General features: G+C 41.2%; 1 protein-coding gene and 1 long non-coding RNA gene across 51 annotated transcripts in view; both read left to right on the forward strand.

The window, feature by feature from the left end:
- Positions 1–12,937: 12,937 nt before the first annotated feature.
- Positions 12,938–108,772, forward strand: camk2b1 (calcium/calmodulin-dependent protein kinase (CaM kinase) II beta 1). 50 transcript variants are annotated; one of them, XM_055011717.1, is made up of 25 exons: positions 12,938–13,230; positions 20,926–21,020; positions 31,726–31,785; positions 33,236–33,290; positions 33,906–33,971; positions 44,171–44,243; positions 54,982–55,084; positions 57,300–57,383; positions 57,553–57,647; positions 59,521–59,643; positions 59,844–59,927; positions 62,020–62,062; positions 65,571–65,666; positions 72,095–72,129; positions 74,496–74,528; positions 79,267–79,335; positions 84,320–84,364; positions 88,454–88,502; positions 94,292–94,372; positions 94,990–95,133; positions 97,658–97,828; positions 98,415–98,490; positions 99,312–99,406; positions 100,380–100,613; positions 103,086–108,772. In XM_055011717.1, the coding sequence occupies exons 1-24, from the start codon at positions 13,169–13,171 to the stop codon at positions 100,610–100,612; spliced, it is 2,070 nt and encodes a 689-aa protein (XP_054867692.1). In that variant the 5' UTR covers positions 12,938–13,168; the 3' UTR covers position 100,613; positions 103,086–108,772. The 50 variants fall into 50 exon arrangements, with proteins under 50 accessions (XP_054867692.1, XP_054867691.1, XP_054867698.1 ...); XM_055011716.1 differs by lacking the exon at positions 44,171–44,243 and adding an exon at positions 49,608–49,680; XM_055011723.1 differs by lacking the exon at positions 65,571–65,666 and having other exon boundaries at positions 72,092–72,129.
- A 21,301-nt stretch (positions 108,773–130,073) lies between these two features.
- Positions 130,074–139,908, forward strand: part of LOC129349047 (uncharacterized) — a 17,959-nt gene continuing 8,124 nt past the window's right edge. The window contains exon 1 of the long non-coding RNA XR_008601871.1: positions 130,074–131,654. This is a non-coding gene — a long non-coding RNA (uncharacterized LOC129349047). The remainder of the gene's footprint in view (positions 131,655–139,908) is intronic.

The raw sequence follows: 139,908 nt of genomic DNA on the forward strand, positions 1-139,908 counted from the left end.
CCCCCATGACAGGTGTCTCTCCCTCATCCTGTCCCCCATGACAGGTGTTTGTCTCTCTCATCCTGTTCCCCAGGACAGGTGTCTCTCTCTCCTCCTGTCGCCCAGGACAGGTGTTTGTCTCTCTCTCTCATCCTGTCCCCCAGGACAGGTCTCTCTCTCTCTCTTCTGTGTGTTCCAGCCCCTGCCAGAGTGTTCCAGCCCCCGCCAGAGTGTTCCAGCCCCCGCCTGAGTGTTCCAGCCCCCGCCAGAGTGTTCCAGCCCCCGCCAGAGTGTTCCAGCCCCCGCCTGAGTGTTCCAGCCCCCGCCAGAGTGTTCCAGTCCCCGCCCATGTGTTCCAGTCCCCGCCCTTGTGTTCCAGCCCCCACCCCGAGTGTTCATTTTTTGGCATCAATTGTACTACAGCTAATGTGCAACAGCTCAATTTTTTGTAATGTATTTGAGCTAATGTATTATATGTATTGTATCAGCTATTGTGAAACAGCTAATGTATTAAAGTAACGTATGAGAACTAGTGCCTATCATCTATTGGACTACAGTTATTGTATTAGATCTAATGTGTTACAGCTAATGACAGCCCAGGTGTTCCAGCCCGAGTGCTCCCCAGGACAGGTGTCTGTCTCTCTCATCCTGTCCCCCGTGACAGGTGTCTGTCTCTGATCCTGTCCCCCATGACAGGTGTCGTTCTCTCATCCTGTCCCCCATGACAGGTGTTTGTCTCTCTCATGTCCCCCAGGACAAGTCTCTCTCCTCCTGTCCCCCATGACAGGTGTCTCTCTCCTGTCCCCCATGACAGGTGTCTCTCTCACCTCCTGTCCCCCATGACAGGTGTTTGTCTCTCTCATGTCCCCCAGGACATGTCTCTCTCCTGTCCCCCATGACAGGTGTCTCTCTCTCTCATCCTGTCCCCCGTGAGAGGTGTCTATCTCTGATCCTGTCCCCCAAGACAGGTGTGTCTCTCTCTCCTCCTGTCCCCCATGACAGGTGTCTGGCTCTCATCCTGTCCCCCATGACAGGTGTCTCTCTCTCCTCCTGTCCCCCATGACAGGTGTCTGGCTCTCATCCTGTCCCCCATGACAGGTGTCTCTCTCTCATCCTGTCCCGCATGACAGGTGTCTCTCTCTCTCATCCTGTCTTCTGTGACAGGTGTCTATCTCTGATACTGTCCCCCATGACAGGTGTCTCTCTCTCCTCCTGTCCCCCATGACAGGTGTCTGGCTCTCATCCTGTCCCCCATGACAGGTGTCTCTCTCACCTCCTGTCCCGCATGACAGGTGTTTGTTTCTCTCATGTCCTCCGGGACAAGTCTCTCTCCTGTCCCCCGTGACAGGTGTCTATCTCTAATCCTGTCCCCCATGACAGGTGTCTCTCTCTCCTCCTGTTCCCCATGACAGGTGTCTCTCTCCCCTCCTGTCCCCCATGACAGGTGTCTGGCTCTCATCCTGTCCCACATGACAGGTGTATCTCCTCCTGTCCCCCAGGACAGGTATCTGTCTGTCATCCTGTCCCCCATGACAGGTGTCTCTTTCTTCTCCTGTCACCCAGGACAGGTGTTTGTCTCTCGCTCTCATCCTGTCCCCCAAGACAGGTCTCTCTCTCTCTCTCTCCTGTGTGTTCCAGCCCCTGCCCGTGTGTTCCAGCCCCCGCCTGAGTGTTCCAGCCCCCGCCAGAGTGTTCCAGTCCCCGCCCGTGTGTTCCAGTCCCCGCCCGTGTGTTCCAGCCCCCGCCAGAGTGTTCCAGTCCTCGCCTGTGTGTTCCAGTCTCCGCCAGAGTGTTCCAGTCCCCGCCAGAGTGTTCCAGCCCCCGCCAGAGTGTTCCAGTCCCCGCCCGTGTGTTCCAGCCCCCGCCCCGAGTGTTCATTTTTTTGCATCAATTGTACCACAGCTAATGTGCAACAGCTCAATTTTTTGTAATGTATTTGAGCTAATGTATTATATGTAATGTATCATCTGTTGTGTAACAGCTAACGTATTAAAGTAACGTATGAGAACTAGTGCCTATCATCTATTGGACTACAGTTATTGTGTTAGATCTAATGTGTTACAGCTAATGACAGCCCAGGTGTTCCAGCCCGAGTGCTCCCCAGGACAGGTGTCTGTCTCTCTCATCCTGTCCCCCGTGACAGGTGTCTGTCTCTGATCCTGTCCCCCATGACAGGTGTCGTTCTCTCATCCTGTCCCCCATGACAGGTGTTTGTCTCTCTCATGTCCCCCAGGACAAGTCTCTCTCCTCCTGTCCCCCATGACAGGTGTCTCTCTCCTGTCCCCCATGACAGGTGTCTCTCTCACCTCCTGTCCCCCATGACAGGTGTTTGTCTCTCTCATGTCCCCCAGGACATGTCTCTCTCCTGTCCCCCATGACAGGTGTCTCTCTCTCTCATCCTGTCCCCCGTGAGAGGTGTCTATCTCTTATCCAGTCCCCCATGACAGGTGTCTCTCTCTCCTCCTGTCCCCCATGACAGGTGTCTGGCTCTCATCCTGTCCCCCATGACAGGTGTCTGTCCTCCTGTCTCCCAGGACAGGTGTCTGGCTCTCATCCTGTCCCCCATGACAGGTGTCTCTCTCACCTCCTGTCCCGCATGACAGGTGTTTGTTTCTCTCATGTCCTCCGGGACAAGTCTCTCTCCTGTCCCCCGTGACAGGTGTCTATCTCTGATCCTGTCCCCCATGACAGGTGTCTCTCTCTCCTCCTGTTCCCCATGACAGGTGTCTCTCTCCCCTCCTGTCCCCCATGACAGGTGTCTGGCTCTCATCCTGTCCCACATGACAGGTGTATCTCCTCCTGTCCCCCAGGACAGGTATCTGTCTGTCATCCTGTCCCCCATGACAGGTGTCTCTCTCTTCTCCTGTCACCCAGGACAGGTGTGTGTCTCTCGCTCTCATCCTGTCCCCCAAGACAGGTCTCTCTCTCTCTCTCCTGTGTGTTCCAGCCCCTGCCCGTGTGTTCCAGCCCCCGCCTGAGTGTTCCAGCCCCCGCCAGAGTGTTCCAGTCCCCGCCCGTGTGTTCCAGTCCCCGCCCGTGTGTTCCAGCCCCCGCCAGAGTGTTCCAGTCCCCGCCTGTGTGTTCCAGTCCCCGCCAGAGTGTTCCAGTCCCCGCCAGAGTGTTCCAGCCCCCGCCAGAGTGTTCCAGTCCCCGCCCGTGTGTTCCAGCCCCCGCCCCGAGTGTTCATTTTTTTGCATCAATTGTACCACAGCTAATGTGCAACAGCTCAATTTTTTGTAATGTATTTGAGCTAATGTATTATATGTAATGTATCATCTGTTGTGTAACAGCTAACGTATTAAAGTAACGTATGAGAACTAGTGCCTATCATCTATTGGACTACAGTTATTGTGTTAGATCTAATGTGTTACAGCTAATGACAGCCCAGGTGTTCCAGCCCGAGTGCTCCCCAGGACAGGTGTCTGTCTCTCTCATCCTGTCCCCCGTGACAGGTGTCTGTCTCTGATCCTGTCCCCCATGACAGGTGTCGTTCTCTCATCCTGTCCCCCATGACAGGTGTTTGTCTCTCTCATGTCCCCCAGGACAAGTCTCTCTCCTCCTGTCCCCCATGACAGGTGTCTCTCTCCTGTCCCCCATGACAGGTGTCTCTCTCACCTCCTGTCCCCCATGACAGGTGTTTGTCTCTCTCATGTCCCCCAGGACATGTCTCTCTCCTGTCCCCCATGACAGGTGTCTCTCTCTCTCATCCTGTCCCCCGTGAGAGGTGTCTATCTCTGATCCGGTCCCCCATGACAGGTGTCTCTCTCTCCTCCTGTCCCCCATGACAGGTGTCTGGCTCTCATCCTGTCCCCCATGATAGGTGTCTGTCCTCCTGTCCCCCAGGACAGGTGTCTCTCTCTCATCCTGTCCCCCATGACAGGTGTCGTTCTCTCTTCCTATCCCACATGACAGGTGTTTGTCTCTCTCATGCCCCCCAGGACAAGTCTCTCTCATCCTGTCCCCCAGGACAGGTGTCTGTCTGTCATCCTCTCCCCCATGACAGGTGTCTATCTCTTCTCCTGTCCCCCATGACAAGTGTCTCTCTCACCTCCTTTCCCCCATAACAGGTGTTTGTCTCTCTCATGTCCCCCAGGACAAATCTCTCTCCTGTCCCCCATGACAGTTGTCTCTCTCTCTCATCCTGTCTCCCGTGACAGGAGTCTGTCTCTGATCCTGTCCCCCGTGACAGGTGTCTATCTCTGATCCTGTCCCCCATGACAGGTGTCTCTCTCTCCTCCTGTCCCCCATGACAGGTGTCTCTCTCCCCTCCTGTCCCCCATGACAGGTGTCTCTCCTCCTGTCCCCCAGGACAGGTGTCTCTCTCTCATCCTGTCCCCCATGACAGGTGTTTGTCTCTCTCATCCTGTTCCCCAGGACAGGTATCTGTCTGTCATCCTGTCCCCCATGACAGGTGTCTCTCTCTTCTCCTGTCGCCCAGGACAGGTGTTTGTCTCTCTCTCTCATCCTGTCCCCCAGGACAGGTCTCTCTCTCTCTCTCCTGTGTGTTCCAGCCCCTGCCCGTGTGTTCCAGCCCCCGCCTGAGTTTTCCAGCCCCCGCCAGAGTGTTCCAGTCCCCGCCCGTGTGTTCCAGTCCCTGCCAGTGTTCCAGCCCCCGCCAGAGTGTTCCAGTCCCCGCCCGTGTGTTCCAGTCCCCGCCCTTGTGTTCCAGCCCCCGCCCCGAGTGTTCATTTTTTTGCATCAATTGTACCACAGCTAATGTGCAACAGCTCAATTTTTTGTAATGTATTTGAGCTAATGTATTATATGTATTGTATCAGCTATTGTGTAACAGCTAACGTATTAAAGTAACGTATGAGAACTAGTGCCTATCATCTATTGGACTACAGTTATTGTATTAGATCTAATGTGTTACAGCTAATGACAGCCCAGGTGTTCCAGCCCGAGTGCTCCCCGTGACAGGTGTCTTTCTCTCTCATCCTGTCCCCCATGACAGGTGTTTGTCTCTCTCATGTCCCCCATGACAAGTCTCTCTCCTCCTGTCCCCCATGACAGGTGTCTGTCTGTCATCCTGTCCCCCATGACAGGTGTCTCTCTCTGCTCCTGTCCCCCATGACAGGTGTCTCTCATCCTGTCCCCCATGACAGGTGTTTGTCTCTCTCATCCTGTTCCCCAGAACAGGTGTCTCTCTCTCCTCCTTTCCCCCATGACAGGTGTCTCTCTCTTCTTCTGTCCCCCAGGACAGGTGTTTGTCTCTCTCTCTCATCCTGTCCCCCAGAACAGGTCTCTCTCTCTCTCTCCTATGTGTTACAGCCCCCGCCAGTGTGTTCCAGCCCCTGCCCGTGTGTTCCAGCCCCCGCCAGAGTGTTCCAGCCCCCGCCAGAGTGTTCCAGCCCCCGCCAGAGTGTTCCAGCCCCCGTCCATGTGTTCCAGCCCCTGCCAGAGTGTTCCAGCCCCCGACCCGAGTGTTCATTTGTTTGCATCAATTGTACCACAGCTAATGTGCAACAGCTCAATTTTTTGTAATGTATTTGAGCTAATGTATTAATTGTATTGTATCAGCTATTGTATAACAGCTAATGTATTAAAGTAACGTATGAGAACTGGTGCCTATCATCTATTGGACTACAGTTATTGTGTTAGATCTAATGTGTTACAGCTAATGACAGCCCAGGTGTTCCAGCCCGAGTGCTCCCCAGGACAGGTGTCTGTCTCTCTCATCCTGTCCCCCGTGATAGGTGTCTGTCTCTGATCCTGTCCCCCATGACAGGTGTCGTTCTCTCATCCTGTCCCCCATGACAGGTGTTTGTCCCTCTCATGTCCCCCAGGAGAAGTCTCTCTCCTCTTGTCCCCCAGGACAGGTGTCTGTTTATCATCCTGTCCCCCATGACAGGTGTCTATCTCTCCTCCTGTCCCCCATGACAGGTGTTTCTCTCTCATCCTGTCCCACATGACAGGTGTATGTCTCTCTCATGTCCCCCAGGACGAATCTCTCTCCTGTCCCACATGACAGGTGTCTGGCTCTCATCCTGTCCACCAGGACAGGTCTCTCTCTCTCATCCCTTTCCCCAGGACAGGTGTCTCTCTCTCATCCTGTCCCCCAGGACAGGTGTCTGTCTGTCATCCTCTCTCCCATGACAGGTGTCTATCTCTTCTCCTGTCCCCCATGACAAGTGTCTCTCTCACCTCCTGTCCCCCATGACAGGTGTTTGTCTCTCTCATGTCCCCTAGGACAAATCTCTCTCCTGTCCCCCATGACAGTTGTCTCTCTCTCTCATCCTGTCTCCCGTGACAGGAGTCTGTCTCTGATCCTGTCCCCCATGACAGGTGTCTCTCTCCCCTCCTGTCCCCCATGACAGTTGTCTGGCTCTCATCCTATCCCCCATGACAGGTGTCTCTCCTCCTATCCCCCATGACAGGTGTCTCTCCTCCTGTCCCCCAGGACAGGTGTCTCTCCCTCCTCCTGTCCCCCATGACAGGTGTTTGTCTCTCTCATCCTGTTCCCCAGGACAGGTGTCTCTCTCTCCTCCTGTCCCCCAGGACAGGTATCTGTCTGTCATCCTGTCCCCCATGACAGGTGTCTCTCTCTTCTCCTGTCGCCCAGGACAGGTGTATGTCTCTCTCTCTCATCCCTTCCCCCAGGACAGGTCTCTCTCTCTCTCTCCCTTGTGTTCCAGCCCCCGCCTGAGTGTTCCAGCCCCCGCCAGAGTGTTCCAGTCCCTGCCCGTGTGTTCCAGTCCCCGCCCTTGTGTTCCAGTCCCCGCCCCGAGTGTTCATTTTTTTGCATCAATTGTACCACAGCTAATGTGCAACAGCTCAATTTTTTGTAATGTATTTGAGCAAATGTATTATATGTATTGTATCAGCTATTGTGTAACAGCTAACGTATTAAAGTAACGTATGAGAACTAGTGTCTATCATCTATTGGACTACAGTTATTGTATTAGATCTAATGTGTTACAGCTAATGACAGCCCAGGTGTTCCAGCCCGAGTGATCCCCGTGACAGGTGTCTGTCTCTCTCATCCTGTCCCCCATGACAGGTGTCTCTCTCTGCTCCTGTCCCCCATGACAGGTGTCTCTCTTTCCCCCCCTTTCCGCCATGACAGGTGTGTGTCTCTCTCATCCTGTCCCCCATGACAGGTGTCTCTCTCACCTCCTGTCCCGCATGACAGGTGTTTGTTTCTCTCATGTCCCCCAGGACAAGTCTCTCTCCTGTCCCCCGTGACAGGTGTCTATCTCTGATCCTGTCCCCCATGACAGGTGTCTCTCTCTCCTCCTGTCCCCCACGACAGGTGTCTGGCTCTCATCCTGTCCCCCATGACAGATGGCTCTCCTCCTGTCCCCCAGGACAGGTGTCTCTCTCTCATCCTGTCCCACATGACAGGTGTCTCTCTCTCCTCCTGTCCGCCATGACAGGTGTCTGTCTCTCTCATCCTGTCCCCCATGACAGGTGTCTATCTCTTCTCCTGTCCCCCATGACAGGTGTCTCTCATCCTGTCCCCCATGACAGGTGTCTCTCCCTCCTCCTGTCCCCCATGACAGGTGTTTGTCTCTCTCATCCTGTTCCCCAGAACAGGTGTCTCTCTCTCCTCCTGTCCCCCAGGACAGATATCTGTCTGTCATCCTGTCCCCCATGACAGGTGTCTCTCTCTTCTACTGTCCCTCAGGACAGGTGTTTGTCTCTCTCTCTCATCCTGTCCCCCAGAACAGGTCTCTCTCTCTCTCTCTCCTATGTGTTCCAGCCCCCGCCAGTGTGTTCCAGCCCCTGCCCGTGTGTTCCAGCCCCCGCCAGAGTGTTCCAGCCCCCGCCAGAGTGTTCCAGCCCCCGCCCATGTGTTCCAGCCCCTGCCAGAGTGTTCCAGCCCCCGACCCGAGTGTTCATTTGTTTGCATCAATTGTACCACAGCTAATGTGCAACAGCTCAATTTTCTGTAATATATTTGAGCTAATGTATTAATTGTATTGTATCAGCTATTGTATAACAGCTAATGTATTAAAGTAACGTATGAGAACTAATGCCTATCATCTATTGGACTGCAGTTATTGTGTTAGATCTAATGTGTTACAGCTAATGACAGCCCAGGTGTTCCAGCCCGAGTGCTCCCCAGGACAGGTGTCTGTCTCTCTCATCCTGTCCCCCGTGACAGGTGTCTGTCTCTGATCCTGTCCCCCATGACAGGTGTCGTTCTCTCTCATGTCCCCCATGACAAGTCTCTCTACTCCTGTCCCCCATGACAGGTGTCTGTCTCTCTCATCCTGTCCCCCATGACAGGTGTCTAACTCTTCTCCTGTGCCCCATGACAGGTGTCTCTCTCACCTCCTGTCCCCCATGACAGGTGTTTGTCTCTCTCATGTCCCCCAGGACAAGTCTCTCTCCTCCTGTCCCCCATGACAGGTGTCTCTCTCTCTCCTCCTGTCCACCGTGACAGATGTCTGTCTCTGAACCTGTCCCCCTTGACAGGTGTGTCTCTCCTCCTGTCCCCGATGACAGGTGTTTGTCTCACTCTCTCATCCTGTCCCCCTGGACAGGTCTCTCTCTCTCTCTCTCTCCTGTGTGTTCCAGCCCCCGCCCCCAGTTTTCATTTTTTTGGCATCAATTGTACTACAGCTAATGTGCAACAGCTCAATTTTTTGTAATGTATTTGAGCTAATGTATTGTATCAGCTATTGTGAAACAGCTAATGTATTAAAGTAACGTATGAGAACTAGTGTCTATCATCTATTGGACTACAGTTATTGTATTAGATCTAATGTGTTACAGCTAATGACAGCCCAGGTTTTCCAGCCCGAGTGCTCCCCAGGACAGGTGTCTGTCTCTCTCATCCTGTCCCCCATGACAGGTGTTTGTCTCTCTCATGTCCCCCAGGACAAGTCTCTCTTCTTCTGTCCCCCATGACAGGTATCTATCTCTCCTCCTGTCCCCCTTGACAGGTGTCTCTCTCTCATCCTGTCCCCCATGAAAGGTGTTTGTCTCTCTCATGTCCCCCAGGACGAATCTCTCTCCTGTCCCCCATGACAGGTGTCTCTCATCCTGTCCCCCAGGACAGGTCTCTCTCACTCTCTCTCTCTCCTGTGTGTTCCAGCCCCCGGCAGAGTGTTCCAGTCCCCGCCCCGAGTGTTCATTTTTTTTGCATCAATTGTACCACAGCTAATGTGTAACAACTCAAATTTTATGTATTTGAGCTAATGTATTATATGTATCGTATCAGCTATTGTATAACAGCTCATGTATTAAAGTAACGTATGAGAACTAATGCCTATCATCTATTGGACTGCAGTTATTGTATTAGATCTAATGTGTTACAGCTAATGACAGCCCAGGTGTTCCAGCCCGAGTGCTCCCCAGGACAGGTGTCTGTCTCTCTCATCCTGTCCCCCGTGACAGGTGTCTGTCTCTGATCCTGTCCCCCATGACAGGTGTCGTTCTCTCTTCCTGTCACCCATGACAGGTGTCTGGCTCTCATCCTGTCCCCCATGACAGGTGTTTGTCTCTCTCATGTCCCCCAGGACGAATCTCTCTCCTGTCCCCCATGACAGGTGTCTCTCTCTCCTCCTGTCCCCCATGACAGGTGTCTCTCTCTCCTGCTGTCCGCCATGACAGGTGTCTGTCTCTCTCATCCTGTCCCCCATGACATGTGTCTCTCTCTCATCCTGTCCCCCTGGACAGGACTCTCTCTCTCTCTCCTGTGTGTTCCAGTCCCCGCCCTTGTGTTCCAGCCCCCGCCCCGAGTGTTCATTTGTTTGCATCAATTGTACCACAGCTAATGTGCAACAGCTCAATTTTTTGTAATGTATTTGAGCTAATGTATTATATGTATTGTATCAGCTATTGTGTAACAGCTAATGTATTAAAGTAACGTATGAGAACTAATGCCTATCATCTATTGGACTACAGTTATTGTATTAGATCTAATGTGTTACAGCTAATGACAGCCCAGGTGTTCCAGCCTGAGTGTTCCCCAAGACAGGTGTCTGTCTCTCTCTCCTCCTGTCCCCCATGACAGGTGTTTGTCTCTCTCATCCTGTCACCCAGGACAAGTCTCTCTCCTCCTGTCCCCCATGAGAGTTGTCTGTTTCTGATCCTGTCCCCCATGACAGGTGTCTCTCTCTCATGCAGTCCCCCAAAACAGGTGTTTGTCTCTCATCCTTTCCCCCATGACAGGTGTTTGTCTCTCTCATGTCCCCCAGGACGAATCTCTCTCCTGTCCCCCATGACAGGTTTCTCTCCTCCTGTCCCCCAGGACAGGTGTCTCTCTCTCATCCTGTTCCCACATGACAGGTGTGTCTCTCTCCTCCTGTCCTCCATGACAGCTGTCTCTCTCTCCTCCTGTCCCCCATGACAGGTGTCTCTCTCTCCTCCTGTAACTGATGAAGATAAAGATGAAGGTTTTCCTGTCAGGTGTAACTGATGAAGATGAAGGTTTTCCTGTCAGGTGTAACTGATGATGAAGAAGGATTTCCTCTCAGGTGTAACTGATGAAGATGACGATGAAGGTTTTCCTGTCAGGTGTAACTGATGAAGATGAAGGTTTCCTCTCAGGTGTAACTGATGAAGATGAAGGTTTTACTGTCAGGTGTAACTGATGAAGGTGAAGGTTTTCCTGTCAGGTGTAAGATAAGATAGATAAGTCCTTTATTTCTCCCCACGCCAAGGGACATTCACATTGTTACAGCAGCTTATGTTGCAATAGACGTAGTAATAGAAATAAAATAATCATAGAATAGTAGTAATAACATTTACAACATGTACAGGGATGAGAAATGAGAATGAAATAGTGCAGTAGTGACACAGTAGGACAATGCAATATAAAGTGGCTTGAAGAAATAAGTTTAAAAAGTGCAAAGATGTAGCAGTGCAAGAATGTCTGTGCAAATTTTATGGTTTGGGATGATATGATATGAGTCCAGTTTATGTTAACATCAGCCAGTGATGCTGATGTTGTAAAGTCTTATAGCAGATGGAATGAAGGACCTGTGATAGCGTTCCTTCTTGCAGGGTGGATGTCTCAGTCTGCTGCTGAAGGAGCTGCTTAAAGACCCCACAGTGTCATGCAGTGGGTGAGAGGGTTTGTCCATGATGGATGTGAGCTTTGCCAACATCCTCCTCTCACCCACCTCCTCTATGGAGTCCAGGGAACAGTCCAGGACAGAACCTCCTCCTGACCTTCTGTTTAGTCTCTTTCTGTCCCTTTCAGTGCTCCCCGCTCCCCAGCAGACCACTGCATAGAAGACAGCAGACGCCTCTCCTTCTTTGTTGAGTCTTTGTTGAGTTCCTGACCACTGCTGGCGTGTTGGTAAACCACAGAACACCGGATAAATTTCTCCTGGCTGACAATGACATTCAAAAAGTGGCAAAACACTCAAAAGATATTGTGTTCTAGAGGTTAATGAAGAATTTGGACTATTTTTGTGCACAGTGATAACAAAAGCTATTCTATTCTATTCTATTCATTACAGTGTTAATACATTTCCCTCTGCAGTGTTTTGCAATGGGTCTTAGTAAAACAGGCTTGAATCCAGATAAACCGTCGTATTTACTACACGTACGGCGGCGCGTTTTTGAAGGCACAAATGAGCGCTCTCATATTTGCCCCTATTTGGAAATAACGCACCGTGCAGGCGGGAAGTGTGTTCGGTTACATTGTCGCGCCTCGCCGCTGCGTGATGCGTCCGGCAGAGGGAGGCAGAGAGCGCATGCTCCGCCGCTGCAACCGGTGCACGCGGACTGCGTCAAAGCAGGCAGACTGATCAGCACGAGACCCGACAATAGGCGACTGTTCCTTTCAGCGTAAAATACAGCAGTCCTGTTTTTTTATAGAATAGAATAGCACTTTATTGTCATTTAGAACATACATAGTTGGTCCATCTTTGAATTAAATTTCGGTGCATTTGCTCACCATCAGACTGGTAAAAAAATAATTCAAAAATATATCTGTAAAATATCACACTATGTAAAATATATACATTGTATAAATTTTTAAGTAATATAAGTTAAATATGCTGCTTCTGTAAAATTCCATATACTATTAACATAGATGGTGATGATAATGAGTTTAATATAATTACTCACAAGTTTCTATAGCCAGCACATACACAGAGCTAATTCAAAGTGTTTTACAAACACAGGTCATTAAAATAAAATAAAACGTGAAGGAGATAATATTTCATTAGCTCTATAATTTAAAAGCAGTTTGGATAAGTAATGCAGACTTAACTGTTTTAAAATTGTTATTATCAGGATTGATTATTATTATTATTATTAGTAGTAGTAGTAGTAATAGTAGTAGCAGTAGTGATAGCAGTAATGATATTGGTGGTGTTGGTGATCTGGGGTTATTGTTATTCGTGTTACTGTTAATTTTTGTATTTTCTTAACTGTAGAAGCAGTAGTGTTATAGTAGTAGTAAAACTTCTTTTCCTTGTTCTTACATTTAGAATTTGTTATTAACAACAAACTAGTTTATTATTATTGTTATTATTATTATTACTATTATTAGCAGTAGGAGTAGTGGTAGGAATATTTTATTGTTGTTTGGATTGTTATTAAAATCATGCAGACTGATTTTGTGTAATTTCTATATTATTATTATTATTATTATTATTATTATTATTATTATTATTATTATTGGTAGTTGTCGTGATAGTAGTATTAATGGTGGTGGTATTTGTATTATTTTAAGGTTATCATGATTCATTATAATTATTATTAGTATGTTTTTGTTTAACCTAATTACCCCTCTGGGATAAATAACGTTTTTTTCTGATTCTGATTCAGTCACTTAAATTATTTGTCCATAAAAAATAGATTCGGGGCTATTCAGAAAAAATTCCGTTGAAAGCCCCTTTTGTACAATCACAATATGAAGACATAAGTTGTTCAAGTTCTTTTAAGCTTTTATTTTTGTTTTTTTTTCTGATTTGACAGGCTTTTATTGTGACAGTCCAGGCCTCCCCCGGTAGCTCGCAGCTCGGCAGCTTGTTAACGGTTCTTCAGCTCGGAGCTCCGACCGGAGAGAGAGAGAGACAGAAACACCCACCGAGCCCGCGTCGTCCTGATATATCAAACCCCTCCGTCACCTGGCGCCTCCTAAACGGCTTTTCACCGCTCCAACGGCCGGCTAGCTGCTGGGCGGACCTGTGTCTTTTTTCAACCGCAAATATTTAGCTCCAAAATCGAACAGTTTCGGAGTTGATTGAAGAGAAGAAGAAGAAGAGAGACGGGGAGAGACATGGCCACGACAACCTGTACGCGATTCACAGACGAATATCAGCTATACGAGGAGCTGGGAAAGTGAGTATCTGTTCACGGGGCTTGTGTCGCTGCTTTAATGCCTGACAGGAGGGCTTGTTTCCCCGCAGAACCGAGCCGAGCTGAGCGGCTCCGCAGGCCGGCGGTGCTGTACGCGGCTAACGGGGTGTGTGTGAGCTTTTTCGGGATGACGGCTCTCAAAATACCCCGCTGCCTCTCAGCTCTCAGTAAGAGTCTCTCCAACACTGTTGAGCTGCTCTCTGAACATATCCTCATGGTTGCTGCGAGATCTTAGCGGGAAAAGACGCAAATACAGCTGATATTTACAATTTTATATGCACCTGATAAGTATCAGCAGCAGTGTTTTGCGGTGTGACCATTTGAGCCGCACATGAAAATAACTGCGGTTAATGTATAGTGTTTTTTCCACTTTATGAAAGATTCCTAGAACTACAGATGTGGTTAATATAATTTAAAAATGGTTGCACACGAGCATTGCAGCCTGTCATGATTAGATATCTTCTGTCTTCTGCAAAGCTATAAGATCTGCTCAAATGTATGCATTCGTGTGGTCTTTAAATGCCATTTTACACGCTGTTTTGGTGTTTTAAGCTGCATTACGTCCATTTAAAGTTGTGCTTTGTTGCTCATTAGCCCATGTGAATGAGTGACCACTCTTTCTTGCAGCATGGTGGCAGATAACGCAAGATAAGGCATTCTGCAGTGGCGTCAGGCAAAACAACTCCTGTTCAGCTCTACTCATAAGTCCATTCACTTTTTTTAATCTTATGTCTTGAAAGAGATGTTTTAAAGGGTACTGTAGATGAAAATCTAGCTAAATATTTAACAAATGTGCTCTAAATTATACATATGTTGCATCATTGCAGTCTAAATCCTGTACTTATGCATCAGAAAGTTCTAATATAGTGTCATAGAGATTAAAATACCATAAAAAACTGACAAATGAGTTGAGTAATGTCACTTAAAATTAATGCTTCAGCACCAAAAACAATATGTAAGATAATTGTAATGATTCCATAAGAGATATATAAAGATCACCAACTTCATTTCTGAATACTGGAGATATTGTGAAGGTCTCTACACTCCAACTGCTGTAGAAAGTCATGCATCTTATCCGCTGTTGTTTCATTATCATGCATGTCACTCGGATGATAAGTGCCATGACAAAAAAGAAGCAAAGTGCACAGGTTATGTTGTATTTCTTTGTGGGTTTTACGGGGGGAAAAAGCCTCTGTTGTCACTGATACCTACTAGAACTTACTGTATATCTTCAATAGCAGGTTTGTTTTTGAATATTATATTATCATCTGTTGCAGGCTATATTAGGGGCAGTGGTGGTGCAATGGTTAAGTCTCTGGACTACTAATGGGAAGGTCAGAAGTTCAAGCCCTGATGCGGCCACTGTTGGGCCCTTGAGCAAGGCCCTTAACCCTTTCTGCTCCAGGGCGCTGTACTGTGGCTGACCCTACGCTCTGACCCCCCCAGTTGGGGGGATATGCGAAAATCAGAATTTCCCCTCGTGGGATTAATAAGGGATAATTAAAAATTAAAAATTAAAGCAAGAATACAGGACTTTTACAAAAAAATATGAACATACGTTACATTCAAGCCAAACGAAGTCACACAGTCTTGATAATGGCCATAAGCACAACTTAAATTTGACTATCTCGCAGTATGCTGGAGATATAAATCTGAAGTGTGTGGTGATCCTCATGCATTGTGTTTTACATTAACCAGCAATGACTGGATTGCTGATGGTCTTGCAGATAGGGACACGTTGTTATACTGCAATTGTAGCTTGTGCAAGTAGGCTTTGTAGACTCTGTTGCATACATGCGCAGTAGGTCTTATCCACATATTCTGTGCATATAGACTACTGTCAAGCATGCAGACTTACTCTGTTGAGGTGCAGTTGCAGCAGAGGGGTTTGCACAGATTCCTGCAAACTTGGGGAGATAATGCAATTTACATCACATGAAAGCTTGCGGTACTTGCTGAAGTGGAAAGAATAATACCGACCTAATGCTTTCCAGGTCCACAATCAGTTTTTCATTGCACAATATACTGTGTTCACCATTTTGTAGTGCTGTTCAAATATTAATTTACAACTGTTAGACCCAAGAAGCGCACTCAAAGTGTCCTTGCAATGCACTGTGAAAAGTATTGTCCAGCTGATGGTCACTAACCAAGTAATATGTACCATCATGCATGGCGCTGAAGAAGAATAGCAGACGAATGAGAGCGCTAGGTGAGGACTGTTGGCATTTCCACAGATTTCTGACAGCTGATGTATAGTGTCAACACACATTTTCTATGGAATATAACTTTTCTTTATGTGCAGCTTGTTGAAATGACAACAGGCACAAGACAATCCATGAATTATGGTGCAAAAAATCTTCAAATTAAGAAAAAATACTTGCATTAATATGTTTAATGGAAGCAGAACATTGAATCACAGCAAAAAAAGTTACCTTCATTTACTAATTTTGGAGAATGCGCTTGGTATAATATGAATTTATCACAAAAATGCCGGTTGCTTTGCTCCTATAGCCTGATACATTTTAATTGAATGATAGCAGTGACGTAATTAATAGTGCTGAGATGCTGCTCTTAAAGATAGACTGTCTGTTGTACTCTAAATGGGACCACAATTTCCAACATGAACACAATGCCGTAAACAAAAAGTCTTGAAACTAGCATTAGAGACCATAATCTCAATAAGAATGTCAAGTGAGAGGTATGGTGAATTTCTCATAGACTTCTATACAGTCAAACTTATTTTAATAACCAGAATAGTTGCCTCCTGCCGGTTGTTAAAAAGATTCAGGTTAAAGGCACGTCCGTGCTGGCTTCACTCTTAAATCCATCTCTTATAATTTCGAGGAAAAAAACACAAAAACACTTTGGGTTCTCTGTATTTCTTAACTCCAATTGCAGTCATGTGGGGCAACGCTCAGCCCAGGATGCAGCAAGTGTCCCTGCAAAATGGTGTTGAGGGGAACTTGTTTGGAGGCAAGCACTATCTTTATCCACTTCAACATTAAAACTAAGCCAGTCTGCTTTATTCCAAAATTTTCCATTTTCAGTATGTAGATTGTGGCTTGGAGGTTGTTTTGCGTAGCGAAGGCGAAAACGATAGCACTCAGATAGTGAAGGGGAGGAGAATACTGTGTGAATTGGGCACCAGAAATGACAGACTGGAGCTTGATTATACTGAATCTACACCTACACAAGTGGCCTATGACGTTGTGAGCAGTTATACTTGTGTTTCTGCATCGCTCTGCAATTACGCTGCCAAAATGCGACTTTGCAGTGGAGTTTTTAAGTCATTATGTTGAGTTTCTGCATGTAGTTTAGACAATAGTGGCTGAAATTGAGCAGATCGTGTTGGAGTTTGGGAGAAAAAAAAAGAAATTTGCTTCAAAAAGAAACTCGGAGAGACAAAAGCATTGCAGTTTTAATCCCATATGTTTTAGAATGACAAGCCAAACATTTACCAACTAAAATATTTGATCATGATTGTGAATCATTGAATAGCAATGATAAGAATGGTACGCCATACATGAGATATTTACTTCTGTGTGTGTATTTATACACTTTCTTTCACCCTGCCGTCTACTTCTGCTTTAAGTTGATGGTTTGCTATTTCCTTGAATGCCCATAGAAAAAGGGAAACTGAGTAAATATTTTGCACGAATACTAACGACATAAATGTGTTTTTGTTTGCTGTAATTGTTGCTTCAATGGCTTGTATTAAGTTTTTTAAGATTTGTATAATTTACAGGTGATAAACCCTCTGAAATGACAGCAAGAATATTCAAAGACTCTTTTTTAAACTTTCTGACATTTGATGTTCATTTTAGGCATTAACAGATGTTTTGGCAGCTCATCTCTCTTCCAATGCTGGCAAAGTTCACATTGAATATGCCAGTGTTTAAAACTTAATCAAAGGGATTAAAGAAAGAATACTCCAGTAAAAGCCTTATTTTTTAGTAGTAACACTCACTCCTTGCTAGCTTGAAATGTGACTGCGAAAAAATACGAAGTTGATGGGTGGAAGAGGGCAACTTCTTACGGAAAAACTAGTTGGAATTCGCTCCGTTTTCATATATTAGTTATGTGCTAAAAACACAGTCCTAGCAGTAGATGAAGATGTGCATTTAGCCTCATGTTGGAACATACTGAGTATAAAGATTCATTAGGCAGTAATGAACTGAGTTATTTATTTTTTTGTCGTAAAACTGGGTCATAATTTCAGTTCACTGCAGCCACACTATAAGCCACACATTCTTCAGAGCCTACACTTCCAGGAGGTGAGTGTTCGATGCTCCTGACATGTTTTGGGGTATTGTAGTTGGTCAAGTATAAATAATCGGACTCCCACAGAAGAGACAAGGATCAGGCTAATATATGACACTTCATCCCTGCAGTGCACTTTTCATCCCATAAGTAATAAATGTTGTTCGCAGGGATTGTTTTGCCTGCCTGTCTTCAATATACCCCACAGCCTGTGAGATTTCCTGCTTCGGTCCTGGTTTCTGATTTAAAAAAAAACAACACACAACTGATAAAATGTGTAGGCTTTGCTGCGTTCAGATAAATCTCAGCTCCTTAAAAAACCCACCCCAGCCAGAAACCGCTGTCTTTGAAGCTCCCCGTGTGAGAGAGACTAATCTGCACGCCCTACGCTGCAAACTATCCGTCACAGGCCGATCTTATTATTCACCCAGCCACATTAAGCTTGGAGGAAGGAACGCAGGTGTGAATGGCTTGGCATCCTTACGATAACACTCTCTGTAACTTTGTAATACTAATCCAGCATCTGAGGAGAGCTAATTATTGTGCGCTCGCTCTCCACTGGTGTCACTTTCTTAGCAGGGCTGGTGACATTTAAGCATCGTGCCTTCGCTTTAGTATGTTTATCCCATTTATTGCAAATAATGCCAGCCCAGCTTTGCTACAAACACCACTGCATCAAAATAAATATGCTTAAATACTAGTATGAGCCTTTTCTTTAATTGTGGGATTTGGTGTGCTGTTGGTGTGATATTGATTAGAAGCTGCTTTTTTTAATGTGTCAGCTCTAAAAATATATGAGCTTCTCTTTATGTGAATCATTCCTTGAATTTCTCATTAATTAGAATACAGGAAAAAATAACCAGGGAGGATTTTCATGTCTAAGAACAGTCACACATCCGTGAATGTAGTTTTGTGCTCGTTCTTCTGCTACACAGCTACTAAAGAGCTCATTCTTAACTTCAACACATTATCCTGCTTGTCTCAATTAGACATTAAACTTTAGAGTTTAGATTTACACATCCTACTGAACATAATACAGCGACGTAACAGCACACCAGTAGCTCAGAGTTACCCGGTTACAAAACCTCTGACTGCTGAAGGCACCGTTATTTTTTCTTTTCTCAAAAATAATCTTAGGTCCATTTAAATCTCAACTTTCTCAATGCCAAACTAGACTTTGTAGAGCAGTGATTCACGACTTGTTACCTTATTTAACTGTGTATGTGTGTTAAAGCATATTTAACCCCTATGGTAGATACTTACCTCACAGAGTGTGAACTTTCCAGGCACAGCTGTGGAGTTTGGTGTCAGTGGCGTATGTTTGCCTGTGTGTTTGCCTCTGTGTGTGTGTGTGTGTGTGTGTGTGTGTGTGTGTGTGTGTGTGTGTGTGTGTGTGTGTGTGTGTGTGTGTGTGTCGTCCACGCAGTGAGTTTCTTGCTTTTGGATCCTATTTCGCCACAGAGCACATGGTCTCGAAAGACAAGCGGGTCGATTCTGCTTCACTGCACTAACTGGGCAGTCCTGACCCCTGAGGTGGGGCATTTTAGACTTGCTTCAGGTTGTTGTTGTTGTTTTTAATCAGGTGCAGAAAAAGTCATGAAGTACCTGGTGTTTTCTGCTGCGTTTTGTGCCTTCACACAGAAACATCCCCCAATGTCTGCTCATCTATGTTTCAAGTCAGCTGGTCTCACAGCTTTCACCTTTGACCCTGACCTTGTTGGCTGTTTGTAACTGGTACCAGTCAACTTTTCACTGTCATCACTGGTAGTTTCAGATCCAGCTAAACTAGCCAAGGCTGGATAAGACTGTGAAAAGAGTTTTTGAAGACAGATGCTGGTATTCAGCATGTTCAGATGTAACCCTTGTGTGGCCCAATCACAAGGACATTTTGTGTTTCCAGTTACAGTTTAATTTAATTGCAGGGTTATATTTTGTGGAGCCACATAGCTACAAAGGCAAATGTCAGCTTTCACAACACATAAAAGTGGCTGTAAGATGTTGTGCTCTGGTTCTCTGTATTTGACAGCCCAATTTATTCCTCTCTCTCGCATGCCAACATATGTGCACATTATTTAGAATATGCTGACTGTGTAAGGGGTACCTCGTGGGATCTTATTAAGCAGACACATCCAGGCAGCATGGTATTTTATTATAGCTACACCGCAGTTAACATATGAGAGGTGACTCAGGACAGTTATGTGTTTGACCTGGAAAAATGCTAGTTGCACAAAAACTTGTGTGTATTCTGCAAAAGTCATTAAGTTAGACAAGAAGAAGAACTTGGAGTCGATCTGTTCCATTAAAGGTCCCGAATGAGGATCCTGCGCCTTCACTACAAGCTGCTTTCAGATTAGCCATTCAGAAGAAACTGCTGCTACACAGTTTACTAGCTTTATTTACTTTCAAGAGCTGCTTCTGCTGACTCTAAAATGTTTCAGCCACAAGTAAAACACACTAAATGTTCTGCTGTTGGCTGCAAGAGTGAATACAAGAATATTTATGCAGCACTAGCATCTGAAAAACTGAAGATCAAGTGGATTATTTTTCTAACTACTGGAAATGCCATCACAACAATAGGAAAATCCTCTGTGTTAGCATGCTGTGTGGCTAACCTGACGGACGTTAATGTTAGTTGTGATCATCTGCCCACAGATCAGAGTTCTGTGGGAATTTTTAACGTTTAGACATAGTCAAAACTCTTATGAACCATTTGAAACCAGTAAACAAGGACCTGGTGGGTTATTGTGTTTTTGTGTTGCCTGTTGTATTTCGTTGCAGCCTAAACTCAGCTGCTGTTCACGTCTGTTTGCTTCCCTCCTGCTCTCTGTGTTCGCATATACTGTATTTTAATACCGCCAAATTCCTAACAGATTTGTTCTCATTTGCATGTATTTCTGTTTCTGTTATCAGATGGAACAGAAAGAACATCTGTCTTAAGACTAAATGTTATATCCAAGCTGCTGCTCTGCACCACTGAAATACGGATTTTATTACCACAACACTGTAAAAAACAACAGCTGCACTCCGAATTTGAGATAAAGTTAGAGGCGATAGAAAGTCTTGGTCTCACACGCTCAATCATGTCCTTGCCTGCTGCTCAACGGTCAACTATTTGCTCTTTGCTGTCAATCAGAGACACAAAGAGAGTCTTCTTCCTGAATGGGGGCAGCAGCAGGTCAGCTGCATTTAAAGCTACAGACACTTAAGCAGTTTTGAACAGGGCTAAAACTGGGAGTTACACTGTCATGGTGGAATAATTATGTTTTCAGTATTTTTTATGATAAATAAATGCAGCTACTGAAGCACAAAACTGTTATTTAGATGATTTTCAAATATCCACCTGCCTAACTGTGGCGTTTGACTGAGTTATCCCTAAAGAATTAAAGCATAGTAAATGTTTTCATCTGTATTTTACAGGGGAGCGTTTTCAGTGGTGCGCCGATGTGTGAAGCTGTGCACAGGACAGGAGTATGCCGCTAAAATAATCAACACCAAAAAGTTATCTGCAAGAGGTAAGCCCAACTCATTTCAATGTTTCATCACATTTACAACTAATTCTATCAACGCCCGTCATTCACTGGAGCTGAGACTTATGTGAAGAGAGGCCTCTAACAAAAGCAGTACGATTGACTTTTACCGTGGCTTCATTTACTAAAACTACAATTTGTAACCATGCAGATATGACTAATTTGCTCATAGTTTCTCTGCCCTTGTGGTCGCCTCCCCACCTACAGTGTAGACACTTATGTAAGCCAGATCTGGCAGCAGGTACCCTCTCAGATGGCTGAGGACAAAATTTTATCACGTCGGGGTCTGTGTACAACAAAAAGAGGACAATGGAGCAGTTAGAGAAGCATGTGATAGTAAAGTAGAAGTTAGTAATGCGGTATGATGGCCCTACAGTTTGCTTTTCTCAGCACCTTGTACTCTGCTAGAAGCAATCAAAGCATACAGCATCGCCTCTAACACTTTTTGCTTCATTGTTGTGGGTGTGTCAGTGTGAAGAAGCTAATCAGTGTCTTTCTCCATAGCAAAGTGTGTATAAATAAGCAAAAAGCACAGCAGGGTTGCACAATTAGAGCCAAAATAATCACAGTTATGTAGATTAAAATACAGATCATGATTTTTTTTAACAACTATACAATAATTGCAGGGGCAAAACATTGTGATTGTTTTTTAAAATTAAATAGGCAGAGAGAGAGAGAGATTACATTTCTGCTAACGTGCAGCGTTTAATTCAACAATGAAAATAATTGTTGGTCAGGGCCCTCCATTTGACCACATATGGTGGAAGTAATTATCTTTTAAATCATTCTTTTTGCTTCATCGTATTAAAGCCAATAGAATTAAACATTTCATTTCTCCTGAATCATTGGGTTGACCACCGAAACCTCCAGCCGCTGTGGCAAAGGTTAATCTCTGTTGCTTTCTGGGCGCTTTGCCGATCATTCAGTGGAGATGAGGATACTGTAAAACACTAATCCTCATATTGATTTCTTGTATTATTGGTGGTAGGAAATAAAGTTCCTTCACTGTCATTCAGTTATTCTACCTTTTTCGTGTTTTACTGTACTATTGTAATAATATTTTACTGTAGCATTATTTGTAATGTTTAAAAAGTTTTTTAAAAAAGACCTTTTAAGCACCTTAATTAAAGTCACATGCCACACAGCAAACAGTTAAAATCAAAGTCAAGGCTAAATGCCACGACCACGAAGGCCGATTCAGCACCGCAGTGGTTGCTGTGGCTCTTCACACCACCACTTGCCCAGTGTAAATCTCCTGCTGCCCCTGCAGCCTCGTAACTGGAGACCAACTGCAGCGGCCCGGCCAGGTGGCACCACACCGACGCTCCACTGTTACTCTGAATTCACACACACACATGCAAACGGCTTGTGTGTGAAAATGTTGTGTGGTGGAACAGGCATTTTAACAGGCATTAGCTGAGGGCATCAACTTAGATGTCTGGATGCATCTGTTTGTCTCTCACAAGCGTTTGCCTCAATTACAACTGCACAGTTTTCAGTTAACCTTTACCGTGGGTTATAATTTTCTTGCTGAACAGTTATTCAAATATCACTACAGTATGCAGACAGATTTATAAAACTCTGCTCTGTATGTTGACAGCTATATGAGCTGGTACAGGGAAGTTTTCAATGTTCGCTCTGCTGGATTCAAAATTCAGAAGCAAATTTGTTTGGAAATGTTCGACTTGAATGTTTGTAGGTTGAAATAGTGTGCGCTCATCTCCTTAAGTATGCAGACACTCACTTGGAAACAGTGTAGTGTTAATAAATAAATTAGATGATGTTGTAGAGCACTTTTGGCATTGTATTTCAACACACTGTTTCCAGCTACAGTAGACATTAGATGCAAATAAGTATTGCTGCTTTCACTCATAACATTTTTTGCAGTTAAAATACAAGTGTATTTTCAGTTTTATAGACTTTAAGATGATATATAACTAGCATGTAATGATGGTCTTAGATTTTAATTGTCCCTCTCTTAAAGGAATCCATTCATTTTAAATGAATCTGTGGTGTGTTAAGTTTTTATCTTTGTGTGGCTGCCTCACATAATTTTCATCAGTGTAATGTCCACACATAAGGTTTGTTCACAATAGGACGGAAAAACAATCAGTGAGAACTTATATAAGAATTTTACTTTGTATGAAAAGAGATCACAAACAACTATTTGAAAAATCTACATTTTCATTTGAGTCCCATCATCCTTTGCAGCCTTTCATGCTATATTTTGACTGTGTGCCATTGCAGCAGGCAGCTTTTAATGAGATTAAGCCCATCCTAGATTATCCTGCTTCTATTAGCAGGAGGCTAGCAGTTAATTCCAGGGACTGGTGTGGTGAGACCTAAAGCAACACATACACAGCCACACACACAGGATAAATAATTCAGGTTTTGCTATCATTGGACCTATACATTTCACTCCTGCTGCTTTATCAGACAGTGCAGCTGCTTGCAGCTTTCTGGCATGTTTCTGAGGTGCAGCATAATCTCCTGCTTCAGCGTTTGGTAGGAGGACTGATCTGACCTGACTGGGTGGTGCGCAAGGTTTGTGCTGCGCTCCTTACTAATAGATGAGCCCTGTTCTATGAAACAGCAGAGCAATGTTAGAGCCAGCAGAGCTGCTGCATACTACTTCTACTCCAGATCCTATTTATAGCTCCATGACCTATCTGACATGGGCTGCTACAGCCAGGTTTTATGGCAGTTGTGATGACTTGCTGCTCCATTTTGGAAACGGGATTTGGTTTGTTTTGTTGTTTTAGTATTTCTCAGACAGCAGGTAAGGTCGGCGAGTTTAGAGACCCTGGTCGCAGCAACTTAAGAGGAGCGTTTGTTTTGGACTGGCAGATGGAGATGGTAGCTGAGGGGAGGGAGGGGTCATGTGAGAGAAGGCACCCCAGGCACTTGGCAGCTGAGGGCCATGCGCCTGTACGCCTACATGCCTTTAGCACGGGACTCTCATCTGACTCTCGTTCTCTCTGGCACACACACACTCGTACAGATATTCAGACAGCCAGAGCAGAGGCGCTCAGCCTGTGATGCAGTCACTAAGCTGCACAGTGAATGCTTATCAATAATCTATTAGTTACAACGAGAAAAGTGTTTGTTGATTTCTCATCTAATATACTGTAGATGCTCGAAGCCATCATGATCCACTCACCTAAAAGTCACAAAATACCACTTGGTTATGATATTAAACAGAAGCACATGTGAGTTTATGAATAAATGTAATTGTAGTGTAGCCAAGCTTCTCCTCTGTGTGTAACATCTTCCCATCAGCCCTCCCTTCTCTATCCCCGTTGGCAGCTGCCAAATGGTTAATGCCAATCCAACACGTCGACAAGAAATATAGGCCAGGTCTGCTGGGCTTCCAGCCTTTCATAGAACTTGTTTATTGGCAGTGATCTCTGGTCAGGGGATGCCAGAGGTTCCTGTATGGCCTTGTGATTTATCATGATAGAGTCGCGCTTGTGTGTGTGTGTGTGTGTGCATGTGCATGTGATGTGATGTGTATGTATGTATGTATGTATGTATGTATGTATGTATGTATATATATATGTATATATATATATATATATATATATATATATATATATATATATATATATATATATATATATATATATATATATATATATATATTTTATATACAGGTGTGTATCTGTACGTGCACGTGGTGTTTGAGATTCACCTGCAATGCAGTAGGAGAGATCTGACCTGGTTTTGGCCAGTGAGCTTCATGTCAATGTCAAATAACCAGGACAGATGTAGTCACTGTTAAGGAAAGCAATGAGGCTTAAAACTATTAATCCCTATGATGAAATCAAATCATTTTAGCTGTAATTACAAATATAAGTCAATCCTTATTTGTTTGTAAACCATACTACCAGCACACAGCCTGTTTTTATGTTCACATTTCAAGCAGCATTTCACTTTAACACCTTTAACACCACTTTAACTATTTTTTGTTGATGGGTGTTTAAGGTTAAAGTGTGAAGGTTGATACACATCATATTTACTGTCAGGAGAGGATTTTTTTTTTTTGTCGCTTATTCTTGATCTTATTCTTACAATGCGATATCCCCTTTAGAGGCTGATTATGACAATATGTCAATAGGAAATAGTGCATTATGACAATAGGAAATAGTGCAATTCATTCAATTATTTCAATCTAGCAAGAAGGGAAGGCTTAGGCTAACAATTATTTCCATTTCTGTTAATCTGTTGATTGCTTTCTAGATTAATCAATAAGTTGTTTGGTCTATAAAATGTCAGAAAATGGTGGAAAAAGTGAATCAGTGTCCCAAAAGCCCAGGAGGACAATCTTTTGTCCACAATCCAAAGATATTAAATTTACTCTCATAGAGGACTAAAAACAATTAAATATTTAAATTGAAGACACTGGAATACAAGTATTTCAACTTTTTTTTTTTTAAACTTTAAACGTCATTGATTATCAACATAATTGATGATTCATTTAATAGTAGACTGAACTGTTGCAGCTCCACCACCAAATGTCAGTGGTTATATCTGGCTGTCTTTTTTACATCTCCTCCCCTAATGAGACTTAAGTCCTCACTGGTGATATTAACCCAAATATATTCCTCTCTTCTCCTTCAGGACAAAGATTCCCACAGACTTCACTGAATGCTGTCTACGGGCTTTATCTCACTCAGTTCTTACTGTTATTTGTCATCTATCTCCTCTTGCTTGTCCTCTTTTCTTCAGTTCCTCCCTCATCCCGCTCAGAATTGGTCCATCCCTACGCTCTCTCATCTCATTTCTTATTTATTCTGCTGCATCAGAGACACAGGATTGGTATCTGACTGACCAGTACTTTGAAAGAGTGACAAGAGGAAAATTTTAAGCAGGCTGCACTACCAGGGCTATATGGACACAGTTTTAGACTGTAAACACCTTGCAGGAACAACTGTAAGATGGAGATTCTATTTTGACCTGAGCCTTACTAAAATATTGGCTAAAAAAGAAGAAGAAGAAATCTTTTTTTTTTACCTTGATAAAATTAAAATTATGGCATTTATGTGATTAATTTTGTTTACATGTATACCAAATACATGCACGGTATACCAATACAAGAAAGATAATGCAAAACCCCACCATTAAAACTGTATTATTTCCCATTTTATTAGTATTATTAGATATTTTAGGATGTTTAAACTATGCAGACCAAAGGGGCCTTTAAGCTCCACCTTAAAGCATCTTGCCAACAGATATGCTGACTAATTTGAAGAGTGACAGCTTAGCGATTGTAAGAGATCACGAAATTACATCATGCTTTTTCTCTTAAAATAAAATAGGTAACCCTCTTAATCCTACAACCCACCAGCAGGTTTGAAAGATATGCTGCTTTTATTTTAAAAACTGCCAAATTGGACCATTTGTCATAGCCCGAAAGTTTGAGAACAGAGGAAAATGTCAGATTGTGTGATTTTCTTTTTCAATTTTTTTGACATTTATTGAAAAAAAAAAAATCTATCAAATTTTGATATTTCATCAAAATTACTTCATTCTACATGCCTCATTAAAAAAATGCCAAGAAAAAACGGTTAACACTAATTTCAAAAATAACAAAACAGCAAAACATCCGACTGACTCAGCTGCAACCAACAGTCACGTGACAGAAATTTTCAGCTGAACTGCAGGCTGTGTGTGGAGACAAATTTAAAATGTAAGTAGTAAAATATGTCCGGTGTTTAGAGCCACATTTTTTTCCCAGTTATTGCCATTACCTGTAGGCACAAAGCCTTGTACATGCTGATTCCAGGCTTTTTAAATTTTTGCAGAATCAATAATCAGAAAACTAACTAACTTTACTAGGCTGCATAACAAACATTCTGACTTCTCTTTACTTCTGGCCGTGTTTCTGCTGTTTCCATTGATGTGCGTAGCTTTGTACTACGGTAAAAAAAAAAAAAAAAAAGATCCCACAGTGTGTAAAAATGCAAGAGTAAAAACAAAAAAAACACCTTGAAACTGCTTGGAGTTCAGAGGGTTAAAGAGCAGCAAAACAGACAACATAATAGGCCAGTTTATTATCCATAGCACTTGTAAAACTAAGCCGATCCCTCATGAACAAGACTGAAAGTATCCTACAGTTGAACCTGATAACTGACCTCTTCCATCTTTGTAATTTACCAGCTGCTATCGCTGCTTAAACCCCCCGACACTGCCCCTCTCCTCCAGGTTATCCCCCACAATACAGACCATATGAACAGCAGGCCTTTCCTCTAGTGTTCTGCCACAGTTAGGTCATCTGTGATGAACACTGTTGGCTGTGGCTTTATCTCCCATTGATCCAGGGAGCTTGATAAAGCTGGGATAAATGACCTGAACAGCAACCTTCTCCGCCATCTTTAGTCAATCTGTAGCTGTAAATCCCAAGATGAGTCCTTGATCATTCAATTTTCCAATTCCAAAGGAGCTTAAGCAGAGGCAAGGCTAGAAGGAGGCACATTTAATCTCACACTAGACATTTTCTTGTCATTTCTATACCTCACAGTATTGTTGCTGTGTCACCATTATGACATTATTGAAACGATTTGTATAAAGACTTTACAACTCACTATGTTCATATAGAAGTTAAACCTGAATAATGGTTAATATCTTAGATTTAAGGTCCTGCTTCAGACACCGTTTTGACTGCTGAAAACTCATCACTGTGTATCAAAATTGCATGTCTAAAGGTTTTTTTAAAAATTTTTCATGAAAACAATCTCTTCCAGCCTTAAAGTGTCTGAGATGTTATTCTACACTGTTGTTTACTCTAGAAAATACAGATCTACTCTACACAATAGCAAGTTGTAACAGTTTAGTAAAACCAGAAATCGATTCTGAAGAAGAATAATGATATGGAAATATGGTTTGTTACGTATGAAAAGTCTAAATTTAAGTTTTTTGAGACCGTCATTGATACGCTGCAGTTTTAATTAAATTCCATTCAATGCAGATTTATTTATATAGCGCCAGTTCGCAGCATAAGTCATGTCAAGGCGTCTTATAGAAAACACCATCTGGACATGTTCACAAGGTAAATATTTGATTTCCTCTGAAGGGGGTCCTTAAAGTTTTCCCTTTTTATGTGGCTGTCTATTCTCCATTTCAGTCTTTAGCTATGCATTTCTGCAAGGATGATAGATACCAAAGGCGCAGTCTTGGCATGTGGTAGACAGCACCAGGATGGACCACAATGCTTACTCTGAGCCAGCTCTGTACTTGCCGAGTATTATCAGCAGATGCCACTGACAGAATGAAATGTGATGCTTGTGCTTATGACATGTTTTCTGCCGTTTGACATTGTAGTATGATGGATAACATATGGGAGTGGGAGTGTTTAACACGCGCCGACAGTTGGTAATTTTTTAAAGCCAGTCATGGTGAGTTTAGCTGGAGTGAAAGCTTGGACACAACACAGCCAGAGTGCCTCATTTGAAGCACAAATTCATAATGCATCTTCTGCAGATAATAGCAAATATTACATTTACTGTGTTTCTGCACAAAACCGAGAAGAGTTCTGACTACTTTTGAATTTATTTTCCTTTAGCACAGTTCAAAATGCAGTTTGTAGCACAGGGACAAATGAATAAATCTAAAAAAACCCCAAAAAACCCCAAAAAACCCCCAAATTCATTGTATTGTATTTCTCAAACAAAATAAAAAAAATCGGATGTCAAATCAATAGAACACTGAATGAAAGAAAATAACAAGCATCAGGCGGTGGACGGTGAAACAAAAACAGCAGCAAATAGCAATGTTGTGTTCTTCCAACAAAAATACAGCAACCATCTTTGTGCATAGTAATCGTCCTTGCATTTTTCTTCCCCTCCTTCCTTCCTTCCTCCTCCTCTGCCCTCCTTCAGCACTCCTCCTCCTCTTTCTCCGCCTCACTCCTCTCATCTAAGACTATAATCACAGTGCCACTGTAATGTGTGTGCTTGTGTTCTGCCAGTATATGCTCACACCTGCATGTGTACTGCACATGTGTGTACAGCATGTGTGTGTGTGTGTTTGTGTGTTTTTTTTTTTTTTTTTACATGTGTGTGGGTGAATGTATGCATGAATATATCCATGCATGTGCTCTCTCATACACGGTGGTCCACCCCCTACAATGTGTGTGTTTGTATGTGGGCTACGACTGCTGCTTGCTTGCAGGTTGGTTAGCATCGTTAAGCTGTTATATAAGCGAGCACGTGCACACACGTTAATACATAACCTACATACATAGAAAGTTCTTAGGCTTGTGTTTTGACTCAAAGCATATTATATTCTAATTATGTAACTTTGATACACAAATATTTCTGGGATAATAGAGAAGGATGTTCGTTATCCTTTATTATGTTATATTTGGCTTTTTCAACTTATTTTTAGTATTGTTGTTTTTATTGGCCGATTATTGAGTGAAAGATGAAGAACAGTAGACTTAACTGCAGGAGACAAATTAATAAACCTCAGTTGATGTCTCATAAACAGAGAAAAATGTTCTAATTTAATCACTCCTATTTCTGTGCACTCTTATTAATAAAAAAACCCTAGTTATTAATGAAACATTCCCAGCTATTGCATGCTGTTAAATCACTACATTTAATGTATATTGGTTCCAAATATCGGTTATCAGCCTTTCTTGATTACTAATAATCGCCATTGGCCCTGGAAAACCCACATCGGTTGATCACTAATACTCGTCCATTCATTCATCCGTTTTCTACCACATGTCCAGGTCACAGAGGCTGCAGCCTGAGCAGAGCTGCCCAGTAGGGACGTCCCATAATATCAGCCCACCGATATTGGCATAAAAATGTAATATCAATCAATGTCATTATCGTTTGTTTTTTTTTTGTTTTTTTTTTGCTCCTAATGAAAACCGATAGACATTATGTCTGGACTTCGCCGACACTTTTGAAAATTGCACAGTATAGTTGCCACATTGTAATAGACTCATAGAGGGAGAGAGGGAGGGAGCGGTGTCAACTGTTGTTTGAGACAATTAAAAAAAAGGCATTTTTTCTTCAACTTAAGTTGAAGTAGTTATTTTGCACAATGTTTACATTTGGAAAGCCTTGTTGCATTTGAGAATGCATCCAACGGGGCATCACAATAAAATTAGGCATGATGTGTTAATTCCACGACAGGAGGTCTGTGATGTTACCTAAAATTAATTAAATAGCTCACGTATATCTGTATCAGTTGATATCAGAATTGGAAATTGAGAACTGGACCATGTAGGCATATCGGTTATTGGCAAAAAAGCCAATATCGGACAACTCTACTGCCCAGTCCTGCCTCTACAACACCACCTCCTACAGTTCTGATACTATGACATTTCAAAACCAGTCAAGAGACAAAATCTCGTCAGCATGTCCAGAGTCTGTCCCAGGATCTCCACCAGAAATGCCCCTTAAGTGGAAGGCATCCTGGAGATAGACCACCTCAACTGTCTCCTTTTGATGCTCTGCAGTCCTTCAAGAATGACCAAACTCCTCACTCGATTTCTAAGGTTGACCATAGGCACCCACTGCTTGTATCCACAATCTCTTTATTTTAGTCACCACCCTCAACTCTTTGCCATAGGTGGGGGCAGTTATGTAGATCGACCAGTAAATCGACAGATTTTGCCACAACAGACAAGTACAACATCCACATAACTGCGGATGCCACACCAATCCGTCTTTCGATTACCCCCCATTTTTCCCAGCTAGAAACAGTGTAGCCTCAGGGTAATTGTCAACCCAGCCGCTTCGTATTCAACTGCAAACCTTCCCAGTTTCACCCTGGAGGTCACCGCTTGACGAAACCAACAGGACAGCGTCATTTGCAAAAAGCCAAACCCGACACCCTCCACCACTTAGCTGCACCAAGAAACTCTGTCCATGAGGCTCATGAGCATTGATGACAAAAGGCAGCCTGGCGTTACAGGTTTTTTTTGGTGGGGTTTGTGATGCTAAACTACAGTTTGAAAAGTGCTGTGTTTGAATTGGTTACACAAAAGCAATTTTTCGGTTTTCACTTGTTAAATATGTCAAAGAAGAAGACTGCAAGGATAATAAGCGTAGATTTAAACAATGCTAAAAGTTTAACAAGGAGTGAAATGTATTGAACTGAGTCCAAGGACACATGTTTTGTTGTGTTTTTGTTGTCGAGCCTTTATAAAAATGCGTCAAAATGCCCATATTTATTTTGCTGTACATGAGTAAAGAAACAAAATGTTTAAATTAATAAGCATTTGCAGTGTACCTTGAATTGTACATTTATCTATTGAATTTCAACCATTATGCTAACATACCATCCTTATTTCAATCGATGGATCAAATTGATTTTTTAAATCTTTTTTGTGCATGTATCCATCAGAACTGATACTCTGCAACACCAGTGATCTCGTCAAAACATGAAGAAACAACACTTCTCGTTATTGAATTTTAGCTTTTTCAGATTTACACCTGCTGGGTAGTTTTACTCACTGTGCCTCATTTGTCAATATGTTTATGTCGTTTTTCAGACAGCATGTTTTTTATCAAGCTATGTGTAATGACACCACTTTGCACTGGTTTCAACACTTTTTTCATTTTTAACCTCCTTGTCTCAAACAGGCTGCAGTACTATTAGATCATTATGTGATCATGTGTTCTGGACTTAAAGAATAACCCTGCTTTTTCTTCCTCTGTCTTTATCTTCTCAGATCACCAGAAGCTGGAGCGAGAGGCTCGGATTTGTCGCCTGTTAAAACACCCCAACATTGGTGAGGATATTTTGCTCCTCCATTTGCCGCAGTAAATATGCATTTTAGTAAAATCAGACACATTACTACTACCTATTATATAGTGCACACCAGTTTTGATTTTGCATAATGTTCATTTATTATGTGCTGTCATAAAATAAACCATATTTATTACTTCTTTATTAAATGATCCTAAAATGTTACCTTAACTACTAATGAAAACCCTTTTATCACAATGTGTGCCAATCCATCTCTTAGTGTTTATTGGAATGAATATATTAGTAAAAATATATAGTACTCTAATACACAAGTTTAGCGTAATATTTATCTGTTTCAATGTATTAAATAGGCTTTGTTGGAAGTAACTAGAGTTTATTGGAGTACTGATTGACTGATATGTGGACAGGGGCCTTGTCGTGGAGCAGCAGAACTCCAGCTTGAAGCTTTCCTCTTCTTAGAAAAAAATATTGACAAATGTTTGAGTTTTTGTGGACAACAATTAATGTTGTTTTAGTAACAGTTATGCCCTAAAATAAAAATTATACTTCTTGTTTCAAGATGAGTCCCCTTGTATGAATAAAGAAAGCTTCAACCCTTTAGCATATGTCACAAAGGGACCTAGCCTCAGGGGCTATGTGCTAGGGCTGGGCGATACACTTAAAAATTTGATCATGATAAAAGGTCTAATCTCAGTCAGTAATTTTTGATAATGTATAATGACCTATTTATAATTAGGACCAGCAGAACAAAAGGTTTGTTTTGAATTTAGCCGCTTTCTCAAGGTGCATATTCTTAAACACAGTAATGAGAAATACACACAAATAGATAAATTATGCACATATATGGAAAAATAAATAAGGATTATTGAATCATCTCATCTTGATACACGTTAAATAAAGACAGTTAGAAATGGAGCAACCAGAGTAAAGCTGCCCCACCAGTGGTCAGGTATCACTTCATGGGGAGTCTGCAGGTGGCTGATGAGGAGGTGCAATGGAGGTCGAATTGACTCCAATATCAAAGGATAACATAGACTGTTTTGAAGCCAGGGAGAGAGCATGTTTGGGTTTAATTAAGGCAGCTGAAGTTTCATGGTGTTTTGCTTTGAATACATTGTTTCAGTGCCCAGGTCTAAGAGTCATATTCACCACTCTAAAATGAATTATGTAATTACCAACTCAAGAGAGATGAAATCGACGAGTTGGACTATAGAATTCCAAGTATCTTCCGATAAATGTAGACCCACGTCCTCCTCACATGATGCATGTTTTATTTTCTTTATTTTATTAAATGTCCTGCTTAAAATGCAGCAGAGATTCCCTGTGTTATTCAGACACGGTTTCAGTTCAAACAGTTTATTGTTTCCAACGATACAGAGACGAGGAATTAATAATGAAACGCGATGAAATAATGATAAAACACAGCGAAACGCAGACATTCATCTCTCAATCTCTTTGTCCTTCTCTTGCAGTTCGTCTTCATGACAGTATATCAGAGGAGGGCTTCCACTACCTCCTGTTTGACTTGTAAGTCCTCCTCTCCTCTCCTCTCCTCTCCTCTCCTCTCCTCTCCTCTCCTCTCCTCTCCTCTCCTCTCCTCTCCTCTCCTCTCCTCTCCTCTCCTCTCCTCTCCTCTCCTCTCCTCTCCTCTTCCTCTCCTCTTCCTCTCCTCTCCCTCTCTTCTTCCTCTCCTCTTCCTCTCCTCAGCTTTGTCGATGTTCCTCTTCGTCCCCTTTTCTTCTTCTTCTCCTTCTTCTTCTTCCTCCCCCTTGATTTCCCAGCCCATCCATACATATACAATTACATAACTCTCTCCTATATTTGCCCCCCCACCACCACCACGACCACCACCCACGCCTTCACATCCATCTCTCGGCAATTCCCTCTAGTTTCCATGGTAACGGTGTGGGAAGAGGGGTGGCGGGGAGGATGACTGGGGGAAGGGGGGGTGCTGCAGGAGCAAAGCAACGCAGAAGGAATCCTTGCTTTGTAGGTTTTTTACCCCCAACCTACCACCACCATCACCACCTTCTAGTTCAAGCATCCCATGTTTCGTATAAGTTTATTTTTATATATATATATATATATATATAGATATATGTGTGTGTGTGTGTGTGTGTGTGTGTGTGTGTGTGTACACAGGGTAACTGGAGGTGAACTGTTTGAGGACATCGTAGCCAGAGAGTATTACAGCGAGGCCGACGCCAGGTAGGAGCGCAGCCTTCACTCCTGTATGTGCGAACGGGCTTCTCTGTGTCCTCAGATGGTCTTTAGCTTCTGTTGTCTATATCTTATCTGTTGTTTGTTACTTGTACGTATCTCTCCCTTTTCTGTGTTACTCTGCTGTTCTCTCCTTCTTCTCACTTTCTTGTCCTCCTCCTTTTACTTTCTGATCTTCCTCTTTTCTTCTCCTTACATCCTCTACGTGTTTTATTGTTTCCCTGTTTTTCCTCTGCTGTTCTTTTCCTTGTTCTCTTTTATTTCTTCTCTTCTGCTAGCTGTTTTCTGTTCTCCCTCTCTTTATTGCTGTCCTTACTTCCTTGTTCCTCCTCTACTCCTCTTTTTCTCCTTATTTTATTACATCTTTGCTTCTTCCTTCACATTCATGCGACAACACTTCACCTCCCACTGATTCAGGAACAACCTTTATGTCCAATCCAAGGTTTGACCAATATGGGTTTTCAAGACTAAATCATATTTGAAAACAAATCTGCTTTTTGCGTTTTCTAATCTGAAAATATCAGTAGATGTGGATAGTTAAAAGTCTGCAATTTAGCCCCTATTTCAAATGCAAAGTGCGACGCAGCTTGCCGTAATGACCGTCCAACATCTAAAACCTTGTGGTGAAAATTGAGCTGGCAGCAGAGTTTTTGTTTGTGGTAAACAGACAAATGGACTGCAAAGTGAAAAACATGGTACAGCAAGAAGCACTTAGCACGATTAAAATTGTTCTGATGGATGCATCTTTAGATTTTATGTTCTCAAAAAGCAATTACATGTTTGTGATTTTCACCTAAAGTGCATTGTGTGGTGGGAAAATAAAACAGCAATTAGACCCTGGCACAGGAACCTTTGAAGCCTGGGACTCACTGCAAATAATAAAAACTACATCATATCTTTCACATAAGGGCTGCTGATATTTGTGAAAGTCAAATTTAAAAGAGCAAAAGTTGAACCGCATCAAAGTTGCAGCTCATAAAACACAGTAAAGCACAGTGAGCAATAGAAGACAGTGAAATAACGAGCATAAAAAGTTACAACACAATAAGAGATGAAGTCATGTTGTTAGTTTTCTTTAGACTTTAGGAAGTCAGATGAGTTCTTACATGAAAAGATCAACTGTTGCAGTTTAGGAGCAGCTGCTGTCAGTTGCCTCTATTTTTGTGTTTAGTTCTCAGAGCATCCAAGATGTTATTGATCTCAGTGCTTTCATGTGGGTGTGATGATGCAGGAGTTCTGCTAAACAAGGTGACATCAGTCCATTTAAAACCTTACAAACAATAAATAAAATCTAAAAATCAATTCTGAAATGCACAAAGACACTGAAGACATGACTGCTCTGTGCTGACTTTGAAAGAATGACAGTCTTTGGGAGATAGATGAGACTTCAGCTTTATTAAAGTCTGAATAACTGGCTGAAAAAAGCTCATTTTGACCACTAAGCTGATCTGACTGTCAAATTTGAAGGAGCTGTCCAAGATTTTTCACAAATGTGGGCAACCAAGAGAGCTGTCAGGATCATCCAAAACATAACAATATCTGTCTTACTTTCTCTAAGAATGAGACAATGTAAATCCATTAAGTTTTTAGTGTCTTTTATGCACTCCAATGAGGCTTTATTCTTAATATTATGGGCAGATGGTAATTTTTAACTATAGCAACACACTCTTACTGGTCAAACCTCAAATATGTTTCTTTTAAATGATCCTATTAGCTTAAGGTACATCTTATACTGTTATGATCCCTCCTGATTTCCCCCATATGCTTTCCTTTATTCACATAGTGAGACAGATGAAAACAAGAATGTAAGCAGAACTACACAAATGGCCCGACCTGTAGTGTGCCTCAACTTCTTACTTTATTTTCTTCTTTTGATTTTCCTTCAGTACTCCTCTTTGCTTTCTTTTTCTGCCCCCCCCATCACACCACCATCGCCGCCACCGCCACCACCACCCACGCTGTTTTATATCTCACGCCCACCACCCCTGCTGACTCACAGACACACACACATTCACTTTAACCAATGGCGGAAGAGGAAATGGAGTAGCTGGAGGGGGGGTGGACAGACAATAGGCTGAGAGAAGAGTGAGAGAGATGCTTGAAACTGACAGTTGTGATGTGGGTGTTTAGTCCATTCAGCAGCGTTAAAAGCAAAACTGAATAGTCTGATATTGTAGAGAATCACACCAGGACGGCTCAGTAAATGGTTGCCTTCAGCTCTAGGTTCTGCTGCAAAGCTGTTGGACTAGTAGTTTGTATGACATTTAAATTATTCCTGTATGACACTGGGAAAAACTGACATGGCAATATTGTTTTTTTTCTGCCGTGTACTTTATACTGCCACATGAAAACGTACAGGAATCTTTACCAAATGACTTGTAGCTATTTGGATATTTCTCATATTGTGTCCCACGGGTGAAGGCATCTGATATAGTTTCTTGCTTTGGAAAGTAGTCAAGTTTGGCTTTACACTCATCATGCTGAGCTTTGTGGTGCTGATTTATCCCTATGAAGCCCAAAACCCACCTGCAGGTTTAAAAGGTATGTTATTGCTAAAAACAAAATCAGCAAAATATACCAAATATCAGAGCCAGAAAACCTGAAAACAGAAAAAGTTAGAAATTCAACTATGCTGTAGTCCATGTAGTACTACGCTCTCCGTGTGCTTTTCTTGTTTCTAGCCATGGTTGAGCTGTTTCCATAGAGGTGCACTGCCTTATATTAGAGTGAAAAACAAGTAGAAATGTGACAGGAGCTAAAAATGCCCAGAAATGATCAAACAAATTAGTTGTGTTGCCTCATGTAGAAGAAAGAGTGGCCAGACGCTGCCGACAGATGTTATAGTTAATATCATTCTTTCTGGAGCTGAAACATCTCCATACAAGTTATGGAACTTTTTTTGTTTGTTTGCAGCAAATCTTCCCTTTCCCTCCTGCTTCTTACTCAATTTGTAGAGCCTGCATGTCAACCAGTTCTGCTTCTTTTAGATAAAGTTAAACAAAAGGCAGTGTGTCCAAGAATCTAAATAAAGTATCACACAGCCTTCTCTTGTAGATTAGTCATAGAAAGCAGAACTGTATGAGTTTTCATTGGTAGCATGATGTGTTTGATGTAATTTTATATCACAGTTCTTGCGATGCCGCTGGTGGATATGCGCACATTGAAATGTTGATGCTGAAAGGACACATTGCGCAGGCCTACTTCAAATCTCAAATATCCATTTTATAGCAGCTGGTGACAAAATTTTATTTTGAATTCCCAGAACTTGAAAATCAGATTTAGTTAACACATAGAGATACAGTTTGTAAGCTGCAGTTAGATTATTTGTTTCATTGCAGCTGTCCTCAGGTTGAGCTCATTACAGCTGTTGGGAAATATTTTTACTGTAAAAGTCTGATCTGTTCACTAAAGTGTGAATTTATTTTCTGTCTTATCCTTTTTGATTAAGGACATTTTTCGATTGCAGAGTCTCACAGATGCATATTTGCAGTGGTATCCTAATTACTATGTGTAGGGACATTTCCCATAATTTGACACAGAGCATGACCCCTCTAATCATTGAAGTAACTATTAAAGCTGATTTTACACATTAAATCTCTTTCTGAACACATAAATTTGCTGATTGCAGTTTTTCAGGCTGCATAGAATGTAGTGATTTCATTTACATCATCATGTTGCATTGCTGGGTCAGTCCCAGTTCTAACTACTGAGCTGCTGTGTAATCTCAACTGACATTACAGTGAAGCTGTTGTAATTGTGTATAACAAGTGCTCTAAAAACACTTCCTTTAAGAGTTACAATAGAACCCTTTTGCTCACAGCTCAGCTTTTAGCTTTTAGTGCAGAAAACCACATCAGCAAATAAGTCAAGCCTGATATGGCCTGTTTTCCACAGTCATACTTCTTTCACACTGGGTGTGTGATTAGCTCACAGGAACGATTGGATGAACATTATCGTCCACTTATTGCACTACGATGGGTGTGCAATAATGTCACATTTTTCAGCAGCAGCAACGGGTGGCAAAGAATCTCACATATCACTCACAGCAAAAAGGTCATATTCCACAGTGTTCGGTAATTTGATCTCTTTAATGCAAACACACAAACGCTGCATTATAGAGAGTATGAAAAAAGATAATTTAAAATCTTTAATAGCTACCTGCAAGTTTACATATCTTTTTGCTATTCAAGTGCATTCGTGCTTCTCTGCTTTGCTAAAGTACTGACGGAAGCAAATGCTAAATGTTATTGGATTTGTATCATTAAGGGCTCAAAATCTTGTCAGTGTGCCAGTTTTTCAATATAATCTGCACAAAATATCAGGGTGTATAGTTAAAAGTAGAAAATGGCCTTTTTGCGTTTTTTTCCCATCAGATGTTTACACACTGTGGGCTCATTTTTCACTGCAGTATGAAATTGTCCACCTCCATGGAAACAGCATGGCCACAGCTGGAAGTAGAGAGAACACAAAGATCTCTTTCTGTGCAGAATGACAAAGTTAGAATTTCATGTGTCTTGGAAGAAAGAAAATCACAAGTTGTCTCCATCCTTGTGTCCAACTGCTCCATATAAACCCTGTAAAGCCCATGTAAAGCCTGCAGTTCAGTTCAGTTCTGCTGAAAACTAAATTTTTGTCTTGTGACTGCTGGTCACAGCTGAGTCACTCTAGGTGTTTTGGTTGTGTTGAGGATTACAAAATTTTTTCTTCTTTACATAATCTGGTTACTGTAAATGGTTTATTTCTGGCAAATTCTTAAACGAGACATAGAATATGGATTTTAATGAAATATCCTAAAGGATTTTATAACCGTTTTTTCCTGACAAAACCCAAAATCCAATACAGTTATTCGGGATCATTGGTGCTATGATAAATGGTGTCATTTTGGTGACTTAAAAACCAGGAATTTTAAACCTGCTGGCAGGGTTTGGCATTCAGAGGGATGAATTCTTCAATCTGTCCTACATCTTAGTGCATGGCAGAAGTAAACTAATTAACACACACAAACATGTTTTATACTAAATTGATGTTTGCTGCTATTTCAAAAGAGTCTGTCCATTGTAGCTGATATATAATTAACAGAAATACTATTAATGAAAAAGTAGTTGTATCATTATTGTGTCACATATTGTAAACTTGAAATATTGTTGTAAATGTCCTCCTTTAAGTTCTCAAAGCATAAAGTTCCCTATAATGTAGTGACTAAGCTGAAGCCGACATGTGAGATTGTCATGAAAGTATACTCCTCAGCCTTTGTTAGAGAATCTCTTTGACATGCAAAGCTGCATGAGATGTTTTTCCCCTTTTATATGACAGATAAGCTTTCAGATGAGTTTGTTGCTCAAATCATGATCGTAATTTTAAAAAATGCTGCCTCATTCTGTTGTTTTTGCTGTCATTCATTCTCTAAAAATTGCACTTAGCGTAGAATTTAAGTGCGAATTATCTGAGAGTTTTCCTGGGCACAAAGGAGGACAGTGGTTTTGTCAGAACTGCATCTTAAGCAGTTTTCAACATCTGCCTGCGACTTTCTCTTCATATCTGAAGTAGAGCAGCTGTTTCAGGTTGGACGTTTTTGCCAGCGAATGAAGGTTGACATGAAGATGTTAATAGCTTGATGGATTCAGCTGTTCGGTAGAGTTTTTTTCTATACTCTTGAGAAAAGAGATGCAGTATTTTAAAATTTCTGTGTAGGCTGCCATGTACCTTCTCTATGCTCCAGTACAAATAACTGCGCTATTTAAACCCCACGGTGATTGCTGGCTTTCCCACGCACCTTATAACCCTTCCAGCACTCATCTCCTGCTCATGCACACACAGACACACACTTTCCTTCCCTCTCCCTTCTGAATGTCACTCATCCAGGCCAGTCCCCCCACCCGCCTCCACCCCTGCTCCCTTGGAGACCAGCAAGAAGTGGGACTTTAATTAGCTACGATAATTAGTCTCACAGTCACGCAGACCCCAAACTGTGCAGCATCACACCTTGTCGCCCCCTGTCAGAGCCTATCGGTTAGTCTTCAGTAGCGTTTGATTGGATCGAGGTCATTATGTGCTCAGTTTGGTTGTGAGTTAAAGCTGCATCAAGAAACCTTTGCTCATTAGGGAGCAGGGAGACTCAAAAACACAGTCCCCAAGACACAGTGGTGTTGATTTATTAAGTTGTTTTGCCTAATGTTCAGCAAACACAGAGAAAAATGAGCCTCTATGAGCAATGGCCTGAAACATACTACTGCACTGATGCTCTACAAGCCTTCAAAGATGCACATCTACCTGTTTCAGACATCTGCTGACACTTGGGGGCAGTGGCAAAAATATGTGGAACAATCAGAAAAGTAGGCCATGTTGGTGCCGTTATTTGGCCTTTTGCTTTTGCACCTGCTGCGCAAAAAGTACAATAAGTCAAGACGAATCAAAGTGATGTGTAGTGGAGTGAAACCAAGTCCTGTTGCATTAGCAGTTACCAACAGTTCTCACAAATGCATGCACTGTTTATCGTATCAAAAGGACGCTTTTTTCAGGTGTAAGCGCTGGTTCAGTCCCCATAATCCTTCTCCATAAGTGGAGAGCGAGGTGAAAGGACACCTATGCAAAACCATGAATTCACCTTTAGTCTAGAGAGTTGCACACATCCTGACAAAACTGTCTTTAGCTCCTAGAAGGTCGGATTTCTACACCATCCAATGGTTTACTGATGCTCTCTGTAAAGTTGAAGTTGTTGTTTAGCGTTTTGCGTGTAGAGGCTTATCAGAGTAGCAAGACTTGATGTTCAGATGAACTGCACTGCAGCTGGATTTGCATCTCACACAAGAAGGGAACAGTAGTCCTGATTTGTAGTTAGATTTAGTGGTTGCTGATGTGGCCAGAAGATTATGTGACGGTGTCTTGATGTAGACACAGTTCTCTGCACAGATTTTTGTGATCACATGATTTGTTGTGTATATGGCTGTCTGGATACGAAGCCTGTCACTTCAACTTAAGGCTGATCCTTCAAGTTTTTGTATTTGCTCTGATTTTGTTCTGACAGTCCTGACCTGAGGTGATGATTTGTATCTCCTTCATGTTGACGCTTGGTATTGACTTCCACAGGGCTCCTGTCACAGAGTCACCATCTGATGTTCAGCTTCTTTACTCAGGAAAAACAGGACATTAACATGATTCCAGACTGTTATTTGCTGCACAGCGTCAACTGACCCAAACCATGGCAACAATGATAGCATTAGCAAGATTGACGGCATAAAATACAACATACATTCATCAAGCTAAACTAGTTATCAGATTTATCAATTTATGAAGTGAAAATGGCTTAAACACAACTAGAAAAATGACTCAATGACTCAACAACTCTTTTTCAGGATGTTTGTCTTCTCGCCACTGTTCTTTGTTCCCTTTGCCGTCTTCTCTCGACAAAATAAATTACACCTCCTAGATGCCTAGTACATCCAATAAGCATCGTCCTAATTGTGTTGCATCCAATTACAGATTATTTAGTACATGTGGAGTGGGAAAGTTTCGACAACGACCAATATACTGTAACCCATCAGTCAGCATTGTTGTCTAATATTAAAAATATTGTTCTGCAAAATTAGATTCTGCTAGACTGCATTGCTGTATTTTCTATTGCGAAAGATTTTGCAAGATTTTCACCATCACATTTATTCAGCACATAAAAAATAGTAGTCAACGTGATTTTTTTCCCCCCAGTTTGAAGTATTTTTACCCTTCACACAAGCTTGGACATGTTTTATTTGAATACAGTTCAATACTGAGCGTCTACACAGACATATGAGAGGCAGAGAAGGTGCCCTGCCTCTGATTTTCCTCCCAGTATCACTTTACTTTCCTTCAGAGAACAGTTGGACATTGCGGCTCAAAGTGCTGAGCAAGTTACATGTTTTTGCCCTGTGTGATGAGGGCTGCACTTTTCTCCTTCTTTGCCCCACCAGGAGTTTTTGAACACACAAGTCCCCTACAATGACACAATGGTTTTGGACAGTAAGATATTACAGGCATGCACGAGGGGGTAAATACAGTAATGAGGAGGAGAAACTCTCCTATTGAAGCCTTATGTTCATGCGTACATGCAGTAAAATTCTGAATTACTTTCTCTATTATATCACATCGCAAATTCCAGCCCAAACAGAAGGATAGGAAGTGTGAATAACAGAACATAGAGCAGGAAGGGGTCTGTTATCTGGCTGCTTCAGATGCATGAGCTTCCTGGAAGAGGAAAACTCAACATTTATAGTTATCACAGCCACTCATGGTAACTAAAGATTAAAAAAGTCATCTGGGCTTAAAACCGTAACATTGTCTGACAAACTCACCATACACATGAGTTAAAGACAGCCGCTGTGCTGTGCATTTTGCTAGATTTTCATTCAATTACAATTACACACTAAAGAAAAAATGAGTTGATTTAGCTGCTCTGTGCTTGTAAAATATCCACCATGTAAATGTTACATTTTGTTCAATATACAGACAACTTTTTTCGCTTTGTTAAATGGTTTGATTGAAACTTAGATTTCTTTTGGAGGTTAATTACTGACTTCATTAGTAAATTTGAAGTTGGCAGTTTAACTCTATAGTTTTGCACTTTGTTGACATTCATTTGTGCTGCATTTTTCAGAGCCAAGCAGTTTGTCAAAATAGAATCCATCTAATTTTTTAGTCAATAGATTAATCGCTACAAAATTAGCCATTAATGATTGCTCTGAAGAAAGTTTTGACTGGTTTAAAGAAATACAAGCAACCCTACTGCAGAGTGATAATGAGTTACAGCCAGACCATTCTATAGAAATACAGTTTTTTTTTTTAAATTTCAGAGCACGCTAACACACTATTAATTAAATTAGTCGGATGAATTTGTAATGCCAATATTATTTCTCTATTGGAAAGTGCTTGTTATCTGTTGTTTTAAATGTTCTATATAAATAATGGTGACCTTACTTGGCCATGAAGTAGAACTACATCACCGCAGCAAGGTGAGAAATTAAACCAGTGAATCTCACCATAAACAAATTTTAAATGATTCATTCCTAACTAATGACTCTTCTGGCACTTTTATGTAACGATTTACCTCCTTTTAAGTCACTGTTGGCAGGATGTTTGGTCATGGAATCGGCTTTAAGATCAGGAAATGAAAGCAGCCTGTAGGAAATATCACAAGACAGATATGCCTTTTGGTCTTGAGGAGTGTCACATCATAAGCTAGGCATGTGCATGTTGTAGATTTGTGTGTTTCTGAGCGAGCATGAACGCATCACATATATCTCTCTGATTCTCTCTCTCAGTCCTCCCACTCACTAGACACTGTGTGGGTGTGGATCCTGCAGGGTGCCTGTCTCCTTGCGCCTGCTATTAGTCACATATTCTGCACATTACAATCTCTCATCGCAGCAAGCCTACGTACACACACATTTTAAATGCACACACACACAGACGCACACACACACGCACTAACACACACACAATAGAGTGTGGTAGGTTCACGTATCTCTTTGCAGTGTTTTCCTTTTAGTGATGGAAAAATAGCCTGGCATCAACCCACCAGTCTTCTATGATTCAGTGTCATCCTATACATAAGTGTTCCATTTCTTTCATGTATTATTATCGCCTTTTTTTTTCACTGCAGAAGGTTATTTTTTTTATCTTCTTTTTCACCATCTGTCATCCTTTTTATTCTTGTAGTCTCCTCTCCTCTCCTCTCCTCTCCTCTCTCCTCCTCGTCACTGTTGTTGTGATTTTCTTGTCTGGCAGGTTTTTCTGCTGTGGCTGCCCTTGTCTCTCATCATGTTTTAAAAAACAAAACAAAATGCGTGTTTTTGTCTCCTCCTCCTCCTGCGTTCACCCACCCATCCCTCTCCTTTCCGACATCTGCATCCATCTCTCTGTTTCTCCTCTCCTATTATCTGACCTCTCCTCCTCCTCATTCTCCTCTTCCTCCTTTCCTCTGACTTCTGTCACTTGGCCTCCTCTACTCTAACCTGCCCTTTTTCTCATCTTTAATTTCATCGTTGGCCTTCCCCGTCACTCTGTTCATCTTGCATCCCCCCCTTTTCTCCTTCACTCCCCTGTCTCTCCTCCCTTCCATCCCTCCCCTCTCTGTACACCCCCCCAATCCATCAACATCCCTCCTTTCACTCGCCTCCACCCCCACCATCCCTCCTCTCTCTGTTTTGTCTTCACAGTCACTGTATCCATCAGATTCTAGAAAGTGTCCATCACATTCACCAACATGACATAGTGCACAGGGACCTGAAGGTTAGTATATGTAGAGGAGCATCTGCATCCCTCACCCTCCTCCTAATCTCCCCCGTCCCCACAACCTTTGCTTGCTTCCTTTCCTTCCTCCGTTCCTTCCTTTGCTCCTCCCTCCCTCCCTCCTCAATCTCGTCTGTTCGTGTCGTTTCCTGTCAGTCGCTGGTCTGATGTCCGCCTGTCTGACTTGTCTCTTGGTATGCTCTAATGTTTTCTTGTTGCTTTCTGATCGTATTGTATTTTATTTTGATATGGGAGGACCCTGGCCTGCCTCACCCACCAACCCACCCTCCCAACATCCCTGTTCAATCTACCCTCTCACCCAGTCTCTTTTCAACCATTTTACAAGCAAGTATGCAACATAAGCTGCTGTTGCACTGACTGACAGCCAGATCAATGAGCTTGTACAAATGCACACACGGTCACCCGCAGCGAGCACGCAACTTTCTGCAAGTGTAATAAATATCCAGTGTTTACACATGTCCATACAACCATCAGTTTCTCCCACCAGGCTAGTTAAATACAATCCACAGCTATATTTACTGTGTTCTTCATTGATTTTCTCTTTCTTCCCTCCTCTGTTTTCTCCAGCTTTCAATCGTTTATTTTTCTTGTATTGATCCCGGTATTTTCAAGACAGCCTCAGCTGATATCGAACATGCCTTTATAGAGACGTTAAGAGATCTTGAGCTGCGGGACGCACACAGTGAAAGAAGTGTGTTGCTGCTTGTGTGCTTTCAGTGAAGTTTTCTTTGTGATGTTTTGATCTCTTGAGCTGCTTGTTTACATATAGAAGAGGTCAGAAACAGATATATCAGTAACAACACTAATAAGAACAATAATTAACCTCTAAATATCTATAAGCCAGAAAAATTTGAGATTAAATCCTCTTAAACACACATTTTCAGCACATTTTCATCCTGATATAAGGTCTAACTCAGTGAATAAACACTGAACAGTAACTTTTATTATCAAACTAGAAAAGCAAAATTAATGCTTTTCTTTTTGATGAATGTAATCAAGATCATGTTCAAGTCACCATTTTCAAAAACTCTCATTGGCCTATTCGTATATTAGGTAATTATTGTTCATACAGCGTTAGAAATCAGTGTGCTATACTTTGAACATTTGCAGTTTTATACCTTTGTGCAAAGGTTCGACCGATTATCGACCATTCCAATTTTTCTGATTATTTTCATTAGCCACAATTCAGCTGTAGATGTCTAAAACTAGTATTAATACAAGTTAGAATGCATTTACAAATATCTGCAGGGCGAATTGTGGGTGTCTGTAATGAGAAACCCCATACATATGAGTGGTAGAAGTGAAGTTGTTGGACTAGAAAATATTATGAAATGTTAGAAGAACTTAATTATTGATATCTGCAATATATATCTAGTAAATACATATCTGGTTAAACTGTTAAATCTGATGTTGTGGCAGTTCTCTATTTCAGCTGCCAGTGAGTCTCTGGATAGACAAACTCCAGCTCCACCATCTCGGACTGCAGCTCGTGATGGTAGTCGGTTGTCTCATCACAAGCAGACTTTACAAGGAGAGCAGGACAATGACTGCTGTGGTCTGAGATGGTGAGTTGGAGTCTGTGTCTGGAAAAAGAGACTCACTGACGAGGCAGCCAAACCACATTAGGATGGACCGGGCCAGCTTGTAGGTTGAGAAACGAGTCGGGCTGCAACTAGCTGGTTAGCAGTGACTGAGTTCTCTAAATAAAATGCTTACACCGAGCACTCTGTGTAGGAATCCTCTGAAAAGCAGATCATAGTCTGTGATATGAGATTGTCAGAACATTACACAGTTGTTCTGATAATACAGCAAATATCCACAGCGTGACCACCTGACCTGACAGCTAACTCAAGAACATGTGGGATGATGTCCTCCTATCGAGTGCATACATAAACACACACGTGGTGGAGCATGCATAGGAACACACACACTCTCTGAACTGCTGACATACCTACACACAGAAACACGTTATGTATAAATGAGGGGGCACGCATTTCATAGATAGAAGCTGCTTTAGCCTTGACTGCACTTTTACAGACACATGCAGCCACATGCTTGTGTTGTCTTTTAGTGATCGCTCAGTATGCACACACAGACGCTCTGTAGATGTGACCTGCTCAGTATTTATTCACTGGGAGACCTTTAGAAACAAGACACAGGTTTTGAATTTATTGCCCTGAACTTTACAGTCATGCCGGTCCGTCTTCTCTCTCTCTCAGTGTCACTCTCTCTCTGTTTCTGCTCCTCACTTTCTGTCTCTCCCTCTTTCTTATTTCTGTCAGGTTAGAAATATTTCACACACTGGCCAGACTCTTGCATTTGGGGTCTTACTTTTCCGTTACATTAAAACCGATTTAGGTCTGTCAGTTAGTGCAGTATGTTTGCGATGTGCATAAAACATCAGACAGACCTTAGATATCTGTTTAGGTTGTTTAGGCTTTTCTCTCGTGTCCAGATGTCAGGATTTTAGACTATGTAAATAATGCAAACTTCAAGGCACACAAGAAATAAGGCAATCTGTGCACTTTTGCACACAGTGTCAAGGTAGCAGAAAAAAAAACACAATCATCAAGTGAATGTTGAAGGTTGTGGCCTCTCTTATAGCTGCAGCTACACTTTTAAATGCAGCCAAAGCACTGCTCATCTCTACTTAACAATAAAACAGTTTGAAAACTTCTGGTACTTTTCCCCAAAAGCGAATCAGTTGTTAATCCTGTCATCTGTAACAAGATAATTAGATTATTAACCTGTCAGTTAGACAAAGTTAGACATCCATGGTGAAGCAGTACTCCAACACTTTGTCATATTTTGACTTTCTTCCAAACTGTTTGAATCAGGAAACAAAAACACAAAAGAAACAAAAACACAGACAAAAGTGCTAACAAATTCCCAGTATAAAGCTTCTTCTAACCGTATTGCACCTTTTGATTTTTATGAAACACTGCCAACAGCCGAGTCGTTTCTTGTAACAATTTATTTATGTGCAGCATTTAAAAGGGACAATAACTGTGACAAGAATTAGTCCATATTTTCGAAGAAACTAAAATGGACTTTAAAAAACCAAGCCGCTTCTTCACATCTCATTCCACTTTGGTGGTTTCTAATTTCACATAATATTATATGCCAGCAGTCGGTTTTACAATTTAAATAACAAACATAAATGTGATTTTCTGCATAATTAATTGTCCAAAACGTTTTCTTAAGTTGCCCTCAAGCTGAAAACTTAATAAGGGGCCACATGGTTGGAGCTGGAATAGACAATAAAATATAATCCACAAATGTGACCAATAAATCCATGAGTTTGTTGGCTCATCAGACAGCATAACCTAATCTACTGTCTTTCAAAAACAGTGCATTGCAGTGTGACAAACAGCTTCACTTTCTTTGCCCAAGAACCCTACATTTCTTAGTTTCTCACAGCACAGAAATCTGCAGCATTTATTTGGTATGATCGAACATCTTTGCAGCTCAGAAAGCAATTTCTCTTTGGTTACTGAATGACTGTTGAAACTGAGACATTAATGTTTTGACTTACTCTGACATATAATAAGACATGGCACACCGTTGAAACTCAAGCAAACAAACTCGTCAGTGCACAGGAAGCACATGTACACTTTCGCCCACACACAGACACGTTCGCAGCTGTACATGCATGTGTGAACTAATGCAGCTCTGCATTAGTTCACACATCCCACAGCTGGACCCAGACAACGTACATGGCCCTAAACACACACGTACTTGTTGTCTGTTTCATCACAGATATCTATATATGTATTTTATATAGTATATATACATATATATATATCATCCAGTCTCTGCATAGACTCACACCTCAATCGCCCCTCAGTGTCCCTTGCACAGTTTTTGGCTTTTGGGGTTTTATTTTTAGTGTCCAGCAGCTTACTGACATCAGAACGACAACTCTTGTCAGCAGAGGCCAGCGAGACTGGCAGTAGACATGGCACTGATCCCAGACACATCTTTTAAATGTTATTAATTGCACAATGACTCACTCCTTCCCTTACCTCCTTCATCAACGCTTTCTGTGCCCCCCTCGGCCAGCCATATTCTCACACCCCTCTCCCATCACCCAAAGCCTGCTGACTGAAACACACAGAGGGAGGTGGGGTGGACACCACCTTCAGCCAGCAGCAGTAAAATGTGTTTCTCAGATGAGTTTGTTCAATGATTTACTCATCTACGCAGAATAGAGTATCTAAGATGAAGATCACATCCACTGGTTCATTGCAGATTAGATTGATTCCAAGGAGTCTTCTGTTGCAGAGCACCTACAGCTACGCCCCTCCAGGCCAACCGAGTCAAAGCCAAAGCTGCAGCCAGCCCCCAAAAACTTCACTAATGAAGGTCATTGATGACATCTGCTGTGCTGGAGGGTGTTTGTTCACAGCTACAGTAGCCATTTGAAGCTGAGGTCACCTTTTAGCTGAGAAGCTCAACACAGATGAGCAAGTCCACCATATAGCCAATTTGTATTAAAAAAAAAAAGTGCTTTACAAAGTTCTTTACATCTGGGCCCCGAAGCTTAAAGTTATTTAACCCTCTAAACCATAAGTATTTTCCTGGTGTGTTTTGCTCCTGTTTCATTTTTACACCCCGTAAACAAATTTTTTTGTGCATTATAAAATCCTGCATCTCTATGGAAACAGCAGAACCATGGCAAGAAGTAAAGACAACTCTGAAATGCCTATAAATGTGCCCTATAACAGATTGGTTAAGAAATCATTTCAGAAATTCTAAAAATAAATGAAAAAGCTAAAGTTGCCCACAGGTGTAAACAACACTGGAAAAAAAGAGAACCACAGAAATTTTACTCAATCAGATTAGAGCAAAAGGTTTGTTTTTGGCAAATTTTTACATGAGACATGTAGAATATTGTGATTTTGATTGAATATTACAAATTTAAACTTAGATTTTGGTAATCTTCTCCAACAGAACAGGACATGACAGATGAGTAGTTAAAGAACTGATGGTTCTGTCTGTTTTTACAATTTCCAGCTCTAATAAATTGTTTATTTTTGGCAATTATAAAACAAAGCAAAACACATGACTTTACACCTACTGGTGGATTCTGTGGTGTGAGAGGGTTAAATAAACCTTGACCGGCTTCATTTTCATAACCCTGGATGTGTGCTTAGCTGTGGGTCAGCCAAAGCAAAATAATGAAGGTCACAGTGTGATGCTTGGCAACAGAAGAGCCCTTTAAACCCCTGTTCTACTCCTCATATCTTCCACCACCTTCCCTCCCCACTCTCTTGGCCTGTGCACGGGATTGTAACGCTGCTATGACTAACATGCGCCCCCCCCCTTGATGTTTGCATGCAGTCATTGCATCCAGCAGATCCTGGAGGCGGTGCTTCACTGCCATCAAATGGGTGTGGTGCACCGGGACCTGAAGGTGAGTGATGGGGGATCACCCTGCTGCCCCTTGAGAGTTACAGTCTATATTTGTGTAAGGGGGGAGAGTTGTGGGTGTGTTATTTGTGCAGTTTGTGAATGTTTGATAAGTTGATGCAAAACTGTTAGTCATGTTTGTGGATGTAATGTCACTTACAGAGCGTCAGGAATTATGTTTTGAACCATCTTTTTCCTCCTGACGTCTCATGTAAATGCAATTTTTGTGTCACTAACTCACTTGTAATACAGCTCCGGCCCAATTAGAAAGCTGTTTAGATTCCAGTCAAAGCCTCCATCACCAGTCAGAGCTGTATCAGTTGCCCCTGCTTTGTGGCGATCACTGGAGACTGTCAAATATCACCTCCGACCTTTCTCCACCTCTGTTCTGCAGCTTGCTGCTCTCCTTTCCCCAGTGTATGAAGATTCTGAGTGTTGAGTGCAGGTCATGTTAGCTGATCAATGCCTCCGCTGTGTAACCTTTTACAGACAGCATTCTGCCATTGTACAGCTCATTTTTGTCAAGCTAGGGTCGCCCAAGAGGACACTTAATCTGATCTCTGCTTTAGTTACTGGACAGAGAAGGATGCTAACTGTTGATTATCAGACAACCTGTGTGGTTCAGATTGCCTTTATAGATCAGTTAATGACTCAAACATGACAGCTCATTTTCTGTAAAGGGATGTTAATTAACTTGTGACATTGTGAGACTTGTTTATGTTGGCTGACTGTGTGTTAATGCAGTTCTTTTAGAGCTGGAGCCAGCTGCTGATTTTAAAAGGCTGAAGCATTTTGTAGGGCTCCATATGTACTCTATTACTCTCAGTGCTCTCGAGGATATTTGATGAGCTCAAGATGCCTTTTTGTGCTTTTTGCTCTCTGTGTGTGAATCAGCGTTTTAGCAGATAGAAATCTGATTGTTTCCAGTCCCTTTGTTGCTATTTGTCGTGCCCGGTGGTGTTTTTGTGTGTGCGTGCCTGTATGCTGCATCTTGTTTTGCATGATGCACTTTGTCAAGTAGACCTCTATGCAAATGTCAGTCCCTGCATTCCGGCAAAGGCGCGTTGTGTTTATCAGAACTGTTGTGGCTATTTCTTTATTTAGCTGACTCGCCTATCTGGTTTCACACCCAAGCATTGGGGAGCGCTTCATGCAATAGGTCATAGTGTGATGACGGAGGACGGCCCGAGTGACAAGATCCCTCAAATTAGGAATTGGGATATGGCAAATGAGATGACTTATATGTGTGTCAAAAAAACAACCTCTGTGTACAGACTGTGCAGTAGATGCTAGATGATGTTTTTGTCATCTAAGAAGGGAAATGTGTGGTGTTTTTTGGATTATATTTCAGTTTCTATATCAGTTCATCTGAAGTGTCTCCATGTCAAAAGTAATGAAATGTTATAAAAATTCCACTTAATCGAAATAGGTTAAATGGCAAAACACAATACCTTAATTACGACCGCCTGAACAACAGCCGCCCTTGGAGTCGTGTTTTAATGCCATTTTCTCGTGATAGTGGGTTAGATACCCATTACCTTGATATAACAAAGCCCATTTTCCTGTGATAATAAGTTTATTTTTCTCATTATCTGAAGATGGCAAAACTTGTTTTCTCATGAGTCGATTATTTCATTATCCCAAAATAACAAAAGGTCAGCACCGCTTTGTTTACCAGAGATCCAGTAGGGAGCAAGCTAGAGATAAGCCAAAAACACACAAGCTCTCTTGAAAGCATGGTTTATGAGATTTTTGGGGGAAACATCCCTAAACAGTATGCTATTTTTTTCTTCCTTCGTCAGCTTGGATCAGAAATCAGACAATTACTGATGTATAATTTCTGTAACAGAGATCTGTGACTAATTGACTAATAAAGACTACATGTACCTATTAGATGCATATTCTATCAGGAATATGTATTGTGTTACTAAAATTATTGAAACAATCTCCACACATGCATGGTGCTTAAAGACAAATAGCAGTTTTGATCTGTTTTCTTATTCTTACTGTTCATTTTCTTATTATCCCTCTGAATCTCAAATAGTTTCTGGCCGTTCTTTGCTCGTGTCGCTTTTTTTTTCCTAAATGTGGCCTTATTTTTCACTGCACCTCTATGGAAACAGCACAACCATGACTAGAAGTAGAGAGAACTCAAAAATGTGTTTTGTGCAGTTTAATAAAGTTATAATGTCAGAAATCTTTTTTTTTTAAACTAAGAACAAAAGTTGAATATTAACAACAAAAACTGATCATTTATGTGATCAGTCTAAACATTTTTCCAAGTGCTCGTAGGTGTTAAAAAACTTGAATAATGTTGACCATACATAATGAAGATGCTTAACTACGTTTAGCACAACTCTGCATTTTTAATTTGTTTCCATAATTGTTTCCTGTCTGTTCTGTGTAATCACAGTCTGCAGTTCCGCCCAGTTCAGCCTGAATTTTGTCATGACTGTTGGCTGCTACTGGCTTGAAGAAGTTGAAGAATCTGGTGTAAACCATTTATTTTTGATGAATTTTTAAGTGAGACAAGTAGAATAAAATAATTTAGATACTATATCATGATTTTAGGAGCTACACAGTGGCGTAGTGGTTAGCACTTTCGCCTTGCAGCTAGAAGATCCCTGGTTCGCGTCCCGGCTTTCCTGGGATCTTTCTGCATGGAGTTTGCATGTTCTCCCTGTGCATGCGTGGGTTTAGTCCAGGTACTCCGGCTTCCTCCCACAGTCCAAAAATATGCTGAGGTTAATTGATCATTCTAAATTGCCCTTAGGTGTGAATGTGAGAGTGATTGTTTGTCTGTATATGTTGCCCTGTGATAGACTGGTGACCTGTCCAGGTGTCCCCTGCCTTCACCCCAAGTCAGCTGGGATAGACTCCAGCCCCCTGCGGCCCTAGTGAGGATTAAGTGGTGTATAGATAATGGATGGATGGATATCATGATTTTAGCTCAGATTTGGTTCAACTTCACAACACAACAGTGCGTCACAGATGAGTAGTTCAAGGACATTTGGAAAGTTGAAAATCAAACTGTTCCCTCTGTTGCAGATACTGATTTTGATAAATAGTGTAATTTTCTGCAGATGTGGAGGTTCAAAGGAAAAATGATAAGTAAAAGCTAAATCAATTAATCAAATGATCTTATTCTGAACATAAAGAGGAATTTCTTCAAGCACCATTTCTGTCAGGTTAAAATGAGTTCAGGACAATTTCTGTTTCCACACTTCAACAATCTGCTTGACATGGAGTACCTTCTTAATGGAGGTCAACATCTCTGCCTCTTTCTCTGAAGTCAGGAATGAAACATCATCTCCAGATCCTCCACAGACCAAGAAATAAAAGAGAATAGAGAAAGCCTGGAACCATTCCATTTGAAACGCCCACTCCTCAAATACAGCTTCTTATCATGTGTACACCGTTCCTCTCTGCCTTCCTCAGACACACCAGATGCTCTTCGTCGGTTTCCTCAGCTGTGTGTTAATGTCTAACTGTATGAGTGTGTTAAATAGATGGAAAAAGGAGGTGCGATCATGTCAAATAGTGATGGCGAGTGCTGCTGTTACGTTTGAACATGTGGCCTGATTTTATTTTTTTCATTGCATTGCATGTATGCACCTTTTAGATGGAAGCGGATGCTTCATCATAAAATCCTCCCACATCCGTTTTCACGGATTATCTTCCTGCTGCAGTGTTGGCAAGTTCTAACTCCCCGTTTACAAAGGAGTCAAACCTAACCAAGTGGTAGAGCCGGCAGAATGTGATGACACGAGTACTCTCAGAGCCTCAGGATTACTGGTTCGCTCACTCAGTCACTTTCTCTTGCTCATTTCCTTGTCTTTTACTTACTGGCTCAAAGGCTGTAGAAGCACACTTTAAAGTATCTGTGCTTTAAAGACACAGTATGGCTTCGCCTCTGCACAAATTAGCAGAAGCCAGAGAGCAGAAAGAGGAAGGCAGAGGATGCAACAATTCATGCTGCTGCAGTGCACGGGAGGCAGGGACAGAAATGCAGCCTAAATATAATGTCCTCGTTCTCTTCACGCTTCAACTTTGGACTTGTGTTGCCGTTCGCTGTGGTGCATTTGAGGAAACAACTACGCCAGATAATTAAAAAGACTTCAATTCAGGAGAAAACTGCTTACAAGTAACAGCACACAGGGGGCTGTCATGTTGCACATGATATGAATTTATTCTTTTAGATCTAAGTGTCCAATGTTATAGCTGTCAATCCATGTTTTTAGCTGTCATTCCAAAGAGAACAGCAGCCAGTTGCTTCTGTTCAGGTAAAGAAAGCTGGTAGTTATTAAATCTGTGACAGAAACATCTGTCAAACGCTTGACACGCAGGTGTTCCTCTTGACACTGTCAGAATCACTGTAGCTCAAACAAGGCAGCGATTTAAAACTGCACTTTGTGAGCATAGACCAGGACTGCTGATGATAACTAGGCTGGGATTTTCACTTGTAACAAGCAATTGTAGGAGTCAGACCTACTTTACAGGCTTGAAAAACTTGACTGGTAGTTTTATAGGTGATACTGGCAGAACCAGCAATCAAACTTATTTGTTTATCCTTTATTACACTGGAACTTAGTGTAAGGGTTAGTAGAGAAGCTAGTGTTACTGAGTCTGGCAGCCTGGTTATCAGCAAAAATAATGTAGAACCGACCTCCCAAACTCTAAGGAGTCGTGCTAATTCATATACATGTGATTTTCCATGAATAAAGCGAGCACCAACGTGAAAAAAAAAATTACAGTGTTTTTTATTTTGTGTTAATATTTCTCACCCAAATGCTTTATTTGTCACTCAGGATTGCTGGTTGCTTTTAAAGAGGCAGTTGTTAAATGAGATTGAGAGAGATGTAGTGAGAGAAAGTGAGAAAGCGCAGGGGCCAGTGGGGATAGCAGCCCATTATTAGAGCCCTCCTCTGACAGAGAATAATGAGGCTGACTGCATTATCTGGGCCAAAGAGATGGAGCCTATAGAGCCACAGCTCATGAGGCTCGAACAGAAAAGCGCCACAGACTGACTGGGCTTAACTCTGCTGAAATGTGGGCTAACTTTAACTGTATAGCATCTATGTGTCCACACGTTATTGAAATAACATCAGCTTATATCTGTGTTGTGTGTATTTCTGCTGAATTCTGTGTTAATCAGAATATTCTGTTCAGCCCTGTTACAAACTTTTGCATGCATAGTCATTTCCCTCCAGCTCTTCCCCTCATTAGGACAGTTTAAATGTTATGTGTTCCTCCCTTTTGTTTCAAAATGTGTGATAACCGTTTCCCCTCCTCTGTCCCACTCCAGCCAGAGAACCTGCTGCTGGCAAGCAAGTGTAAGAACGCTGCAGTGAAGCTGGCCGACTTTGGACTGGCTATTGAGGTGCAGGGGGATCAGCAGGCCTGGTTTGGTAGGTACAGCAGATGTAGGACTTAATCACATCCACATTTTACAAGTATTAAACCTAAATCTGTAAAGGTGTTTAAATAAGGAAGATAAAAACTCTGTATAATCTCAGTTTTGGAGACATTTAAGATAAAAATGGTAAAGATGGGGGACGACAAACTTGATAAACGATGTGTAAATATCCTGTTTCATTATCAGCAGCATTTTGAAAGTCTTAAGTTGCCATAAAACTACATTCTTTGTGTTGGTTATTCCACAGTTTAGTATTCTGAATATGTTTGAATCTCAGAAACATTGCCTGAGCATGTTACTAATTTGTCCTGAAGTGTGTTGAATTCTACCTACTCTTCAACCAGTCAATGGGTCGCTAAGGAAAAATAAGCCTGCATGTTTTCTCTACGTATGATTAAGTAAATCAACCACAATATACTGAGTGCACTCTACTAACATTATTAGCCTTAATGAATCATAAATAAACATAAAGCCGGTATTTGCAGCATTTTAATTCTTTTAATTTGGTTATTTTATACTTTATGCAGCAAACCAACATGTATCAGCTCATATTGGTTTCCACAGACAGAACTGTATCAACTAGTAATGCAAGATCTGTTGAGGATTGGACCATAAACAAGTTAGCCTGCCATTTTTAGGTGAAATGCCATGTTGGTTGTTAATCTATGTAGTAATAATAATATATAATGTCCTACTATAAAAAAGCTGACACTCAATCTTTTGTCCTCCTGGTTTAACAAAATGCACTCACACCAGCGAGGTCTTGAACATGTTATCAGTTAGTTTGAAGCTGACATTAAGTAAACATTCAATAAATATTCGTGTTAAATTTAGTGTTTTCATTAGTTTGGGAAAGTTCAAAGTTGTGAAAATGTGGGGCTGGTTTGTTCCTGCTGCTTGCAGAAATATTGGATTAATTCTGGTAGTCTACTGTAGTCCTTCAGAAAAAAACAGCGATTGTCCAACCAATGAGAATGTGGTCAGATGTGAGCACATCAATCATCCAGTCGACTAGTTAACCTGGACACTACAGCACTAGTCTGCTAACATTAAATGTTAACTCGCATTATTGGTGCTACCAACTTACACGGCACTGACGCCAGAGTAACATATTATTTAACACCAACTTGCCCTCAAAAAGATTGTTTTTTTTTTTTTTGCACTTTCTAAATAGTAAAGCAAGACAGATTTAGTTCGAAGAATGATCATGCTTTACTGCTCCTTGTCCCAGTGTTTTTTCTGCTTTTAGACTATTTTTAGGGTGTTTTTACCTTTATTACATTGGTGCAGTTGAGATAATCAGGAAATGTGAGGAAAGTTTGGAGGGGAATGACATGCAGTGAAAGTCCTACTGGCTGGGGATCCAACTAGGGACTCACTTCTGACAACATTTGCATTAGTGGTACACTCTAACCGCTCGTCAATCAGGTCGTCACTAGTTTTACTTCTTATGCGAAGTATTAAAATTCTTAGAAAAGCCAAACAGTGCGAGGGTGACCTTGTTAGTCTCCAGATTAGTAGTCCTACAAGCTACAAACATCTTCAAGAACCTAAACAGGAAGTGTAGTTGCTTTTTACCAAAGTTCCTAGGATAGCCATTACTTGGAATACTGGGAATCTACTCAGACATCCTCCATATCAGTACTGTTGAGGCGCATTTCCATACCTCACCTCGATCTCTACCACAAACTAGAACTGCAATGATAAGTTGTCAAGTATTAAATTGATTGGCAACTGTTTTGATAATCAATTGTTGGTCAGAGCTGTATTTTTAAGAAAAAAAAGCCAAATTCTATGATTTCAGCCTCTTAAATTTAAATATTTTCTCATCTGTTTACTCGTCTATGGCATTAGAAGGAATGTCTTTGGACAAAGTTTAGACATTTTAGGACTTTGAAAAGGACAAATCAACATTGTTCACCATTTTCAGACATTTTACAGAACGAGCAACCAATCAGGAATGTAATCACCAAAAAATCATTACTAGCAGCCCTACTACAGAGACCCGTATAGATCAGTGGTGTGTCTGTGACATTTCCTAAAGGGAGAGATTTGCCACTCCTTCACAATCAGCTCACTTCAAACCTCAAGATTTCAGTCTGCTCCTTGGACCAGTAGATCGTAGCTTACAGAAGATTATCTTGCTTTCTATACACAGTGTGTTGCCTTGAGCAAGTCAGTCAATTGTGTGTGCGTTTTTACTGCAGGATTTGCTGGCACACCGGGGTATCTGTCCCCTGAGGTCTTGAGGAAGGAGGCATATGGCAAACCTGTGGACATCTGGGCCTGCGGTGAGTTCTACAGACAAACACTCGCTCATTCAAACACATCCCATGCACGCTGTTTGGTATTTCCTAGAAACAAACAAAAACAAACCCGCTGAAGCACATTTTCTAACAAACAGTGCACTTTCTGTGTCACTGTGTGTGTGTGTCCATGTGTGTTTTGTGTGTGTCTCAGGGGTGATCCTCTACATCCTGCTGGTGGGTTACCCTCCTTTCTGGGACGAGGACCAGCACAAGCTGTACCAGCAGATCAAGGCTGGGGCTTATGATGTGAGTCTCCTCTCCTGCTCTCTCGTCTCTCCCCTCCCGTTGTAAGGCCCTCCCCTCTCCTCCCACTGCCCTCGTTCCTTTTTGGCAGCTGTTACGTAACTCCGTCACCTCATTCATATTTCAGGGGGTGCAAGAGAGGGAGCCTCACCTTAGATCACATTGAACTCTATGCCAGATAGAGGGGGAGAAGCTGCCCGACTCTCTGGCAGTGATTCTGTGTTCATAGGACACAGACCTCAGTGTTTATGCCCAAACTCAACAGGACCCTTATGGATGGAGAATTTCTTGACAAATTGCTGGGGGCAGTGCTTGGACCGGCCTTTGGGCTATTGTTAAATAACGCTCCAACTGGGGGCCACCGTGGCTAAAATATTGAAGACACATGTACTTGTGACATCCCCAGTTCATATCTGGCCAGGATCCTCTTTTCTTTCTGACAAAGACACATAAAACTGAAGTAAATCTGCTGTTTTTCTCACATTGGGGACTCTGATATGAGCAGTATTCGTTCATCTCATAACCTATTACATGTTTTCAGAATATATATAGAAATCAGTCAGTATGAATTTGTCAGTAGTGATCTTCTACTGTTTTGTATGTTTAATATACAGCATGACGAATAGCAATGACATGCAAAGGCAGTAACTAATGCAGGCAACAACCAAAGAGAAGAGAAAATTAAAGAAAAAACTAGTCAAAGTAAAGAATCATGACAAAAAGTCAAGGTACAGCTAGATATGCTATCTGACACCAGTGTATATTTTGTGAAGCTGTAACACCCTCAAAGCTATTACAAGAAAAGACATTACATAGCCTAAAAGCACAGAGTAAAAATGTTGGAAGATACTGGTAGACTTTAATTCATTGTTAAGTTCTGTATAGCTGCTGTAATAAGCTGATTTTAATCTTCCTGTCCCCTTTTCGTGGCTGGTTTGTAGATCTTTTATGCGCACAAAAATAACTACAACATGCTAAAGGAGAGGCGAAAACAGAAAATCTCTAATATGGGCTCTTATAGTAATTATGAAATGACCATGACAAGTTTTGATAATATTTTCTCTCTGAACCTCAATCAATTTCTGGATGGTTTTTTTTTTGCTCCTCACATATTTACTCACTGTGTGCACATTTTTCACTGCAATATAAAGTCCAACACCTCCATGGAAACAGCTCAAACACAATTAGAAGTAAAAGAAGTCAGAAATAGCTTTCATCCAATATAATAAAATTAGAATGTCAGAAGTCATATGAAAAAGTTCAATTGCTCTGGTTGTTTCTTAAACAAAAAATTACTCACCAAATACAGCTTTTGCTACCAATACTGGAAAAAATGTTGGCTCTACATACTATAGAGAGTTGACTACTCACATTTTTTATTTGTTTCTGTCCTTGTTTCCAGTCTGCGCTTTGTAAACACAGCCTGCAGTTCAGCTGAAAAGTCTTTAAAACTTTGTCATGTGACCATTGGTTGCAGCTGAGTCACTCATTGGTTCTTAGTTACAACATGGAGTGCAAAATATTTTGTTTTTTACAGACTCTAGTTAGAGCAATTTTTCTAATGAGGTGTGCAGAATAAAGTGATATTATTTCAGCACGTCACACACGATTAGTTCAATGACTGTCGGAAAGTTGGAACAGTCGGTAATTGTTTTTTTTCACAGTTTCTGGATCTGATAAATGGTGTCATTTTAGTGGTTTTTAATAAAACAACATGCCTTTCAAACCCACTGGCGGGATTTAATTGCTTCTCTCATGTGAAGCCCCAAGATGAACACAGTAACTGCCAGAGTTTAAAGAAAACATCATGGTCAGTTAAATCTTGGGTACCATTTCAGTGAATGTGAAGAGATTTGGTTTTTGTTTGTACCTCCAGTTCCCTTCCCCAGAGTGGGACACAGTCACCCCAGAGGCCAAAAACCTCATCAACCAGATGCTGACGATCAACCCAGCCAAGAGGATCACTGCTCAGGAGGCCCTCAAGCACCCATGGGTCTGCGTAAGTGTCCCTTCCTTGAAAAAGACAAGCAAACACAAATGATTTTTCACACATCTCATTACTCTACTGCACGCCTCAGAAAGACATTAAGTTGCGAAAACAAGCAAATAAACTGATTTATTCTCGTCTTTTAATCTTTATTCTTCCTAACCCCTGTATTTGTCCCCACTTTGCTTCTTTTCTCTTCTTCCTTTTCCCAGCAACGATCCACAGTGGCATCGATGATGCACAGACAGGAGACCGTGGAGTGCCTGAAGAAATTCAATGCCAGGAGGAAACTCAAGGTCTGTTTGCACGCTCACCCTCTCCCACGTCTTCCTCTTCTGCTCTAATAAGCTCTAGTGTGAGATACAGTAATAAAACAGTCCTTTCTGCTTCTTTCTTCACCTTTATTCTTTCATGTCTTTCTCATTACTTTAGGATTTCCAAAGTTTCTTGTTTAATTTGCTTATTTTCTCAGCATTTTTGATTCAGAATTAGATTAATGTCACTGCTGATATACAGTGCAGCAATTAACTGAATGTACTGAAGTAAAAATGTAGAATCTGTCTCATGTATATAGCATTTAACTATATGAGAAGTTACCCTATACGCATAGTTTCCCTCTTGCAGTGATTTATTGCTGACATTTTGTGTGGATATAACAGCTTTGCCACTGGAGCATGACACTGTAACCCTGCTGCTTTTGGCCACTCTTGGCATCGCTCGAATACCAGCACATGGGAAGCTGGAAACAGAAACGCAGGTGGCTGCAGGCAAATGTTGCACCATTCAACTAACATGCCATCAGCAGCAACCAATTGTCTCTGGCTTTTCACATTTAAAAAGCAAATGAGCACTGGCAAGGTTGGACATGAAGCTACATACTAAACATTAAAAGAAGGGACAAAGGTAGCATTAAACCTTATAATAAGCAAACAACACAGAAAATTAACAGACTGGGAATCAGTAATTCTGTGTATTTATATAAAAAAGTTTTATTTCATTATAACGGTTCATTATTATTATTGGAAAATCAAAAAGAAAATCATCTTTTAATTAATTAAAGGCTTGACAGCCTTCATTCACTGTCAAGTGGAGCTCAGTCTCTCACAGTCAGCTAATTTTTATCATCCAGTTTCCCAGACTTGGTCAAACAAAGGTCTGCTGACTATCAATGACTGTGATGTTCAGTGTTTTTTAGTAATTCAACCTCCACTTATTCTGCTTCTTTCAAATTAGGTGCATTTTGTACAAGTTGCCCTAACCTTGCTTTAATCTCTCTCAGTTTGGTCCTGTTGCTGATGCTTTGAAAAAGTAGTTTCCACTCACAATTTAGTGTTCATTCTTTTTGTAGAAGAACATCTCTGCTTTATTTTAATGTAAATTTTCAAATCGGGCTCATTAATAGTCGCTGTATGTAGTTTACAGCACTGGTAGAATTCTTTCAGTTCACTTTTTTTCTTTAGATGCGTTTTTGTTTCTGTCACGCTTTTCCTCACTGTGGGCTAATTTTTCATTGCAATATAAAGTTGTGCACCTCAATGGAAACAGCACAACCACGACTAGAAGTAGAGAAAACTCAAAAATGTCTCATGTGTACTATAACAATGTTTCAATGCCATAAATAATAAAAAAAAAGAGAAAAGAAAAGTTGAATTTATTTTATAATTTCTTTTACAAAAATTCAACAAAAATACAATCAACGTGTAAAATCTATTCATAGTGCCCACAAGAGTTACCAAAAGTGCAATAAAAAATAGTGACTCAACAAACTATATTTTTAATTAGTTTCCATACTTGTGTCCTAAACACAGCCTGCAGTTCAGCCCAAAAGTTCATGAATTTTTCTCACTTGACTGAAGGTTGCAGCTGAGTCACTCAGGGCTTCATGATTGTGCTGAGAAACAAACAATAAAAACAGTTTTTTTTCACAGAATCTGGTTAGAGCAAAACATTTCTTTTTGGCAAATGTTTAAATGACACATTTAGACAGATTATTTCCTCACTGTATAAAGTTATTTTGATGAAATATCATTATTTTATGCTTAGATTTGGTTGAGTTTTCCGACTGAATTACATCACAGATGAGGAGTTTAAGAACTGTCAGAAAGTGCAAAATCCAACGAATCGTTTATACTGTTTCTTGCTCTGATAGTCATTTTGCACATTTGAAAAAACAACAACAAGATGCCATTTGGGTTTTGGGTCTCAGTTTTTTTTTCTTTTTACAAAGCAAGACCCATCTTTGTTTTGAATTTGGAGCCACAAATTCATGGCTGCAGTGCACCAGTCAGTGGCAGAAAGTGACAACCTTGATGACTACTTCTCTAAAAAAGTCAAAATGAGTATATTGGTTGTTTAAATAGTTACAATTCTCTTTTCTTTTCCTCTCAGGGGGCCATTCTTACTACCATGCTGGTTTCTCGAAATTTCTCTGGTAAGTGTTTCTTGGATGTAATTCTTGAATCTTAAATTACTGTAAACATACCATCCATATCTGAGCATCAGCCAATATGCAGTTAATATAAATACGCTGAATGAAGGGACTTTCTATTGACTGTAAGTATAGAAGTCTGTTTGAAACATGCCACCTTGTTGGAGGACTCGCTGTGGCTCTGTAAAGTGGTACTTCACCTAAAATGCAACTTATCTGACACAGCTGCCATGAATCTCTGATCTCAGTGAAAATAGACACATTGACACTTTAGATTTTCTGTGCTGCCAACATGGTGGCATGTGCCTTTTAAACACAGCTAACAGTAAATGACAGTCCAAAGAATTATATTTTAATATAAAGTCTACAAAGCATGCTTTCAAAAGCAAAACCACATTTTCATTTCATCTCAGTGCAACTTCAGTGTTTCCGTGATCTTTTCTTCTGATTTAGTTTTTGTTACCATGGTACTAAGACTCGAACACATGCATTTTTTAAACAAACTTTAATACCATCTCTAGAACAAAACAGCAGTTGTGAGTTTTGCATTACTTCCAACGCAGATCATTTCTTCTCTGCTCTCATTATCATTATGTGATGAGCTGAGCTGAAAATCACCTGCTCAAAGTAACTATACTACAATTTTCAACAGATTATTTCCTTACTGTATAAATTTTAGATCCAATACTTGAGACCTTTTGAGCTTGAACAACAAATATTTCAATATAAATTTAGTCCTTGTTGACTTGTCTTTTGCACCAAGCTGAACTGCCACAATGAAACACGGGGAAACACTGAATTTGATCTGCAAGCTGTTGGTGTGTTCTTGTCTTTGTACTTGTCTTTGTATTTCTGTATGTCTCTGTAATAGATGACTCTCTTGATATTTAAATCTAGAAAGCTAGAAAAAATTGTAGCTTCTGCAAAGCCACACTTCCCTTTCAAACTGTCCAAAATGAATTTCTTAAGTTGGGGAGTGTACCTCTTTTTTTACAGAATTCTAGAGAGATTCAAAACTGCACAGAAGTGGTTTATCAGATTCACTTGAGGAGGCTCATTTAACACTGTTGTGGCCAGTGAAATGAGAGCTCAGCATTTGAATTTAAGTGTTTTACTTCATTCACACAGGAAAATAACACTGAATTAAGTCCACATGCCAGGTTGTTCTCCACAGTGAGGACGGTAATGTCCCACAAAGTATGAAAATGTCAACAATGGAACAAGCTTGGGTATCTAACGTAAATAAATATACATTTCTGGTTACGTTCTGCTAGTTATTCTCCAGTATTATCAGATTTCTTCAGCCGAATCATGAACACACCATAAATATTTTGTTGGTAAAAAACGGTATTTTTCTCCCACTAGTTGGCAAAAAAATTAACCGAATATCAGCAAAGAAAATTAATTGATTGCATAGTGTGGTCTCAAGGCAGAGATTTTAGGCTGTGCTGAGTATTAGTGATAATATTTTTTTGGGAACAAGAACTTTTTGGTGCAGCCAGGCCTGGATGAAGCCAATTTATAAAGTTTAAAAGTTGATGCTTTTCCAGGGAGTTATCGTGTTGGATGAATTCAGCTTTCTTTTAATGAAATAATGACTGCTCAGTCTGTGTTCATGTACATTATATGTGTATTTTGTATATTTAGATGTATATGTGTGTATGCAAGCATGCTGCTTCAGTGAACATGACACACAGCAGATGTTCTGACACTGTAAGCTTCACGATGGGAAACGGTCTGCACATCCACTAGGCAACCACTCGGCTCTTTAAACTCCCCCACGCACACACTGACCAGCACTACTGTGTGGTCTGGCTGTGTCACATCTCTCAAACACACTGTTCTCGCTCTTTCTCCTCTCGCAAGGAGGCAGCACTCTGTTATAAGTGTGAGGTCATGAGGTGAATGAGTCAGAGGGAGAATGAGATAGAATTAAAAATGTAAAAAATAAGAGGCAGGACTTCAGTGAAAGATAGCTCCTGCACATTACATCTGCGCAAAAGCCAACGCAAGTGCTTTATGCAATGGATTACGTATATTCTCAGCATCTTATGAATCATGTGTCAAGGCCACTTCATGGTTTCCACATCCCTCTGCACTGACCAGTGTGGACTTTGAAAGCAGAAAGGAGACGCTCACGCGGTTCCATTCATACTAGAACATGTACACATCTGTCGGTCGCATTCCACCTTATATTGAATGCTGAAAAACACACAGGACCCCTCTGGATGTTTCTGAAAGGCTGGTGCTTTTTACAGGATATAGCAGCTAGTTACAGACTGGACTGCAGCACCGCATCGGTGTGATTATTCCTGAGCTGTGCCGAGTACAATAGGCGGACACAGTACAGTATTTCTGGAGAGTTTAGAACTTCCCACTGAGTTTGGGCGTCGTCAGAGGAAAGTGTCCAAATCAAAGCACCTCCAAAATCTAGCGGTGGCTGCTTAGATTACACCTCTTTAGATGATGAATTTTAAAGGTGTTGTTTTCCTGTCACAAAGTGAAATCAGCATGCTTGCAGTGCGTACAGTCTGTATGGTCACAAATTTTGGGATGTATACGAACATGGACCCTTGCAAACATAAAATTTTAATTGACATTTAAATCTTGATTATCCTCCCTTGCAGACTGCACTCTGATAGCTGTGGACACCATGGACATATAATTGTTATTTCGCTACCTTCTAGTCTGCTAATCAGTTTCATACGTGTACATACTACTGTAGCATAGTTGCCACACAGATGCAGACTCTTGCGGATTCTCATGGACTTGTGGAAATTACGAAATTTACCTTGGTGTCGCATACTCACACATGTGGAAAGACTGGTCTCGTAAGATCCGTCTATCGGTGTTTTGATGCTGAGACGGTTTAATTTCTCACTACAGTGTCGTGCAGTCATATCACATACAGTTTTAGTCATTTTTAAACCACAAAATTGTTCCCAGTTTATCCAGATCCATCTGTCTTCCATAGATGTATTCTACTGCCGCCTCTAACTTCAAACTGGCAGCTACTAAAGTCAGCGATCACTGCAAACCTAACATTCGCTAACACTGGCTTAGTTCTGCGTCATCATTACCATCTTCATCCTAACTTTAACGCTCTCCTCAGGTGTTCAACAAGACACATAACAAGCTTTAAAGAGCCTCAGATCAAATTGAAGTTTTGTGTCTCTCCCTGACATTTTTCTCTGATGACCCTACTGTCAGAGCAGCGGATTCACATTTGACAGAATTTGTGTCACAACCAAGCAATGTCTGTGTTGTGTGTCTGTATATGAACTAATCCCCGTTCTCTAAACTAATGATCCCTGTTTGTTTCCTTTTCCCCGCCCTGCCCACCTGACTCGCCCTCTCCACCTCACCTCCTGTCCTCTTCTTACTAAATGCCACCCTTCCTCCATCTTTTTTACCCCCTTGTTCCTATGTCACCTCCTTCTCCCCTTCCTTTCCCCCCTCGCTTTGTAACTGTCTTTCTTCGTGTGTGACTGGGTATTGGACTGTATAACAGTGGGCAGCAGGCAGACCACCGCTCCGGCCTCTGTCACTGCGGCCGCGGCAGCAGTGGCTGCAGCCGCCGGCACCACCGCAGGGCTGGTGGAACAAGGTAGCACGGTGGCTCACCCAGGGCATGCCACCCCTCTCACCTCAACCCTCCTCTGTACCTGCCTTTGAACTTCTTCTTTTCCCTCTCCTCTTACTTCTCTCTGCTACCCCTACACTCCTTCCTGAGCATGAGAGTTCAGAGCATGATGGCTGACCACGTTGCTAACCACATCTCCCACATACCCAGCAGCATTAGCTATGCTTCCATCTAACTATTTAGCAGATTTGGTGCTACCTTTTGATAGGTTAATGTAAGTGAAGTTAGATTTGACTGTTATAAACACCATCATGTGTTAAATTTTCGTAGTAAAGTGTTGTTTATATTCTAGAAAAATTGAATGAAACTTTAGCTAACATGACAGTATTTATGGCATTTCAAGCAACTGAAGTATTATTTTACCAAAAAGATGAAGCCATAATATGAATCCATTTCACCTTAAATAAATCACAAGTGCACCCCTGCTTTTGTTTTTGCTAAACTTGTCTATTGCGCAAAACAAATCTGAAACTCTCTTTTTGAGTACATCAGTTTCCATTTGCCGATTCTACGCTGACGCTTTGTAATTTGTAAAGGGCATAAAGGATGGAAGCCGGGCTACTACTGTCATTTTCCATGTCAGCACATCTGTCACCTCCTGTCTGAGATCTGGTAGGGTGACTTCAGCACCTATCACTGCTCTGTCATCACCACAGCCCAATGTTCATCCTGTCATCTTTATCTCCAGACACGGCCACAGAGCATGGCCTTGGCCCAATCACACTGCTGTCCTCTCTCTGTCTATCACTTTCTCTCTTTTTCTTCTCACTCTTTTCAAACCATCTATGTCATGTCACTTCTATTACCACTCACTTCTGCCACCCCCATTCCCTTTCCTATCATCTAACATTTCTACCTCTCTGGTTATTGTTGTTGTCTCTCAAGTCACCCCATTACTTTTCTACTACTTCACCCGTATTACCCCCACTTTTTCTCTCTCAGTCATGATTTCATATCTTACCTTTCCCCTTTGCTCCTCTTTGCCTCTCTCTTCTTTTCTCTGTCTCACAATGACACTGGAAAGTTCACCCCTGTAACTTTAAGGATGGAACTGCCCGAGAGCTGTCAGTGAATGCTGCATGGGGCACTGGACTGGTGCATGCGCTGCAACACAAGGGAGTTTTGGTGCATGATGAACACTGTAAATGATGCAAGGCTGGGCTTGTTCTTAAAAAATCAATAACCTTTGAAAATGTAGCTTTTTTATTTTAAAATTTCCTGCATTGAGGGTACATTGCACAGTGCTGTTAGCTGAGGTGTAGCTCTAATGTAGTCCACCTACTGTATTTGTGATGTACATATGTATTTCCACAAGATATGGTCAGTGGTACAGACATCAACTGACTTTGTAATTGTTAAATTGTATTGTTTGGTTACTGTATTCAGACAGAATCTGAGGCAAACTTTTGAGACTGTGAGATCAGTGGGAACATGTGATTCCAGCTGAATTTCCTCAGAGTGCCACAATAGAGACAAAGACGTGTCTGTGCAAGTTGAAGCATTTTCAGCAAAAAATTAATGCTGAGGCCATCATCCGTTGCTAGCTAGCTTTGAGCTATCGTCTCACAGCAAGTACTGATGCTGCTGGAGGCGAATCAAAACAAAGTGCACGCACAGTCCAGCGGTCAAAATAACATAAATGCTAAAATTTGCATCACCTTCTGTCCGAACACACCTTTAGACAAGATATGCATTAACACTGACTTGCTAACAACTGGTTAAGGCTAACTTTAACAAGAAGCGGTTACCTGTTTACTCATGCAGCTGACACAAGGCAATATAGGCAGAATCTTAACCCTCTGAACCCCAAGAAGTTTCTGGATGTCTATTTTTTGTTTGCTCTAGTCGCTTTTTCAGTGCCATATAATGTCTTGTAACTCAATGGAAACAGCACAACCATTCATAGAATTAGAGAGAAAACCTAAATACCACAGCTATAATGGCATAACTCATAAAAAAGGTTCTTTGATTATTTTTACAAAAATTTAAATCAAAATGCAATCAATTTGTACTTTTTTCCAGGTTGTCCCAGATGTTACTAATACTGTAAAAGAAATGGTTGCTCAGAGTACTATATATATATATATATATATATATATATATATATATTTCATTACATACGTTTTTATTTTGCCTCCATTCTTGTGACCCCTCTGTAGGTTGGTCACAGCCGTTTTTAGCTTTACAGGAATCTTGCTCGTTCAAAAGGTTCATTTTTGCATTATTCTTTTCAACAAGACATTGAATCAATGATTCGGATAAAATATCTCTATTTTAAGCTTAGATTTTGTTCAACTTTCTGATGGAATGTGTCATGTCATGATGGGTAATTCATCAGGAAGTTGAAAATGGGACTTTTTTTATAGTCTCTGGCTCTATTTAACTGTGTGATTTTTTTTCTTTTTAGAGATAACATGCCTCACAAACTCGAATTTTGGGATTCAGAGGATTAATTTTCACCAATAAAAAATCCAATGATTGCTCGCCTTTAGCAGCTCGTCCTTCAGCTACCACTTGAAAAAAAATAACCTCTAGCTTGCGTCATCCTTTTTTTTAAATTATTAAAGCTGCTAAACTGAAATTTAAGCTTCAAAACTTTCCTTCAGAGACCTATAAGTCACCAAGATTTTGTTCTTTGGAGCCACTGGGTATCTTTTTAGTTACTTATCACTGTATAATGGCTCAGTAGCACACTTATGTGCAGTATTTTCAGCACCGTAAATGTGAACTGCAGGCAAAGACCTTGACACGCCAGTCTAGCACTGAGCTAAGGAGACAGAAGTAGTGACTGTGTCCTTGTTTCTGTGGCCCACTGAGACTCCACAGTCCTCTCTGTGTCCCTCAGCCTCCACTAGGCTCCAATCAAATATTTATAGTGGGCTGCCTCCCCATATCAGCCTCACTCTGCCTCACTGGTTTACAGGAGACCTTGTTCTAGCCTCCATTTTCATACAAATACAATCTGCATCCACTAGAACTCACACCGTCCTCATGCAGGAGGACAGTACTTGGCCTTTGTGTAGAAAAAGTTACCCAGGCACTGTTGCACTTGTCCCACCAATAGTTTATTCCATTTTGCTGCTGAATCTTCACGCCCATCCTTGCTTTGTTCTTGCAGTGGTGCATCCTGCTTGTTTTTAATGGGATTTTATCAATGATGCTTTTGTTTTAACCTCTTCCTCCTCTCTCTTTTTGCTTCATGTGTAATTTGTGGCAAGGTAAGGAGCGTCCCTTGCTTCTACATCTTCAGATTGATTGAACTACGATACCTTTGACTTTCAGGTTTTCACAGAGATTTCATCGTCATGCCCGGAATTTAAAGCCATTTCTAGCAACATTCAGTTCCTTTTTTTCTGTGTTTTTTGAAGAGCCACTATGCGAATTTGACAGAATAATGTTGTTTGAAAAGCAGAGTGAAATACTTTTATCGCTTCCATTCTTCTTCTCCTTACTCTTCCTCTCTGCTCTCATGTCCTCTTATCCTCTGCCAAGCCGTCAGAGAATATGAGAGAATGAACTTGACTCTATTCTGACCCCATTTCTCCTCCTCAGTAACAACCAGCCTTGGGAAGGAGACTGAGGAAGAACAGCACAACAATAAACCATGCAACCATGCACATTCATGCCACTCTCACATCCCACACTTCTTGACTGCTGAATATGCAAACCTCACTTCAAGCACGAGATGCTGCATCACAAGTAAAAAGAAAAAAGAGCTAGGACAAAAGGTGGCAGTGATGTGTTTGTGCACATCCTATCCTCCTTGTATTTTTCTGTCTTGATCTCTGTCTCAGATATGATAAATTGTGTCTGCTGCACTTGAAAATTCAATGTGGCCTGCTTGGAACATGCCTGGAATGGGGAAATCAGGCTGGAGCTAGATGTTTAGCGAGAGAGAGAGGAAAGATGGAAAGAAAGAAGGGAAGGAATAAGAGAAAGAAAGAAAATCCCAGAAGGCCAGAAATAGTGTTTTATGTAACATGGCTGGATACTGATGTGATTGCATCTGATTAGACTTGAAATTGCACTCAGCTCCCCAAAAGGTCCCAGCAAGGATTACATCTATGGGAGTAGGAAGTAGAGGAGTCTTGTACTTAAACTGGCAGGTGATAGGCACCAACTTTTCCCAGATGGGTTTTGCTAAATTATTTATTATGATGTAGCGACACCACTATAGAACAGACAGGTTAGTGTTGTTCATTCATAATGTAGAGATCTATTCTGATAGGATGTCTTTCATTTACATCAAATGATCTAATTTGTTAACGTGATGTTAAACAGTGACATCTGTAGAAATATGTCATAGAACTCTTGCGTGACAAATTTCCTGTGTAAACACCAATATTTGAGCTTTTAGAAACAGTATTCGGTACTTGCCTGAAGAGTTAATAGGCAGTTTTTAGTGCAGAAACTTGTGGGCAGTTTGAGGTTCATCCAAACTTTGGATGTGTTCCAGCCACAAGAAACGTCTCTCTAGAACCCGATTCAGAGCCGTTTTCAGGGAACATTAAAGCACCAACTCAGGCTTCGGAACTTCTTAACAGCCTTGCAGTAACTGGAATATCGGGCTTGACGTGAAATTCCCCGTATGGCTATCATAACAAGCTGTCAACAGTTCCATTTCCTAAGTGCTCATAGAACTGGAGCTGCATGTAGTAACTACTATTTGCCGTTGTTTTGGTGCACTTGTTGTGGTCAGAACCATCAGATCCTGCACCACAATGAAAACAGAAAGCCTGAAAGGGCAGATTGAAGGGTGTGAAGTTCCTGCAGTGGAAAGTTGCCTATTGTCATCAGAAAAGAAATGTCTATGAAAGTAAACCAAGACAGTTTTTTCCTCAAGTGTGCTGAAAAGTATACCTATAGAACCATCTTAGTGTGCCTCTTCTTCGACGTACTCGAACGATTCTTCTCTTGTTGTTTAGAACATTAGTCTGCTCTGACCATCACAAAAAAAGTAAATTTTGCGCTACATTCATGCTTTAACGCAGTGGAATATACACAAACATGCATAATAGTCAAAAACCTGATCCACCAAACTGTGAAATGTAGAAGTCACTACTTTGCGTGCCCCTGAAGTCTTTTTTTGTCTGTTTGTTTTGACGGTTGGGACTGTACAATCCCGACAAGTCTGCAAGTGCATTTCGGTAATAACTTTTAAGTTGTAATGAAAACACTCATTTGCACGTCCAATCTTGTCAACATCTGGCATCTTGCTAGTAGTTAATCTTCCGTCTACATGCCCACAGCCTCCACTGATTTCACAGAGTCTGGTTCTGATTTTGGGCCCCTTTGGGTGAACATGTATCTATCTAATGCGATCAGACCACCTTGCTATCCGTGCTTCAGCACTACAGTCATGGTAAAGACCCTGCGGACTGTTGTCTGCACGCACTTTCCACTGTTGTATGGGATTAGGGGTATTACGCTCATCGGAGTTCTTTGTCTACAGTATCATTCTTCTTCTCCTGCCGTCCTCCCTCAACGCCCTCCTCCCTCATTACCCTTCATTAGAGAGCAGACTGAAGACTAATCCTCCTTAAGGCCTCCACAGAGTTCTTTAAGGCAGGGCTTATTGTTGGGTTTAAATGGCTGCCGTACGAGGCAGCCACCTTTGTTTCGTCTTCCTCGTGGCCACAGGGATACTGTGGCATAAGAATTAATGAGGAACAATGAACGTAGAGTACATTTTTGTTTCACTGACAACAGTGTCTTTGTGTTGGTAAAAAGTGAAGCATCAAGCAACCGTGCTGTGTAGCTAATCTCAAGACGAATTCAGGTTTGGGCGGCATCACTGGAATAATTCCTAGTTCACCTTTATGACTGAGAGCGTACGTTCTTAGATCTATAAAAGCATGTACCCCTGTCGAGTAGAGATAGTAAACATGAAGCTTTATATCCATTTCTGTTCAAACAACTGTACAAAAGCCGAACACAAGCTTTAATTAATCCAATCTTAACAATGGCAGTACAGCTTAATTGAAAGTGCAAGTTTTTGAAAGAGAAAAAACAAAGATCAAGGCTAGTTGCATGACTAGTAGATAAATCAGTTACTCATGCGGCATCCGTTCCTAGAATCTAGTGTATTCTGGAGGTGGCAGGGTTGCTTAGCTGAGAGTCACTTTGCTGCAGTTGTAAAACACAGTTTAAGTGCAGGGTGCTAAGGTGCCCTTTCTCTTTTAGCCTCAGGCTCCCTTACCTGATCATTACTTTCCAAAAAAGACAGTCTTACTACAGAGGGTAATAAGGAACACCATTTCACAAAGTCGAATCAATGTAATCTCTGAAGGCTTTAATGTAGGTTAAAGATGTTGCAGAAAACACTGAGTCACTGTTGCTCATCTGCACCTCTAACTGGTGATTTTTTTCCCTTGTGTTTGTCACTGCAGCAGCCAAGACTTTGCTCAACAAAAAGGCAGATGTCAAGGTAAGGTCCATCATCCTTTCACGCTTCTGCCCTTCTCTCCTCTTCACTCCTTGCTCAGGTTTTCTTGGGCTCTCTGCCTCCTTTTTCTCTTTGCTCATTTTCCTGCTCTGTTATGTTCCTATGTTATGTTATGTTATAATCCGGCTAATCAACTTTTGCCTGCTAAAGCATTCTTTAACAGCTGTTGTCTCATGTCATATATATCTTAATCTCAATGCATGTTTCATTTTTTGTGGAATATTTGGAAATTGTGATTTTGTAATCAGAGTGTGTATCTGAACAATGGCTGCTGGCTTTTTTGAGTAATTTGGCACACCCTTTTATACATTTTTTAAAATATAAATTAAAGATATTCTCAATAAATTTTTGCAAAAAGCCGCAGCCCCACTCTGCTGGATACACATCTGTGGACATGTGCCTGTGTATTTGAGTGCGTTTGTGCTCTTGTATCAGCCTGCACATCTCTTGCCACTGCATAAGCCTCAAGTAGCACATCTTTCTGAAAGCAGCCTTTATTTTGATTTGGCATTGTACAGCTCATTGCCACCTCTCATCTCCATTATTAAATGTAACCATCTGTCAGCGCTGCCCATTCGTTTTTTTTTTCCTTCCATCACTTCCTCTCCCTCTCATCCCTCCATTTCTGAATCCTCTTTCAGTGCGTCCTTTTCTTGCTCACCCCATCTGGTCTTTAACCCTACATTCCTGCTCATCCTTTAATGAAGATCTCTCACCATCCCACGCTTGCTCGCACACACACACACACTGTGGTAACACGTCCCACACTCAGCTTCCACGGATGTGTCCGTGTGTGCAGCGTGCGTGCATGATACTGTGCGACAAAGCGTGGAACATGGCCTTCACGCTTCTCAGCATCATGCATTGTGTTAAGGCAAAGCTTTGCGCACATGCACGTGGACATACAGGTTCCTGTGTATGCAAATGCAACTGTGTGTGTGTGTGTGTGTGTGTGTGTCTGTGAATGCTTTGTGTTTGTTTGTCAGGTTCAAAAGAGATCATAAACGCAAGTGGGGGGTGTGAGCATGCCTGTACGTAGTGTGTGTAAGTGAGCGTAGGTGTCCTCTTGTGTGGTACGCTCGTGCATGTGTAGCAGTGAGTTTGTGTGTGTGTGGTTGCGTGTGCCTGTTTGTGTGTGTGTGTGCGCCCCCCTCCCCTCCAGTTCCTCCCTGCTCAGTCGGTTCAGCAGGGAATGTGACTCCGGTTCCAGGAATAGCTGCCAGTCTGGACCCTGGAAACTCAGACGACAGAAATAGACGCTTACTTCCACTGCGGCGCACTCATCACCTAGCAACAGGCTCCCCACACACTCGCCCCAAACCATTTCTAAAGGCTTCTTTTTCTTCATTCGCTGCCGTCCCTGCTTTTCCTCAATTCTCTCCCTCCTTTCTTGTTTCTTCTTCGTTTTCTTCCCTCCACGTGCCCTTTGGTTTTCACGGCGACTCTGACCTCCTCTCCTCAACTTCTTCTCCCCCTTCTCGCTCCAGCTGGTTCATTAATGCGTAATGGCACCTGACGTTTTTCAGCTGTAGCACCTGCCCAGCGCAAGCAGGCGACCTCTGTCTTTGGCACTTGTTCCCCACCACCTTTGGCCTCCTGTGCTGCCATAAAAAACCTACTCCTTTCAGGATTTCAAACAGCATTCTCGTAATAATATCACGTAGTATGTCTATTGTTATTACAAGGTATTGTATGTCGCACTCTTATACGGTCAGATAACCTGCTACCATTAGGCCTGAATTCTTAATAATATACCACAGTGGCTGTATTTAATTTCCAGTATTTTTTTGTTCTTGTTCATTGTTGAGCTTCTAATTTATTGATGCGTAAATGCGACATGTACCAACTAAAGTATTTAGGCAGTCATTGTTTTAAATTTAAAGTGAAATATGGGAGAATGCTTTGGTATTCTGACAGAATAAATTTTGCATTTCCAAGTCTTGCTATTCCATTATGGCGCCATCTTGCTTCCTGCTCTTAAACTGTTGACAGAAGCGCAGCATGTCGCTATTTTGCCATCTGACCAACTTTTATGTTCTCTCCCACTTACACCACTCCCCGTCTTTGCTTCCAACTCCCCACTTTCTGCAATAACTTTGAAATCTTATTTCAACGAGGGAGCTTCTCCTTCTTCTGCTTTGTCCAGGCGGGCTGGAAAAGTCTTCAGGCTTGAAACCTGCATTGTCATCAAACTGTACAACGTTTTTCATTGTCACTGATGAGTTCTGTTTTGTTTTTTTGTGCCTGTGCATTCACTTGTTGTCTTTGGTTAATTTATTTTCTCCCCAATCCTCCTTCTTCCACCATCTGTTCATTCATCAATAACTCCATCAATTCCCTGAGGACAGAAACGCAAGTCCAGCTCTACTGTCCAGTACATGGTGAGCATGCTATTTACGCATTTACCCAGTCTCTCCTTTATTTACTCGCTGTTTCCACTTGCAATTTCACTTTTGTGTTTGCTCTCCCCTCTTGACTTTATCCTTTTTCCTAAGTGGATTCAAATCTCCTCCACTTCACTACAGTATTAATCTGTGACACAGTGGTGCCCAGTTTTTAAAACACGTTCATTCCAACAGCAGTCAGGTGTGCTGTAGACATTTCTTGGGAATAATCCGCCAGTGCACCTGAAGTGATGCATTTCAGCAACACCTGGTTAGGACTTGCAGAAACTGAGCAGAAACTGAAGAGCTTCTGAGTGGCTGCACAACTGCCATGCCACATAAAGAAAATGACAGCATACACCGAAAGTCATATTTCATTGACAGAAGATGCCAGGCACACGACAAAGCATCGGTCCCACTGCCTGATTGACGGATGGCAGTGATCTTTGTAAAGTGCACGACCACAAGACTAACCCTGACATTACTCTGAAAAAGGCAATGGATGCAGGGTGTTTTAGTTCCATCTGAGTTACTCTGAGAATGCTGCTCCAGATCTGTCAGGGGTATACTTTTGGAGTAGAGGCAGCACTTCTGCTTGTAGTTTTGAGTCGGAGCTCTTCAGTATTACAAGATGATGTGCATACTTAAAACTAAAAGTAGGAATAAAATGAGTTTATGCTCCTGAAATCACCTCTAAGAACTGATTACAGCACACATTATTCCAAATTTGCATAAGGACAAGAAACCAAACAGAAATACGTTTTTTAGCTTCAGCTGAGTGAATTGAAAGGGTATTTGATCACTAGCATTGTGGCTTCTCTTCTGCCCCGGAGGACTTTTCTTTCCTCTGTGGCCCCCTTTTTCGACAGACTTGTCATCTCATCTGCACCTCTTCCTCCTTTGTTCTCCCTTTGCTTTGCCCTCCTTGTCCACCTGAAAAGCCTCTTGTGGATACTATTAAACTTTATCCTTTATGATGTTGATTGTTGAAGATGTGTAATCGTTTCTAGATGTACAAGGGTTGATCAGAAAGTTGCAGGACTGCGCCTGTGAAAAATCTGAACGAGTATCTGATTTATACATGGCCACCAATCTCCCAAACTGTGTCTAAATGGTGATACGTCAACTTGAGTTTCATTTTGGGGAAGAGGAAGAAGTCACACGGGGCAAATCCAGTGACCAGGGCAGGTGATGAGCGACGATATTTTTTTCCCGCCATACCGCTGCTGCTAGGGTCGTTGTGTTAATGTTTTCCCAGTAGAACTCTGCCTTGACAGTCCGACTCTGGGGGATTCATTCCCATGAATGTTGAAGAAAACAACTAATATGCTCCTAGTTCGCCCCGAAGATGATGCACCTTGTCTGGTTTTGGAAACTCTGGCCTCTTCCACTGTAAAAGCTGCTGTTTCTTCTCTTGGTAGTAGCCGTGGACCCACCTCCCCTCACCTGTGATGATCCTCGACATCAAGGTTTCCTCATTTCGGCTGCTGACTGACACATAAAGTGATGCTTTCCTCTCTCCTGCAGTTGATGGAAAAATCCCAAAAAGCTTGCCTGTCAGTGGCAACAAAAACATGCGTAACACAAGTTCTGCTGTTGAGAAGGCGGTGAAATCCTGACTAATCAACAGTTACTGCTCACAAATATTGAATGCACCTCACTACGACACGTTTTGTGCACCACAAAACAGGCTTGGAATTTCCTGATCAACCCTCGTACATTATCTGTTGGTGTTTGCTGAAACCTGAATCATATCATTGCGGTTTTGTATTCATCGTGGCAGTGACCGGCAGTTGTCTCCACCATCGTCCAATCTCAGGACTGCCGTCATCATGCCAGTTATTTTTTTTAAAATGCCATCCAGAAGTGTAAGGAGTTTTCTTACTACAAACAAACATGACGCAAATGCACGGGCCCTGGGTTGATCCTGTGAACAAGCTTTGACTGAAACAGCTCACCTACTTATCATTACTCTGATGAGGAACACATTTCCAGTTGATGCCTCGCCACAGAGGCAGCGGAGTGACGGCTGACGACAGCTTTGGTTGGTTTACTGTGTGCGTCAGTGTGGGTGTTTGTTTGGGAACGGTTGTGTGTGATTTTAATGTTATGCATGTGTGTGAAATGTCTATATGTCGGCTTATTGTCAGTTTACACCGGCTTTTATTTTGATGGCTGTTTCAAGTGTTTGTCTGCATTTTTATTCTCTCTCCTCTCCTCTCCTCTCCTCTCCTCTCCTCTCCTCTCCTCTCCTCTCCTCTCCTCTCCTCTCCTCTCCTCTCCTCTCCTCTCCTCTCCTCTCCTCTCCTCTCCTCTCCTCTCCTCTCCTCTCCTCTCCTCTCCTCTCCTCTCCTCTCCTCTCCTCTCCTCTCCTCTCCTCTCCTCTCCTCTCCTCTCCTCTCCTCTCCTCTCCTCTCCTCTCCTCTCCTCTCCTCTCCTCTCCTCTCCTCTCCTCTCCTCTCCTCTCCTCTCCTCTCCTCTCCTCCAGTAAGCCCAGTGGCTTACAAAATTCATAATATGATTACACATGCACCCATACACACAACTTTACTTCACTTTCCTTGGTTAGAACGTCCAACAGTTACTATTTTTGTCTCCCTGCTTCAGCACTGCTGCACAGTACACCAACATTTTTCTATTTAATCTTGTCCTCCTTCTTATAATCTGTAAATTTAAAAATTCAGGTAGAATCGAGGTAGGTATGCCTGTGAGAATTTTGCTGTCTTGATTAGCATTACAGTAATGTCAGATTTCTTTGCCATTTCGTTTAACATCATCACATCACACCATGTTAAGGCTTAATGGGGCATTAAGTAATCTGTGAGTCCTCTTGACCTTTCACTAACGAATAGGAATTGCTGAGCTGTAATAGACTCACATGATTAAGATTTATGTAATATTAGCCGATTTCTTACAGTGACTCACTTTGGTGATTCACTTTCCACACCCAGGACTTGGTTTTAACTTCATATATTTCACAACAGATTACAGATCTAATGTAGATTCAATGCAGTAATAATTATGATCAATCAAGGCTGCAAAGGGCTGATTGCTCTTTGATGCATCGCCTTCAAAAAAGCATTTTATCTGGAATTGTAAAGGTGACTGAGTGCAGTCAAACAGCACAGTTGGATCATTGCGATGTGGAGTCTGAAGCAGGTGAAGTCACCAGATTATGTCACGTAGTCCCGTCATGTTATCTCATGGGAAAACAGACGTGAACAAAGTGGAGACTGTGGTGCAACACTGATAAAACTCTACATGTCTGGTTGAGAAAATGGTTTTGACGATGAGGTCAACATGGTTTGTTTATTATTCAGTGAGAACTGGAGGTGAGATTTTAATTATAGATTTATTATCTGTAGCTAAAATTAGCCTCAAGAGCTCTAGAGCTTAGTGTTGTGTGATAATCATAACTAGCCCGACTTTAACTGGCAAATATCAAACATGTTTGATGTCCTTTGGGTCCCCCTGATGAATCTGTGACCAATTTGGGAGGTTTAAGACTCGATCTGTAAAATCCTCATATTCAGTTTCTTAATATCCAGGTGACAGACCAGATTTGTTCTCCAGTTGTTGGGAATACTGAAAAGGGACTAAATCAGCCCAAAAGTTCTGCAGTTTGAGCCCAGTATTACTGTTTAACCATTATTTCCTGTCATTTCTGACATTTTTCATTCCAGACAAATTGCTAATTTAGAAAAAGTAAATCTCCTCAATGACATTTCCTTGATTTACCAGTGGTGCAAGTATTTACACCCTTTACTGAAGCAAAAGTACTGATACCACACTGTTGAAGTACTCTGTTACATGTAAAAGTCCTTCATTGAAAATGTTACAGAAGTAGAAGTATGTAAGTATTATTATGTACATGTACTTCCAGTTGAAACGTTTTCTTTGCAGATAAATGTCTCCTGTGACTGCTACAATACAATGTGTTATAATGTAAAATCAGGATTTTACTGTTGTAGTCACTTGGAGTTTATTTTTAACTTTTTGTATCTAATTGCAACTAAGGATTATTTTCATGATGGATTGATCTGCTGATTATTTTCTCCATTAATCTATCATTTGTTTTGTAAAAATTCCAAAAAATATCAAGAAAAGTTGTTACAAATGCTCTAAATGATCAAAAAACTTGTCAATTTGTATTCTGTTGAGTGTTTAAATGATCGAGTAATTGTTTAATTAGTTGAATTTTGAACAAAACATCAAATTTCATCAGTTTTTCATATCTTGTTTGTAAAAATCTTAATTTATAAAGCAACCACAACTAAAAAATACAATATTTACCTCTGAGATGTAGCGGAGAAGGAGCAGAAAGTGGCAGGAAAAAAGACTATTTGAAATAAAAAATAACTACAGTTCGTGGTAGTATAATACGTGAGTAAATGTATTTAGAGTCACATTCCAATTAATTTTTTTATGTTGTTTTGAGCAGCACATACAAACTAAATTACACTCCACTGTATTGAGGCTTCAGAAGACGTTTTAGAGACAAATATGTCCAAATCTCCACGTTATATAATCTAAAGTTGCCGCTAAACTTCACAGACATCAAGGTGAAAAGCTCACGGTTGGTTGTCATGAAAGCAGCAGTGCAAGGATACGTGCTAAAACACAAACTCACATACATGCACATTGCACATGCATGGACACACATTCACAAACCCACCTCTTGCTGTTGTTAACACTCTTGTTGTGTCTCCTTCCTTTCCTCTCCTTTCCTGCACAGCCCCAGACAAACAGCACCAAAAACAGCATAGTCACCAGCCCCAAAGGAAACATCCCTTCACCTGCTCTGGTATTTACCTCCTAACCCCTCCCCCTTCACCTGTGTGTGTCCGTCCGTCCCACCTCCTACCTTCACCTGACCCCTCTCCCCTATTCTGCCTTTTGTCTGTTTTTCCTCTCTGTGTTGTTGGTTGTTGTTGATCTTTACCGAGCCGCTGCGATGGCCTCAGCGGGCGGGCGGGTCTTAAACCGGCAGGTGGTGTCAGGAAACGTTTGCTCGTGCCAGGTGGGGATGATATGTGACTCGAATTTAGGTTGGTATTGTGCTGCCGTGCCTTTTTCTCTGTCGGTGTGAGTTTGCCAAAGAGGACCAGACATCCTAGTGCCTGCCGGGACTGTCAGTGCAATTTACCCCCTTCTTCCTGTACAGAAGCTGTTCCCCACTGTGGGAACATGTAGCGGGTCCAGAGCTCTGCAGATTATCCTTCCAGCCAAACAGTCCACCAGCTGAGTTCAGAGAATTCCTCCTCTGCTGTTGACGGCTTGGAAATCTGTGAAATCGGCCGACAGGTTGGAATGAAAACCTGAGCGCTTATGGGCATCTGGTCACAAAGTGCAAAGTTGAAGTGGGAATCTTGGTGCGCCTGAAGGATTGAGTGCTTCTGTGGTTTTATCATTGCTGTTTGTGATGCAGGGTTTTACGTCATTTTTGATGCTACTGTCATTTGTGGATCTATTACAGTGAAATCAACACACAACCAAAGTGGTGATTTTGGATGTTTTTTCCCCCAAAAACTGTGTGCATTATACACTACTGTTCAAAAAATTTGGGGTAACTTAGAAATGTCCTTATTTTTGAAAGAAAATCTGTTTTTTTTCAGTGAAGATTGAAGAACATTAAATTAATCAGAAATACAATCTAGACATGGCTAATGTGGTAAATGACTATAATGCTCCCAGGGTCTAAGAATCAGACTAATTCCTGGGTAGATTTTCTATGGTCCAGACAAGAAAGAGTCTGTGGTGCCAATGAAATCACAATGTGAGGGATAACCTCCTTAAACAGTATTCATTTTTGACAGTTTGGTCAATATTTGTGCAATATTTCTGTCACTGATATAGGAAATGCTCTTTTAAGATGCATTTTTACATTGAGTTTTTTGCACAAAGTTACTTTTGTAGTGTTGAATACAATCTTTTTATCTATTCTAGCTGGAAGCTGCTGATTTGTAATGGAATATCTCCATAGGGGTACAGAGGAACATTTCCAGCAACCATCACTCCTGTGTTCTAATGCTACATTGTGTTAGCTAATGGTGTTGAAAGGCTCATTGATGAGTAGAAAACCCTTGTACAGTTATGTTAGCACATGAATAAAAGTGGGAGTTTTCATGGAGAACATGAAATGGTCTGGGTGACCCCAAACGTTTGACAGTAGTGTATATATTTCCATTGATCGTTTCAGACAGCATGTATTAGATTTTTTGAATTTTAAATAAGGGTGGGCGATCTGTCAAAGACATCATATGATGATGTGACGTTTTGGTTCAGAATCATGTTCAAAATTGCTTTTTTTTCTCGCTGACATAGTTGAACAATTAATTACATATTATGCTGGGGAAAGCCTGTCACTTAAGGCTAAAGCCCCAAACCACAAATCTCTGCATCCTGGTTTAGCTTTGACCGTACTGTTAAAGCACTGAAACACTGATTCACATCTGTGTCGCTGTGCTAACCAGCTAGCGCTTACATGTAGCAACCTTAATGATGCAATCTATATGATTCCTCTGAGAAATAGGTCGTATAAATTAAGATTGCCTGCAATATTAGATCATCAAATCGTCCACACTAAATTTTGAAAACTCCTATTAAACACAAGCAGCATTTTGTTAACATCAGATATATGTAGAAAGCCAAATTCTGTCAGCATTCTTTAAGCAACACTCTTGATGAAAACCTATTATAATATAGCATAAATAAATGCATATAAACTGTCCTATTGTAATTTTTTACCCTTTTAATTATTTGTGTTTAGAAAAAATACTGTAATTATCCTTTAAGTCAGTACAACTTGGTTTTATCTGTATCCATAGAATTCAAGCAGTCTTTTGAAAAAAATCCCTCTCCAGTTGTTTATTTAACCCCGAAACGCTAATTCCTGTATATCAATGTTATATATTTAGAAGTTTATTTTCTTAAAATAATCCTTTCCTGCCTCAAAATGGCTCATATGTAACTATACACTGTTGGTTCCTCTAGAATGTAGTGTCACTGCAGCTCAGCACACCAGCTCACCTACGGCTCTGCTCAAACACGGTAAAACTACTCTATACTACAAAATGGAAAATCATAATATTAGTGTAAACCAGGAAACTGAAATCTGAAGAAGAAGAAGAATATAGAAGAATACAAGTTGACAATATTGGTTATTTAGCTTTATTATGAAAATTTGAAAGTTTGAATGTGTTTTTGAGACTGTCATTTGTACACTGCAGCGTCAAGGTGGAAATATGGAGTTGTTCACAAGGCCTTTTCACTGGAAAGGTTCTTGTAATCTTTAGAGTTTCTTAAAGCGTCCTCAGCATTGTGTCAAAGGCTCAGGAGAAGTGGTGCTAAAAAATGGATGTACACTATTGTGAAGGTCTCTGTTCCAGGGCTGACTTTTGAAGTGTAGTGATAAAACTCAGTCAGTAAGGTTTTGAATGAGGTTTTCGTACTTGTAAAGCAGAAGTTTTACGTAGCTGGTTTCACTTCGACTCTCTATATCATTCCATTTATATGCCGAGTAATGCAGCCATAAATCACTGCAGCTCTAGCCACCACACTAATGATCTCACCAGCACAGCTGAGGTCTTGGCATGTAATGATCTTTTATGATATGTTCCAGGCTGTTGGTCAGTGAGTCATTAACATGGAGCAACATGTGAAGCCTTATGAGCATATTTTTACGATGCTTGCAGTTGCCCTTTTGTGAATGTGAGTGTTTTTTCTGAGGGAGTGTGCATGCGATGGTAACTTTAGCACTCCGCTTAGCACGTGTGGACATACTTTCAGAAGTGTTTGATGGGAAGTTTATGTGCCTCGTAGGCTATGTGGAAGTGTGGCTCAAGCACTGGAGGAGAAGAGTCTTTTCTGTCTGATCCTTGAAGGGAGTAGAGAGTGGGAGGAGGACTGTGATCTCCACGCTGTTGCCAGGGACTTGAGCTAGTTAGTGTTTAGCCATTTGGTACATTAACTCGTTCATTGCAGAGCTGCTAGGCCGTGGAGAGAGACGCTGGCTTCACTAGCGTGACCTTAATCTTCTGACCTGGAAGTAGTTTGTTAGGGAAATGTGAAAATGTACTTGAATGTATATATATGTATACACACACACAGAGTGGATTGCATGTTGTATTTCCTTAAACGCCTCCTAAATTTAATAATTTATCCAAGCTGTCCCTGGAGGAGCAGCAGTGTTGATGTGAGGTCAGCAGTGATGTGTAACGGTCAAATCCTTCCCCCCCTCCGAATCTGAATCTCCTAATCTGCACACCCCAGGTACTTTGTTCTCACTCATCATCATCATCACCACCATCATCATCATCTCCCAAGTTGCCACCGGTGCCTGTTGCCCGAGGAGACAGTTGCCGTGACAACACCGCCATCATCACCGGGCAGACAGTTGATGATTGGTCATCACAGAGGTGTCACTTCCTGGGGCGGTTGAGGGAGGGTGGGAGAGAGGAGTTGTAAAGGATATGGGGGAGAGGCGGTGGGTTCTGATTTACTGTACGTCGAGTGACAGCTCTTGGTTGACTGTGGAGAGCTGCAGAAAAATGGGGAAAATGTCTCCAGACTGAGTCATCTGCAATCAGTGCCTGCTGTGGAGGGTGACAAGAAGGCAGCACTGTGGGGCCTTAAGCCACAAAGGTCCTGAGACGAGCCACTAATTGTGCTAAAAATGTCACATAGTCACGGCAGAAATAGCAAGAAGATATTTGACGGCAGAAAGTGCAATATGAGCAGCAAGGAGAACAAGCAGAAAAGTTCTACTGCTAATCTTGTCGAGTGACTGATCCACTTCTATGCAAGCAGCCGTTTGTGACCGAACTTCTTTTAGAAAGGGATCCTGAAATGATGCCAGTGTCTGCCCGGCAGTGATCGCCTTTTCTGTGGAGACGAGTGTGAAAGAACAGAATGACCCGTTTTCATCTTGCGGGGCATCTCGGTCTCTCTGCTGGCTGTGCAGCACATCGAGGCTAGTGTTTATCTATGTCACAGCACATTTTGTGCATATTGTATGAGCTGGCTGATTTTCCCCTTCGTGTGTTTGTCACTTTTACAGTTCACGTGATTCGCTGGATGTTTCCATCATTTAGGACGCGGAGGGCAGCTCAGAAATATGCATGCACAGCAGAGCGGCACAGAGGGAAAGAAAAGTCATGGAGAGGAAAATCCTGGATAAGCTGAGGTTGAAAAATGTTGTAGTTTGAGTGCAGCTTTATGCTGCGTCTACCGCAGGCTGTGTAGTTATTCATTCTGCGTGTGTCTCATGTTGTGGAGACATGAATCTGTTTATATTGTGGGAACTTTTGGGGACAAATTATTGAGTTTTAGGGGAAAGACTTTGCTCAAGGTTAGGCTAAGGTTAGTTTCATGCTTACAGTGAGGTTTCTCTGGGAAACTTATGCATCCTGTAATGTGTGACGGTGTCTAATTGCGTGAGCGCACACGTCACTTGAAGTTTCAGCACCGTCTCTGTTCTTGGTGTGTGTGTTTGTGTGTGTCTGTGCAGAGAACAAAACTGACTCCAAATTACAGTTTTCAGCTTGTCCACCCACTCTTATCGCTTCGGAGGATTCTTCCCCCTCTCCTCTGCCGACCTCAACAAGCGCTTTCTCTTCTTCCAACATTCATGTCACTCCTTCTCTTTCTCGTCGTCCATTATTTTACACTTGGTCCATTTCTGTCTACGTTTATTATCTGCTCTCTTTCTTTCTCTCTCTGTCCACCCCTTTTTCTTTACTTTCTCTCTTTTATTCCATATTCCTCCAACTCCCCTCCTCTTCCTCCAGGAACCTCAGACAACTGTCATCCATAATCCAGTGGACAGGACGAAGGTATACATCATTCCCCAGTCCTGACTCGCTCTTTATCCTCCTTTGTCATGATCCTCCTCTTCTTTATCTCCTGCTTTCCTCTGATCCTTCTTTATATCATGCATCTGTGTGAGTGCACCGTGGCTGTCCGTGTGTTGCTAGATATTAACACTCCTCAGATAAATGTCTTTGTCATGAAGGGAACAGGAGTTGGGTGGGATAGAAAACACTGTTTGTCTTGTTCAGTAAAACCGCTTAAAAATAAATTGTGCGTTAGTTTGCCATGTGGGGGACCTCAGCACACTTAAATTCGGATTAAGGAAGCCAAATAAGTTTGCATATGTCGATTAAAGTGGTGATAATTAAAGAAAATAGTGATTAAAAACTTTCATATGTACTTTCTTTTTAAAATATTAACTTCTACTATCATTCTTCCTCGTCTTCCCTTTGTTCTGCTCATTGTGCAGCATAATGAGCGGTAGTGCTAATGATTTATATACAAAAACATCTTTATCGGCTCATAGAATCTTGATTGTGTTGTCAGAGAGCTCTAATGTAGTAATGTTTTAACTTACTGTATAACTACTGTCAGCGATCTTTAGTTGTGTGTTTCTCCCTTCTTTAGTGGATCACTTTGAAAGGAGTTGGTACAGTCAGTGTGTGTTTAGAGGTTGTGCATGAACGTGCATGACTTTGCAGTAAAATCCCTTCCTCCTAGGCATGACCAAGCATTTTACTATACCCGTGTGTGTTAGCACAAGTTGTTTTTGCTGAGTTGTAATGCTCACAGCTCAAGGGGAACAGAAGTTTGCTCCAGAGCCACATTCAGGTTTTGTATCACAGCACAGACCTTTGCATTAGATTGTGGGTCAGTCGGCAGAGAGAACTGCATGATTTTGAATTTTCAGAGAGCACAAGGACATCCAGAGAAAGTGGAATTTGGGACAAATACTTCTTTCTGTTTTCCCATTACTGTAAGTACTCTGGACAGTAAAGAATGATGCAAACTGTGATTCAATCATTTCTTTGAACAGGACACAACCAAATATAGTATTTTGTGACCCACCAGTGTTTGAAAGGCACGTTATCTTTAATCATTTGACAAACGTAGACCATTTTTCATAGCCAGAAACTGGAAAAATGACACTCATTGAACTAATCATGTGCAGTCTGCAGTTCTGTCAGGAAAAGTCATCAAAGTTAAGCTTAAGATTCTGATATTACAGCAAAATCACTTTATTCTACATGTCAAAATGAAACCGTTTGCACAGAATCCTCTGAAACAAACAATAAATGCTGCATCCTCAGTGCCACCAAGTGAGTGACTTGGCTGCGGACAACAATCACGTGGCAAAACTTCTGTGACTTTTCAGCTAAACTTCAGGACAGTTTTTTTGGAAAATAAACTATACTTGGCCTACAAAAGGAAAAATGTCATACACAGGAGCAAATTGTCAGCAAGTTGTTGGAAGATACATTCAGCATGGTGAAATATCTGTGTAATAAATGCCTAGTTTGTAGAGATTCCTTTAGGATGTAAGTAATGAATTATCAATATTAAGAGCCACAATTTTATTTTCAACAGACTTGAAGGAAAGTTGCACATTTTGATTCCATATTTTTTCTCATTCAACCCGTGCTTTTTTCGTATTTTTTGTGATTGATGGCATTAGAACTCTATTATACTACACAAAAGACATCTTTGCATTATATCTACTTCTACCTGTGTTTGTGCTGTTTGCATAGAGGTTCCAGACTTTATATTGTAATGACAAAATGAGCCCACAGTGAATAAAAAGAAGAAATATAGATCGAATTAATGAAGCACCTTCACCTCTTCACAGTGATTGCTGTTGCTGTTGATCCACTTATGCTACTTCAAATAAGCTTATCGCTGCATAAAAAGATGTAAATCTTTTGTCAGCTTGGACAAAATACGTATTGTTACATTTTGCACAGTTAAACCATTTTGTTTATTTTGTAGAAAGGCCTTGTCCTGCAGGTGTAGCTGACAAGATGTGGACAATTGATGGTGATTGTCGTCATTCTGGTATAAAACACGCCCCAGTTATTATTTAAATATTGTGTTTTGGCCACATGCTGAACGAGCACATTATTAGAAACTAGAAGATGGTATCTGTAGTTTCTCATTCATCCAGGTCATGTTTATCCAAAGTTGTTTAAATCTATCCAACTGGACTTTAAGAAGGTTCTTTGAAGACGTTTCACCTCTCATCCAAGAGGTGAAGAGATTGATTTAAACAACTTTGGATAGAAGATGGTACTTTTCATATTGACCCTACAATTTTTCTGTTATTAGCTGTTCCATCTACCAAACAGGTGAAAACTCCATAAAAAGGAGTGGATGTTGGAAGGCTGATACGTGGGCTTCATGTAGTATAAACACCAGCGGGAGTAAGTTTGTCATATTTGTGTTGTTGATAATTTACATGCCCTCTCTTGCCTGTAAAGCAGCAGGATGAAACAAATTAATAAGATGCAGAATGTCACAAAAGAACATCTCCGTGATTCAGACCAAAGAAAACAAACTGAAGGTGTAATCACACTTTTACTGATATCTCTAATATTTGAGGACGCTCGCTACGATCCTCTCCCTCACACTCACACACAGTTTCTATCTTCACTCTCGGGTCAGCAGCTGCTCTTTTAAAGGCTACGAAGCCACTTTTGTGCTTTGTGCTCGTGATGCTTTTCGTGCACGTGTGTGCTTCTAATGAGGTCACCGAGTCTCTAAACTCTCCTCTACATACAGGGGAATTTAGGCCCATTTAATCTGCTAATTGGAAATGAGAAACTCCTCCTCTGGCAAAAGCCTCGTGACGAGAGAGGCAGACAGAAAGGTAGATGAATAGATAAGAGCGATCTGAGGCCCTGCTTAAGATGACAACTATTCGCCCTGTGAGAATCCATTCTGCCTGCTTCCATCCTTGAAGTAGATGGATGGAGCGCCTCCCATTAGGTTTCTGTCAGTTCCTGCATTAGACGAGAGCTCCCAATCTGAAGGAAAGATGTCATCTGTCCACACTGGTGTGAAGCAAACGCTGAAGAGGAGGCACAGAAAGCTTCGCCTTGAGCAGAAGAAAGAGGTTTCAGGCCAAGGAAAAAAACAAGTCAAATATAGATTAACTCTCAAAAGCCTTCCTGGGGTTTTTTTATTATTTGTTTTCTCCTGTCACATTGTTACTCACTGTGTGCTCATATGAAATAGTGCACTCTATAGAAACAGCACAACCTTGGCTAGAAATAGAGGGAACTCAGAAATGTGTTTTGTGCAGTATGACACAGTTAAAGTGTCATAAGTCATGGAAACAAGTAAAAAACTAAAACTGACTTCCTGGAATCAGTGTATACAACTTTTTTTCTACACAAGTGTTACAAATACTCAAATAAAAATTGGTTCAATATACGAATATTACTATTTGCATTTTATTCACAGCCTGCAGTTCAGCCCAGTTCAACCATAAAGTCAATGAATATTTGTCATGTAACTGTTGGTCGCCACCTCGTGAATCCAAATGAATATTTTTTTTTTAATGTTTATTACAGAATGTGGTTGTTTATTTTTGGCAAATATTTAGGTGAGGCATGTAGAATAAAGTGATTTTGATGAACAGCCACAATTTTAAATTTAGATTTGGATCATTTTCTCAACGGAACAGCGTTTAAGGACCATCAGAAACTCAAAAAATCTGTCCAAGTTGTTTTTACAGTTTCTGGCTCTGATAAATGGTGTACTTGTGTCAATTTTTAGTAAATGACATGTTTTTCACACTTGCTGGCAGGTTTTGGGGCTCAGTTTGGTGTTTTGGTGGCATGGTTTTATCTTGATATTTGCAACGTGTGACTAACACAGTAGCAGACTTGAACTAAACTGGGATTTTGTCCTCGTTTGGCACTTGCTTATGAATTGAACCCACGTTAACTGGTTTCTGTTTTGGTTTTGTGAAGGCTTGATGTGGTACAATAGGACTATATCCCCTGTTGGTCTTCTTTTGCCTGTGTACACCAAATACCCTTCATGTGTTTTCAGTACAAAAGAGTGCCCTGTTAAGCTCAAACCTTAACTAACCCTCTATCTCTGCTCTCCAGGAATCATCCGACAGCAGCAACACCACCGTGGAGGATGAAGATGTGAAAGGTAAGACTGCAGACAAACAAAATACCACAACATGACTAAACCCCAAAGCCAAAAAAAAGCCCCACTGTGCTGCAGACGAAAGGCCAGAACGCTCCTGGGCCTTGACAAGTTTTGGATAATCACTTGACATTTCCGTGCAGTTTTTTTATTGCTGCAGCCAGTCAGGGAACAAGTTGTGCAACTGCTGAACTCCACCACCATGTGCCTCTCATGATCATAAATGTCACACGAGTAATTTTTTTGCAACAATAGAGGCAATAAAAACATGTGCATGACAAGTGTGTGACAGTCGGCCGATAGCACACTCAACCAGAAAGTGGAACACATTTGGTTGATTGCCTTTCAGTCGAGTCCGTTAAGTTTTCAGCTTTCTAATGGTGGATTTTGACAAGCTGTGTTACTGCTTTTCAACTGATTCTTGAATTCTCTTTGCAGCGAAAGTTGCTCTATCAATGATGCAATCGTTCCACCTGAATGAGTTCATGACATTGTTAGAACTTTTAAAATCTTACAAGTTACTTTTAGTGACTAATCTAACTTGAACTCTGCTTTGCATGAGCTTCTGTTGTTTACTAGACTGTAATATCACGAGCCTTAGGGCAGAAATGTATTTAGATGCTGCTGAAAGACTCTCTTGCGACTGGCTTTGTCTTCAGAGTGGCTTATTAGAGGCTTTTTTAACCCCAAGCAGTTTCTGGGCATTTGTCACATTTTGACTGACTGTGTGCTCATTTTTCACTGCAATATAAAGTCCTGCACTTCTACAGAAACAGCACAGTAGAGACAACTCATCAGTGTCTTCTGTGCAGTATGATGAAATTATCAAGCAGAAGTTGAATTTCTTTGATTATTGCTAGAATGAAAAGTGCAAAAACATGGAGTTGGCCTGTACAATCAGTGTTATCAGTACTTACTGGAGATACTCTAGATGTTTTACAAACAATTTGTCTTTGTACTCGTCTTCTGTCTTATATCTGTTCTGTTTGTACACAGAATGCAGTTCTTCCCAATTTAGCCAGTTATCTGAATTTTTGTGACGTGACTGTTGGTCGCAGACATGATGGCCTCACCATTGTGAGGTGGTGCAAACTTTTTTCTTTTTTTTTTACACAATCAAGGTTTGATTTCTCTCTAATTTTTAATTTCTACATGTAGAATAACTCTCCAAACCTCTCACATGATGAGTTCATGGATTGTTGTTTTCTTGTGGAAAATTCAGATGATTCGTTCTGTTTTTACAATAACAAACTGTGTAATTTGGCATTTTAAAAAAAATATACACTACCGTTCAAAAGTTTGGGGTCACTTAGAAATGTCCTTATTTTTGAAAGAAAAGCCGTTTTTTTCAAGGACGATAACATTAAATGAATGATAAATCCAGTGTAGACATTGTTAATGTGGTAAATGACTATTCTAGCTGGAAACAGCTGATTTTTAATAGAATATCTCCATAGAGGTACAGAGGAACATTTCCAGCAACCATCACTCCTGTGTTCTAATGCTACATTGTGTTAACTAATGTTGTTGAAAGGCCGATTGATGATTAGAAAACCCTTGTGCAGTTATGTTAGCACATGGATAAAAGTGGGAGTTTTCATGGAAAGCATGAAATTACCTGAGTGACCCTAAACTTTTGAACAGTAGTATTTATAACATGCACCAGCAGGTTTTAAGCTTTCAGAGGTTTCATTGCTTAATAATAAAAAAATAATTCATTGTTTAAATACCCAGCAAAAGATCCAGCAGGACTCTTTTTAAATGTGCAGGTACTGTTGTATTGAAAATAACAGTAATACACACACTTCTTGTGCAGTATTGAGGGTCTAGATGGGATCTAATTTTGTCGCCAGGCTGATAACTAACCTCCTACTGACCCCTCATGGAGCCCAGCTGTATTGCTTCCTTATGGGGCATTTTCATAAATACTGAAGTTATGTTTGTGTGTGTGTGTGTGTGTGTGTGTGTGTGTGTGTGTGTGTGTGTGTGTGTGTGTGTGTGTGTGTGTGTGTGTGTGTGTGAGTGTGTTTGTGTTTGTGTGTGTGAGAGGTTATGGGGGGCTGTGACATGTAAGAGGCCTTGTAATGCTGTTGTGGTTTGGCGTTTGACTGAAATCTTAATACTGTGGAACACACACCTCTGAAATACCGACATGCCTGTGTGGGGTGTCAGCTTGCGGACTTGTGTGTGTGTCTGTGTGTGTGTCTGTGTGTGTGTTATTTGTGGCTGGAATTGTGAAATACCTGTCTGTGCAGGACGTATCGCACAGATCAGCAAATACCTTTACAAATTGCTTTTGTGTCGAGCCTTTTTTGTCCACTTTGTGTGCGACTGAATTCATGTTGGTGTCTTTGTGTGACTGTGTGTGTGTTTGTGTGTGTGTGTGTGTGTGTTCGGCCTCTCCTTATCTGTGCCAGAAGACTCAAACACCTCTGTTCTCCTCATCTCAGCTGAGCACAATGTGTCTAAATCGGGTCATGAATGTATCGTTTCGGTGCCAAGCATCAGAACAGAATGTGCGCTTCCATCTCCTCCTCCTCCCTGTAGAGGTTTTGCTGCTATGTCACAAATTCCCTAGCAACCACGGAGGAGCCGTCATGTAGGTCTGCGAGAAAAATTAACCAGGGCTGGAGAACGTAGTGTTAATTATCAGGTAGGATGCAAGTGGAAGTGTGCTAATTTTGCTGGCTTATTGCAACAGCAGTGCTTGAAAATCTCCTTTCGTTAGTAACTCGGATTTTAAAAAAGGATTAGAGTGAAAGTTACTGAAGTATTTATTTATGTAAAATAGAAAACTGGAAAATAAAGTGCACACAGAAAAGATGGATTTCTCATATTAAGGGTATTAAAGTCCCTCTCTGGTCACTGATTTAACCCCCTACATCTCATGTCTTTGTTTCAAAGTTATATATTTATGTTTTTTTCTGTGAAAATAACTCCTTACTGCCTTAAAATCGATTAGATGTAACTCTACACTGTTGCTTTCTTTTAAAATGTACAGATCTTTTAAGTCCCTGCCTTTATTTCCACCCATCCCTTCCTGTTTGCTGCAGCTTGAGCACACCAGCTCACTTGTGACTTTGCTGGAACGCTATATAACTACTCTATGCTACACAATGACAAGTTGTAATATTGGAGTAATTCAGCTATGCAAGTTCAAACCAGAAAATTCTAAACTACAGTAACGATACAGAAATCCCACCTTGTAGAGTGACAGGATTGGTTCTATAAGTTGAATACAGTTTAACTTAAAGTTTAGTTATATGTAATCACATTATCATTACAAATGACATTACATTATTATTGATAACAGTAAGGTAACCTGAGATAGTCCTGGCCGATACGATAGCGATATGTCTCTTCAATAGGTACTCCATTGGTAGCAATAAGAAAATTGTCCAATAGAACTTTGTCCATTAGTTTTACCTTAATACGTCAGATGCAAACTAGCACTAAAGCACATCATGAAAATGCAAAGTCTAGTTGCATGAGCAAACTCCAAGCTGCTCCGTCTCTGGTTCTTAAACCACCTATCACACTTTAAAAATGATTAAAAATTCGTCTTTAGTCACATTTTTCATGGCATCCATGCAGGTCTGCTCAGGTGCTCCTGTCCACAGCTGCAGAGCTCCCCCTGGTGGAGGCTGCAGCTGACGGGAATCGAAATTTACTTTGCAGTCAAATAACAAACACCAAACTGTGTCCACCACCACCTTGGATGCTGACTGACTTGATGTCGGGTATGTGTAGATCCTCGTCCAGTGATGCCTGCTCCACTCCAGCCAATCAGAACTTTAACCTCAGCGTGATGCAGCATCTTCATCCTGGTTCCCTTCCATGTACCTCTGGTTGTTCGAGTTTTCTTTATTTAATATGTATAAATATGAGGTCACTCCTTAAGCCACGCTGGCACGAGTAATGTGGTAGTTTTGTCTGAGATAAAATGCTTGGCCAGTTAATCAGTAAATTATTTTGTGCTTTTGCAGACAATTTAAACAGTTTTTCAATCAAAAAAGTCCAAATTACTTTCTGGTTTAATATTTTTCAATCTGAAAATTATCCATTTTCAATATTATTTAACTGCTAAACAGAAGCTTGGCAAAAGGAAATAAGCTCTGGCTCTGGGAAAGTGTTACTGTTTTTTTTTTGCATTTTTCTGTCATGTGCCACAGACAAATCATAAAATGACTGATCAATGTTAATGCTTATTTACTTTTATTCATGTCTAAATTTTTGATGTATCTTTGTCATCGTTGGCTGTTAAAATTCAAAATACACCTTTTTTTCTCTTGACCTTTATTGAAAATTGTTCATTCAAAAATGATCAACCTTTTTCAATATCGACTGAGATTTTTTTTTTTTTTAATTATTGTGACTTACTTTTCAGCTATGTCGCCCTCCAGGCTCTGCTGTGACACACACTACTTTCCTTGTACACACAGTGAAAGGTATCCTACCCCTACCCAGGTCCCAAATTGCAGCCCCACCACCCCACCCTTCTGGCAGGAGTGGAGAGGGCACCTTGGGATGGGAGTCGAGGCTAAAGGGGTCTAAATTTAGCCCTGGTGGCAGGAAACACAGCCAGAGAGGCGTTTAAAGACACACCGCTCTGCTAGCGCCACCCTGGGATAGCATTAGTCTCACACAGCAGTTTTAAGACTCTTAAGATACTAACAGGTGGATAGCGCAGAGAAAACTACAAGAGCCAGGTGAGTGCGGGAGGAGCTTGTGTTCGGTTGGAGCAGTTTGTGTCATATTGGTCTTTGTAGGATCTCGTCAGGTCAGTGCTCGACAGCTGGTTTGTAACTCAACACCTGTGCTGGCTTTTGGAGCATCTGAGCACATATCTGTTCTGTTACTCGGTCTACTTACATAGAGGAGAGTATGTTACACAGCTTTTTCTGAGCGCTGCTTGTTGTCGTCGTTGTTCAGGTGATCAGTTTCTCCCATCAGTCAGAATTTAAAGGATTACTTGGTGTTAAATTGGTAATCCGGACAATCTTCTTTTGGTAACATGTTGAATTAAGTGTCAATCGCTGGGATGTTTCTGTACGGCACTTCCAAGAGATCCCCTGTGGGCTGTACTCTGATTTGTTTCTGCTTGGTTTATGTTGTTTTTCATAGCTTAAAGTAGGAAAATGGACATTTATTGATGCAAATACTGAGGGTTGTTTAAGTCACTCTGATTGGATTGTGTTTGATGGTACAGCCATGCCTCCAGAGGCAGGGAAACTCCTTTTTTTAAATATGTTTTTTCCTGCAGGGGCCTTTTCCTTCCCTCTGTTTGTCAATGAGTTGTTAGTTTGCCAGCTGATTAAACAGACGAGCGGTAATGAGTAACATCCAGTTCTCTCTCATTATCACGGCTATCACCGTTGTCATCATCCATCCTCTGCTCACTGGCGAGACTCCCATTAACATCTCAATCAAACCTCACAAGCAGCAGCAGCAGCCACAGTTGTAAATCCTGCCAAAATGGAGTCATTAACCGAGATAACGAGGAAAATACTTTTTGCCCCTTCCTTATTCATTCTATTAACCATCACTGAAAAGTAGCAGTGATTTCTGGGATCGAGTAAAGGTTGACTGTGCTCTTCATCACGTATTTATCTGCCCCCACCATGTCATTTCACATGCCCTTCACATCATTCCTCACTGCGACATTTCTGTTGTGTGCAAAATGTGCGTTTGGTTGTCATTTCTCTTGGCATATGTATGTGTGGTCTCATTCTGTGTGTGTGTGTGTGTGTGTGTGTGTGTGTGTGTGTGTGTGTGTGTGTGCACGTTATCAGGGAAGAGCTTAGACAACAGCTCACTTAAGGCGCAGTCCAGCACAAGCTCCCAGCCCGATAGCTCCTCAGCTGCTGTGTACTGTAAGTCAGCATGGCCCGCCAAGTGCAGCCTGTAACATACACACAAGTCAAATGCTCCCACTAGCATTTCCCTTCCACCAAATCCCTCCTTGGGTGTTTTCCATTCAGTCCCTGCATGTATTAAAAGCATACATCTGCTGCCATTTAGCGCCACTAAATCCCAGAAGGTCCCTAGTCGGCGCCATTCCTGCATCTCACTGTCAGAGGGTTTGAAACATTTACTAACAGCATAAATAGAGAAAAAAAACAGGCCATTCTGAAAAACATTAAAATGCTTTGTAGTATTTCTACTCCCCTGGTACACATCCTCCTGCCTTGTTCCGCCCACGCCACGTGTGTTCAGAACAGCTCTTAGTCTCCCTCTGATGGACGTAAACAGAATAACAACACATCCCCTGTGTTATTTTTCTTAGCATGATTTTTTTGTTCTACGTCTTTTATCTTCCCTTCACTGTGTTTGTCTGAGTCTGGGAGAGCTCTAACGACTTCGATCCACGTTGGATAAATGAGACCGTGGCTGCTCGTCTTACGGCTCTCCCGGATGAGGTTTGTGTTCATTTGGTCGATCCGTCCATTCAAGTGCACTGTCTCCCGTGTTCCTCCCTTCCTAAACCCAGCTGCCGCAAAGTTTGCTGACCTGCTGGGCTCAGTGCGTAGGGGCTCAGGGCCCATATCCGACGGAGAAGGGAGATCCAGCACTCCACCTCCCGCTGCCCTCTCCGCCCCCTCCCCTCCACACACCCCTGTTGTCCCAATGCAGAGTAAGTAGAAAAGAGCAAAAATAACAGGCAGCGAACGGCCGACGACCACCGGCTGAGGCTCATATCCACATGAATCAGCGTCTCTCTGTCCTGTGTTTCCTTGTCAGGATGATGCGTGAACAGATGCAGTGATTCTGTCATTCACGTGTCATTTTGGGAAAGGAAAGCTATGGAGGAGAGCGGCGTATTCCTGAGCTCTACATAGACCTTTTAGTTTTTAATGTTTGTTTGTGGTTACACATGTTGTTCCTGCATCTTTAGAAATCCCTTCAAGATATCTGCTGAGTTTCAAAAATGACTTTGATTGGTAGCAAAACAAAGCTGTCAGTGTTGTATATTGTTGTGATAGAAGTGACAGTGACACACATTTTTATCTGTTTATTTATTGAAGAAAATTGATTTATTTAAAAATGCACCCATTCATTAATAAATGCAAAGGAAAGCCTGAAGATAAATAATATAAGGGCTCCGGATAAACTTGCTCTGCTATTAGCACCAGGAGCACCATATAAATCAACAGTCATATGTTTTTTTATCTTAACCATATTAACTGCTTTGGTAATAAATACACAATTTACAGATATAACAAGCTTTTGTTTTATTTTGAAGGAAACAGTCACCAAGTGAAGTTGTGCTTTAAGAGAAAATTCATTAAATTAGAGGTGCAGCAGCTCCATCAGTGCGTCTGTTTCTACATAGTTTTAGCTGTTTTTGTGCTGTACAAGTTGTGTTGGTAGTTTTCCCCATAAATGCTGGGCCATGCTGAGAGCAATACATACAATATATGGATTATTTTCTCTACCTCAGCTATGTAAACTATGTGAGCTAGGCTTGCAGGATATATAGTTACAGCATCAACATTGTGATATGAATATGGTGTCAAAGTCAACTCAAACACATCATGCTGGAACTTCTCTGCTGCGTGACGAAAAAAGAAAACACACACAGTTCTCATTTTCTACGATTAATCTACAAGAAAAGTCTGTGTGATAGAGAGTAATTTAATTCTTCCGTACGCTGAGGGTTTTTTCTTTTGCTTTATTAAAAGGCACAGAATTTGTTGACGTGCACAAAATTAACCAAGAACGGGAGAGAAACACTGAAAAGGAAGATTTGCAAAAAGAAATTAAAGTTACAGATCTTTACAATGTAATGTTAATCACAATCATGATTTTGGCGTCTCACATTTACAGGAATATTATCGACTGTGACATTGGTCTCCAAAATGCTCATAGAAGACAACCCGTGTAGAAAAAAATCACTCAGTTTCAGCTTCGGTGAATTTGACTTAGGAGCGTTTTGTTTTACTCGTTTTGGATAGGATTTAGGGTTAGGGCTATTTTCAGTCGCACATCAGTCTGAGCTGCAGTAACCGAGTGGAAACTAGAGGCTTCTCTGTGCACAGCTGCTCAGCTAGCTTCTACTTTAGGCTGCATGTGAGGCGTTCAGGGAACATTGTCCAAGTGTAGCATCTTTCAAAAAGTTGTAAGCAAGTGAAGCCTTTTGAGTACAGTTTGATTCATATTTTTCTTGTAGGAGATGCAGAAATGTAGCAGAATGAAAGCAGCAATCTGTTTATTCAGATGTGAAAGTGCAATAAAAATACAAACGAATAATAGTGATAAACAGGCTAAGAGCTTTACATTAGCTCTGCAGTCCAATCACTCCATTCTTAATCGCTCCTAGTGTTTCAATTTATATACAAGTGCTGATGGTTATAAAAAAAAAAAAACAACAAAAACAGACAAACGGGGGAGACTTAGCTGCAAGTCACACTGATGCTCCTGATTGATACCATAGTTCAGTTTATAGCTGTTTTGACCACAAATAATAAAATATCTGGAGGGATTTCTTCATTTCTTTTTCTTTTTGTTTCCCTCCTAATTATTTCTAATCTGTTCTTATGCCTTTCACCACTCTCCACCTCTCCATCCTCCTCTCCATCCTCCCATGTATCCTGCCATCCATCCACTTCTCCACCCACCCCTCCATCTACCCCACCATCAACTTCTCCACCGCTTCATGTACCCCTCATTCCTCTATCTTCCCCTCCATCCTCCCATCTATACACCTCTACATCCTCCCCAATCTACCCCTCATTCCTCCATTCTCCCCTCCACCCACCCCTCGTTCTACCCCCGCATCCACCCATCTGTCACTTCTCCACCAACCCCTCTATCTTCCCCTCTGTCCTCCCATCAATTCACCTCTCCATCCACCCCTCATTCCTCTATCTTCCCCTCCATCCTCTCATCTATTCACCTTTCCATCCTTCCCCAATCTACCCCTCATCCCTCCATCCTCTCCATCCACTTCTCCACCTATCCCTTCATCCATGCCTCCACCCACCACTTCATCTTACCCCGCATCCTCCCTGCCATCCACCCCTCCAACTTTTCCTCCATCCTCTTGTCAATCCTCCTCTCCACTTTCCCCTCCATCTACCCCTCATCCCTCCATCCTCCCCTCTACCCACCCCTCCACCTTCCCCTCCATCCTCCCATCTTTCCTGGACGCCGCTCAGTGTCTCGGCTCACAGACCTGGTAAGCAGCGTTCGCAGGGTGCCGCCGGCACCAGCACCTGAAGGTGATGCTGCACCGGTGTCGGTACCTAGGCCCACCCCTCCACCTGCACACACCACCTCCCCACCTCCCCCTCACTCCCCCTCCAGCCCTTCCCTGTCTTCCTCCCAGAGTGAGTACTGAGCCACTCCCCAACCCTACGCATGGCAGCTAATCAGCAGTCATCTCAGGAGTTCCCTCTGGGCCTCGTGTGTTCAGGAATGTACTAAACAGCGTTCTGCTTTGGGTGAATGCTGGTACATTGAGTTAAAATTGATGGTTTTTTGCTTATTAACCTCCTCTGTGCTCTGCCACAGAGAGCACTGCTGACTGCGGATGCATTTATGCATCATTTGGTTGCGTTGGACCCGTTGTGATGCCTTTAAATATTAGGAGACGCTCATAGTATTACAGTGTGTTTTACAGTTGTTCAGATTTTGATTAAGGTCTCTGTTGTCTGTGTCTGAATTAAACTCAAAAGTGAATGAACCTGCTGTTTCAGCTTTGCACATGGATGCTACACAGAATCCACACCCAAATAATTTTTTAAAGTAATTTCCTTGTGTACACATTTCTTCTCGCTTAGGTGCAGTTTGTGTTTGTGTGGCACCTGCGTTGTTGTGTTCCTGAATTACAACTATTAAAACACTAACTGCTCTCCGTCTTTAAAGCTCTTGACACGACCTCTGACTAACTTCTGTTCCTTCTGTCCTCTGCAGCACGCAAACAAGAAATTATCAAGATCACTGAACAGCTGATAGAGGCAATCAACAATGGAGACTTTGAGGCATACGCGTGAGTCTATGTTTTTGTGTTTAATATGTGTCAAATGCATAGGTTAGAGTTAATATTTGGCAGTGGGGGGAGAAGTATGATAGTGATAATGTAGATTCATTGAAAGTTGAAGTCTTGAATGAAAAATCCTAATTAAGTAAAAATGTGCCAGTATATTCAGTAAAGTGTGGATAAAGTTTAACATGGAAATTCTTGGTTTCATCTCTCTGATTGATAAATTACTCTATATGTCATCATTACATTATGATGCTAACTAAAGTATCAGTATTACTGTTGTAGCTGCTGCAGGTTTGAACTGCTTTATAATCAGTTTTATATACAGAGACAGCAGAAAAATCTAAGGTCTCATTTAATGATTAATGGGAAAAGACAGAAGAACAAAGTACTGATACACAAATCTGTTTTCTGTGTTTGGAATTTCTTTCTAATCTTTGACTTTTTGTGAGGCATTGGATCATTTGAACGTTAAACAATTAAAACGAAGACGTGAGAATTTATAGGAAAAAATCTCTATTTGTTGGAGCTGTGAACAAATCATAGACATCTGTAATGTGACCCGTCTCCATATAGAAAACTGTTAAAAGATATTTGAAAAAACTGCTTTTTCTATGTTTATGTTTTAAAAAACTAAAGCTGTGATAATGTGGTGAAGGAAAAAGTATATTATAGTATACAAATATTTCTATTTGAAATGTAGAAGTGTGGAAGTATAACATAGCATTAAATGGAAAAGCTCAAAAAATGTGCAAGAACCTCAAAAAATGCATTTCAGCACGATCATAGAGTAAGTACTTCAGTTTGTATTGCCATTTCCTCTTCAGTAAGATCTGCGACCCTGGACTGACTTCGTTTGAGCCGGAGGCGTTGGGCAACCTGGTAGAGGGGATGGATTTCCACAGATTCTACTTTGAGAACCGTAAGAATAGTAGATAAATGTTTATTTTGTTATCTTGTTTCTCATTAGTTTGACTTCAGACATATTCGGTTTAATCATGCAATGGGGTTGAAAAACTTTTAGAAATGTGGTCAGATTTCTTTCATTCAGCTCTCCATTTGGCCTTTAGTGAACTTTAGGCCTTAATAATACATTAAACCAAGAATGCTTCCACAAGAAGCTACAAATACAAAATTCAGTCAGAGAACCGAAGCTAGATCCTGAGGAGGTGACAGTCAGCAGTAATATTCAACAGCAGCTCCTACACTCACTATTTGTGATATTGAATAAAGCTGCATAATAACAGCTAATATTTGCTTTCCTGTGAGTTGAGCATTACACAGTGTTTTTGTAATACAATACATGCTTTTGACTTGTATTATTTTCTTTTCTTTTCCTGAATTCATTTTCATAGATATACATAAAGTGCATTACCAGTATTAATACTAGTAATGCTTGCAGAGTAGGAGTGGGAAGGACATTATGAAGGAACTCGTTTATGGGAACGGAGCATTTTTGTTTTTATTTAAGTCTAGGATTCGACAGCTTAAACCGCTCAGTGTGTCAAAACAACAACTAATAGTGGTTATTGGACAATAGTTCATGGGAAACAGAACAACAGAGGGTTTGTTGTGTTTTCCTAAATGGTGAATCTTATGTTGAGAATAGTGATGACAGCAAGTGGGCAGAAGAATGGCACTAAGGGTCCTCTTTGGATTTAACTACTCAGCATCAAGACCCACATAGCAGTTTTTCAGGGACACTCAACAGGACCTATATTAGACTGGGTAGTCCCCTGAAAACAGCCCTGAAAGTGGTTCTACAGTTAGAACAAGCACAAAGGTTCTGGCAGCCCTAAAACGACCCAGAAGTTAATGCAGTGGAGAAGGACTCATTATTATTGTTGTCATCTTTCTTATTCTTCCTCCTGACGTTGTCCTCACCGTCTTTCCAGTTTTGGCTAAGAACAGCAAGCCCATCCACACCACCATCCTGAACCCCCACGTCCACCTGATCGGCGAGGATGCCGCCTGCATCGCTTACATCCGCCTGACTCAGTTTGTGGACGGCCAGGGTCGGCCGCGGTCCAGCCAGTCGGAGGAAACTCGCGTCTGGCATCGCAGAGACAGCAAGTGGCAGAACATCCACTTCCACTGCTCAGGCGCACCAGCTGCGCCACTCCAGTGAGGTAAAGACGACAGCGCTCGGAAAGCTGACAGAAGAAGGCGTTTCCCTCTCATCTCTTTGTGTTCTTTATTTTTTTTTTCAAACTGCTGCTTTGGACAAGACCTGCAGTTGTTTTACCTGTACACTGTTAGGCTGTGAAAGTCTTTACATGACCAGAATTATAGAGAAAAGATTTTCAAACAGACGGGTAGAAAAGGCGAACAGATGGAAGCAAAACAAGATAGTGGCGTTATCCAAAATTTATTTGGGTGCAATGTGGTAGTTTTTTTTTTTTTTTTTTTTAAGCAGAAATAAAAGCCTAAAGGTACATTTTAATTCAGATGCAGAATAGCTTTGAGGTGAAGTAACAGAAAGTCAGCAAAAGAAAGTTTCCATCAGTCCCAAGAGGGGAGGTATTCCCACATAATAAATCCTTAAGTTACTTACATGAATTTCTTGTTGCATGTGCTGTGTGGTGCTGTTGTCGACCGCAAAAGTATTTTATTGAATATTTGATGGCGGTGAAACGCTGATGCTGAAGCTACCTGCCTTAAATACACTCATCCTAGATGTAGAAGCAGCAGGTGAAGGAACATTATCATTTATTCATAAAATCTGATTCCATTTTTATCTTTATTGAAACCTAAGCCGAGCATGAAAACATTAAAGCCATAAAACATGCGAGTTTAAGTTTGTACTCTTCTGCCCTGTTGGGTGGTGGATATTTATTCTGCCGGATGTTTGTTAAAGGAGAAGTTGGACTTCTTGGAAACTGGCTTAGACTTGCATGACAAGATCACTACAGCTCTAAAATCTGTGAAGCTGTAGGAAAAAGAAAGCTGGAAAAAAGAATAAAAAGCTCGCCTGGCCTTATCCACAAAGTGACAAAAACCACATAAAAGCACATCTGAAGCTCCCTAATGAACAAGTTTGCTTAACTGGAACTAAAACTACAAGATGTGATTGTGAAGTTCCAAGACTTTACTATGAAAGTAAAAACTGCATGTGATTTATACTTGGCATCTATTTCCTTTAAAGTAGTGTTCTAGTGCAGCGTTACACCGCTCCCAGTGCTCCTGCCACTTTTGGTCTTACAGATCTGCACTTTCACCATTGACCTCAAACTAGCACAGAGAACAAACAAATCAAAATCTGTGTCAAACGGCCACAACCTTAACGTCGAGGATCAATATCAGTGAGGAGAGTTGAGTCTGAGGCTTTGACCCAGAGACCAAACAGCAGTATTCAGAGGACAAACCTGCAGTCCTCAAGACTGAAGACGACACATCAGGCAATCCAGAGCATGCTTGATGTTTTGTTCGACGTTAATGAGGTTGTGCACCTTGGATTCATCCTCCAGGATCAAACAGCCAACGCTGAGCTCCACTGTAACATCCTGAGGGAGAATATTTGACTCAAATGACCACAACTGTGGCACCTGTCATTGTGCCGATGCACGACCGCTCATAGGGCATGAAAACCCACTTTTTTTTCCTAGCAACACAATCACTGCTCTCCATCCACCCTATTCGTCTGATTTGGCTCCTGTAGCTTCTTCCTTCTCCCTAGAATGACATTCAAGTTGAAGAAATTTCACTCTTAGTCCTTTGAAGTTTGCTGTCGTGGGGTGTTTATTGGTGTTTTGGCATACAGTGGGCTTACCAACACAGAGCCTGAGTCTGTGAAGGGAAGCTGACTCAGAACATTTACAGTCCACAATTTATAGGGCTGGTCAGAGGGTAGTGAGGTGAATAGTGGTTAATTTGCCTTTGGTTGCTGATCAGTCTCGGAGGGTAAGACAGCAAAGAACAAAAGGTAATTTGAATCAAGAAGTCTGGCAGACAACAAAAGGTAAGACATGAGAGGTCTGGCAAACAGCTGCAAATAGCAAAGGTGCAACAACAAAAGGTAAGAGGGGGTCTGGCAGACAGTAGCAAATAAATAACAGTGGGCAATGGAATGAAGGAGTGACACCAGAAGGTATCTGTAGCAAAAAGGTGAGCTGTTGTCCTCATTGGTGGTCTCCATTTTGACAAACCGGAGGAGAGTCGGTGCACGTTGCAGATGCTGCTTACAGAACAGGCCTTCAGTTAGTGTCCAGAACGTTACAGGAGCACTGGGAGCAGTGTGTCGCTGCACATGGCTACTGCTTTGAAGGGAATGTCGGCTGAATTTAAATAAGGTTCCATTGTTGCTTTTTATGAGTGCAGTCTCTAAATTTAATGATTATACCTTGTAAAGTATGAAAAGGACAAGATGTACTGGTAGACACATTTAGTGGTTTGGACAGAGAAAGCCTGTTTCTATTTGAATCTGAGCAAATAAGCTGCAGCAGTAACTTCACATTCAGTTTGCAGACCTATTTAAGGTTTGACAACCAACCAAAAATGCTTTATTCCCCTAATTTTTTAAAGTGTGCAGCTCCATTCAAGTTGTGCCGTCATTGTCGTTTTGTTTCATTCATTTGTCGCTGTTGTTTTTTTTTCCTTCTCAGGGTTGAACGCTGTAGTTTTGTCTGTCGGGAGTGCTCTGCTGGAGAGAGAGAGGAGGAGGAGGAGGAGGAGGAAGGGATGAAAGAACATGTCCAGTGTCGGTTTGGGGGCTCCTCGCCCTCAAACAACAAACCCACCCTCACTGGACGCCCAGTCTCAACCCCCCAGCATGCATCTCTTCTTTTACTACTACTGCCCCCTGTCTGTCACCGTCCCCACGACAACCATCCAACAGCAGCGAGTGGACATCCAGCAGCTCGACACCCTTCACCCCCCGGCCTCCTCTTCTTCCCTCCGGCACACGGGGTGTTTGACGGGGTGGGGGTGTTTTCAGCTCTGGGTGTGGTTCCTCCTCCCTCTGGTCTCTTCCCCATCCCCGCAATTTTTGTGACACCGACCCTCATGTCCTCCTGTGAATCCACACTTGTGTGACATAAACACTGCACTGGAAATACAGTATGTAAAGTTTTAAGTAAAATCTATTATTATCATTACGATATTATTATTATTATTATTATTATTATTATTATTATTATTATTATTATTATTACACATTTGCAATTGTATATGTCATTTGTATAATTCTGAATTCTTGATGCCAGTGGTTTCTAGAGTTGAAGGAAATCTTTTTTTTTGTTTTTCTCTATCTTTTTAAGGAAGCATGTTTTTCCCCCCTTATTAACAGTGGCTGTTTTTTATTGTGGCTATTAAGTGGAAAATGATATTGGCAGTTTTTGTAATTTGCTTCTTGTATGTTAGCTATAATACTGCGCCCAAACTCATGGTCGACATGTTTTTGTTTGTTTGTTTTGGTGTTTTTTTCTTCTTCTTTTGTCTTTTGTTGTGTTGTTGTTTGTCTTTTTTTGGAAGGGGTGTGTGTGTTGGGTGTCATTTGTGAATGTAGAGAGTGTGTGTGGTTGCGTAAGCCAATCAGAATAAGTTGCTACAGTTGGAGGAACCTGTCGTTTTTCCCCTCGTTGCAGTCTGAACCGCGGGTGAAAGTTTTTGCTGAACTTGCTGTCTTCCTGTGTCAGAACAAAATAGAGATTTTTCATAAATTTACATTTCTGCCCTGCGCTTTGGCATGCCCTATAATGAGGTGTAAAGCAGCCTTGCGAAGATGCAGAGAAAGACAAAGATACCGCTTTTTTTCTACTAGTAACCAGAGTTCCCTTGCTGGTTTTGTGTGTCTGCCACCATGAAAAATAATGTTTCTCATTATAACCAAAAGCTTCACAGGATGCTTTATATCAGAGTCATGTTCTGAGTGCTTTTCATTCAGTCTCCTCGCTTCCTTCACTTGTGTTTCTTCCTCGACGGCAGTTAATTTGTACATGCACAGCTGCATCGGTATTTTTAACACCCCAAGGTAGTTATTTTGGACTAAAATCACCAGGCTAATATCTAAAATTCATGAGGAGAGAGATATAATGCATGAATACAATCAGTTAAATCTGATAGAAACCGCTTAGAACTCTGCAACAAATTAAAGTTTTAAAAGTGTTTTTTCATTGAGGATAATACTGAATCAGTGCAACAACATGATTGATTGGATGTTCAGCTGTTTTGAAGCACGTGATTGGCTTTCTGGGGAGACAGGTGTGTTAAAGAACCACCGTCACAGATTTCTATTCTTTCTCCTGTTTCACCTGTCAGATCAAACCTCATCATTTTTATTCTCCTATTCTCTCCTGGAGCTGTGATTAGTAACCAGAAGATCCTCCATGATGCAGAAGGGGACTGATTTCTGAATCACAAGAGGAGGAGGCATAAGTTACCAGAATGAAAAGCACCCACTGACATGTTGTAACCAGAAACTTCCTAGCAACACATCCCCCCTTTATCAAATTCTGACAGAATAAGTTGGTGTGTTGTTATATGAAGAAAGCATTTTCTAGCACAGCTGATAGTAGAGAAACCTGCAATGATCCGGTAAAAGGAATTTAAATATTTCACAACGTTTGAGCACATTTGTTTTCACTAGTGCACATAAAAGCATGAGATGGTTTTTAAACGTGCACAGAAATACAGAATTAATGGGAAGTCTGAGGTTGTGGCTTCATTTCTCTCACAAAGTCGATCTTTGACTGACGGAGCCTCAACTGGACTCTAAGAAATTAGAATGACATTGGTTTGCTATGCAATAAATAACTAAGGTTAAAGTGTTCACTTGTGAACTTCTAGGAAATTCTCTCACAACAGTTACCTGATGATGAATTTGAAAATGTAATTAAATGCGTCAACATTTAGAATTTGTACACTACTGTTCAAAAGTTTGGTTTCACTTAGAAATGTCCTTATTTTTGAAAGAAAGGCAGTTTTATTTCAGTGAAGATAACATTAAATGAATGATAAATACAGTCCAGACATTGTTAATGTGGTAAATGACTATTGTAGCTGGAAACAGCTGATTTTTAATGGAATATCTCCATAGAGGTACAGAGGAACATTTCCAGCAACCATCACTCCTGTGTTCTAATGCTACATTGTGTTAGCTAATGGTGTTGAAAGGCTCATTGATGAGTAGAAAACCCTTGTGCAGTTATGTTAGCACATGGATAAAAGTGTGAGTTTTCATGGAAAACATGAAATTACCTGAATGACCCTAAACTTTTGAACAGTAGTGTATGTACATATGATAGTAGGTGAACTGACTATAGAGGGCACAAGAAAACAACAAAAGTCACCTTCTTCCTTGTTCTACTGACACACCAACTGGTGTTCTGGCAAACAGGAGTGTAACATTAAAGCATCTTGTTCTATGTATAAAATAATTGAATCTCAGTGGAGGTGACCTGCTGCTTGGACTCCACACCTCTGGCTTTTTTTAATGTAAATCTCAGTGAGCAGTGGTTGAGCCTTGGCCCCACCGGGTGCTAGTTTCATGTTTCTAGCTGTAAAGGTGCTCGTTTAAAGGGATGAACTGCTGGTGGCTCCTGCTGTTGCTAGGTGACAGCTAAACCCCCCCCCCAAAAAAAAACAAAAAAAACCGCGTTTTTCAGAAAAGTTGAGATATCTTTAACTCACTAAAATCACGGCACAACAGCAGGTCCTCTTCATTTTTATTTTCCTTTCAGTGAAATGCCAGAAGCAGTCAGTGAGAAGGATCCTGGTGGAAGTGTGACCTTCCAAAGCCATAGAGCTCAAAGCTGCTGCCGCTTTTGTCTAAACTGAGCACAAGCAGACAAACACTTGCATCAGTGACAAGGAATCAAGTGTTTGGTGGTTTGTCATGTTGGGATTTTTTTTGCCACAGGGTGCAATATTTGTGTGTGTGTGTGTGCATCCGCTGCTCTGGGTGTGTATTCTTTACAAGCCTGGGAGTTGGTGTGTGTTGTGTGTCAGACGAAGGCTTTATTTCGGAGGACATATCAGTCCCCTGCCTTTAGCCCAGGACTTCTTTGATTTTGGTTTTCTAATGATTTCATCTGGGGTTTTTTGTCCACATATTGTGTTTTTCATGTTTCTACTCTTTGATTTGTGTTACAGTAAAGTGTTTTTAGCTTTTTGCTGACATTAAGTGCTTGTGCCAGGGGTGGCAGGATTGATGGGATGGACTCTGCAGCACTGAAAACTGATTTTGTGGGGGTCTGACTCGCCGTCGGCTCCGTTGTTGTACTTTGCTCGTCCACCATTGGCTGCCTTCTGGTTTTGTGTCGCCTCTTATTGGTCAGACCAAGATGTTAGGAGAGCGGGCAGTCTGCTTTGGTGAACAGTCCTCAGGTTTCTATTTATTTTCAATATTTATTTATTTATTTTAGTGGATATTTTTATTGTGCTTTTTTCTTTCTCTATTTTTTTGTTGTTGTTTGTTTTCCTGTTGTACAACTCATGCACTTGTACTGTCTGTAGTTGTTCAAAAGGATGATGCTCCATGTAAAGCCTGACTGTTTTTAAAGGGATAGTTCACCCAATCTGCATTCTTGCATGTGTTTTTCTCCAACGACCAACATGGTGTGAATTACTTTCTTAATTTCTGCTACATTGAGATTTGCGTTGTCTTCGACACGAGTTTTATGGTGTCCTGTTTTTTTTTTCTTCCACTTTTCCAGAGTGGTCCATCTGTCACTTTAAAACTCCAGTAATACAAGAGTGTATTTTGTGTGAACTATCCCTCCAGAAGCTTCTTCACCTTTTTTACAGTGGTGAAGATTTTGTCAAATGAAGGTTTTGTTTTTCTTTTCAAGGTGAACCACTGAGACGTGGTATCGTACTCGTGTCCGGTTCTGATGTTCATGTCTGTTTTTCAGCCGGTTCTAAGACTAGAAGGTCAAAGGTCACATGAAGGCGTTCATGTGTGATTGTTGGAACCAAAATGACCCCCAACCCCCTCCAAAAAAAGAAGAAAAAGCAGCATGTACAGTACAAATGTGTTGTTTTTCTCTTCTTCTTAGTGTGTTCATAGCCTTGAAAATCACTGTAATAAGATACACATATTTTAAATGAGGGATTCACAGTTTTTCACAACTTCAACTAACTAGCAGCATCGCTGACATTTTCTCTGCATGACTGTCAACAGGACTCTTGTTTTTTGGTGTTTTCCTTTTTATTTGGCTTCTCATTTTCTACTGAATGCTGGTAAACTCCACCTCTCTCTATTTTCTCAGCTTTTTAAGTGCATATACCTATTTTTGTCTGGAGATGATCTAATGAAGATGATTCTAATGATAAGGATTAATATATGGATGAGTGTGGCTCTAAGGATGACTATGAGGAAGTGGACAGTGATGATGATGATTATTTTGCATGCTTGTCTATGGGGCTCTGTGTTGTCGCTGCAGAATGGCTGCCTTCTGTACGTAGCTGAGAGAATATGAGGAGCACTTGTTGACCATCAGCACCAAGAGTGACTGGTGCTTCACTGAGCCTGCATGAGGAACAGACTGCAGTCCAACACACACATCAGAGGCAGCTGACAGAGTGAATGAGCTCCAGCAGGGGGCGCAGTCACACAAAGTAAAGCACAGACAGACAGACAGACGGATGGATGGATGGATGGATGTCAGACTGATGCTGCTAATGTAGCTGCACAGTAACTTTAGTGTGGGATCAAACAGACAATCCAGTCAGAGACAACAGCAGCTGATCAGTGTAGAATAAGAAGCAGCTTCCATTCACATTATTGATCAGGGCTGCACACTTGGGACTAAAATGGTTGTAATGCCACTGATAAATCATGATTCTATGAGAATAATCAGAGCTGAAATCATGCTTGGAAGTCATTGATTGTGCAGCCCTGCATATAAACTCCACTAAGTGTCCTCCTCTGGTTTCTTGAGGTCAGTGTGAGCTCTGCTGCCTTCCTGTCAGCTGTTTAGTCACATGAAGCGTCGCTCAGATAAACTGGAGTCACTTTGTTCACTCTGAACTTGTGCCGTCTTGTTTGTGCAGCCAGTGATTAAGTTGCATTGACAACACTGAGTTGTCTTCTCTTGGTAGGGCGTCTTTCACTCTTTTCCCCTCTCCCTCTGTTTCCAACCTTCTTCAATCATTTCTCTGCAGTCGGCTCTTTCTACTTTCCCTTTGTCTCTTTTTGTCTCTTTGGCTTTCTTCTGTATAATAATATTAATCCTCTACTTCTCTGATTCTTCAGATTATTGCTCTGTTCTCTTACGTGCTACACGTGTTTCTCTAACTTCTAGAAAATGTGTTAAGGTGTTATCAATAAAAAGACAGTTTAAATAGAAAATGTTTCTGTGTGTTTACAGATGCATGAAACAGCAGCGAGGCTTTGACATCTTTTATTGACAGAAATAACCCAGGTCATCAGTCAACTCATGTTTCTCACATTTACATATCTGAACATTTGCTCATCAGGACAAACAAAAGTAGAGTTTTTGAAAGCAGCTGAAAGAAAATCCACAGCTAACAAATGTAAATCCTGAATGAACTGATGTGTTGTTTCACATCTGACATATAAAGTGAGAGTTTATAGAAACACACTGAAACAAACAGCAGCTCCAACTTAATAAATGGTAAGAATTATGAAATAAATGTTGCTGTATAAACACTGAAATAAACATTCACAAATCAAAGACATTTAGCAGCCAGATCATTTACATTCATGATGAACAAATAACAGGAGAATTATTAGTCAACATCCACAGTTTGATTCATTATGCACATTAAATCATGATGTTCTATTAAAAACACTTTATAAAAATTAAACAACGAAACAACTTTATGAATTTGGAAATCACCAAAAGTAAATTCCAAATGTGATAAACAAGCAACACAAAGTGAGATGAGACTTTTTTCTGATTATATTGTTGAATATTAAAGACTAGTTCTAGTTGAAAACATGTTCAGACTTAAAGTTGTCTTGCTTTTGGAAAATTAAATAAACTGCTTCATCCTCCTGTTCTGTGATTTTGGGTTAGATTGTAGAATTTAAAACAACAAAGTCATGTCTCCCTTTGTGTCATTTGTAATCCAGCGATAAAATTACGAGACCACCATTTTATTCATTGTACTACCGATCAGCTCGACAAGCTTTCTGCTTCATCCATATAGATCACTGTCATTCTGACAGGTGTTTAACACCTGGTGATTGTTCAAGAATCACGTCCATGTCAACTGGGGATAGTTACAACTTAACACAGGCTTCCTGGTTAACAACGAGTCAGAAAACTGTTTATTGTCTCACCAATAAAACCCACAACATAGAAGCACATCCACTGCTGTGTTGTGTGTTAGTCTGTGTGTTCAGTGGAATAGATCCAGAGCAGAACTTCAGGTTTAACTTGGGTTTGTTCTCAGAAACACTCAGACCCTCAGCAGCCTCCCATCAGAACAACACGCAGCTAAAATACATCGGAACAAACTGAGACCACGTTGTTTAAACTAGTCACTCAGAAAACAATAAAAACTCGTTCAGTCATCCACATCCTAACCGTCATTTCAGAGCATATTAACCGCTGACTATATATATGATGAAATGATGGTTAGAACTGTTTTTTTTATTATTAGGGTCCGAGCACCACGAAGTGGTGCGAGGACCCTATTGAAACCCTAGGAATTATTATTATTATACTTTTTTCTACGGACGGGGAAAACGCATTTTTGACGCCCTAAACATACATGAAAACGCATGAAAATCGCCACACACATCAGGACCGGCGAAAAATTTGATATTTTAGGGGAATGGCACGCGTGCGTGCCATTCCCCTAAAATTACCATTGCCATTGCCATTACCCATAATGCAACAGGAAGTCGGCTATTTTGAATTATGAGTCATGTTTTGGACAATTTTGTGTCATTTTTGGACATTTTTTAAAATCTATAAACTCAAACAGCGTAACTCCAAGAGAGCTGAAATTTGGCCAGGATGTACTCCAATCACGGGTGATCAAAAGTTATCAAAACGCTCCGCAAAAGTCTGAAGGCGTGGAAATGGCGAGCCACGGAATGCGGCCATTTTGAAATATGATTCATATTTTGGACATTTTGTCATTTTTGGACATTTTAAAAAGCTATTAACTCAAACACCGTAACCACGAGAGAGCTCAAATTTGGTCAGGATGGACACCAGTCATGGTTGATCAAAGGTTATCAAAATACTCTGCAACAGTCTGACGGTGTGGCCATGGTGATCAGCAGAATGTGGCCATTTTGGATGTCTCGCCATGAAACAGGAAGTGCTGTCTAACTAGCCTGGACATGCATCAATCTGCCTCAAACTTTACATGTGTGATCAGAGTCCAGCCCTAATCACATCCATAGGTCGATATAGACTCACTGTCATAGCACCACCTGGCGGCCATTTTGAATTTCTCGCCATGAAACAGGAAGTCATGTCTAACTAGCCTGTACATGCTCCAATTTGTCTGAAATTTTACATGTATGATCAGAGTTCGGCCCTAATCACATCTTTGTGGCACTTGGTGGCCATTTTGGATTCCTTGCCATTAAACAGGAAGTGCTGTCTTACTAGCCTGTACATGCTCCAATTTGTCTGAAATTTTACATGTATGATCAGAGTCCAGCCCTAATCACATCTTTGTGCCACTTGGCGGCCATTTTGGATTTCTCGCCATGAAACAGGAAGTGCTGTGTAACCAGCCTGTACATGCTCCAATCTGCCTGAAATTTTACATGTATGATCAGAGTCCGGCCCTAATCACATCTTTGCACCACTTGGCGGCCATTTTGGATTTCTCGCCATGAAACAGGAAGTGCTGTGTAAGTAGCCTGTACATGCTCCAATCTGCCTGAAACTTTACTCTCTCAGTTGCAGCGCCTCCTGGTGGATATGCGTGGGCCAGTTGGGCCGCTCGGATGCGAGGACCCGTCCAACGCTGCTTGCAGCTTTTATTGGTTTAGTGGTTGGAAGTCAATAAAACATTAGCGTCAGTCAAATTGAATGCGTCAGTGGATGGAAGTGGTGGTTGCCTTGTGCTGCTCTTCACTTCACTGCAGCTCCATGGCTCCATCTGCTGGACGGACAGAAGTGCAGCAGCTGATGGCAGCTTCTTTGACTTCACGCTGCTGTCAGACCCCAGATTAGGGTTTATTTCAGATATATATAATAGAAAATAGTAATTAAAAAATAAGCTGATGTTGTATTTTTGCAGGAGTGAGTTTTACAGGGTTAAGAGCAACCAGTCAAAGGTTATTACTGAGGATTTTAAACAAAAACATTCAGGCAAACAGTTAACATCATAGGGTGCCTGACATGTTTGTTTTTTTTCCGGGTTGATACAGATTTTTTTGTAATCAAGGAGATCAATAACCAAGATTTGGAATCACTACACATTTGCAGAAAAAATAAAGTTTTTGAACAGCACATAAAGTTAAGTTAAAATTAAAATAATCACGAGTTGCAGCCTTTGCTTATTTATGTTTTACATGCTGAAGTTGTCCTTCAGTGTTTCACTGATCAGATTGTGCTGTGGGCAGGAACAAGATCAGAGGGAGGCAGCTGCAGCAGACCCAAAGTAGTTTCACATTCATTTATCTGATCAGATTTCAGGGGGCTTTTTTTTTTTTTTTTTAAGAAATGGGACCAATAATTGAAAACATGCTAAATATCAGATGGGATCATTGGTGTCACAGGACATCTGCAGACACAGGTCAAAGATTACAAGGAGTGTATTTAACGAATGAAACTAAAACCAACACAGAAAGGATAATTAAACCAAGGTGAAAACAAAAAGGGGAAACCAGACTAATTGTAGGAGAAAGGTTCTGGTTTCAAAGTCTCTGGTCTGGCAGAGAGCGGAAGAATGAAGAACCGGGCCTTTGTGGATTAAGGTGATTGAGAACAGGTGAATCAACCCCGACACCTGTGAGAGAGATGGATGGATGGATGGATAGATAGGTAGGGAGGTAGATGGACCATAGATAGATGGATGGATAGGTAGATTCTGCAGTGGGGAAATTTTCAGTGTGGCAGTAGCAGATAGGAAAAAAAGTAAAAAGAAACGCAGCACTCAGTGCACAGATATAAATAGATGCTTTCTCCTTAGAGAAGAAATAGAAATGCTTGTAAAAAAAAAAACCCTGTGAAATTGCACATATTGACTTATTTACATTTTATTGCAGTTACTTCATGGGTGATCTGAACTACTGGGAGCAGGCTTGATTGAACACAGTCTGACTGCTGCAGGAAGGAAGGACCTCCTTCAAACATCGTGGGTGAAGCAGTCTGTCCCTGAAGGAGCTGCCGGTGAGGGTCCTGTTTCCTGCAGGGGGTGGGAGATGTCCTCCATGATAGACAACAGCTTTGTCATCATCCTCCTGTCTACCACCAGCCCAGGACAGAGCTTGCTTTCTTAACCAGTTTCTTTAGTCTCTTCCTGTTTGCAGCCGTGATGCTGCTGCTCCAGCAGACCACTCCATACAGGATGGCTGATACCACCACACAACCATAAAAGGTCCTCAGAATTGCTCCCTGCACCCCGAAGGACCTCAGTTTCCTGAGCAGGTGAAGTCTGTTCTGACCTTTCTCACACCGTGTGTTGGTGTTCTATCTCTAGACATGTTTGAATGTCTTTATCAATACATGGTCAAACACATGTTGAGTGTCAGCTCAGCTCTTTGTTCCACACATGTATATGTTCCTATGTGATTGGTGTCTTGCAGTCAGAGTGTAAAGAATTGAAGCTGTCAGAGGCTTTCTGTGGTGAAGAGGCTTCAGGACATCAGCTGCTCCAACAGGTGACGCCTCTGTTCTTTGGCTCCAACCAGAACCAGCAATAAATCAGCATGAGCTGCAGCTTATCCACCTCATAGAGTGTATAATAAAGAAACCAAGAGGTTTTAGTTGATAGCTGTCTCTAGTGAATGACCAGCAGTGTCTTGTTCAGGTTGTGAGGAGAAGTAAAAAGCTTACAGCACCTGGTATTCCCAGGTAGTCTCCCATCCAACTACTAACCAGGCTCAACCCTGCTTAGCTTCACAGATCAGACGAGATTGGGTGTATTCAGTCTCAGAAACAAACTTACAACGTAAGTTCTGTACCTCACATGATTCAAATCTCCACTCACACCTTTTATTTGTCCTTTGATTGCTCCAGTACTGATTGATGCCATCATTTAAGCCAATTTACAACGACACCTTGTAGGAAATGTGGTGCAGAGGTAAGTTCTGTGCCTCACATGTTGAAGGTCCATGGTTCAAATCCCCACTCACACTTTTTATGTGTCCTTTGGATGCTCCAGTACTAATTGCTAGCATTATTTAAGCAAAGTTAGAGCAACATCTTGTAGGACAGGTGGTGTAGAGGTAAGTTTTTTGCCTGGCATGTTGAAGGTCCCCGGTTGAAATCCACCTTAGTACCTTTATTATCTTCACCTCCTTAATAGTTTTGTGTACCATCATTTACGAAAACTAACAGTTACACCCAGTAGGAAGGATAGTGCAGTGGTAAGTTATCTGTCTCTCATCCAGGAGGTTTTTGGTTCGAATCCAGCCCAGGGCTCTTTTGACACTTGATAAGATAAGATAAAGATAAGATAAAGTTCTTTATTTCTCACCACTCCAGGGGAAATTTACATTGTTACAGCAGCTTTATTTACAATATATACATACTTTGGCTGTATGACAACCTCTTTCAACCATCATTACAACAAAGTCCACGAAGGAGCTTGTGTGAAAGATAGCTCACACATAGGTTGTGTGTCTGTCATGTGGAGGGTCACGGTTCGAATCCCCACTGGGAACTTTGTGGAGGATGATAGCGGAGTGGAAAGGTTGTGGTCTGTGGTGTGGAGTGTCAGTGGATTGGAGTTGAAGGGTGGTTCCTGCAAAACCAAGAAGTTGCCCGAAAAAGGTAAAGAGCGTAAAGAGCGTAAAGAGCGTAAAGAGCGTAAAGAGCGTAAAGAGCGTAAAGAGCGTAAAGAGCGTAAAGAGCGTAAAGAGCGTAAAGAGCGTAAAGAGCGTAAAGAGCGTAAAGAGCGTAAAGAGCGTAAAGAGCGTAAAGAGCGTAAAGAGCGTAAAGAGCGTAAAGAGCGTAAAGAGCGTAAAGAGCGTAAAGAGCGTAAAGAGCGTAAAGAGCGTAAAGAATATTTTTGGCGAATTTTGCCCAAATGTGAAAAAAAAGCTTGAGCAGAGTGGGGGATTGAACCTGCACTCTCCAGGTTCCAAACCACCATCACTATCTCTGGACTACCGGTCCTACATACCCAAATACAGGCTTTTCTTCTATTCGTCAAGGCGGTGACATCAACACTGAAAGAAAAAAAAACAATCCACAAAATCAAAAAAAGAACATAATCTACCTACAACTTTTAAAGAACACGCTAAAAAACACAATACTAAAAAGTCACACTCTTCTCCTCATCACTCATTTTTACATTTTAACACAATTTCAAAGCCACACAAATCACATTCTTCATGTCAAATCACTTCTCTTCACTACAAATGGGAGAGAACAGCAAACAAATAAAATACAACTTATGGCTTAAATATCTTCAAAATCTCTTTGCTATTCCTCTACATTCAAATTCCTCAACACCACTCAACAATCACCTGCAGGATCTCTTACTTCTTTCTTAGCTCTGACAAAACATCTTCAAGACTCTGAGAAGACAACTCATTTTCAACACATTTGCTGCTTCGTCTAAGTGTCCACACACATCTCCAGTCATCCACAGGCCTCACCACTGATCAGCTGCACAAACTTACATGTTAAACTTCTCCAAAGATAAAATACAGGCCCTTCTGTCTGATCACAACTTTTACTGGTGGCTCATATTTCAAGTTCATTTCCTTGCAAAGTCTTTATTTTGGATTAAAGTGGGATCTGTGACCAGGCAGATCACTTGTTTATTCTTAGCATTTGGATTTCACTGACATTCCTGTCATGTAGAAAAATAGAAATATCTTTGCATTGATTCAGCTAAACTAACTGCAGACACTGAGAGGCGTAAAGTTCAACAAATGTTGTTTTTATTTACTTCACTGGTGACATCAGTAGATGCTTGCAGTGAAACCACCACTGCAAATATTTATGCATTAAAGTATCACAACTGAAAACTCCCTACAAACGTCCACTTCTAACACCACAAACATTGTCCAGAGGAAATGATATTAGCTGAACATAAAAACATGTAAAACAGCTCTGATGCTTTCATCCTGAGCTCCACTCAAACATTTCACTGTGCAGCAGCTCAGCAGTTTGTTTAAGAAAAGCATTTAGGTTCAATCTGTGAAGCCCAAAACCCACCAGCTTTGAAAAATGACACCATTTACCAGAGTCACAAACTGTAAAAACAGAAGGAATTGTTGGATTTTCTATGTGAATGTGTCGCCTCTCTAGTTAACTCACCCGGTTACGTCTCCATCCTGACGCTGGACCCTCTGCTGGACCGGAGCTTCTGGACCAGCCGGGTGGACCTTCCTTCACAGATCTTCCCGGTGGGAGTGATTCTGAGTCGGCCTTGGTTGACTGCAAACTCCTTAAAATGGACACATGAGAGGAAATCGTGGACAAATCCATACAACAGCTTGTTCGGTTTGTCCTGTTCTTAAATGGGTAGAAAACTGCTGAGAGCTCTCAGTTCAATTCAATTTTCAATTCAATTTTATTTATATAGCGCCAATTACAGTCAAATTGTCTCGAGACGCTTTACAGAACCCATATGCCTGACCCCCAGAGCAAGCCAAAAGGCGACAGTGGCAAGGAAAACACCCTTTTAACAGGGAAAAAAACCTCGAGCAGAACCCGGCTCTAATGTGGGGGGACCCATCTGCCTCCTGGCCGGGCGGGTTGAGAGGGACAGAAGAGGTAGAAAGGTAGAGATAGAGGGGTAGAGGTCGAGATAGAGGGGTAGAGATAGAGAGGTGGGGGGGTGGGACACAAGGACCATAAAACACAGCCACACATCTGAAGCATCCAGCATCCAGCTCTGGGACCAGGGACACTCGGAGAAAGGACACAGAAAGAAACAGAGTGAATGTAATGCAATAATGGTATATATAGTAAATACATAGGTAGTTAGAGAAGGGCTCAGTGCATCAAGAGAGGTTCCCCAGCAGCCTAGGCCTATAGCAGCATAACTAGGGGCAAACTAAAGGGACGTCAAGAGGGGAAGTCAGTTGTGCAAATGAAAACACCAGCATACCCCGTCAGGGTCCCCCAGTCAGCCCTAACTATAAGCTTTGTCGAAAAGGAAGGTTTTAAGCCTGGTCTTAAAAATAGAGAGGGTGTCCGCCTCCCGAACCCAAACTGGGAGCTGGTTCCACAGGAGAGGCGCCTGATAACTGAAGGCTCTGCCTCCCATTCTACTTTTAGAGATTCTCGGAACAACAAGTAAGCCTGCAGTCTGAGAGCGAAGAGTTCTGCTAGGGTAATATGGTACTATCAGGTCTTTAAGATATGACGGAGACTGGTTGTTAAGAGCTTTATATGTCAGAAGAAGGATTTTGAATTCTATTCTAGATTTAACAGGAAGCCAATGAAGAGAAACCAATATAGGAGAAATATGATCTCTCTTGCTAACTCCCATCAGTACTGTGGCTGCAGCATTTTGGATCAGCTGTAGATATTTCAGAGAGCTATTGGGACAACCTGATAATAAGGAATTACAGTAGTCAAGCCTAGAAGTAACAAATGCATGGACTAGTTTTTCTGCATCACTCTGAGACAGGATGTTCCTGATTTTCACAATATTTCTCAGGTGGAAAAAGGAAGTCCTACAGATTTGTTTTATGTGCGAGTTAAAGGACATGTCCTGGTCAAAGATAACACCGAGGTTCCTCACAGTAGTACTGGAGGCCAATGTAATGCCATCCAGAGTAACTATATGCTTTGAAAGCAATTCTCTAAGATGTTTGGGGCCAAATACAATGACTTCAGTCTTGTCTGAATTTAGTAGTAAGAAATTATAGGTCATCCAGGTCTTTATGTCCTTAAGACAATCTTGCAGTCTAGCTAGCTGATTAGTTTCATTTGGCTTCATAGATAAATACAATTGAGTGTCGTCAGCATAACAATGGAAATTAATACAGTGCTTCCTAATAATGTTGCCTAAGGGAAGCATGTATAATGTGAACAGTATTGGTCCTAAGACAGAACCCTGAGGAACTCCATGATTAACCCTAGTATGCTCAGAAGAGTCATTGTTGACATGCACAAACTGGAACCTGTCTGATAAGTAGGATTTAAACCAGTCCAGTGCTGTCCCTTTAATGCCAATAGAATGTTCTAGTCGCTGTAATAAAAGTTTGTGGTCGATTGTATCGAATGCTGCACTAAGGTCCAATAAAATAAGTATAGAGACCAGTCCATTATCTGACGCTATGAGAAGGTCATTAGTAACTTTCACCAGAGCTGTTTCTGTGCTATGATGCACTCTGAAGCCTGACTGAAACTCTTCAAACAAGCTATTCCTTTGTAAATGTTCACATAATTGATTTGCAACTGTTCTTTCCAGAATTTTGGAGAGAAATGGGAGGTTGGAAACTGGTCTATAGTTGGCTAAAACATCTGGATCTAGAGTGGGCTTTTTAAGTAAAGGTTTGATTACAGCAACCTTAAAAGCCTGTGGTACATAACCTGTTACTAGAGAGAGATTAATCAGATCTAACATTGAGGAATCAGCTCTGACAGAGTGTTGCTCTGACTCCATGTGTGACTGAGGCTGGAGTGAACAGAGCTGCTGCTGCTCAGCTGCAGCTTCTTATTAGCACAACAGACGCTGCGTTCACTACGTCTGTGGGTGTGGAGCTGATAAAGAGGATCTTCACCACTGACCTGAGCTGCTGCCACACGGTGAGACGTCCAACAGAGTCACTGAGCAGCTGATGATGAAGAAGATGAAGGCTTCAGGAGGAGGTGGAGGAGGAGAAGCTGCAGGGCCACATGAGACACTGAAGAGACAAACCAGAAATGATTCACACACTAGACATGAAGAAAAGAAAACATCAGAGAGTGTAAAATACAAGAATGAGTCCTGAACATCACTGGTGATGAAGCTCGAGGCAGAAAAACTCAAACACAAACTGCCTCAACAACAAGTTCATTTCTATGGTCAAACTGAGAGCAAGAATTCCTGGAATATTTAGTAAATCTAAACTGTATTTCTGAAATTTAATACAGACAGGAGAAATATTGTGCATTTTAATATTCGTGTGTGCTGTCCCGATAAGCGGCTGGTGAAGGACTTTCTAAGTCTTATTGCCTCTTTTAATGTGGTTCAGTGTGTGTCGGGTCCCACACATGAACACGGACACACGTTAGACCTGGTTCTGTCTTATGGATTGTCTGTGTCGAATATTGAGATCGGTGATAACGTATTCTCTGATCATAAGCCTGTGATTTTTAATGTCAGCTTTCCGTGTGCTGGTCTTAAATCCAGCGCTCCTGCTCGGTACTGTCGGGTTTTTGAACTCTCTCTCTGCCGGTCGCTTCTCCGCTGCTTTTAATCAGCTCTGCGTCCCCTCTAGTTTATCCTCTATGGATACAGAGGAACTCAGCTCATGGTTCCATTCTATTCTGTCAAGGTGTTCTGAACTCCGTGGCTCCTTTAAAGACTGCACATCGTAGAGCAAAACTGGAGCCCTGGTTCAAAGACGCAACTGGAGCAGTGAGGAGGGAGTGTGGTAGAGCTGAGCGCAGCTGGAAGAAGGACAAGCTGCAAGTGTCGTTTTTAATTTTAAAAGACCGCTGGAGAGACTATCAGACTGTGGTTAAGGAAGCCAAAAGGGCTCACTTAGCTGGAGTCATTGAGTCAAACCGCCACAACCCTCGAGTTTTATTTAATACCACTGACTCAGTTTTAAATGCTCCCAAGCCGGTTTGCCAGGAAGCATCCATCGAACTGTGCGTCAACTTTCAGGAGTTTTTTATTGATAAAGTTGTTAGTACAAGGGCTCTGATCTCAGCTCCTGCCGTCGACCCCTCTGCCTCTGTCTGCTGCCCGGCTGGGCTCCATAAATTTCAGCCCGTTACTCTGTCGTTTTTCATAGACACTGTCGGCCACATAAAGGGTCCCTCACGACTCCATCCCGCCTCACTTTTTAAAAGAGGTTTTTCCATGTATTGGGCAGTCAGTTTTAACCGTCATTAACAGCTGTCTGTCCACTGGCGTGGTCCCCCACTAGTTTTAAACATGCTGCAGTCCAAACACTGCTGAAGAAACCTGGCCTCGACACCACAGTTTTATCTAACTTCAGAACAATCTCCAAGCTGCCCTTTCTTTCCAGAATTTTAGAGACAGTTGTTCATGCCCAGCTGAAGTCCTCTTTAGATGAGCACAACGTACTGGAGGTTTTTCAGTCTGGTTTTCAGACTCTGCATAGCACGGAGTCAGCACTGCTACGGGTTTTTAATGATGTTCTCCTGGCAAACGACTCTGGGGATGATGCGGTTCTTGTTCTTAGCCAGTCTGCTCTAGCGCGTCTCCAGTTGGCTCAGAATGCTGCTGCTGCCCTCCAAAATATGAGCACATTACGCCTGTTTTAGCCTCCCTCCATTGGCTCCCCGTGCGCTTTAGGGTTGCTTTGAAGGTTCTTTTATTTGTTCTTAAAGCCTTAAATGGTCTGGCCCCTCCCTACCTCTCTGAGCTGCTCCATCCTCATCCATCCTCATCCCTCCTCACCAACCCTCAGATCAGCTGTTCAGCTGCTTCTGGAGGTTCCGAGGTCTAGGAGGAAGCTCAGAGGAGATAGAGCCTTCTCTGTTGCTGCTCCCAGATTGTGGAATAATCTCCCTATGCACATCAGAGAGGCTCCCTCACTGGCGGTTTTGAAAACCAAACTTAAAACCTATTTTTATTCACTGGCTTTTAACACAGCATGAGACTCTGCTTCTGTTTTATTGTGCTGCTGTCTTAATATGTGTATGTTTTATTTATTGTTTTAATGTTTTATTTCGTTGTTTATTGTACAGCACTCTGTTTCAGCGGCTGCTGTTTTAAAGCGCTTTAGAAATAAAGTTGAGTTGATTTGAGTTGACTTGCATTTAACTGTTAAAGTCAGTGTTTCTAGTTAGGGTCCGAGCACCGACTGGTGCGAAGACCCTATTGGAATGCAAGGAATTATTAGGGTCTGAGCACCAACTGGTGCGAAGACCCTATTGGAATGCAAGGAATTATTAGGGTCCGAGCACCGACTGGTGCGAAGACCCTATTGGAATGCAAGGAATTATTAGGGTCCGAGCACCGACTGGTGCGAAGACCCTATTGGAATGCAAGGAATTATTTATTATTATTATTCTTTGGCGAACTTTTGAATTGCACTTTTGGCGGCCTTATCATACCCCAAAATGCATGAGACGCGGCACACACATCAGGACCGGCGAGAAATTTGATATTTTATGGGACTTGAGCATGTGTGTGGCAAAATGGCTCCATAGCGCCCCCTACAAAGTTACAAAAAGTTGTCATTAGGCCAACTGGCAGAGTGTTAAATCTACAGCTACAAAGTTTTGTATACATATGCAGCACATCAGGACACACGAAAAAGTCAATTACGGCCATGCCCTAAACCCAACAGGAAGTCGGCCATCTTGAATTAGCTATAAATTTTTTGAGATTAATAACTCAGTGAGGGTAAGTCCGAGAGATGTCAAATTTGGCCAGGATATGCAACAGCCCAACCTGATAAAAAGTTATGAAAATGCTTCACAAAAGTCAAAGGGCGTGGCCATGGTGGCACCCAAAATTATTGATCCATTGCCATGAAACAGGAAGTGGTCTCCAACTCAGCTGTACATCCTCCAATCTGCCTGAAACTTTACATGTATGATCAGAGTGCGGCCCTGATGACATCCATGTTGTTATATATATTCACAGTCATAGCGCCACCTTGTGGTAGCAGGAAATTGACATTTTTTACACTTTGATTTACTATTCTTAGCACGTTGATGAGAATCACCTCAAATGTGGTGACATAAGCCTGAACACATTGATGATGATTCCCAGAGAAGATGGTGACTCGTCGTCAAGGGGCGTGTCTGTGGCGGCGCGGCGAATTTCAATTTTTCGCCATGAAAATTTTATTATTTATATCTCAGCTGGAAATGATCCAATCCGGACCAAATTTGATGTGATGGACACCAGTCAGGTTCTGAACACATCCACATTCATAAATTTAGAAAATCTCATAGGGCCACCTATTGGCAACAGGAAGAAATTGTCATTACATTTGCACGTGCCATTGCCTGAAACTTTGCCATATCATTCTGAAAATTGGTCAGGTGAGTGGTGACACCTTGACGATGCCACAGTGTGAAGATTTTGATGATTCAAAAAACGCTGTTGCCGTGGCAACGTATCATTGCCGGAATAAACAAAGTACTTTTTGACAGGTTAAAAATGGTCATATGCTCACCAAAATTGCCACACACATCAGGACTGCTGAAATATTTGATATTTTAGACGAATTGCATATGATTGTTGCAAAATGGCTCCATAGCGCTACCTGGAAAATTTCAAACAGTTACTACGGCCAGTATGTGTCACCTAGAATTATGAAACTTGGTAGGCATATGTAACTCGTCAAGACACACCAAAATGTAATTGACAGCCATGCCCAAAACCCAACAGGAAGTCGGCCATTTTGAATTATATGTTATATGTTTTGACGATTTTGGGTCATTTTTAGACATTTTCAAAAGCTATAAAGTCAAACAGGGTAACACCGAGAGAGCTGAAATTCGGCCAGGATGTACTCCAGGCATGGTTGATCCAAAGTTATCAAAATGCTCCGCAAAAGTCTGAGGGCGTTGCCATGGCGGCCTCCTGAATTTTGATGCTTCGCCATGAAACATCAACTGCTGTGTAACTGCCCTAAACATGCTCCAATCTGCCTCAAACTTTACATGTGTGATCAGAGTCCATTCCTGATCACATCCATAGGCCGACATTAAAGTCTTGGTCGCAGCGTCACCTGGTGGACGTGCGTGGATTCGCCGACCAACAAGGATGCGATGACCCGTCCAATGCTGCTTGCAGCTTTAATTTTTAACTTGAGTTTGGACTCGACAGTTTTTGTGAGGAGGTTGGACTTTAGGCTTTGTGCTGGAGGGTTGAACCCTGATTTCCAAGATTTTCAAAGTGTACAGACCTCTTGAGTCCTGAGGAGATGAGCTTTCACACAGTCTGAGGGCTGAAATTTTCGAAATTTCACAGTAGTTGTCTGTAAAGTAGAACCTTCAGATAGTCCAAGGACTTGTGTCTTCTATGTCCATGTGTAGTTGTCTGTTAGTTTCAAATGTCAGATAGTCTGAGGACTGAAATGTGCAAAGTGTCTTAGTACTTCCGTGCTAGTTAGAAATTTCTGTTTAATCGAAGCCTTAAACGTTGTGAACATGAGTCTTGATTTCACATTTAGAGTATCCATTTGAGTTTTGGTGAGACGTTCACCTGTGTGCTATTTAGAAATGGTGAAGAAACTTTGATTGTATTCACTGAAAAGTATAGTTAGTGGTGATCAGAAGGTAACATGAGTTTGATCAATGATTTCAAATATTAGTAGACTTTATGAGGGAAGCAGTTTTGAGAAAAGAGTTATTAGTAAATCAATTCATAGTGCAACCCAGAACATTGAAAGAGGAAGTGTTTGAAGAAACAACCAGATGTTTTTGTTTCAGAATAGAAAACGTTTTAAGATATGTAAATTTATTTGTTTTTTTGGATTTTGTTATTGTGTCTTCTGTGTAATTAGATATTCAAAAGTGTCACTGGTGTTTTTCAAATTGTTTGTCTGTATTTAGATTCATCTTAAAAGTTTAGTCTTGGTCTTTTGTCATTCTTTATGATTTTATAATATTAGATTAGATGTCCAACTGTTTTGTCTTTTGAATGTGTAATTGTTGAGTGAAAAGTATTATTGCATGTGATGAGTTAAAATATTATTTTCAATAGTAAATGTTTAAAGTCTTGTAGTTTGTAATGTGAAGAACTTGTAGTAGATTGTAATGTGTAATTGTATATTTAAGGTTTTCATAGGAAATTGTGTTTAATTCCTAGTGAAAGTGTTATTGTCTTTAAGATGTTATTTTGTAAATAAACATTTAACTATTTAAATAAGTGTAGTAGTTTCTTTCACTTTTTGTTTGGATAGGCGTAGTGAGAGACAGCGAGGTTAGACATACGAGGTAGGCCAGCTCATACAGCATGGGGTGTACAAGCGGGAGTCGAACTCGGGCCTCAGCGGCGGGGACCTAGTACATATGTTAGAGGCTTAACTCGTAGAGCTACATGAGCACACATGTTCTCACCTTGAAAACGTGTATAAATCCAATAGAAACTCAAGGGGTAGGGTTAGGGCTAATGAGCAAGGTCCTTACAGCTGTAATGAAAAATCGGGAAATTTAATATGACACATAAATATTTTTAATTTTAATACTAAGCAGCCGAATATTCTAAGAAATTAATTCGCGGTTTTTCCGTCCGCATCGTCGATATAGCTACCCTAAAGGTACTCTTTTTCAACCACGATGCGGACGGAAAAAAAATAACTTCATTTTAGGAATTTTTTGGGTTAGTCTGACTTATTATTAAATTATGAAAAATTTTTATTTTTTTTATGCATTCTTTTGGTACATTGCTACTGTCAGGACCTTACTCTCCAACTCGAAACCCTACCTCTAGACTTTCTATTAGATTGATGTACCTTTGCTGACAGCCAACACATGTGATCATATAGCGCTGCGGGTTAAACCACTGACGCATGTAGTAGGTCCTCAACGTTGAGGCCCTGGTTCGATTCCCGCTCGCAATCCCGTGCTATATTAGTTGTTCTCATTTTTATTTCTACCCCATTGTCTGGCTGTCTCTCACTACGTCTATCCGTCAATTAAATGCAAAAGACTACAACACTTATTTACAAAATTCCTGTTTATTTATTAAATACAATTCTTACATTTCTTACATCTTTTTTCCCCCACACTTTATTAAAGTTTAATTGTCTTTACTTTGTCCCATTTATTTAATTGCTTCTTTTTTATGTCTTTTCTTTCTTTTATCTTCTTCTTTCTAGAATTTAACACCAACCTTAAATTTTGGGTCATTTTTAGACATTTTGAAAAGCTATAAACTCAAACAGCGTAACCCCGACAGAGCTGAAATTTGGCCAGGATGTATTCCAGTCATGGGTGATCAAAAGTTATCAAAACGCTACGCAAAAGTCTGAGGGCGTGGAAATGGCGAGCCACGGAATGTGGCCATTTTGAAGTATGATTCATATTTTGTCATTTTTGGACATTTTCAAAAATTATTAACTCAAACAGCGTAACCCTGAGAGAGCTCAAACTTGGTCAGGATGTACACCAGTCATGGGTGAACAAATGTTATCAAAACTCTCCGCAAAAGTCTGAGGGCGTGGCCATAGTGACCAGCGGAATGTGCCCATTTTGAATGTCTCGCCATGAAACAGGAAGTGCTGTGTAACCAGCCTGTACATGCTCCAATCTGCCTGAAACTTTACTCTCTCAGTTGCAGCGCCTCCTGGTGGATATGTGTGGGCATGCCGGGCCGCTCGGATGCGAGGACCCGTCCAACGCTGCTTGCAGCTTTAATCTTTGGTTTGTAGTCTGTCAGCTAAGCACCTGACAAGGTTCTGTGCCAGGTGTTGTGTCATGGGGGTGGTGAGTTGGGAATAAATATATATATACATATATATATATATATATATATATATATAATATATATATATTATATATATATATATATATATCTTTATATAATATATCTATCTATCTATTTATCTATTCTCTACGAAATACGAAATCTGACATACTGCTCTCTCAAAGCAAATTACGGCAACAACAGGAAAAAAAAAACAACCTACTCTGCAAAAAACAATTCAAATTAAAGCTGCAAGCAGCGTTGGACGGGTCCTCGCATCCGAGCGGCCCAACTGGCCCACGCATATCCACCAGGAGGCGCTGCAACTGAGAGAGTAAAGTTTCAGGCAGATTGGAGCATGTACAGGCTACTTACACAGCACTTCCTGTTTCATGGCGAGAAATCCAAAATGGCCGCCAAGTGGTGCAAAGATGTGATTAGGGCCGGACTCTGATCATACATGTAAAATTTCAGGCAGATTGGAGCATGTACAGGCTGGTTACACAGCACTTCCTGTTTCATGGCGAGAAATCCAAAATGGCCGCCAAGTGGCACAAAGATGTGATTAGGGCTGGACTCTGATCAGCGTCTTGATGAGTTACATATGTGTGCCGAATTTCAGAAGTCTAGGTCGAACGCTGTCCGGGGGCTGAATTTTCGTAATTTTCTATGGGGCGCTATCGAGCCATTTTGGCACGTACGCGTGCCATTCCCCTAAAATATCAAATTTTTTGCCGGTCCTGATGTGTGTGGCGATTTTCATGCGTGTTCGTGTATGTTTAGGGCGTCAAAAATGCGTTTTCCCCGTCCGTAGAAAAAAGTATAATAATAATAATTCCTAGGGTTTCAATAGGGTCCTCGCACCACTTCGTGGTGCTCGGACCCTAATGAACGACACTAAATAGGGATCTCCTATCCCGGAACACTCGATCCCGCTGAGTGATTCACATAACAAACCGAACCAATCAGGTGATTCGAAGCAGTTGAGTGCTTCAACGTCACTGAAGTGGTTCAAACGTCATGAGTCACGTGACCAAACCACGCCTCGGCACAGTGGCTCGATACGTTTGCTTCATGAGCTACAGCGCATGTGTCGAAGCCTCGGGTATCAGAGGACCATCACGAACGGTGAGTGTTTTGTGACGTCAAGAAACTTTTACATCATTTATCCCATTGGTGGCAAGCTCCCTTTAAGCAAACAAGTATATTTAGAAAGTAACGTTGTTGTCTCCTGTAGCAGACAATAAGCTATCTAGTTAGCCATCGGCGCTACCTAGTTAGCCATCACCGCTAGCTCCGTGCTCCGCTTGTATTTCGTGCTGCTGTTTCTAACGTTTAGCTCTCAGAAGCTAATACATCAGTCAGCATGACGAACTAAGCTAATGGTCTTAAAGGTTTGTTTTTTTCACAAGTTACAATGTCGTATTTTTCGTGTACTTGGGGTGAATGTTTATTTCTGTTCAAGGATCACTTTCTACGTGCAAAGCTTACTCCACCTCTGTGTCATGGAGACCCCAGCTCCTCTGTCTCCTCTCCAGCACCAGCTTCAACACTACCAGCTCGGACACTGACACTGTCAACATCAACCTCCAGCCCTTCACAGCAACGTCTTATCACCAGTAAGACACGGTAAACGGAGACCATGGTTGATTTTTGCATTATTATTATTATTGCAGGTGTAAATGCCTGCAAGCATGATCAGAACAGTGACCAAGAATTCAGGCAGGTGTAAATGCTAACTGTGCAGGAGCCAGCTCAGGAACGCCTGATGAAAGCTGCATGTAGCTACAGTGACACATAAACAGAACACATGCAGCTGCATTTTTTTCCATTGACTTAACAAGTAAGTCACTCTAATTAATTTACTTTCTCGTGCAATGTAGTATTGCAACCATTCTTCTTATAGTCATTAGGTAACTGTGAAACTGAATGAAAATATACATAGAAATAAGACAACACATCTGTTCTTAGCAACTCCAAAATGTGCACAAGATGAAATGAAGTTCACTCCACGTTGTTTTTAGTTGTGGTGGAGGAGGTATTGCTTGTGCTTTAGTTAAAGTGAAGAGTGCCAAAAATTTATTAAAGTAAAACTATCAAAGACATGATCATGATTGAAAATGGATGGACAGCTGGCTAAACACATCACATCATAGCTGTGGAGTCCTTCTAGCTTCTGGGGATTACAATCTCTCAGGACCTGCAGTGGGAGACAAACATCCACCCCATCCTGAAAAAGGCTCAGCAGAGGATGTATTTCCTACGACAGCTGAGGAGACATGGCCTGCTGCAGGAGCTGTTGATCCAGTTCTACGCTGCAGTCATCCGATCTGTCCTGTGCACCTCTGGATCAGCCACACAGCAGGACAGAAACAGACTACAGCCTATAGTACAGACTGCAGAAAACATCATCAGAGACCCCACTCACCCTGGACATAAACTGTTGCCCCCCTCCCCTCTGGCAGGCACTACAGATCCCTGTACACAAAAATCACCAGACACAAAAACAGTTTCTTCCCCACTGCCATCACTCTAACAGCTGAGCCATTCCTACACACCTGTACAATAGTCACTATTCCAATGGACATGTACAGTATTTTTTTTTCACCATGAACAGCATTCTCTGCTTTTTGCACTACTGTGTTTATAGCAATTATTGTTTTGCTAATGTGTTTATTCCAGTCTAGCTGTAAATTTCTATATATATTGTTTTATTTAATTTTGCTACTATTTCTTTTTCCTCCCTGTTCCTCTTTCTATAGTTTATTTATTTATTATTATTCTCGTCCGTATTCCTCGGGTGACACCAACAGCCGAAACCAAATTCCTTATATGTTGTGTATGTACTTGGCCATTAAAGGTGATTCTGATCACTTTTGTGTCTTTGGTCTAGGCAAGAGGAAAAGAGGCAACACAAAATTGGACCTTCCAAGCGTACTTGTGGAGATGCAGGCTGAGGAGGAGCAGAACCGTGCCCAGTGTGATGAGAACATGCAGCTGCTCCTCAGTGAGGCAAGAGAGAATGAAGCGGCCTTGCAGCGGAGGAGATGGCCCAGAATGCTGCCTTCAACCAGTCATTCCTGGGTGTACTGGGGCAGCTGGTGCAGGCAGTGGGCAGCCAGAGTCCACCTCCCAGAAACTTGAGATTTAGTTGTATATAGTTTTAGCCCTCCACTGTAGGACAGGCCCACCAGTTTGTACTTTGCACATTGTAAATAGTTTTGATTTTGCTGCTGACTAATAAACTATTTTGTGACTTATGTGATTGCATCATAACTTTTCATTTTGTCTGTGCAGACACTGGTAGGAAAAGAGTCAACAGTCTGAACCAAACGTTTCTGTGTTCCCTAATAATGCATTTATGTGTATTGGGATTTAACATGTTTTAACACAAACTCCTTTATGGTTCATAATTCCGTTGACTGAATTACACCAAAGCAATACTGATTTATCAAACTGGAATATTCTTAAAACAGCTGTATACTTAGTGAATCTCTCTGGATTTTCAGGAAGCTGCTGCTCTGTGTCTCCATCTCTCACACTGGTCAGATCATCAGACAGACAGAGACGAGGGTCTGCAGTGTTTGGGTCCAGAATGACAGGACTGAAGTGGACCTTCTCCTTCATCTTCTCCCAGACTCTGAAGGACAGGTTGCCCAGGTGTTTGGCCACATCTATCAGTGCTCCTGAGAGCAGCTGTGGATCTGACAGTGAGCTCTGGGCTCTGGCTCTGGTCTGAGTGTCTTTATAAGTGCTGAGGAACGCCACCTTGTGTTTCTGCAGCTCTTCTTCAACAGCACAGATGCTGTCTGACAGAGAGGAGATCTGCTCCTGAATCCTCTTCATCTCTCTGCTGATAGTCTTCCCCTTGTGCTCCTCTTCCTCCCTCAGAGCTGCCAGTCTGGACTCCTCTTCCTCTTTCAGGAACTGCTGGAGCTTGTAGAACTCTGCTCTGATCTGCCTCTCTGTGGACAACAGCTGCTTCTTGGTGTGTTCTCTCATTTCACTGTATGTTTTCTCCACTTGTTTGTATTTGTCCGTCTTGTCCTGCAGAGACTTTAAGTCACATTTCAGCTGGTCCTTCAGGTCACTACATGTGTGACGGTAATAATCCGTGCCAGAGCAGACCTCATTAGCACTTCCGCTAGGTCGGCTAACCTTTCCGGTCACTCCAGGGATGCTGCTGTAGGTAATGTAGCCAGAATATGGATTCATTTTTCTTTTGGGCTTGACAACGACGAGCACTAAAATATTCAGAGCAGGTGGAGCAGCTAGCTAACGCTTATTACAGTTTGATTTACATTTTCAAAATCACATTTTTGAAATCACGTAATTTTTCTGTAAAAAAAATCACGGCTTTTATTTTGAAAGAGATACCTGGAAACGTTGTTTATCCGTAATTCCGCTAACTTGACTGAACGTGGGCTGCAGTTCCCGTTATTTAAACACCAATATGATGTATAAATGCAGATGGACTTCATATATTTCTCTATGCAGATAATTTTATTGATGTCCAGTATATTTTATAGACATAAACATATTTGATACAAATGTTAGACATGGATTTCTGTTTCCTCGTAAATATTTAGTGAATGCAATTAAATGTTCATCAGTGATTAATCTTTAGTGTGAAACTTTGACTTTGCACCTATATTTTTTAAAAATGTAGGTCATTTTAAGGTAAGACATTAAAGGATGGTTTTCTTAGGTAAATGAATTTAATATTTAATATCTGGATTTAATTAATACAGCTCAGTCAGTTACATTTTATATTATTAAGAATTCTTATTCAGTTTAACACTAGATGACGTATCAGTTCATTGAGTATTTCAGAGCCAGTTTTTTTCTTTTCAATTATCTGTATTCAAAGTGATATTATTAAAATATAATTGCAATGAAACAGCAGCAACATAAGAAACGACCAAATATACAAAGGAAGTGCAGCTATTTTAATTTTTTTTAAAAAAGATCTATCAGTTAGAACATGGTTAAAGTGCAGCTAAAGTTAAGTTAGCGAAACTACGGATAAGCAACGTTTCCTTTTACTTCCAGAAAAATAACAGCCTCATATTTGCTATTTATTAAAAAATCACTGAAAGCGACACTTCCACAAAGTTTGTTTTAGTTTGTTGTTATTTATCAGAGCAGCAGCATATTTTCCACAGACAGTTTTACTGTCCGTTGTCTTGTTTTAATCAGTTTTCGGTTCAGTAATTCAGTCCTTCGGCTGATTGGACCAACAGACACTGAAGGACTCCGACAGCTGGTCGGTAATAAATGATAATTTACTGATCAGTGCCGGTTTTAATGAACTTCATGTTAAACTTCAGAGTCGGATATAATGTGAGCAGTGAACCCCAGGAGTTGGTGGAGTTTATTTGTGTGTGTTGACCAGAGAAGAGAGTTAGCATCCAGTGAATATTAGCTTTAATGTGAATTAGCGATGCTAACAGAGCTAGCTGACCAGTCCTGATTAGCAGCTAAATGTAGCATCAAGCGAACGATGTTTGTGTTGTTTCCTGTCAGCAGCTGAAGTGTGTTGTGTTACTGTAATGTGGTTCATTAAGTTCATAAAACTGTGGCTGGTTGACGTTAATGTAACGTTCAGGAAACTTAAATGTGATTAAAACAGTAACGTTAATGTTCTAGTTGTCAGTAATCAGCTTTAATTTGACACTAAAACAGACTGATAGTTTTAAATGACATCAGTTTCATGAATTTGTTGAAAATTGTCTCATTTGTTGTTGTGATGTTGCTGCTGATTCATTAAAACCAGATGATCCGTGTTGAAGACATGTTTAGTTCTAGTATCAGAAGTACAAGAAGGAAAATGGAAGTTTAATTCTGCTACGTCAAAGATTTCAGGAATAAAATAACTAAATGAGTCTTTATGCCCCAAACTTTATTTTACAATAATGAAATAAAGAAATAATCACAGATAATAAAAGTATAAATAGCAGAGAAAACCTGAGAGAATAATTTCCTGAAAAGTCTGTGAAGGAAAAGCAGCTTTTATCCTGAAAGATCAGAATCAGCTCCAACATCTGCATCTGACAGCATCAAGTCAACCAGAAAGAAAAGAAAAAAGAAAATGACTTCTTTCTGATCACATCTGTTCCGCTGCTCACAGTCTGCTGCTGCTCACATTCTTCACATTTATAGTCCACTTTTAAAAGTTCAGCAGACAGGTTCTCTGCTTTAGAGTGTGACGATGTCATCCGTGATGTGGAGAGTGAAGTTTCTGTTTCACCCACAGCATGCTTTAGGGCAGCTGGGTCGGACTTGATGTTTGAAATACTGACCGACAGCTCAGATTTAACTGTCTGTAGTTCCGTTTTGATGGATGTTAAATTTTCACTCAAAGCCGCCAGGAGCTGGGTCTTTAAAATAAGCTCCGTCTCGTTACAGAGTGAAAGTAGCAGTTCCTCCTGAAGGTCAGAGATTGCAGCATCTGAGGGCCTCTTCAAAAGAAGACGTAGTTGATGAAGGCGTTCTGGAGCAGGACCAGAAAGACCACGACCAAGCAGCCTTGAGATCTTAGGCAGCGTCTCCCTCAGGTGGGTATCAACGGTGTTCACGGTCAGGTCTGTGGTAATCCTGTCAAAAAACAAAACCAAAAAAAAATCTAGATTATAAATCAACATGTAACCAAAGCACTCTGTGCATAACGCCATAGTATAGGATGTAGTTCAGAAAATGTCAAAGTATAGTATACTTTACTCAATAACATAGTATGGCCTGTAGTTCATAGTATAGCATGTTGGCAAGAAAAACCCATAGATTTTTATGTGGTTCAAAAAGCACAAAATGATAGGATGTTGCCTAAAATTGTCATGTATGATATGTGGTTCAAAAAATGTCATAGTGCAGTATATTGTCAAAATAGTATGTTTTTCAAGAAAACATCAGAGTATAATATGTCGTCTCAAATATGCCATGGAATAATATTTCATTACACAAGTAAAAGTATAGTAATATTTAAAACTGTTCAAATTCTTATAAAATGTTACTAAAAACAACAAAAAAACTAAAAAAAAAAAAAAAACGGCACCACATACATCGTATATTGTACAAATAACAAGTCAAAGGAAAGAGACATACATTGTACAATTGTAGTAATTGTGGGCTGACTGATTTACTGATTATCAGTATTTTATTTTTTACTGATTTACAGTAATAAATACATTTAAAAATGGCGCTACTTTGGCTCTGAACCTTTATCTACCTGTGGTCGCTCTGTCTTCTGGACTGATTTGATTGGTTATACGTCACGAATAAAACTCCTTTAACTTAACATCTGTAAACAAAACAAAAACGTATCAACGCATCGTTTTCTGTTAGAGTTTGTGTTCTTCTAAGTTTAACTCAAGATTTTAAATACTTTTATTTACTGCAAATGAATATCTACTCCAAATGTCTCACTAATAATCATTATCAGCCTTAAAAACCCACAAAACACCCCTCTATGCTCGACCACACTTAGTACAGTCCGGTTCCCCCTTCTATAAATCTGCTTGGAATCTTCCACTTCCTGTTTGTCAAAGTGGCCTTCTACCTGGACAGGTTTTGTTGGAGCTCATGCAGCAAACATTTTGGGTAACTGCACTTTAATATGGATGGATGACACTGAATTAGAGTCTGTTTTAATGAGACTGAGTTAAGATGTGTACCTCTGTCATTAAATAGGAAATTATTTCTCAGAATTCACAGAGAAAAGTCTGAAATGTTTGCTAGGTTAGCGTCCCACATGTTCTTTGGCTCAGCTAAAGCTAACTCTCTCCAACTTCTGGATATCTTGAGTTGCTTGTTGTTAAAATATCTTGCTAGAGGTGCTGAAGCTCAGAAAGTCTGAGATGTTTGTTCAAAATAAGCTCATTCTAAAGTCTTATCTGAACTGTCCTCTTTTGTTTGAACTTTCCCTAAACTTAGGAGTTAATGACAGAGCAGCACATCCAGACTCAGTCTCATTTATGTAGTGATTAAACTTCAGTGTCATTCATTGATGTTAAAGTGCAGTTTTTCAAATGTTTGTTGCACATGCTCCCGACCAAACCAGTCCAGGTGGAAGACGATGTGAAGAGAAAGCTCCAGAGGATGAATATCACACATTTACATTGGAAATAAATGTCCTTTAATTAGACATTGTCATGCAAAAGTTGGATTTCCCTTTAATGATGTTCAAATCTTTGAGTGTTTTGTTGATGTTGGTTTCTAAATGTTTTTTGACACTCGGCCCCAAAGACTAAAACCTTCTATGGCTCACAAGCTGCAACAATTCACACATTATCAACTATCTTTCTGACTAAACTAAGATAAAAAGTGAAAAACTGCCTGATTCCTGCATCATGAATGTAAATCTTTTTGGTTTTTATGACAGTAAACTTTGTCCATTATTCAACAGATTAATGTGTTTTAATCATAAGTCATGTGTTAAGAAAGTGTGTTTTCCAACATATATGGCTGAATTACTCCAACATCACAAGATACATACAATTTTAATTTGACTTTATTTATATAACGCCAATTACAGGTCAAATTGTCTCAAGACGCTATATTTTTATATTGTTTGTCATATTTAAAATATGACAAAGTAAGAAATTTAAGGCTCTTGACTAATCCAATTTATTATTTGTTTTTTAAGAGACTAATGGACAATTAAAATAACTTTCTCCACTAAAACTAATAAACGAGGTCAAATAAAAGGAAGAGTTTAAAATACTGCAGTCCCACAACGACAAGAATAAAGTTTGTCAAAAACTAAATCTGCTGGTGGATTCCATTAAAGTCCTAATAAATGATAATAAAGTGTGATACTAAAGGTTTGTGGTGCTACAAATCTCCAAGTAAAGATATGAAGTTGAACATCTGGATGGAGGTTGATAAAAGTTGACGTCCCTTCATTTCTCTGGAGCGACTCCATGGATTTTAAGGATGGTAGTTAAAGACCTGCTCTTCGAGTGGTCTTCCTTCTAGTCGCTGTAAAAAGTCAGTCCATCCTGGACAACTTCAACATCTCTTCATGACAAGTTGTTCTGCCTCCGACCTGGTGGAAACTCCAGAAACTGGGGAAAACCTGTGGAGACTCGAAGAACTTGTGGAGACTCGAAGAACTCGTCGGGCGGAGGAAGGTGTGGTGGGTGGTGGGGGGAGGTGGGGGAGTAGAGGGGGGAAGCCGCCACCCACCTCCCGCCTACTCCCCGCCCTGACTCCACCCAGACTCCGCCTTGGCTCCACCCATGTGGTCACTTCAGGAACTACGATGCCAAAGGGACGACGAATTTATTTCTTTTTATCTGATCTGTAGCTCAGTGAGTTAAGGATTTGCCTATGGAGCTGCAGGTCGCTGGTTCAAGACCAGACACTTCTTAAGTTTTCTCAAAATTCTGACAAAGACAAAGAAAGAAAACTGCCAGTGGCTGGTCTCGAACCTGCGACCTTCCACTTGGTAGTCCGTCTTCTTTTCCCCTGAGCTATTCGCTCAGATACTAATTCTTCTTTTTTTTGCGCATTTATCATCTATTTTTTGTCGTTTTTGAGTTTTTTTTTTAACTCGAGTCTCGACTCGACCGTTTTTCTCAGGAGGCTGGACTTCAGCCTTTGTGCTGGAGGGTGGAACCCTCACTTCCAAGACTTTCCAAGCCCCCAGACCTCCCGAGTCCTCAGGACCTAAGCTTTCACACAGTCTGAGGGCTGAAATTTTCTAAGTCCCACAGTAGATCTCTGTTAGATTGAACTTTCAGACAGTCCAAGGACTGATATCTTCTAAGTTCCTGAGTAGTCCTAGGTTAGTTTGAACCTTCAGACAGCCTGAGGGTTGAAATTTTAGAAGTTTCTCAGTACTTCTCTGTTAGTTTGAACCTTTAGACACTCTGAGGACTGAAATCCTAGAAGTTCTTGAGTAGTTCTCTGTTAGTTTGAACCTTCAGACAGTCTGAGGACTGAAATTTTAGAAGTTTCTCAGTACTTCTCTGTTAGTTTGAACTTTGTGGTTAACAGAAGCCTTAAAACTTGTGACCATGAGTCTTGATTTCACATTTAGATCATCCATCTGAGTTCTTCTCAGACCTTCACCTGTGGTTTTTTTAGAAATCCTCAACAAACTTTGATTCTCTTCACTGAACAGTAAAGTTTGTGAAGATCAGAAGGTAACATTAGTTTGATCAATGCCTTCAACTACTAGTAGACTTTATCTGGAAAGCAGTTTTCTGAAATGAGTTCTTAGTAAATCTGTCCACAATCAAACCAAGAACATAGAAAGAGGAAATGTTTGAAGAAACAACTTGATGTTTTCATTTCAGACTAGAAAACGCATTAAGACCTTTATCGGTTTTTGCTCTTTTTGATTGTTTTATTGTCTCTTCTATTTAATTTGATCTTCTAAAGTCTAACTGGTGTCTTTTCAAATGTTTTGTCTTTAGTTTGATTCTTCTGAAATGTTTAGTTTTGCTCTTTTCTCACCTTTAATTCTTTTCTAATGTCTGATTTGATTTCCAAATGTTTTGTCTTTTTAATGTTTGTTTTTTCGAATGTTTTAGCGGCTTGTTTGAAAAATTTCCTTTTCTGTCCCAATGTTTAATTTTTCGATTAAATCTTTAAGGTTTTTCTTTTTAAATGTTTTATCACCTTTTAATGTTTAATTTTCTTTTTATATGCTTCACTGTATTTTCTGTTTAATTCCTATTTAAATTTTTATTGTTATAAGATTTAATTTTCTAATTAAACATTTAAATTTTTTAATTAAATGTTTTGTCTTTTTAAAGGTTTAATAATCTAATTACATGTTTTGCATTTTTCAAATGTTTAATATTCTTGTTTAATTGTACTTTTTAAATGTTTAATTATCTAAAATATTTCATCTTTAATGTTTAATATTTTTGTTTAAAAGTTTTGTTTAATTTCATAATTACATGTTTTGTATCTTCTGTTTATCTAATTAAATATTTTCTGTTTAATTTAATTGTATCTAATGTTTAATTTTCTTTTAAAAAGTTTTATTGTATTAAATGTTTTTTCCATTCATTTAATTGCTTTTTTTAATATAGTTTATTTCTTTAATCTTTTTTTCTGTCAAGATTTTAACCCCAACCTTAAAAATGAAACAAACCCTTAAATCACAATGAAAATACTTCCGTTATCACAATCATAAGTTAGTCAATTATTCAGTTTATCAAATCAACTTTATTTGTTTAGCAGCTTTCACACAGATGACAAAACTAAACAAGCAAAGAGAAAAAACTATTGTAAAACTATGATTAAAACTCAAAAACATATTTAAAAAAAAAGATTTAACATGGTAATAAAATGTGTTGTGTCCAGGGGATGGAGGGAGTTTATTGAAGTCTTCTTGGGCTCACATGGTAAATCATTTAAAATGTAAACTTGATATTCAGTCTAAGGAAACTGGAAACTGCAGAGTGACAGAAGAACCAACAATATCTCCTGTTTTCTCCTTTAATGAGTCGACTCTTCTTGTGCTTTCAGACCAAAGAACTACAGACTCTTCACAACCTGCTCAAACTCTTGGTACAGGACCTCACCACACGGGTCAAGAAGGTTTCTGTCTCATTTCTACTCTGAAGCTCACCTTCTCCTGCTCAAACTGCTGACAAATGTTTCTGCTGCTCTAAAGTCTGGTCTCCAGAACTTCCTAAAAACTCTCAAAGTCTCTTCTGCTGCAGGTTGCTTTGTAGAACTGTTCCAGAAAACCTCACTAAACCACGTGGAGGGGCCTCAAGATAGTCGTCCAAATGAAACCGTACAAAAACCAAACTAGCACAACCCAAACGCTAAAGTCTCCTGCAGCCTACCAGAGAAGCTCTGAGAACAGAGAATCAGGACAGGAACTCTTACCTTCTGGACAACCAACGGTGGTTCACAAAGAAGAATACAGAATGTGTCTGACCAAAAACCTCTAAAGACTCACTACAGCCAAGATAAAGACACAGCTGCAGCAAATCCACTAATCACTGCCCACATTAGCACCATGTGCTAACTGTGGCTAAAGAACCACATTTACCAAGACAACTATCCAGTACAAAGCCCTAAAACACACCAAGAAACACATTGAAGACGATGTTACTGCTGGAAGCTGCAAGCCAACGCCTCAAGAACAAACTAAAGCAATGGAGCCGAACCCGGTTCAGTGGTGAAGAGAAGCAGAGGAAATGTTTGTCTGCAGCTAAATAAAGCAGGAAGACAGTGAGCTGCTCAGGTGTTCCTGATAACACCAAGCTGCTCAGGTGTTCCTGATAACACCAAGCAGCCACCTGGACAGCCAATAGGAACACAGCTTCCTGGAAGTCCAGAGGGCTGGGTTAGTGAAGGAAATTTAGTTTAAAGTTGAAGTAGAAAGTTAACAAAGAAAGTTGAAAACCACCTTCTGATACCTGAAATCTCTGAGTTTTCACACAAAGAACGCCTGAACATGTCAAACTGGTTCCATAGTAGAACCATCATTGTAAAAACGTCATAGTATGGTGTGTTGCTCAAAAAACATTACGACCCAGCTGTCTAGGGTCACGGAGGAGCAACACAAAAACAGGACAAACGCTGGTTTCCAGGAGGTTAGGAGGATATTTATTTGAAAGAGTAAGTTTACAACAACACAACGTGTGAGCAGAAAAATCACAAAGTCTGTCTTTAGTTCAGCTGAAAATATTAGTTTTTGTCTTTTTTATTGACCAAACTTTTCAGGAAGTAGATGAAGAATAATTAAAGCTCTCATTTAGAAGTCCAACTTATTTTGGATCCTTGTGGAGAGTTTAATCTTAGAGTTTGTAAAGCTGTTGAGTTTTTAGAGTCACATGGATTGTTTTGACATTTAATAACCGAGTCCTGAAATAAAATTACAGTTGTGGATTTCTGTCATTTAGTCTGGACTAAACAAATAACAGCAGCATAAATCTCAAACGTCATTATGAGGAGTCTGGATTGAGGTTTCTCACTTGATAATGATCAAAACATGAAATTTAGGTTGGTTTAAAGGAATATTCCACCTTAAATCTTTGAATGTTGACCTAAAAGGTTGGTTTCAGGAAGTATTCCACTTACAAGGTCCTCACACATCCACCTTAAAGGAACATTCCACCAAAAATCCTTGGACATTGTTGTGAAGCACGGAGATATGGGATCCCAGAATCAGTCATTTATAAGGGCTGACTGTGATCTCATAGTAGGGGGTGTTGAGAAACATGGAGGTATGAGATCCCAGAATCAGCCACAAGGGTGAGACACTGGCAGAATAACAGCTAAATAAGGGAACATTGTGATATTATAACCTGTGATTTATAACTGATTCATGCTATAACCTAATAAATGTGTTAAAGCTAACACAAATACCTATTTTATAATCTTTGTTTAAGAAGTAACTAAGTCAGAACAGCAACTCACTGTGAAAAGTGATGTTTTTGGTTACCAGGGAAACTGATGTTTTTGATAGATATGACAAATATGAGGAACTAATGCTTTATTAAATGGAAATGCTTTTAAGAGTTTTGATTACTATGAAACTGAGATGTTTTAGAAAGAGTTTTGATTACTGTTGAACTAAGGTTTTTTACTTAGTAATGAAGTGAGAAGTCAACAGCTAAGGTGAACTGGGGTCAAATGTTCATGGTAAAGGTTATTAAGCTCGAAATAGACGTCAAGGATTTTTGTGAGTCTGACATCTGTTTCCTAACCGGAGGCCTGCTCTGAGCTGCAGATGGAACAAATACATTAATAGAGAAGTAAGACTGAGTGGAAGGGTCCAAACAGTCCAAACAGTTAGTTTCAGTTCCTCAAACATGGAGGGGTCTTAGGATGAGTTGGGGGGGGGGGGGGGGGGGGCTGGTGGAACAGTCCAGAATAGATGGTTTTAGTTCCTCCAGAGCACGCAGAGGCCACGAGGTCAGTGGATGGAAGCAGTGCACGAATGAGGAGGGGGATGGATGCTGTCATCACGTATGTTAATTAAGGGTGCAGTTCTTGCATATGCAAAAGGTTCAGTTGTTGTATAAATTGCACTGGATCGAGACACGAGTTGGGAGTCGTTGCGAGGTGGTCACTGGTTGCAATCCAGGGTAGAAATGCTCTGAGCAAAGGGGATTTTACCACGTAACTCGGACGGGGGATTCAACATGATCTGCAAAGGAATAACTGTTCTACTGGAATTATGGACTGAAGGAGTGCTCTTTCTGCACTGTTTGCAACTTACCAAGTGCAAAATCCTTTAAGAGAAAAGCTGCCGTTAACAGACGTGACTGGTAATTAATTTGACCATTCGAAAGTGGCTACTCAGTTGAGTTAGTTATGAGTGGAAGCAGGATAGGCGTCTGGATGGAGGCAGTTAGAAGCTAGGCGAATTTTGTCGCTTACCAGCTTTAACGTTCCTCAGATCCCATCTGGGTTGTACCATATGGGCCGCGGGAACCGGACCCGTTAGATGGAGAGCTGGTCCAGTAATTCTCTGATAGTTAAATAATTTATTTGATTGATTTAGGAGGTTACTGGCCTTAGGATTCCACAACATACACCTAAAATGTTGGTTTAACCAAGTATTCCATCCAAAATCCTCAAAGAGACCTGAGGGGCTGGTTAAAAGGAATATTCCACCTAAAATACTCCAATGTAGACCTAAAAGGTGAGTTTAATGGTATATTCCACCTAAAATTCACTACTGTAGACCTTGGAGGTTGGTCTGATGGTATATTCCACCCAATATCCTTGAACATAAACTTAAAAAGTTCGTTCAAAGGAATATTCCACCTAAAATCCTTCAATGTAGACCAAAAAATATTGGTTTAAAGTAGTATTCCACGTTAAAGGTAGACC

The sequence above is a fragment of the Amphiprion ocellaris genome, chromosome 6 (genome assembly GCF_022539595.1).
Source record: "Amphiprion ocellaris isolate individual 3 ecotype Okinawa chromosome 6, ASM2253959v1, whole genome shotgun sequence".
Classification (NCBI taxonomy): Eukaryota; Metazoa; Chordata; class Actinopteri; family Pomacentridae; genus Amphiprion; species Amphiprion ocellaris.

Bases quoted from the DNA above. Each gene is read 5' to 3' on its own strand.
- camk2b1 (XM_055011717.1), top strand. From the start codon at position 13,169: ATGGCCACGACAACCTGTACGCGATTCACAGACGAATATCAGCTATAC. The intron at 31,786-33,235 runs GTGAGGATATTT...CTTCTCTTGCAG, and splicing joins GTTAAAACACCCCAACATTG to TTCGTCTTCATGACAGTATA. The intron at 33,972-44,170 runs GTAGGAGCGCAG...TTGTCTTCACAG, and splicing joins TACAGCGAGGCCGACGCCAG to TCACTGTATCCATCAGATTC.